The sequence below is a fragment of the Oryza glaberrima genome, chromosome 10 (genome assembly GCF_000147395.1).
Source record: "Oryza glaberrima chromosome 10, OglaRS2, whole genome shotgun sequence".
Taxonomy (NCBI): Eukaryota; Viridiplantae; Streptophyta; class Magnoliopsida; order Poales; family Poaceae; genus Oryza; species Oryza glaberrima.
In genome coordinates, this window is record NC_068335.1 from 11,702,404 (window position 1) to 11,846,582 (window position 144,179).

The 144,179-nt window shown below is 42.5% G+C and overlaps 9 protein-coding genes and 3 pseudogenes across 11 annotated transcripts; 4 read left to right on the top strand and 8 right to left on the bottom strand.

Annotated features, from left to right (window-relative positions):
• The first annotated feature begins 16,782 nt into the window (after positions 1-16,782).
• Positions 16,783-18,280, top strand: LOC127786128 (homeobox-leucine zipper protein HOX8). The gene is made up of 2 exons (XM_052313453.1): positions 16,783-17,060; positions 17,253-18,280. The coding sequence occupies exons 1-2, from the start codon at positions 16,997-16,999 to the stop codon at positions 18,098-18,100; spliced, it is 912 nt and encodes a 303-aa protein (XP_052169413.1). The 5' UTR covers positions 16,783-16,996; the 3' UTR covers positions 18,101-18,280.
• Positions 18,281-23,231: 4,951 nt separating this feature from the next.
• On the bottom strand, positions 23,232-28,080 carry LOC127752509 (ras-related protein Rab11D-like). The gene is made up of 2 exons (XM_052277912.1): positions 27,656-28,080; positions 23,232-24,076 (listed from the first exon to the last, which is right to left on the bottom strand). Exons 1-2 carry the CDS (start codon positions 27,865-27,867, stop codon positions 23,638-23,640), a joined length of 651 nt encoding a protein of 216 aa, XP_052133872.1. The 5' UTR covers positions 27,868-28,080; the 3' UTR covers positions 23,232-23,637.
• A 7,447-nt stretch (positions 28,081-35,527) lies between these two features.
• Positions 35,528-38,418, top strand: LOC127785783 (replication protein A 70 kDa DNA-binding subunit B-like; annotated as a pseudogene).
• A 4,148-nt stretch (positions 38,419-42,566) lies between these two features.
• On the bottom strand, positions 42,567-48,426 carry LOC127752791 (pyridoxine/pyridoxamine 5'-phosphate oxidase 1, chloroplastic). 3 transcript variants are annotated; one of them, XM_052278200.1, is made up of 14 exons: positions 48,041-48,426; positions 47,919-47,957; positions 46,538-46,705; positions 46,346-46,451; positions 45,490-45,653; positions 45,130-45,372; positions 44,941-45,029; positions 44,794-44,844; positions 44,612-44,702; positions 44,123-44,227; positions 43,921-43,991; positions 43,166-43,258; positions 43,027-43,080; positions 42,567-42,939 (listed from the first exon to the last, which is right to left on the bottom strand). In XM_052278200.1, the coding sequence occupies exons 1-14, from the start codon at positions 48,398-48,400 to the stop codon at positions 42,882-42,884; spliced, it is 1,692 nt and encodes a 563-aa protein (XP_052134160.1). In that variant the 5' UTR covers positions 48,401-48,426; the 3' UTR covers positions 42,567-42,881. The 3 variants fall into 3 exon arrangements, with proteins under 3 accessions (XP_052134160.1, XP_052134159.1, XP_052134162.1); XM_052278199.1 differs by having other exon boundaries at positions 43,166-43,261; XM_052278202.1 differs by having other exon boundaries at positions 42,567-43,080; positions 43,166-43,261.
• Positions 48,427-52,883: 4,457 nt separating this feature from the next.
• Positions 52,884-57,776, bottom strand: LOC127753210 (ent-kaurenoic acid oxidase 1-like). Its single transcript, XM_052278675.1, has 8 exons — positions 57,321-57,776; positions 57,048-57,197; positions 56,689-56,943; positions 55,003-55,089; positions 54,838-54,916; positions 54,259-54,365; positions 53,084-53,202; positions 52,884-52,974 (listed from the first exon to the last, which is right to left on the bottom strand). The coding sequence occupies exons 1-8, from the start codon at positions 57,759-57,761 to the stop codon at positions 52,884-52,886; spliced, it is 1,329 nt and encodes a 442-aa protein (XP_052134635.1). The 5' UTR covers positions 57,762-57,776.
• Positions 57,777-60,700: 2,924 nt separating this feature from the next.
• LOC127753209 (ent-kaurenoic acid oxidase 1-like) lies at positions 60,701-68,836 on the bottom strand (annotated as a pseudogene).
• Positions 68,837-71,455: 2,619 nt separating this feature from the next.
• Positions 71,456-73,111, bottom strand: LOC127785843 (uncharacterized). The gene has a single exon (XM_052313215.1). The coding sequence runs from the start codon at positions 73,109-73,111 to the stop codon at positions 71,456-71,458; it is 1,656 nt and encodes a 551-aa protein (XP_052169175.1).
• Positions 73,112-86,787: 13,676 nt separating this feature from the next.
• Positions 86,788-90,484, top strand: LOC127752424 (protein CutA 1, chloroplastic). Its single transcript, XM_052277767.1, has 6 exons — positions 86,788-86,981; positions 87,301-87,401; positions 88,632-88,694; positions 89,775-89,806; positions 89,961-90,055; positions 90,172-90,484. The coding sequence occupies exons 1-6, from the start codon at positions 86,803-86,805 to the stop codon at positions 90,254-90,256; spliced, it is 555 nt and encodes a 184-aa protein (XP_052133727.1). The 5' UTR covers positions 86,788-86,802; the 3' UTR covers positions 90,257-90,484.
• A 678-nt stretch (positions 90,485-91,162) lies between these two features.
• Positions 91,163-94,006, bottom strand: LOC127752423 (protein GRAVITROPIC IN THE LIGHT 1). Its single transcript, XM_052277766.1, has 2 exons — positions 93,704-94,006; positions 91,163-92,903 (listed from the first exon to the last, which is right to left on the bottom strand). The coding sequence occupies exon 2, from the start codon at positions 92,837-92,839 to the stop codon at positions 91,571-91,573; it is 1,269 nt and encodes a 422-aa protein (XP_052133726.1). The 5' UTR covers positions 92,840-92,903; positions 93,704-94,006; the 3' UTR covers positions 91,163-91,570.
• A 2,081-nt stretch (positions 94,007-96,087) lies between these two features.
• Positions 96,088-97,893, bottom strand: LOC127753195 (uncharacterized). The gene has a single exon (XM_052278658.1). The coding sequence runs from the start codon at positions 97,858-97,860 to the stop codon at positions 97,267-97,269; it is 594 nt and encodes a 197-aa protein (XP_052134618.1). The 5' UTR covers positions 97,861-97,893; the 3' UTR covers positions 96,088-97,266.
• An 8,758-nt stretch (positions 97,894-106,651) lies between these two features.
• LOC127785844 (uncharacterized) lies at positions 106,652-109,028 on the top strand (annotated as a pseudogene).
• Positions 109,029-141,406: 32,378 nt separating this feature from the next.
• Positions 141,407-143,431, bottom strand: LOC127786178 (tryptamine hydroxycinnamoyltransferase 1). The gene is made up of 2 exons (XM_052313511.1): positions 142,974-143,431; positions 141,407-142,578 (listed from the first exon to the last, which is right to left on the bottom strand). The coding sequence occupies exons 1-2, from the start codon at positions 143,361-143,363 to the stop codon at positions 141,649-141,651; spliced, it is 1,320 nt and encodes a 439-aa protein (XP_052169471.1). The 5' UTR covers positions 143,364-143,431; the 3' UTR covers positions 141,407-141,648.
• Positions 143,432-144,179: the final 748 nt, after the last annotated feature.

Sequence of the window (144,179 nt, forward strand, 5' to 3'; positions counted from 1 at the left end):
ACCAGGCGGGGACGCAAGGACGTAACGGCTAGTTCAGGGCACGTGGACACGTGGCAGGATCAGGGTGAGCCCGATCCGGGACGGACGGTGGGGATGGATGGGTAACGGGCTGGTCGGAAAGTCTCTCTCTCCTCCGCCTGTTACGGGACTAGCCGTTAAGCTGGTCGCCTTCTTTTTTTTATATATATATATACTTTATCTTTCGGTGAATAAACTGATCGTACTCTATTGAAAAAGCCGTTAGTACAGCTGTAAACACCAAGCTGTGGGTTTGTGTAAACAAGCAAGCAAACGAAGCAGAATGATGGGTGGCACGACATACTGATCTGGTCTTCATTGAATACCAGTAATCCCAGTCCAGCTTAGAGAGTGGTAAACATCATGCCTAGCACATTTAAAAAAAAATGTACGACAACTAATGGCGTAGCTAGTAAGTTTTCGTTGGATAGTCCTACTTCACAGGTTCACATCACATAATAAAATTTTCGAACACCAATAAAACATGTATAAAATTAGTTAAAATGTGATACAAATGCAAAACAAGTACTCCCTCCGTCCCAAAATAAATGCAGTTTTGCACTATTCATGTTCAACGTTTGACCGTTCATCTTATTAGAAATTTTTTTATGATTAGTATTTTTATTGCTATTAGATGATAAAACATGAATAGTATTTTATGTGTGACTAATTTCTTTTAATTTTTTCATAAATTTTTTAAATAAGACGGATGGTCAAAGGTTGGATACGGATATCCACGGCTGCATTTATTTTGGGACGGAGGTAGTAGAAGTCACAACTCAACTCAAAGTCTGTTATGTTATAGCGGCTGTTTTGTCAATCTTTATGACATGCTTTGCAATACAAGAAGCATCTAGCACCGTCCTGTTCTTTTCTCCAACAAAAGTTGGATAAATTTTTAGAAACTCGTGGCACGCTTTTCAAACTGCTAAACGGTGTGTTTGGTGCGAAAATTTTTTATATGAAAGTTGTTCTAAAATATAAGATTAATTCATTTTTTAAGTTTGTAATAATTAAAACTCAATTAATTACACGCTATTACCACATCGTTTTACGTGAAAAACTTAATCTTTATCTTCATCTTCATCTTCAGAACATTCAAACACCACCAAGTCGGGAGCAGAGATTCAACCGACTCTCACCCATTGGATGGACTTCATTGCCAATAAAATCACAAATTGGCAGTGGAATATTTATGAATTCACTAATCACAAATTAGCTAGATCAGCATAGATACATACAGGAAGCCAAGAAAAGGCCGCTGGTTGTGTCCTACGACCATGCCATGATGGGCGACGGGCGGGCAGGAGCTAGAGCTCAGGGGTCCCAGACTCCCAGCTAGCAGCCTGTCACGTCCAAAAATTCGCTGATCCGAATTTCAAGCAGAATGTGTATTGAAATATCTGTTCAGACTAGCCAAGATACACAAACGATAATATTAATACACAGATCTATGTCTTACAAAAATATAAATAAGTCTTACATATGTAGCGGAAATAAATAATCGAATTAGCTAATCATCCATCTCTTGGGAAAACATAGCGTCTCCAAATCCACAGGCATCCTTGACGTCCGCAAGACCGCAACAAGCCTACTCTTCCCAATAATCTTCATCCGAATAATACTCTGCTTCTAAGTGTTGGGGGAAAAATAAAATAAGACTAAGTATTTAACAAGCCATAACAACAACCAATAGAAGGCACGATGCAGAATAATACCAAAGGAGAGCTATGGGTTATTTGCATAAGCAGCATTTTCAGATCACAATTTGAATATAGTAAAACAGTAGATATAAATTAATCAATATTAAACATCACTGCTCAACGCTAAATCACGTTGAAACATGCCCAACACTAAACCAGTTCAATATATCAAATTATTAAGGTGAGACTAATCACGGTGAATCTGGTTGACCGCCCATAGCCGCGGGCACGACTATTCGAATAGCTTTACTCTGATCAGAGGTATACAACTTTACCCACAAGACAGCCCCACGACATGGTACCATGCGCCTCAATACCACCATGCTACCTTGGAAAGAGGTTCTGACAGGACTCTTCATATAACCCTTCCTAACAAATCGCACCCACATCAGGTTTTGCCCCCACCCCTAAACCAGCAGTGGACAACCCCCACTCATGCCTAGGTGGATTCGGAAGTAGCAGAGGTCGTCACAGGACCCATCCTACTTTATCACGCCCACCCTATCGTTGGTACTCGGTTAGAAAGAAGCCACACTCCAAATCCAATCATTGCCCACGTTGACTTGTGGTAAGTACGGGTAATTCTTCCAGAGTTTCCCAAGAACAGGTCCTTAATTGCCATGGGGTGCTACTATCAAAACCATAGACCCACAACCAACCATTTGTCATGTTTTAGTTTAATTAATATCATGGTGGTATTCCATCATTAAATTAAGGACTAAGAATTAGTGTGGAACCCATAGTGCACTAATTGATCTAAGCATGGCTAAGCATCACCTAAACCAATCATCTAATCATTTTATATCCCAAGCTATCAATGATATAGAATAACAAAGGCTGAGTTACATTACGTATCCATCCCTCGTGACATTATAAAACAATGCGATTTTAAGAAAAAAGCGAGGAATTTACAAATAGGTACAATATGATCAATGCGTATGTATGACTTGCCTTGCTGCTGAGCTGGAGGAACTTTAGTGACCACCTCGTAATAAACGGGAGCTTCGGAACTGCGAAATTCTATACGACAAACAAAGCACGCACTCAAAACATGCTATAAATATACTAAACAAGAGACAAAACCATTTTAATGGATTCTAGACATTTTTATGAATTTATTGAGACTTGAATGAATTAAAATGGAGCTTGAATGATTTAGAAAGGAATTTTGGAAGCTTTACTGTGTTTTTACTATAAACAAAAAGTACTTATTAAATTATTACGCATTAACGCTCGAGGGTGAACAACAACAAGGAGGGATGGCGCCGGCAGGCGGACCCCAACAGGTCAGCAGCTCAAGGAGCTGACCTACCATGGTCTGGGACCACGCGGGCGGTCCACCGTCGGTTCACGAAATCGGCAGCCCAGGTCGGTCACGAAACCGACCGAGCGATGCTAGGGTTTGCCCGCTCGGCACGGCCGACAAGCGGCATGGCTAGCGGCGGCACGCACACGGCAAGCCGACAGCGGCGGCACGGCAAGGCAGCGTGGCGGCAACATGGCACGGTGTGGCCGCGGCGACAGCGTGCAGCATGGCGCGACGGTAGAGGCAAGCTCACAGCAAAGGCGGCAGCGGCACGGCAAGGCGTCGGTGGCGGCAGGCGCACACTGAGTAGGGAAGGAGCGGAAGGGGGCCTCATCGGGGAATGACGGCAACCGGTGGAGGAGCGGCTGCGGCGGTGATCCGCGGACGACGACGACGACGAATAGGGCAAAACACATGATAGATTAGATTAGATGGAGGGGATGATCTTGATAGCGAAACATGCTGGCGAGAGATGAGGGTGAGGGGAGGGCTCACCGGCGACGGCAGTGGCATGCATGGCAGCGGTAGAGGTGGCAAGGGCGCGGCAGAGGGAGGGCGGCGGCTAGGGCAGGCACGCACGGGAGAGGGAGGGGGTAACGGCTAGGGCGGCACACGGCGAGAAAAAAGGAAACATAAATAGGGGATATGTGGGGTGGCTTTTATAGGCGGTGGTGGTTTAGTGGGCCCGATGGCGGCTAGGGCAGTGTGCACGGCAGAGGAAGGGTGGCGGCTAGTTAGGGTGGCGGCACTGTCTTTTGGAGAGGATAAAAACAACGGTAGGTAGAATTGGATAGAGATACGACCAGCGTGAACAGTGCGAGGCCGGGTATGATAAGAAAACGGGGGACGCGGCGACTGATGCAGCGGTGGCACGAGTTCGAAGATGGGTATAGGAAAGGTGTGAACCGGAAACGGCTCACGGGCAAAGGAGGGAGAGGAAGGAATTTTGTTTAATTGACTCCTGATGATTTCTTTGGTTTATAAATGTTACCACCTCTGCTCTGAAAATTCCTCTAAAAATCTTGTTAATGCATTTAAACATAAGGAATTTCGAAGAAAATTCTACCATGCTGATTCAGCTAATTCACAATCCAGATTAACATAAATGCTTTCTCTAGGTAATTTATTAATGAATTAGGGACCAGGGAAAAATGGGAAACTTTCGGGTGTGACAAACCTACCCCCTAAACGGAATCTCGACCCTGAGATTCGGAAGAGCTGTCGAAGAGTTGCGGATGGGCGGCTTTTAACTCATCTTCTCTTTCCCAAGTTGCTTCGTCCTCCAAGTGATGACTCCAATAAACTCGGCAGAATCTGATCACCTTGTTTCTAGTTCTTCTCTCACTGGTTTTGGGGCGAGTTGGCTTCTCCACATATGTCAAGTCCTCTTGGATTTCGATATTATCGGGACTCGCCTGTTCCTCAGGTACTTTTAAACACTTCTTCAGTTATGACATGTGAAAAACATCATGGATGCTAGTCATGTTGGGTGGAAGCTCCTGGTAAGCAACTTCTCTTCTTCGTTCTAAGATTCTGTGTGGTCTCACAAAGCGTGGTGCCAATTTGCCTTTGGTCTGAAAATGATGAACTCCCCTGAGTGGAGTGCCACGAAGATAGACATAATCTCCTGCCTCAAAACTAAGCGCTGGGGCCTGGGTGGGTGCTGCAGCCGCAGCCACTGGTGGTGGCATTGAGCCTCGACCTCGGTGGCCCCGTTGGCGTCTCTAGCGTCGCAGTAGGAAAAGAGGGCCGGAGGTGGGGCGTGGTGCCGTCGGTGGCCATGCGGCGGACGATGGAGAAGGCCATGCCGGGGTCGCGGCGGTGGCCATCCATCCTCCTCACCTTCTCGTCTGAAAACTGGCTTCTGAAACACAGGATCAGGCCAAATTTTCTTCTTCTTCTTCTTCTTCTTTTTAAATTTATAACCATGCAGATGATTTTCAGCAATCACAAATTTAATCACCCAATTCTGTAGTGCAATGAGACATTGATCAGCGATGCGGTTTGTTGTTGTAATCACATACAAGAACATTTTGTTCGTTTTTGCTCCATGTGTAGTGGTTCAAACTGCGATGGGTATCGAGGTTGCTCTTCTGAATCTCAAGGTACTGTACTGCAATGTTCAGAGGTGTCGAAATATTGCGTCGCCATGATCGTCTGAATATATGCACGATGTGTTCAGATCAACAGTTAAACTGTGTCTAAATCATATTCCTTGTTCGGCTCTTTGGTTCCTCGAGGGGACCGACGAGAACGGCATCGAGCGCAAGCCACGTCTGAGCGATTGCGGAAGAGAAATGAGTGAGGAAGAAAATGTATGACACTTACAGATAGGTCCCATATATTTTTTAATTTTTTTTTACTGAATAGGATGTCACTTCAGCGAAACCGTTCATCCAAACTGCCATGGAACCTAACTTGAATGGTTTTATGAAGATGGAGGGTGCAGATTTCTATTATTGCGGTTTAGGGATGTCATTTAAACTCTATGTAAAGATGAGGGATAGTAAGTGGACTTATATTCCGTAGAAGTTTATTGGGAAAAGTACACCGAAGGTCCCTCAACTTGTCATCGAGTTACAAAATCGTCCCCCAACCGCAAAACCAGATACCGGAGGTCCCTCAACTAACAAAACCGTTCGCTTGAGGTCCTCTGGCGGTTTTGAGCCCGGTTTTATCTGACGTGGCGGGATGAGTCAGCGTGGGCCCCACGTGGACCCCACCTATCAGTACGCCAGCTCATCTCTCTCCCCTTCTTCTCTCCTTCCTCATCTCTCTCTCGCTTCTCTCCAATTCGATGGAGACGCGGGCGACGCAGCTGTGGTGACAGCGACGACAGGCAACGTGGCGGCGGTGGGGGGAGGAGCTGCGGGCGGGCAGCGGGGGAGGGGCGACGGGGGGAGGAGCGGCGTGCGGGCTCCCCCGCTGGCCGCCACCCACAAGGCCCACGAGGCGGCGGGGGAAGGGGGGAGGAGCTGCGGGCGGGCGGCGGCGCGCGGCCGGCGGCGGGCGGAGCGACGGGCAGAGCGGCGGCAGATGCACCTGCTGCACAGGCCTGCCGGAGGACCGGGTGACAGTGCGGGGAGCGGCCGGCCGGCAGAGCAGACAGGCAGCAGGCAGGCGCGTTGTGGGAGAGGAAGAAGGCGCCGACGGGGAGCGGGACGGGGAGAGCGAGGACGCCGCCGCCGTCATCGTCCATGGCCGCAGATCTCGCGCCAGCGCCCTTAACTGTGTGGCCGGTGGGAGTGTGTGAGCATTTCTCCTCTTATCCCTTTCTCTCTCTCTATCTGTTTTCTCACGACGGCGACGGGTGACGCTGTGGGGAGGAGGGCCGGCAGGCTGGTGCGCGCGGCCGCGGGCGGCGGCGTCACTGAGCTCGACCGGCCATCCCCATTTTCTCGCCAAGGAATGCGCAAGAGGGGCGGTCGCCGTTGTCGGTGAACTCCCAGGAGCTTGGGGAGTCTGGCGGTGGTGGCTTGCCTCGACCTCCCGACGAGCTAAGTGCCATCGCGGAGGCACGACCCGCGGCTCTTTCGTTGGTTGGAATCGAAGCTGAAGCAGGCGCAATCGCCGGAGGGGACCGCTTCCACATTGGTGTCGGTGTCCAGCGGCCGTGGTGATGACGGCGGAGGGCAACGTCAGCGTCCACACAGGAGGAGCTGGCGGCTCTGGTGGCAGAGAGTGCGAGGAACCGCCGCCCGTGCAGCTCCTCCCACCGCTGCCTATGCCCGCCGCTCGCGCCCAGCTAGCCAGCTGCTTCCCCGCCGTCCGCCGCCCGCACCGACCCCGCTTCGCCACCAGCCGCCTCTCCCTTCTCAAGTCGCAGTCGCAGCCGCTGCCGCCTCCTTCTCCTGTGTCGTCCTCACCGGACCTCCTCCCCACCCGCTAGCTGCCTTGCAGAGAGGGGGAAAGCAGAGAGAGATGAGGAAGGAGAGAAGAAGGGGAGAGAGATGAGCTAGCGTACTGACAGGCGGGGCCCGCGTGGGGTCCACGCTGACTCACCCGTCACGTCAGACAAAACTGGGCTCAAAACCGCCAGAGGAGCTTAAGCGAACGGTTTTGTTAGTTGAGAGACCTCCGGTATCTGGTTTTGTGGTTGGGGGACAATTTTGTAACTCGATGACAAGTTGAGGAACCTTCGGTGTACTTTTCCCAAGTTTATTCATGTCGTCCATCAACCAAAAGGCCCATGTTTTCGTAGGCCCAACTTGGCCGCTGTATGGGCCCAACTATAAACTTCCTTTGGCAGCCCATGGTCTTATCTTGGCCATTTTCATCTTTTGATTTTATTTTTGCGACTGTGTTGTGAATCCAGCTAACAAAAAAATCGTTGCCAGTATGTAACTGTACGAATATAATATGATGGATATATAAGATGAAGATCAAATAATATATTTATCATTTGTTTTATTTGTCATTGGCACTGGTACGTTTATTAATTTCAAGTGGCTATCGCCATCCGAGACACGCATGGCTCATTTAGTCATTTTGTATTTGTATTAATTATACATTATATCCATTCTTATATGCTCCATCCATTTCATATTATAATTCATTTGAATTTTTTTCTTAGTCAAAATTCTTTAGGTTTGATCAAATTTATAGAAAAAAAAAGCACACCCACCCAGCTAATTCCTAATCATACTAAAATGCTAAATGTTAAATGCATATCTTTATAGCTTGCAGTTAGATATAAATATACACACCAAAAAGAACACTGTATATACAAGTTTTTGAACAATATTAAGCACCTCAATGCCGAGCTGAGGTCAAAATATCAAAATAAGCACCTGTGCAGTGCTGCGCTGTTGGTGTCTAGCTATCCACATTCAGTTCAATCTTACCTACAGCAAGCTCATCCATCTGCCTCTCCATATCCAAAAAACTTTGTCTGCACAGTTTGCAAGTCTGCAACTTGCAAAAAGTGAGACAGTGCATGCAATTGCAATTGCAAATCTCTCTCTCTCTCTCTCTCTCTCTCAGCCACTTGGTGTGTTTCTTGTGAGAGATAGATATATATGTAGTACAAGCATACCTATCAGCTGTGTCATCATGTTTGCATCTCTGTTTGGTGCCATGCGTCATATATATCGTCATTTAGATTTGAGTGCCCATTACAGCAGGCAGGCATGGACATATATAGAGCTATCTCTCTATCTCTCTCTCTCTCTCGATCTCGATCTCGATCTCTTTCACCGTTCATCATATCATCATCGTCCATCAGATGCTGACATTAATTCTTGAGACGATCGAGAGAGATCGAACAAATTTGCTGACAAACCCAGGAGTATATAGTTTGCAAACGTCGTAGAGCACACGTATGGACAGTTAATTAATTAATTGCTGACATTTGTGACGTACTCGTACGTGCGTTTCCTGATGGATTAATTGGCTATAGCTGTGTGAATGGGGCAGACTCTTGCAAGTGGGTTTTTGTTTTTTTTTTCGATTATATTATATGCATAGAAAGGCTTGCAACTGGTAATTAATTAGTTACGGGAGAGTATTTAATGTATACTGTTAGGGTGTTCCAAAATTAATGTATATATAAGTACATATCCTATGCACATAAATTTCACGTGCACACTCCGTACACACTAACTAGCAAATATCATGAAAAATTCTAGAAACAATTGAACATTTACTCCTAATTATACTATACATATCTGTAAGTCTTATTTTCAAATTCATTATATTTTAACCGTAGCAAAAAGGTGAAAAATCTGACAGATTAAAGGGTAAAAATCTGTCAGAATTTTGCCTTTTTTATGGCTAAAATATAATGAATTTGAAGATAAGATTTCACACGTACATGTAATACTATTGGAAGTATGTATGCAATTTTTTTTAGAATTTTCTGTGACATTTGTTAGTTGATATGCAAGGAGTGTGCACGAGAAACTTGTGTGCACAGGATATGTTCCCATATATATAAGAGCAGTTGATGCTATGGGTTTTGGCTATATATACATGGCTCCTGGCACTCGTTGAGGCTATTGAATTGAACTACATCGTCGTCCACAAGGAGGGTGCACTGTAGATATACTTTTGGTCGAAAAGGGTTCAATTTATCGAACTTAGCAGAATTTGGACTTAAATTTTCACGAAGTATTCCAGCTCCCCCTCCCCGGGAGGAACTTTTTTTTTTCTTTTACAGCAATATTGAACTCTTTTCTAACTCTGGCACCGTCGCTAAAGCATGGCGCATAATAATATTTATATTTTCTCGGTCAAAAATATTTGATGTTTAGAATCGGATTTAGTAAAATTTTGAAACTTTAACAGTCTATTTTGTATGAAAATAAATTTATAAAGTACTATATAAGTTTATGATATTGTTATTTTAAACTAAGCATTTGATAAGTTTAACCAAATCTTATCATAAAAGTTAAATATATTACTTTTATGAGCGAACGGAAAAATATATTAATTTTGATTATCAGTATGGTGATCATTCATCTCTTCTCTTCCATGTATACATGATTCTCTCCCTCTCTCTAGCCAACACGCACTCAACCAAATGATAATGAGTTAAACAATCAAGATCCTCAAATCGTCCTATAAATACACTCTTAGCTACCATAGCTTAAATTAGCTGCACTACTTGATGACATTATCCTCCCCTTTTGGTTATTTCTATCCATGTTCTCTTTGTGGGAACAAAAGTTATTTATGTGTGGATCATGCATGGCCAGCTTTTAGGTGCACACAAAGGATCAAAAGAGATGACCAAAAGGGGCATCCTTTATTTTCTTTTCCTTCTCCTTCTTCTCAAGCCATATATATAAATATAAATATACATACACACAAACATATATGATTAATTGTCTTTTTTTTTATCCCAAGTCGCTTTCTTTCACTTCCAATATATCTCCATCCAAGGATAGCTTTATTAAACAGCTTTACTTGGTAGCCAGCCGCAGCTGGATCGGCCAAATTGCCTTTTAAGTTTTTCTTTTTCTGGGTGGTGTGGATGGGTGGCACTGCTTAGCTAGGGATGGATTCCATCGCGGCCAATGGTCAGGTCGGTCTCATGGGCCATGTTTATGGACGTTGAGAGAAAGAAAAGAAAAGATCAGAAGCACCAATCCATCGCTGTCCTACGCTACACAAGTACTGATCCATTATCAACCCTAGCTAGGAACTACACTACTGCTCCTAGTTGATATACATGTGCTTTTATATATATATATTGGGTCCGGTTTAATTAATTTATTGGGAGATCTAAAATTTTCTAGAGTCCGGACGAAACCCACTATATCGGTTAATTAATAAGAGGTGTGATGCAATTTAGTGTGCGTAGTTGAAGGCTTCTCGTGTCATGTATATGACTTCAGTATAGTGCTTGTGACTTCGATTCATTGGGGGTACCCTCGTCTCTTGCAATTTTTCAAAGGGAATTTAACTTTCTTTTTTTCATACAAAGATATATATCAGATCGATCAGGTGATCGGATTGTATTAAAACGACTTACTTCAATTATATAGGAGTATGATCCTAGGTGTTTGATCAACATTTAGAGTGAAAGTAAGCTATAGTTTTGGACTTACTTCAATTGCTTGTGACTTATGAATGTAAGCTATTGTTTTGGAATAACTCAAAGCATGGATATCGATTTATTTATTTTTATTGCACAATGGAAGTACGTATAACTCTCTCACCAACTAAAAATACACACAACCATAGTCATGGACACCAGGATTTAAACCATGTACCTACGACTCGACACCACTATAGCAATCGTGAGATTGATATATGACAATTATATTTGGAGTTCTTGTGAAAAGTGTTTCCATAATACTGTAGTATCATTTGAGTTCAAACAATATTACAATAGACCGAGATATTACCTAAAGTTTATCCAAAACGACTTGTTTTGATGACCAGCTGAAACTTGTAGTGACATAGGGTTTACAAAATTGGAAGTTGGGTATTAATGACAGAACACTCAATATTGACCTTGATCTCAGTTCTCTATCAAGCCAAAGAAAAAATGGATCAAGTGACATGTTCAGACAAAAATTTAATCAATATATTCCCGGAATGACACTCGCTAATAGTCAATGATGGTCTTAAAGATAATTCACTCCTGAATTTTCTCCTTGGACAAACCTTAACAAGCATATATTATACTAACTGAATAAAGCCCAAATGTAACTGGAAAAAACCTTTGATGTAATAGTGGAATTTGCGGTGAAATGACTGCCTCGACCCAAACATTTTAATCCCTATATATAAACCTACAATTATAAACACCCTGGTTACAACTTATTTAAATAAATTCCACACGATTTATGAATTAATCTTTAGCCTATGTCTGAGTGTGTGTAAATAACATAGAGCTGCTTCTTGTTATAATAGGAGTATAGCGCTATGTCTGAGTGTGTGTTAAGGAGTAACTCCTGGCTAGCTTCTTGTTATAACAAAAAGAAATCCCCAATTAAGCAAATTAAGCTCTATAGTGTAGACACAGCAGCAACTAGCTAATAACTAGCTAGCTGATCTATCAAAACATGGCCTGTCTTTTTCTTTCCAGTAGTACTATCTTTCTTGACAGCACATGGAGAGGGTAGTAGCTGCTACTCCTGCCAGTCGATCGATTGATCGAACGAACTGCTGCTTGTTTATATGTTTGCCTGCATATGCTGCTGTCGATAGACCCAGATCAAATAAATCACAAACAGTGAAATATCTGCTGCATTTTGTCGTCACCCTAATTCGCCTCCATGCATGCAGGTACGACCGATCACATCAGTTGGCCCTGTCTGTCTCTTAATTTCTTGGCTAAGAACCCAATTAATTATATAACTCGCTGAGATCACCGTACAATATACACCTAATTATAGCTAGCTTAGCTATAGCTCTTGATTAATTATAGTCTGAGATCTATGGGCGTCGCAGCTTCAGCCAATAATCTGATTGATGGATATTGATGATCATTCATGTCTTAAATCTGGGAGGGTAGCAGCATATGTATCTCTCTCTCTCTCTCTCTCTCTCTCTCTCTTCAATTCTCTCCTTCTCTCATATGCATATGAACAATCACTTTCAGCGGCTGATGATAATAGGCATGGTACAACTTACTAATTGGATCGATCATCAGCTGAAAAAAAAAAGATGATTTGTCGTTAGCTAGGTGACGAATTAATTTGATAGTATTTTGGCAATTTCAAATCCAGATAGTTACATGGACATGCCGCAAAAATCCATCCATTGTACATATATATACTTCCAAATTTTCATGCGCAATTTTGTATGGAGCTATTTTTTTTAGATCTTTTTTATTTTAGAAATGCAGACCTTTTTTTTTGCGGGGCTATATTTTAAAAGAATTGGATTTGTCGTATTGTACAACTACTCTTAACGTGCTTTGTGTTCACCAATTTTAAGAGTTTTTTTTAAGAATTGGATAGATATATAATTCTTGACTTATGTTTTCATAAATACAATTATATTTGTGTACAACTATATTGATCAATTTACATGAACTGGCCCACCCTGATCAAACAATATAAATTAATCTTTATGTTTTTGTCTAACTTATGTGGTAATTTATAGGTCTCCCGAACTAATATGCTAGTTTCTTTTTTGCTTATCTTAGTAATATACTTCCTCCATTTCAAAATGTTTGACACTGTTGACTTTTTAGCACATGTTTGACCGTTCGCCTTATTCAAAAAAATTTGTGAAATATATAAAACTATATGTGTACATGAAAGTATGTTTAACAATGAATCAAATGATATGAAAAGAATAAATAATTACTTAAATTTTTTGAATAAGACGAATGGTCAAACACGTACTAAAAAGTCAACGGTGTCAAACATTTTGAAACGGAGGGAGTAATTTATAGTACTCTCTAGTTGCAATTATAAGTCATTTTCAAATTATTGAAAAAGGAAAATAGCTCAAATGATTCTGTTACTCTTGATTTATAGTATTATACATTGAGAAGGAATAGTTATTTATGTCTGAGAGTGATAGCATTTATTTGGCAAGTGAAATTATGAAAGAAAAGATAAAAACATTAATATGTAGAAGTTTCTAAGCAAACTACACTATTTAGAGAACAGATAATTTTATTAAAAATAAAAAAACAACCATCTTCCATCAGGATGCACACAACCAAAAGAGCGAGAGAAAAAAAAAACTAAGGCAGATAAGAACATATTCCCTTTGTCCTAAAATAAATTAACCTAGTATGGGATGTGACCTATCCTAGAACAACTAATACTTTCTCCTCCCAAAATAACTACCTAGGATGGCTCACACAACGAATCTGGATAAACCGGTTAAATCCCATTTTAAGTTGAGTTATTTTAGGATGGAGGGAGTATTAGATTGTCTTGCAGCAACTCGATCACTCCCTTATAATCGAAAGAACACACAATTAATCTTATATACCTACTCGAAAATATATAGCGCCTACAAGAAGAAAACGCTGTGCTTGCTCGCCGCTATCATCCAAGTTTAAGCCAAAACTAAATTTAGCAAAGAATTGGAATGAAAAGCTAAAACAACTACTTGCATTTGGAATTGAAGGAAAAAAAAAGGTACGTAGTTCTTTTTTTTTCCCTCTCTTGAGCATACACAAATATATACATAGTTGATACACATGAGTGGAAAATTAAGAAGAGAAGCTAAGCTATAGGTAATCAGAGCATACGCTGCATCAATCTAGCTAGCTACTACCTGCCCAATAATGTGAAACAAAGTTAATTAGCCATTGGTGTTAAGAGAGGATCGAGCTAGGTAGCTCTAGCAACACATGTAGAGCTAGCTAAGCTAAGCTAGGCAGCTTGCTAGGAAGACTTTTTAAGCACCTAATAATTATAAATAGTTTAATTGTGGGGATATAAATAATTCGATCTGTGTGGGGCCGGGCAGGGCATGGTTCCCTGGAGCTAAGCTGTGCACTTTTTCAGTTGCGAATGCCGGCTCAGTGGCCGCACAGTCGACGCCACGTTTCGACACCACGTGAGCCGACCGATCCCTTCGCATCTCGACCGTCCATCGACTACGTACGGACACCGTATTTATAGCTAACACAAAATTGCTACTCAATTTTGAAATTAATGGATCCTCCAACTTAACTGTATATATAGTAAATTTGACTACATATTTAGAATACAAAGCTCAAAGTTGCTATATTTCGAACAAATATAGTAGGCTATAGTAAAATGAGACATCACTGCATGTTGTGCATCGTTTGGATATAATTTCATCAACCAAAAAGTAATTAATTAGAATGTCTATTTATCGTTATGTTCATATTAAATGCCTTAATTTAAACTAGGTATTTCTCTCACGTTGGAAACCACGGCAACATTAATTATAGAGGTAAACTCGACTAAGATTCTTATTAATATTTCAACAGAAATTTCCATAGATCTGACCAAAAAACGATTCAACGTCGACCGAAAATACGGAATCTGATGGAGTACCAAAGAGTGTACCAGCAAAAATGAGGATATAATTTATATATATATATATATATATATATATATATATATATATATATATATATATATATATATATATATATATATATATATATATATCTTGCATTTTGCAATCATAATACTGTTTGCAATTAATTATCTAAGCATATTGGAACTAGTTAATGTTTATGAATAGATTGGTCGAATAATATATAGTTTTCATGTTAATTGCCCTCAAGTAGCCGTTTAAATGGTTCGAATTAATGAGCTTAAGGGGGAATAAATATAATTAGAGAGAAATTCAAGGAGGAGATCAGGATCTGATCCGACTATATGTATACTCCCTCCGTACTCGTAAAGGAAATCGTTTAAGACAATATTTAAGTCAAATCTTGCAAATATAAATCATGAATAACTCTCAAGTTGTTGAGTTTGAAAATGTAAAAATTAAATGAATAGATTTGTCTTGAAAAATACTTTCATAAAAATATAAATATATCACTTTTTAATAAATATTTTTATAGAAACAAGAAGTCAAAGTTGTGTTTTGGAGATCGTGTCGCTGTTCAAAACAACTTCCTTTACGAGTACGGAGGGATTATACTCCTATGTACCAACGAGCATAGATGTGGACAGTGTAGGTAAGAAACTTACGTTTTCTACAAGTACCTGCAAATTACCGTGCAATTGTGTGATAACACAAGGGGACTCTCAATTTAATCGGTTAAGTTGAAGTATATACGTACTAGCTTTTCTTAGAAGATGGTAAAAAAAGGCAAAGAAAAAAAAAAGCATTCCCTGCGCTCAGCTGCGCTTTATTAATTTGATGTTATAAACTCTCAATAGACTTATTGATGAAAGAAATGCATACGCCGGACCAATGTACATAGATCACGCACACTTTAATTTATAAAACTATATGCAGGTGACAAATGACAATCAACCCAAGCAAGCACCGAGCACATCTAAACAAATCATAAAATTAAGTGAAAGAAAACTAAATATGATTTCATCTATGGTGTTAAAAAAATAACCTAGATTTGTGTATAGAAACTCGAAATATCTGTCAAATTAACTGTGGTTAATAAAAGAAAGACTTGTTTAAAGGTGGTGCTACACTAATTCTGTGTGTTCACATTTGATTAATTAAGTCATGACTTCTGTGTAATGAGTCCTAGCTGTTATAATTGACTTGGTAGTATTTGTGACATTACTTGCATGTAAGGGCAATGTAGAAGGACAAAAAATATTGGTAATTGTCTACACTTGATAGTCTTCATTCCTACATTTAAAAAACTCAAAACAAAGTTAGGAGAAATATTATATTCGTTACAGTTCCATTTGCATGTTAGCTAAACTGGAGTCATGCTTAACCGTGGTTAGATTATTAACCCATCAGGATACTTTGTGGATTCCATAGGCATGCATATATATATATGCCTGTGAATTATAAGACTACCAAATATTTATTGTATCGTTTATTGCTATAAAAACGAAAGAGTTACATCTAACTAATTTACCAGCATGATTAAACTCACTATGTTGAAGAAATCCTAATAAGTTTAGAAGACAAGAAAAACTCCAAAACAAAAGAATTTAAAACATTCGTAAATTGCACAACGATATACTCGATCGTTTGTTTTTTTTCATCGGTTGAATGGAGCAAACTTTTTGGTTGGGAGTAATTGAAGTTCTTATTAAATCAGTAACACATGCCATTCCTATACATATTGGATGGGGTTATTAAGCTAGGTTACTGCGAAGCCTTTGCCAAAATATCAACAGCATGATTCGCTAATTCAGGCGAGGGGGTTAAAATGGCAAAAAATAGACATTTTAGGCATGTATAGCATGGTCCATGATGTTAGTATTACATATAGCTACTTCAGAGTTGTGTGCATACATATATATACACAAAAATGTATAAATTGAAGACTAATTAGAGAAAATAAAACATCCATGGATTCTCTCTTTTAAATTTCTTGAAGGCAGAAACATAACCTCTCCATCCAAAAAAGACAAATCCTGTCTAGATTCATAGCTAGGATTGGGTTTTTTTTGTCGGAGTAGTACATGTTGTGTGCATTCCCAAAACTAAAACTACAGCACCGCAAACCACAATTAATTAATTAATTAACCCTGAATCAACTAGCTAGCTAAGAGGAATTAGGATGACAGCACATTAAACAAGTTGGGCATTACCTGTCAAAAAAATGCTAACAAACCAGGCACCAAATATCTCTGCCACATGCCATCTTGGTACCACCCACATGCCCCAACCCAACCAAATGCTTTTATTTATACACCCTCCTTGGCCTCTTGCACCAGTTTGTTTCTCTCTTCCTTCCTTCTCTCTCTCTCTCCATTGCCAGCTAGCTGCTCTTGTAGATCCAAGCTTTCTTCTTCTTCCTCTTGCAGCTAGCTAGTGTTCTTCTTCTTCTTCTTCTCACTGTTCCCTAGTTTCTTCCTCTCAGATCCATTTTGTATATCTTCTCTCTTCATTGTTGATTCTCTCAAGAATTGGGCTCATGAAGAGGCCCAGCTGCAGAGGCTCCTCCATGGCCATCATCCATGACACCTCTGATCAACAAGGTACACCATAATTCTATTTCTTCCAAGCCAACTTTACATGCATGATCATACATGCACCAAAAACATGTACAACTCATTTAGTTTTTGTACGCATTTTGTAGCTAGTTGCTGAATTATGCGTGAATTTAGAGACTTTTTTTTTGTTTTGCAATGGTAATTAACACGTAGAACATCATGTGTGTTGTGTTGCAGAGGACAACATGAGGTCGTACATGGACGGCGGCGGCGCGGCGGCGTACGAGGAGGAGGAGGAGGAGGTTGAGGACGACGACGGCGGCGGCGGCGGCGGCGGCGGCGGTGGGGGGCTCGGGGAGAAGAAGCGGCGGCTGGCGGCGGAGCAGGTGCGGGCGCTGGAGCGGAGCTTCGAGGCGGACAACAAGCTGGACCCGGAGCGGAAGGCCCGGATCGCCCGCGACCTCCGCCTCCACCCTCGCCAGGTCGCCGTCTGGTTCCAGAACCGCCGCGCCAGGTGGAAGACCAAGCAGATCGAGCGCGACTTCGCCGCCCTCCGCTCCCGCCACGACGCCCTCCGCCTCGAGTGCGACGCCCTCCGCCGCGACAAGGACGCCCTCGCCGCCGAGATCGCCGACCTCCGGGACAGGGTGGACGGCCAGATGTCCGTCAAGCTGGAGGCCGTGGCCGCGGACGAACACCAGCCGCCTCCGCCGCCGCCGCCGCCGCCACTGGCGTATAACAGCAAGGTGGTGGACGGCTCGACGGACAGCGACTCGAGCGCGGTGTTCAACGAGGAGGCGTCGCCGTACTCCGGCGCGGCCATCGACCACCACCACCACCAAACTCCGGCGAGCTACGACACGGCGGGGTTCACCTCCTTCTTCGCGCCATCCACCACGCTCACCTCGTCCCTCTCCTTCCCTTCCATGTTCCACGCGTCATCGCATTTCGACGGCCACCAAGAACTCCTCGTCGGCGGCGGCGGCGCCGGCGCAGTGGCCGACGCCGACCTCGGCGGCGCCGGATTCTTCGCCGGCGACGAGCACGCCGGCGGCCTCTCCTGGTACGGCACCGAGGGTTGGTAGAAGCTAGAGCTTAGCTAGCTAGCGAGAGAGTGAGCTCAGCTAAGCTTAATTAGCTGGCTTGATTGCTTGCTTTGTGGCTGGTTGGTGACGCCATTGTTGTAAATTACGGCATTGTTAAGTTGTACATGCATGCATGGGGGTAATTATAACTAAAGTCAATTTCTATAGTTTTTACTACTACTGGCTAGGGCACAAGCTAGCAGAGACATATACTTGGAGGAAGGAGACAGTGATTAATTTTTTTTTATGGTTTTCTTTTACGGTTTTACCCTACAACTTTTTGTTCCTATTGACAAAAATAAATGTGGGCCATACTTGTCAGTGAGATGAGCATATAGGTAGGAACATGCATGGGAACTTGGGAATGGGAGAGGATATATATATAGTGGGGTTGAAATGAGGAAGAGGAGTGATATATTAATTTAAGGGAATGTTTAAGGGGGTAATTGTAAAAAAAGGCCCAGTTGTGACAGTTCTACTTAAGTACTTCTAGCTAGGTCGTCAAAGTAAAAACAGAACAAAAAAAGCTAGATTTGGTGTAAGATCATTTGCTCATTATAGAGATAACCCCAGGTGAAAAAAATTATAAGGCCGAGATGAAAGTGACTATGCTATAGTATAGCAACCTTTAAACTCTTAATTGAAGTAAAATTTATCATACATGCATGCCGTATTAGTACCTAGGGTTTGATCATAGAATGTGCTCCTTTGGGCAACAAAAAAATGGCACCATGCAAAAGCAGGAGCTAGCTAGTGACGCATGCATGACGGTGACGAGTTGATTGAGTTGTTTAACCGCAGCAAAAAATTAAATCAAAATAAAAGAGAGTAAAGGTCTATGGTTGATTGGTGAGAAGCTAGGGAGAGGAGGAGAATGAGCTCATTTTGATGTGGCAGGGCATGCAATATATTATTATTGTAATGCAGCGGTGAAGACCGGCAAATGCTATGTATACTAGTATGTCTACAAGGTTATGGCCGTGTTTAGTTCCATTTCAATTTTTTTAAGTATATAAATATGCATTTGAAGTATTAAATATAAACTAATAACAAAACAAATTACAGATTCGATATGTGAACTGCGAGACGAATCTATTAAGCCTAATTAATCCGTTATTAGTAAATGTTTACTGTAGCACCACATTGTCAAATCATGGCGTAATTAGGCTCAAAAGATTCGTCTCGCAATTTACATGTAAAATGTGCAATTGGTTTTTTTTATCCATATTTAATGCTACATGTATTTGTCCAAACATTTGATGTGATGGAAAAATTAAAAGTTTGAAGGGAACTAAACACACCCTATATAATAAGATACCAATCAGTTGGGGCCCTTCTAGATGCATCCATCTTGGAAAGGGATAGGCACAATCAGCTCACAATTTTCATCATGTACATTTTGACATCAATTGTTTTGTATTTTGCTGTATAAAGTTTGCAATGTCTTTTTAAATATGTGATGCCCTGGTGCATGCATAAGCAGAAGATATTCACTAGTAAGTCTTTAATATAGCAGTCGATCGCAATTGTGTGTACCATTTGAAAAAACAAATTAAGTAAGTTGTCTGGCTTTCACCAATATTGGTATTAATTTATATAATCTGTTATGTTCTTTATGTTCTTGGTGGAGTATTATGTCTTTAGGCGGAAACATAGGATTAATATATAAAAATTGAGAAATTACATGCTAGAAATTGTAAAAGTAAAATGCTGTTGTAAAAAAAAATTGATGTATATAGCTTTGGTTGCATATCTGCATTATTTGTCAAGTCCAAGAGTGTTGGTCGCCTTCACTAATAAGCACAGTGGACTAGAAGAAATGGTTGCACGAGTACAATATATAACTTGACTAGAGAAGGAAGAAGTGATGGAAGTGTAGTCTAATATAATGGCATATCTATAAAAATAGCCTACGTTACGGTTCCTTAATTTTTTTTATTAATTAAGAGCAATGCATTGTGTAGTGTCAACCCTTACAATTGGCCAATCACTAATATTTATATCGATCGCAATCGTTCGATATTGATAGGAGGCGATTACATTGGACCTAATTGTGCCTAGAAACTAAATGTAAGACACATCCGCTAACCATATATCTTGACTGCATAGATCTTAGAATTTTAGAGTATTAAATATCTATGAAATCATTTCTAGATCAAGAAAACAAAGAAAATGTTAGGTTTGATATTACTCTTTACAATATTCATATTATACTAGATGATAGATACTACATGCATCAGCATTTTAATCTATATTTTTACATCATCACTTTGTATCCCGATGTGTTTGGAGGTACCTAGTTAATTATAATACTGAATAAATGGTATACATTGTTTGACACTACAGATGAAAATCACTAATTATTTATTATTTTTTTACAAAAAGACCTCGATAATTATCCCAACTTTAAAAAAGATTATTATACTAAAATTATCCCATATGTGAAGTACACAACCATACTTGTATTATATTTTTTTTGGAAATTATCCCATAAGATAAAGAAGCTCTTTAAAATTGAGACAACATCCCAAGAACACATAGTTAATTAAGCCGTACGTACGTCATTGTTAACCTCGCTGGCTGAACTTCATTCAATTCATCTGCTCCTGTGCAGCCAACGAATTCGCTCGCATGTACTACCTCCGTCCATAGATATACGTGCTAAACGTTTTGACCATTCGTCTTATTTAAAAATTTTATAAGAAATATTAAAAAAATTAGTCACACATAAAGTACTATTCATGTTTTATCATCTAATAAAAATAAAAATACTAGTCATAATCTTTTTTATATAAGACGAATGGTCAAACGTTGGACATAAACAGTGCTAAAACTGCACTTAGGCTGCGTTTGTTTGTGTGATATAGGGTGAGAAAGCGCATCGTTTTCCGTGCGCACGCTTCCCAAACTATTAAACGGTGCGTTTTTTGTAAAAAATTTTTATAGAAAAGTTGCTTTAAAAAATCATATTAATCTATTTTTAAAATTTAAAATAGTTAATACTCAATTAATCATGCGCTAATGGCTCATCTCGTTTTGCGTATCTTCCCAATCTCCCCAATCTTCTTCTCCTCAAACACACCATTATTTTGGGACGGAGAGAGTAAAACACAGTTGGAGTAGACTTTATATGTGTGCTGCTAGCTAATTTTTCTTTTAAAGAAAAAAAAAATCTCCCATCTTCTCAGATAAAGCCAATGACACTGTAGCCGAGTAAAGGCACACAGTTTGCCTACCAACACATGGGCATGCAAACGCTACAGCTGCATGCTAATTAGCTTTACTCGGCTAGCTAAGCTATATATCTAGCTATAGGTCAGTAGCTACCTAGTCGGGCCCACCGCCGCCGTGCACGGCGGCCGGCGGCGAGCTTCCCGCTGACGCGTTCACCGCCGCCGCGGTGGGTCGCCGCCGCCGTCGTCGTCGCCGTCTTCTTGGACGGGAGCGGCGGGCGCACATGGGGGTGGGTGGGTTGCAGCTAAGCTGCAGCAGCGCGCACGGCGGATTGGGGGGACACGTGTCGACCTCCCGTGCTGCTTCCCGGGGTTTGATCGGATCATCGCAGCCGTCCATATATATATGAACGATGCCATTGATTAGTTGGCACTAGTAAGCTACGAAATGCATCCAAGTAAATTAAGGGTTTGTTCAGATTAATGTCATTTTAAACTATACTATTTTTTTAAGTTCTCAAATATATACGTGCATCCATTTAATTTCTTACCAAACTTTAGTAATATATAAAAAAATCCTGTTAAAATTTTAGCAATATTACCAAATTTGTTATGATTTATTTTGGCTACAATTTGAACAGGCTCTAAGAACGAAATTAAGGAGACTAACTACGGTTAGATTTTTTCATTAAGGAGTCTAGGGGGGAAGTCAAGAACTGAAAAATTGGACAAGCTTGTTTGAGCTTAATTTGGGTTCTCTAAGTCACAACCAATTTTTAATTTTGTAACTTAATTTTTGAATATTAAGTTTATATAATTTTTTAGCTTTATAACTTAATTTTATTTTTTTTCACTTTGATCACTCATTTGGCTTTAGGATTGCTAAAGATAGAGTATAAGATATTTCCCTAAATTTATTCTCATATCATAGCTTTAGTAACATATCTTTCATTTATAAATTACAGCCAAAAAGGCTCGAACAAGCAAGCCCGATGTTTCCTCGAACAGTGGCATGTATGGATGCAACTCGATTAGTAAGCTGGGTTAATTACTTGTCGACCATGTGCAAGCAGCTGGCATTATATTGCTGTAAGATATAAAAAAAAGAAGAAAAGAAGATTCCCAGGGAGCTGTAAGTGCGCACATTCCCCTGTTGTTTATCATGGGGTTTAGTGAACTAAATCCCCAAAAGATCAAGAGATGTCTTAACAAATCGGTGCGTGGTTTTGTTAACTTAATCATGGTGAGGCTTTTGGAAGATTCGTAAGCATGTGAGTGGTTAGCTAGTAGGGTGGCATGTTCTCTGTTCCCCTTCAACCACACAAGGAGGGGGAGCCCCCCCTTTGTATGATGGTTGCAATTTAAAATCCAAACAAGTTTTGTTTGTACAAAAGGGTCACTAGCTAAAATGGATGACTAATTAATTAGACAATATAAAGTATCGTATTTTTTTAGCACCATTCATCAAATTCATCCTACAAGTGGGCGTAGTTAATTATATTGAAAAATATGAGGAAGAAAAGCTTTCTTACGTTCCATTTCCTCTTGTAAAAATAATCAGACAGCACATCTCCAGCCTGTGGTGAAAATTCTGCATGCATATGATGAGCAAATTGATGAACACAACAATCTTATCTGCTAGAAATGCAGGCTTGCTGAATGCTGATGGCCCAATGGCTCTACCTGCTACCGTTAATGGTTTCTTTAGCCCTTAATTTGGAAGGATAGGAGTGTTAAGTTAAGAAGATAGTATTAGAAGATATCTTTCTGGTGGCACCAAACAAAAATATTCAATAGCATACAAAGATTTGAGCAACATGCAAAAGGATATTCTCGGCTATACCTCTCAACCGTCCTTACATGAAGATCAACCAGCCGGCACATGCAAACCACAAGAAAAAAAAAACAGAAGCAAACACCAAGTAGAGAGGTCACTGCCAAAAGAAATGAGACCCATGTGCCGAAGCAAATGACCTTCAGTTAATTATATTCGGTAAGGCAATGCCACACTTAGTACGGTGTCATAGCAGCAAGTAGATATTAATAGTAATACGTGTAACAATACATAAAGGATTTAAGAAATGTAAAACAATCGGCATACACGGCTATTGGTAATTAACCCCCACAAATTAACCCACTCCTATGAAAAATAGAGCTCCTCTGCTCGCACCCTATTCCAGCTGAGAGAAGTGACAAAATGTCACAAATTCTAAGCTATCCCGTCCACCTGATCACCGAAACAACCAATAGTCCGACAATACTCGCAGCCTAGAGCTATTTGAGCAGGGATGTACATCCAGAAAGATCGCGTGAAAATTCTCAAAAAGAGGCACACAAATACAGCTGAATCTGAGTAGAGTAAGATCACATGGAACTGCAGCACTTGCTCTTGGGGATCTCCTGCGCTGGGCCCGGGACGACGACCTTCTTCCCTGCTAGCGATGGGGCAGCGCCGTTTGCTTTTGGGTCCGCTGCCATGTTCTTCTTGCTGTGAATTTTGAATATCTCTGACAGGACGGTCTGGAAGGCGTTCTCGACGTTGGTGGCCTGCAGAGCGGAGGTCTCCAGGAAGAAGAGGTTCTCCTTCTCAGCAAACTCCTTGGCATCCTCGGTGCTCACGGCCCGCTCGTCTTCAAGATCGCTCTTGTTGCCAACCAGCATGATGACTATGTTCTTGTCCGCATGGCCACGGAGCTCCTCCAGCCAGCGAGGGATGTGATCAAAGCTCTGGCGCTTGGTGATATCGTAGACTAGGAGAGCTCCCAATGCTCCTCTGTAGTATGCACTCGTGACAGCTCTATACCTGCAGTAGTTGAAGTAAATAGGCATGACAGGTTAGTAAGTTGTGTTCATGAAAGAAACAAGTTTGTAAGCTACATGAGAAAGACAAAACAGATGAATGCCAATACTGCCACAAAATTCATCACACATTTTGAGTGCTACAACATATATACAGAAAATACGTATATATTTTGTCTCACTGTGATCTTGGAGTACTGTTTCTTCACATGATGACAGTAAAAATAGAGAAGTTCTCTAAAGTGCAGGACTAAGATTTCATGGATAATACAGCACGCACACCTATTGTGTGTCATGTGCTCAAATGCAGAACAGAATGCAGTTCAAATGACAGGGAAAACAAAGCAAACGAAGCAGCATAAAAGAATTTTAAGGCTATGGTTACCATGGATACACATTTGAGTAGTCAGAAATAATACAATGACAAGATTATAGAGAATGTCAAAAGTAGGAAGGCTTAGGGGAACATTTCAGAAGAAAAAAAAAACTGTTGCAAATCATAACTCATTCTCTATTAAAATATTGAACCACCATACAGATATTTTGCAGGTAATTGTACATAAATACATATGGGCAACTCAAAAACCCAGTAGCAATGAAGTTGGGATGATGTCATGGACCTTAAAATCACAAAAAGTGGTCAGTACAGAGAGGGAACCAGATAATTCTCTAGTTTGGTTGATATAGAAGATATTTTAGATAAGAATGAGAACAACCATCAAACTTTGGAACTAAATAGTTCTTCCTTAGGAGATTAACTAATAAACCTCCAGACAAATTTCAAGAGAAAAAAAAAGCACTTTAGGCTGGCTCCACTCAAGTTCTCCAAACCTTGGGTCACTTCTAGGGCATATGAATGTGAAATTCAATATTTCAATATGTATGTTACTGAGTAAAAACAACAAGGCTTAGAGCAAATTTAATAGTAGAGCCCACTACTTAATACTCCCTCCATCTCATAAAAAACCAACCTAATACTGGATGTGTGTATGTATGTCCAGATTCGTTGTACTAGAATATGTCACATTCAGTCCTAGATTCACTTTTTTTGGGACGGAGGGAGTATTAGTCAATGTTAAAGCTAACATGTATAATAGGTTAGCTATAAGGTTATCTTTATTTTTTTCATCCTCTCTCTTTCTCACTATGAATTTAATGCATATTTCTTGGAGCTTGTGTGTAGTTAGCTCTTGCATAAGAGCCAACACTCCCCACTTTTGTTTATCTCTCTCTTCCACATAAGCATATAGCTTGCTTATAGCTCACTATTATCCTTGCTCTTATGTCAACCAGAATTAAAAAAAAACAACTATATTATGGTAATATCAGCTAGACATCTAAACTAGAGTGAACTGGTTGCAGTTACACACCAAGGGGAATGTGTATAGCTCAAAGAAAGTACTGTGCACTGAACAAAAGTGGCACCAAAGTTTTAGTTCATTCCTCAAACAAAAGATTATGGAACAAGCATTGCGACCAACCATTCCCTGTGAAGATCATGTTGGCAAATGAGCCATGCATTGCAATTTTAGTTTTTGGTCTGTACTTATGATCTTTTTAATATAATATATTAACTGCGGGGGCCTCCCCTGCAGTGGTTCCGGTAAAAAAAAAAAAAGAGCCAGTGCATTTACATATCCAGTGGTGACATTCAGTGAAAATGCCTTGGAAAAGCTATTCATGAATCTGACCAGCTTGAATGACCATATGTCTGTTTGAGCAACCAAGCTTTCAAAGATTTAGTGGTAATTGATAAGTGGACTTGGTTAGTACCTGTCTAGTTGAGACAAGTAACTAGCTAAAAAACTAGCTCAGAGAAAAATAGTTTTTAACTTATATATTGATCCCTGGATGTTGATAGCCATATGATATTTGTACCAGTGTCCCCAAAATTTAGATATTCCTAAACACAATAACATATGAATTTATCTATGCAGCACATTCAAGTCCTGAAAAGGTTAAGCTATACAGGGCATAAACAATTTTATATGCTATAAGAATGTCAGGATTCAGGGAATGTTTCAAATACCTCAAACAGAAAAGGTATTACTGAAGATTGTAACAATTTATACCTAGTACTAGTGGAAATGTGAAATGTAGAAACACAGGTATGGAACTCAAAAGACAGAATATGCTAGTAGCATGAATGAACACAGATGCTTGCTAGTTGAACAGTGCATCAACATAGTTGATAAGGCTAACTATGTAACTTGCTAACTTTATCATCGTCCACAAGATTGTAACTGACTGCTAAGATGGATATAGTGGTGTCATCAGAACAAAAAAGAATACATTGCTGCACACTTGCTAGGGACTAGAATACTTATGAAATGTGTGGAAACCCTTCAAATTGCTTGAAAAAATAACATGATGAAATGCTAACAAGAGGTGCAATGTTGATTTGCTGTGCAGCTAGGCGCTTTTGCACCTTAGATCGATCATCCAAAGATCCGAAACAGTTGAGATGATGTGGCTTCATGAAAGGAATGAATCAGCCATAACTAAAACACGAGAGTTATTGTTGGTGAAGGAAATACACAGCTTAAGTTGGAGCATGACACTGGCCTCAGTCCATGCATTGGTTAAGCTTATCAAAAGAGTACAACACAGAGCACACGGGCACAACAAATTCTTTTCATCAAAGTACGTACTTCCTCCGTTTCATATTATAAGAATTTCTAGCATTGGCCACATTCATATATATGTTAATGAATCTAGACATATATGTGTGCCTAGATTCATTAACATATATATGAATGTGGGCAATGCTAGAAAGTCTTATAACCTAAAACGGAGGGAGTAAAAGTACTAACTACAATCACATTTAAGGGTCATGTCAAAGCATGTATAAACATCCCATGGACCTTTGGTATATACAGCAGGACAGGACACCAAGTGTGCAGAGTTCAGCAATGGACATCTTCGAATTCAAAATAACCCCCATTCATCGGGCGCTATGTCAGATTCGCGTGCCAACAAATTACAACCAACAACATGAACCATAATTGACATACTTCCGAAATGCACACGCACTCTCCATATTTAGTACTAGTATCCGCCCAATTGCCCACCCAGCCACCCACCACCATACAAGAGCACCTAAATTCGACAGCATACGCAACTAAATGTGGTTGCATGTAGTAAACCACACCCCCCACCAGCATAATTCAGGGCAGATCCAGACTCCAGAGTAGGTGAGTCGCACATCACACTGCCCAATCACCAGGTAGGTAGCAGTGTGCACTGCAAGCTAACCCCGACCGTTGCAGCCAACGGGGAGCAGAGATCTAGGACTAGTGTAGTGTCGTACCACCTCTACCAACCACTCGCTGCGTTGCTGTACGCTACTACTGCTACCTACGATCTAAATGGAAGTGTGACGTAAGCCCACCAGCTAGCATTGAATCAATTGGCGCGCGTATCACGGAGGAGCTCACTAATCCAGCGATCTGAACGCCGGAAAAAATTGGGAGAAAAATGATATGATGAACGAACAGTAACGAAATGACGCGAAACAGCAGGATCGAAATCTGGAGAGCGGAATTGTTGCGAGATTTGGCGGGGGGGGGAGCGAGAGGCTTGCCTCTCCTGGCCGGCGGTGTCCCAGATCTGGGCCTTGACGGACTTGTGGTCGATGAGGAGGGTGCGGGTCTGGAACTCGACGCCGATGGTGGCCTTGGAGTCGATGGAGAACTCGTTGCGGGCGAAGCGGGCGAGGATCTGGGACTTGCCGACGGCGGAGTCCCCGATCAGCACCACCTTGAACACGTAGTCCACCTTCTCCCCGCCCGCCATCTCCCTCTCTCTCTTCTCGCTGTGGCGGCGGCGGCGGCGGCGGTCGGATCGGAGCGAAGCGAAGCGCGAGGGGAGGGCGAGTGAGGAGGACGGGTTGGGATGGGGGGGTTTTGGAGGCGGAGGAAGCGGGGGAGACGGACGAGACGGCGGTCGGGTCGAGTGAAGGAAGAAGGCGGTGGTGGTGCCGTGCAACTCGGGCTCGCGTGGAATGACGGGATTGCCCCTCCCCCCTTCTCAACGCCGGTTTTGTTCTGTTGTCTTCCGCCGACTGCGGTTTTGCAGGCGGAACGGAGCATAGCTCCCCGTTTTGAAATATTTCGAATAGAAAAAAACGCTATCTCCGTCCTATAATACTTATAACGGAATTACTGTATATCTGTCGACAGATTAAAAGTCTGTCGATTTCTTCACCGTATGATTTACTTTGAGATTTGTGCGCGTGCCTTCGAGTGAAAAAAAAATGCCGCTAGAGCAGGGAATCGACCACATGATGTCAGGATGCCAAGACATGCATCGTACCAACTGAGCAAGAAGCGACTGATTACTTTGCTACTATACCTAACGTTTTTAAAACTTTCACCACAGTTTCATAGTTAAGTACACTACATTTACAGTGTAATTTTTAATAGATGCAGGTGTAATTTTTGTTTTACATGGATGGTAATTTTTTTACTCATGGTTGTTTTGTTATACTGTAGTTAACCTATTTGTTTGGGGTGTGATTCGATATTTTCGGACTATATATATGCCATCATATTTTTCATAAAAAAATAATCGGCACGTATTTACATCGTAAATCTTCAAATTTACTTATGTAATTTTAATATATTTACGCTGTAAGTTTTAAAATTACATATGTAATTTTAATATATTTATAGCGTAAGTTTCAAAATTACATATGTAACCCCTAAAATTACATGCGTAAGTTGATGTAAGTTGCTTGTTTTTCCTTTTCTTTTTAGCAGCATCACTGACGTGATTAATGTCCAGTGACTGACGTACATTGATACGTTTTCATTTGAGCAGCACATGGTGGTGGCTTGAAAATTCGACTGATTTTCTAAAGAAAATCTGTCGAATGATTGTTAGACAGTCCCTACTTATAATACCGTCTTATAATACTTATCTCTTTAGTATTTAAGTTTTGTTCTCAAATAGTACTTGTTAATATAGAGTACTGGTTGTCCCATAAATCACTTTCTATTCAAAAGTTTTCATATTTTACCCACAATAACCGTTTCACTTCTCATCAGATATTATTTAATAAGAGGTATTATAAATTTTTTAATTAAACCTTAATCCATCCTAAATAATCTAGAATGGTAACTATTGTGGGACGGAGAGAGGACTATATTGCACTATAATAAACGCTAATACGTCATGCTATGAATGAATACATGTAGGATATGTTTGATAGAGCTCTAAATTATAAGTTTAACTTCAAGAATTAGATCTGGAATGGAGTTATGAAACAGCCTAAACCTGACTTCATGTCTTAGTTTATTTTATGAGAGCACTTCAGCTCACTTCACCCTCTTTTTTTGATGGAACTGAAATTGTTTGGCCTGAGGTGGGAATTGAAGCCAGATCTCTACTAAATAGGTCCCTTGATTCTCTATAATTTTCAACTAACTTAAATTCTAATAAATGGCTAAGAAGCATGTAAAATGGTACGCTAAATACATCTATATCAAAATAATTCTAGTCTTAATTTAAACGGGCTATTTTAAATGTTTTGTCCATTACGGTGAGTTGAAGATATAATTATTTCAATGTCTTTACTTTTTGTCATTAATTAAGTACCTCCTGTTATTAATTTGGTTGTCCAAAGCACCATGTATGATGTATCTACATCAGGTAGCAAGCAATGTTTACGTTAATGTAATAGAGTTAATTATCTATTGAATTTAGATAAATCTTGTGTAGATTTACAACAACAAAAAAGTTACTCCATCCATTTTACAATGTAAGTCATTCTATATGTCTAGATTCATTAACATCAATATAAATGTGAAAAATACTAAAATGACTTATATTGTGAAACGGAAGAAGTATATACTAAAACCTACTCAATTTTAGAACTAGCCTGAATTGTAACAAAAGAAATAATAGTGATCACGTCGATCTTTGATTTGCTAGATAAAGTATAAAGCCCCATTATTTCTTATCGTTTCAATACTAGCACATAGCCACATATTACCCAAAAATAGCAGTACTACTGCTACTAGCACAGTCTGGTCTTTTTATTTTCTTACCTGGGTGGAGTGGCCGAATTGCCCCTGTTGTGGAGCCCACGTGCCGCGTGCGCCGACGCACGCTTGGACTTACCGAGCCTTGGCATTTACGGCTCCTCGTGTTTCTACTCCTCCGTGTGTAATGACCGTGCAGAAGTAGATGCAGGTAGGAGTACATCGTTGACCCCGGTGATTTTCATGCGACAGTGTTCATTTCTCCACGATCTTCCTCGATATCGATAAAACTATTGAGGCGCTGATTCTAACTTTTTTTTTTCTTCAAACTTCCAATTTTTTCGTCACATCGAACTTTCATACACACATAAATTTTCAACTTTTTCATCACATCGTTTCAATTTCTTCAAACTTCAAATTTTAGCGTAAAACTAAACACAGTCTGAGTTGGTGTTTAGATCTAGGGGATCTAGGGGTGTAGAGTTTTGGCATGTCATATCGAATATTTTATAGAGTGTCGCATGGGGTGTTTAGGTACTAATAAAAAACTAATTACAGAATTCGTCGGTAAACCACGAGATAAATTTATTAAGCCTAATTAATCCGTCATTAGCAAATGTTTACTATAGCACCACATCGTTAAATCATGGAGCAATTAGGTTTAAAAGATTCGTCTCGCAAATTAGTCGCAATATGTGCGATTAGTTATTTTTTTAGCCTATATTTAATATTTTATACAGGTGTTCAAACGTTCGATCGTTTGATGTGATAGGGTGTAAAATTTTGAGGATATCAGATGCACTCGGTATATAAGAAAATAACATCTATTATCACTCATCTTTCGATAAAAGCTTTTTAAACAAATTAACCGGTTTTTAAACAAATTAATGACAATGGACGCTATTCATTTAGTACCATCTACGATCACTCATCTTTCTATAGAAGTTTTTTATAGACATATAAGAAAATAACATCATCTCAAAAATATATAAGAAATTAACATATTAAGTGTATTGCAGGCTAAACATAACCAAACTTCTTAGTCATTCTAGACTGAGTTAAGAATAGTGGACTAGTGGTTAAAGATGAGATAAATAGTAATAATCAACTTTGTTGGTTGCTATCATTAAAGGGTTAACTGGATCATGCCATTACAACTTTTCCAATTAAAAAAATATCGTTACTATTCATGATATTATGAATTGGTTGAGTTCCATCGGTATTTTGTAAATTTGAATCATGCCATTATATACATCTCAGACGCAGTTGAACTATGTTTTTAAATACCGTATTTTTTACATACCAAAATGTCCCCAGCCATTAGAGGCCGACAAGTAGGATCCACCTTGTCATACTTCTGTTCTTCCCCAGCCTTTCTACCCCAGCTATTATCTTGGTTATTGCGGCAAGCAAGCGATGACAGCAAACATTGGTGATCGATGGAGCAAGCGAGCGATGACGATGGAACAAGCAGCAGCATCGACCTTGAATCGAGTAGCAGTATTCGCACCAATCGGAGTAATTAAAAGTAAGGGCGATCTGCTCCTCCCACAGCGATTCACCCCTTTTTTTTACTGGCGTGTTCGTTTGCACTGGTATCCACGTCCCCTTCAATTTTTTACGTGTCTCTGCACTGTGGGCCTCCAGTGTTCTTGCGACGCGATTTGTTCGCGCGCCATAGGTCTCCACTCTGTGGGCCTACTCCGCTGTGCACGCGAGCTGTCGACAGGGTGGCTCAGTGATGGGTTTTTGCTCCTTGATCAGTGGGCCTGGTGCTGTGTGGGGCCGCATGGCTCGGTGGTTGGGTGGACTATGCCCGGTGAAGATTGCTCATTACAGTTCACGCGTTTAATGGGGTCTTTCGTATCTGCCCTGCGCCGGGACCATGGATATATCTAGTTTGCTCCCATGTAGGGAGTATGGGCCCCATGTTTGTACCGGTTGGCGAATGGGAGATAGACAACGCTATACAGGCCTGCTCCATGCAGCGTGCGGTGCGAGGAAACCATTAAATCGCGCTGGTACTGTTTTTCCCTTTCTTTTTCGTCCCCTTCCTTCTTCTCTAGCCTAATCCCTTTTTTCCGTTCACCTTTCTTGCGTCCTCATGGCGATTCCGAGGTGAGCGTTCTGGCGTTGTGCGGCCTCCATCGCGGACGCGTGTTCTCACTTCGTGCGTTCTTCTTCCAGTCCTTGCTGGTAGGATATTTTGCTGGTTCATTAATATTTGTTTGTGTTGTATAGGCTCTAACATTGGCCCTCTTTACATGTAGTCCTGTATACAGTTGAGTTCCAGAAGCGTGGCCTCCCTCATATTCATTGCTTAGTTTGGCTTGCTGCTGAGAATGCTGAGTTTAGTGCTCCTATTGTCAATGGTTTTATTTTTGCTGAAATACCTGATGTGTTGACTGATCCTTTAGGTTATGCTTTAGTTGATGAATTTATGATTCATGGCCCTTGTGGCAATCAGAACCGGGCATGCCCATGTATGAAAAAGGGAGAATGCTCCAAGCATTTCCCTAAATCTTTTCAGGAAGAGACTATGATGGATGAATTTGGATTTACTATTTACAAACGCAGAAACAATGGTCGATATGTTGTGAAAAATGGTATTAAACTTTACAACAGATGGGTAGTGCCCTATAACCTAGAACTTCTGAAAAAATACCAAGCTCACATTAACGTAGAATGGTGCAACAAATCTAATATGATCAAATACTTGTTTAAATATGTCACAAAAGGAGCTGATAGAACTAAAGCATTTTTTGAGATTTCTGGAAATGCATCGAATAAAACATCTGAAAGCTCTACTTCTCCACGAAATGAAATACAAGAATGCATCGATGCAAGGTTTCTATCTACATGTGAGTCTCATTGGCGGGCTTTTGAATTGGATATACACTATAGAATGCCTTCTGTAGAACGCCTAACTGTGCACCTTCCAAATATGAACTTTGTTCGATACAAGAAAGGATCTGACCTACAATCTTTGCTATCCAGCCCTGCAGCGAAAAAAACATTGTTAACGGAGTGGTTCGAAGCGAACAGAAAATATAGCAGTGCACATACGCTTACTTACTGTGATTTCCCGAGAGAATGGACATGGGACAGTAGCTCACGTAGTTGGCGTCCTAGAACACCGTGTGAAAAAATAGGCAGGATGTACTATGTGAGTCCAGTGAGCGACGAGCTTTATTATTTACAAAAGCTATTAATGATCGTAAAAGGCACCATGTCTTATGCTGATGTTAGAACTTACGATGGGGTTGTTTATCCGACCTTTAAGCAAGCATGTGAAGCAAGAGGGCTCCTTGAAAGTGATAATGAATGTCACTTACTATTTGATGAGGCCATAGTATCTGCATCGTCAGGCCAGCTAAGACAACTCTTTGTTACTGTTGTGATGTTCTGTTCTGTTGGAAATGTCCGATCACTATTTGAAAAATATTGGACCTATTTTACCAATGATATTCAACGACGTGTTAGGACAGCTTTGTCAAATCCTTCTTACATAATACCTTCTGATAGACTGTTGTCCTTACTAATGAAAGAACTACATACTGTGTTTTCAAACAGCGGTGGTAGCATAGATGATTATGACTTACCACGAGCAGCAATTTATTCAGATGACATTGTAGGAAACATAATGGTCGATGAAGAGCTTGCTCCTGATGCCGCCGCCCTAGCTGCAGAAGCTAACCTGAATATACCTAGGCTGAATACTGATCAAAGAAATTTTTTTGACACAATCATACAATGAGTAAATATGAATAAGCCTGGTTTTTTCTTTGTCTATGGCCATGGTGGTACAGGGAAAACATTTCTATGGAACGCATTGATTTCCAAAATAAGATCTGAAAAAAAATTGTTTTGGTTGTTGCCTCCTCAGGAGTTGCCTCTCTTCTTTTGCCTAGAGGGCGCACTTCTCATTCTAGATTCAAAATTCCAATCAAGATAGATGAGAACAGCATTTGTACCATTAAAAGAGGAACCATGCTTGCTGAGCTTATCTAGAAAACTTCTCTCATAATATGGGATGAAGCCCCCATGACTCATAGAAGATGCTTTGAAGCTTTAGATCGAACCTTACGTGATTTGCTTTCTGAACAGACACCTTCTAACAGTATAGTTCCATTCGGTGGTAAAGTTATTATTCTTGGAGGTGATTTTCGACAGATATTACCAGTTATAAGAAAAGGTTTGCGTGCCTCCATAGTTGATGCATCCATTACGAATTCTCCTCTTTGGCGACATGTTACTCTTCTTAGACTGACAATCAATATGAGACTTCTTCACGGTGACCTTGGTGAGCAAGGTTGCAGAGATCTTAAGGACTTTGGTGATTGGGTTCTAGTGCTTGGTGATGGTAGGTTGACTGCGACAAAAAAAAGGTGAATCAGAACCAACATGGGTGGATATTCCTGATTATCTTTTGATCAAAACATCCGGTGACAAAATAAAGGCCATAATAGATGAGGTATTTCCGCGCTTCACAGATAACTATACAAATCATTGCTACCTTGCATGTCGAGCTATTGTTTGCCCAAATAACTCAACGGATGATCAGATAAATGACTGTATTGTTGACATGATACCTAGCGAGCCAAAAGAATATCTTAGCTGCGATACAATTTCAAAATCAAGTGAACACTTACCTGACTTTGATATCCTTTACCCTCCTGAATTTTTGAATTCTATTAATGTCAACAACTTCCCATCTCACAAACTTGTGCTCAAAAAAGGTGTGACAATTATGCTTCTACGCAACTTAAATCAGTCCATGGGTTTATGCAATGGGACAAGGTTATTGGTTACTTCCCTTGGTCATAGGCTGCTAGAGTGTGTGATTTTAACTGGATCCAATATCGGTGAGACAACATTCATACCACGAATCGCGCTTACCACCACGAGCCCTAAGTGGCCTTTTACACTTCAGAGAAGGCAATTCCCTATCCATATATGCTATGCAATGACAATTAACAAGAGCCAAGGACAGACCCTTTCACGAGTTGGTGTATACTTGAAAAAAAACCTGTTTTCACGCATGGCCAACTATATGTTGCTGTTTCTAGATCAACATCAAGGGAAGGTATTAGAATACTCATAGAGGATGAGGATGAAGTATGTTGTTCACAAACCAGAAATGTGATTTACCATGAAGTACTAGAGGCTGTCAGCTCTATGGTACATTCTGCGATTGGGTTTTGTGCATGATTTGCGATTAGATTGCCAGGATGGCATTGTGAAGGCTAAGGTACTATATCTTCACACTTGCAGGATGTTGATACATAGCTCGCAGCCATGCTGCCAGTTTTTTATGCTGTTGTGTGACTCTTATTTTTTCCCTCTTCGTTGTGCATGTGTTTGGCTTTTGTACGTTCATTAGGCTCTATTTCCTTCTGATCTCAGCTGCTTCAGTGTTTCAGCAATCCGGTTCCTTTTGGAACCTAATGTATTTTTTTATGTTCTTGCAGATGGGCAAATTGCAGATTGCTAGCCTTGAGCTTGGTGATGGGAATCCAACTCTCCGCATACGCATTTCACGGTTATGGGAATACCATGACCAAAATGATGAAACTAACTTGCACCATATTGGATTGGTTTTGGTTGATCAAAAGGTCATTTCTTTGAAACCTTTACATAATAAACATACTACAAAATATATATTTTCATTAAGTAACATAATTGTTTGAACAGGGATCCAGCATTGCTGCTATGATTTATCCTCCATGCGACAAGAAATTTAAGCCCCTCATCACTGAAGGAAAGGTATACTTGCTTACGTACTATCATGTGAAACCTTGCACGAAGCACTACTGGCCAGTTGACAACAAACTGGCGATTACTTTCACTTGGTGGAGTACAGTAGAAGAATGTGTTGATGTGCCAGATAACTTTGCTCAGTATGCTTACTCCCTTACGCCTTTTAATGAGCTACGCTCCCTTGTGGACAGGAAAGACTCCTTCACAGGTGCCACAGTTCTAGACCTATGATTTGTTACATATTACATTGATGATTTTTTTGCTGCTAACATGGATTCCTCTTCTTTATGACAACATCATAGATGTTATTGGAATCATCACTGAAATATAATCTGTTACAACCGTTCAGACACGCATTAAAGACGGTGATAGCTTGAAAAGGAACGTCTACATCCGCAATGCTGAGTTAGATCTCTTCCCTAAATTTGTATTGTGTATATTATTCCTAGCTAATTTTCTGAGGCTCTCTAACAACTCTGACATCTTATATCATCCATGTCAGCCAACAACCACCAAAATATTTACCTTAATACTAACATATCATTTTACTATGCTAGCTCCCTTAATTCCAGTACGCCAGCTTTTTTTCGTGTTATAGACTAACCACTCACTACACCACACTCCCTCTGTGATTTTTTTATATACACACAAACATAGCAATGAGACAACCAATATTGTGTTGTGGAGAGAAAGGGCTACAAGCTTTCCTGCAGATAACATTGTTAGTGCAGGCAAGCATCAACCGTAGATAGTTATCTTTGTTGGCACATTGGTGAGAGGCCATGGAAGTAAGCGATCTACAAGACACTTTGCTTGCATTTTTCTGCTATGCTTTTATCTTCTATTGTCATAATGCATAATACCATTGTTTCAGGAAACGTTTCTCTGTCAGGTAACTCGGCCTGCAAATGGTACATAAATATCTTGCCGTATCCTAAATAGTGACACACCAGATGCCAAATCCTTGGCTGCTAGGTATATTATTCATATCTTGCCGTCGCCCACTGTTGTTTTACCCTGCTTTATTTCTATCTAGATCTCACCTATATAATTTTATATAGTGTTGAAGAGAGCTATGAGCCAATAAAATGGCTTGATCTGCCGGCTGGACCTACTGCCCACAACAATGGTGAAGAAAAGACAATTGCTGAGATCAGAGAACTTCACCCTTTTAAGTTCAAGGTAAAACCCTTATATCCAGTTCGTCCTATTGTATTTCACACTATATAACAGGTTGTATTGACTGTCACCATCTTATGCAAACAGAAACATGAGTTCTTGGTTACTGTGGTCATAAAAAAAACTTAACATGGAGTATTCCTGGTGGTATACTGCTTGTGATATTTGCAATAAGACAACCAAACCATATGGAAGTTCTTATAGATGTGGAAACAACACATGCCCACCAGTTGTTTCAGCTTCACCTAGGTCAGTCATACTAGAACTAATCAAGCCACACAGCATAAGCATTGATGTATGAGAACTAATGTCACAGTGCATTTTTTAGGTTCAAACTGAGTGTGATAGCAGGCGATCATACAGCCGACACTACATTTATTGTTTTTGGCCGTTTGGCTCAAAGGCTCATTGGTTGTTCAGTTGATGCACTGGTGGTGGAAAATCCAACCGGCAAGGACCACATACCGAGAGAGATCACTGATCTTCTTGAGAAAGAATTTGTCTGGAATGTCAGCTTTACAGAGAACACAATTTCTAGTGGCATTGTCGCTTTCCAAGTGAATAGGATTATTAAAGGAGGTCAGAATTATTCCTTGGCTCTTCTACAGTCTCCATCTGGATCCCAGGCGTCTTTTGTGGTACCTTCCATGGCCCTATCTCCAGCTACATCTCAGGATGTTTCTGTTGGTCAGCACACAGAGACAGAAACTCCATCAGTAGGGTTTACTGATGCTCAGCTAGCTCTGGTTAGCCCATCCACTGGTACACAAGAAGATAAGAATATAGACGATGAGTTTGCATCAAAGACCCCTGGAGAGGATGTGGCTGCTGATAATGAAGACTATGACCAGGTCAGTGCATCCTATACCTAGCTCTCTAGCACATACAAATTGTTCACTGCCCACACTAAGGCTGTGTTTAGATCCAAAGTTTGGATCCAAACTTCAGTCCTTTTCCATCACATCAACCTGTCATACACACACAACTTTTCAGTCACATCATCTCCAATTTCAACCAACATCCAAACTTTGTGCTGAACTAAACACAGCCTAACTCTATATATTGGGAAATAGGATGATGAGCATCTCAGCCTTACACAGAAGGCTCCTGATTCTGCAGCTAAAAGCACCACTTCCAAGGCATACAAAAAGAGGTGAGCCACTTGATTTCTTTCTCTTTCAAAGTATGAGCTATTTGTCTGTATAGTAACCTATCTAAAAACTCGCACCAAAAAAAGGCCCAGACCATCTCCTGGAACCGGTGCAGCTAAGAAGTTGTTCAAGGACAATGATGCTGGTGGTACTGATGATGTTGCTGGAAGCAGGTATTGTTACTATTCTTATCTTTCATTGTATACTCGAAACCTTTTGCACAATTCTCATATGTTCTTTCCTAAATTTCCAGTGCCATCAAGAAGACCTAGCGCATCAGCAAAGATCGTTGCTCTTTTTTTTTGGATATATTCAGCTATATGTGGCCACCAAGATTAGCATTGCTGTCATAGAGACCAGCATTCCTCTGAGAAACTTCTTCAGGCTGAACAGAGCACATGCCTAGCTAATGTTTTCAAGATACCTCTACAGTCTTTTGTTCCCATGTTGGATGAATGCATCTCAAACCAACTAGGCTAGAATTATTCCTTTTGCAAGCAAAATTCTTATTTTTTGGCCTGTATTTATATAGCTGGCATTCTACATTATCATGATTCATCCTGATAATACCGAATACCAGCAGATCAGACCAACTATTATAGCTTTCTCAACTCGTAATTGCTTGCCATGGCTGATATTCTGTGCCCATATATCGTTTCCACGCAATTTCGTCCACATAGTTTTCAATCCAATCTTTATAGCTCAAACGTTTCAAACGAACATCGGTAGCTTTTAGACCAAGCGTTCATATATACGATAAACAACACAGTGCATTTTCCAAACCACCATATGTGCCAACCCAGCTGCACATTGAAGAGAACATAAATGCCCTATCTGCTCACTTGCCCACTTCTCTTAAAAAGACTTTGAAAAGACAGCATAGCTAGCACCCTAGCAACCTGTCTATCCTCACTCTTTAACCTTCTTCTACCTCTATCCGTTCTCTCAGCCAGACCTCTCTCTCTCTCTCTCTCTCTCTCTCTCTCCTTCCATCAAGAACACATCCTCTTTTCCAGCTTCACTTCCTCCTTCGGTTCTTGCTTGCGATCTACTACATTGAGCAGAAGAGGAACGGTTCATTGCTATTGCTGCTCTGATATTCATCCATACCAGGTACCACAGCCACCGCATCTCATTCTCCAAACTGATTTCTACACATATATTATGCTTTCCTCGCTTATCTTATCAAATAAACATAGGTACAACAAATCGATTAGTAAATACAATGGCAGGGAAATTAGATCTGTTTATAGGTAGAACAGTTTCCCTACATGCACAAGCCAAGCACATTCTCAGCCATATTTTTCTTTTATTTTTGCAGCAACATGGAACACAACCAAGACAGGGAGGTTACTAGGCCAATAACACAACCATCGACCTATGTGAAGAAACGGCCACTAGCAGCAGCAAAATTTTCCAATAGAAAGGAGACATCCCAATTACTAGCCGACATTATATACCAGAATGCAATAGTTGTCAGGGTCCATGGAGCTGGTAATCCAACCACAACCCAGATATCAGCGATGCTAGGTTTTGTCTGTGACTGCCAGGTTGATGATTTTGCCTTGCTTCCATTCCGTCATCGGATATATATTGCCACTTTTATGGATCATGACCAGCAAGAAGAACAATATGAGAAAGCACTGAACCAAAAAACATACACATTCAGAACAACAAAGCTTGAATTTCAGCCTTTCAAAATGAACTTCGACAGTACCATCAGTCCACTACGTCAAAGGGTGATACTAGCATTAGAAGGAGTGCCACCTGAACAATGGAACAAAGAGGCTATAATAGAGTTGCTCGACAACTGTTGCAGAATCGAAGAACTGTATGAAGAGCACCATATCCAGGATCTTTCAATGTTTAGATTGGCGGCATGGACAACAAACTGTGATCTTATCCCAAAGATCATAGAGTGGAACATTGACACAAACCAGCCAGGGCAACAATCCACTGATCTGAATTGGAAACCAAATGGGGATCTATCTATCATACTAATTCATATCGAAAAGCTGTTTGACTACAATGATCCAACCAGTGGAAATGAAGACAATCCAAAGGCTCTCATAGAGTATGAAAACAAAGTGCATCGTCAGCTTGTCCGGTGGCAACGACGAGGCCATCCACTTCTTGTCCTGCCGCCAGCTTGGTTGAGCTCCCGACAAGCCACCGGCCTCGTCGAGCTAGAGAGGGGCTAAGGCTGTGTTTAGTTCCTGAAAAAAGTTGGAAGTTTGGGGAAAGTTGGAAGTTTGGAAAAAAAAGTTGGAAGTTTATGTGTGTAGGAAAATTTTGGATGTGATGTGATGTGATGGAAAGTTAGCAGTTGGGGGTGAACTAAACACGACCTGAGGAAGAGAAGTATGACAAGGTGGGTCCCACTGTCAGCCTCTAAGGGATGTGGGTATTTTGGTCTACACGAAAATATGTTACATACGAACCTGATCTAACTGTGTCCGAGACGTATGTAATGGCTTGATTCAAATTTTGCAAAATACCAATGGCACCCAACCGATATCGTGAATAGTAGTGGTATTTTTTTCAATTAGACAAAATTGCAATGGCATGGATCTAATTAACCCATTAAAAAATGGAGGGAATAACACGTTACTACTTCCATTTACAAGTATTTACTACCTTAAATTTAACACATCTTATTTGAAATATTTCATAAATAAGGATGATGTATTGACACAATGTGCTATGTCTTAAACGTACTCCCTCTTTTTCGTATTATAAGTCATTTTGATTTTTCTAGTTAAAATTCTTTAGGTTTGATCAATTTTATATAAAATTTAATAACATTTACAATACCAAATTAGTTTAATTAAATATTAAATTGAATAAATTTTGATAATATGATTGTTTTATGTTGAAAATATTGCTATATTTTTCTATAAACTTGTCAAACTATAAAACTTTTTTGGTTATCGTAATCTAACAATTTAAAAATTATTAGTGCTATTTACTTATTGCCTATTAGCTCTAGGATACTTAGACCATGTTTTTTTTGGAGGATTAGTTGCATGTAAAACGAGAAAGGTAATTAACATGTGATTAATTAACTATTAATTATTAAAAACTTAAAAAATAAATTTATTGATTTTTTAAAAGTATCCTCTGTATAGAAAGATTTCGCATGAAACATATTGTTTAGCAGTTTGAAAAGAGTAGCAGCTAAGCTCAGTTAACTCTTTAGAACATGGCCTTAAAAGGCACTCATTTTGTAGAGCATATTTTACCTACTAAAATATCATTTCCACTTGAGTTTTATTGAGAAAAAAACTATAGATAATCTTGAATTTAGTATAGATAAGTTGGTTATATATCTTGGGGTGGAACCTGTTTCCTTGGGTGGTTTAAGTCTTTGATTAATATTTGTGCTTGTATTTATGGCAAATATTCTTATAGTGATAAACGTCGTGCATATGTATGTGATGACTTTGTTAATTTAAGATATATGGCTAAGTCTCGAGGTTTTCATAAAGACAATAATAGTAGGGTTCTTGGCAATGATGACCCAAGTAGGACCTCGCCCTTTGAGATTTTGCTTTAGCGTGGGGTAGCAAACTTGTTGGTCACCAAGGCTTCCCTGACCCTGGCATTTCCTAGAAGATGCGGTCGCCCATGATGGTGTGATGATGATAACATTGCTTATCTACCCACGCGGGTGAGCCTTATTTGATCTTCTAGCTTGCTACTTGGTTTTGCAAATCTTGTAGTGAATAGCGTTTGCTAAATGTTGAACCTGACTGTTCTGTTTTTTTCGTAGCCTTCTAGTTTAGGTTTGCAGTTTTTTATCCATTGTAGTCATGGTTTTTTATAATTAACTATGCGAAATGGAACAACTTCTTTATACAAAACATCGGCAACAACCTAACCATTAAAAAAAACAATAACGTTAGGGTGCACGCACGCATGTGTATATAAACGATTGTATGTTTGTGCTGTGTTTGAACGAAATATAAATAGGCGTTTAACTTTGGTTCAACAGCCTCAACCGGTTCACACTTCTGGCCTTCTCCCTCACTCGCCATGCCAGCAGCCTTGCCATCATTTCCCCCTCCTCCTATACCCATAATGAGTCCACCGACTACACCTCCCGCATTGATAAAGCTCATGTGCAAGTTTGGTCAGGTTTGAGACCGTACATACCAGCATTGAGAGATCTTCATCAAAACTAATAAGTAGCTTGTTCATCTACCTACAATCTGAAATGAACCCCGCTATACATTCGACGTTCTTGTAATCTCAATACCTCCAATACTACCAAACTTGCCAGAGTTACTAGTAATCTCAGTGATTGTGCAACTGCACGACGATGCTTACACCAGAGTGAATGACCCAAAACATACAACCTTATCTATCATAATAGGCACAGACGCAACACGCAAAGCCCTATTAGCTAGCAGCAAACTGGTAAAGCAGACAATGCCATTGCAGCACACAACTTTATTGACTTATATGCTTGATGCTGATAAATACTTATTTCCTCCCAGAACATTATTTCTTCGATATACTACGACGTCGACCTATGTCCAACAGTCTTCTCCAGGCTGAGATAATGAGATTCTCATCATAATTCTTTCTACAGGACGGTTAAAATTTAATGGCATTTACAGAAAAATCTTATGGCCAAGAGAAGGGCCTTCATGGATTCATCCACTCTGTGCTTCAGAGAACATCACATGTGTGAAGGGCATGTCGAAAAGCAGAGCTTCAGGCACTCACAGTCTCAAACACGCGACCTAATCATGGCACTAACATCATCGAGCAATTGGGACTCCTTGCAGCTGGGATAAGATTTGATTCTTGATAATAAGATGAGATCCTTTTTATTACCAAAGAGCTGGGATGGGGTTACTAGTCAAGGGGACAACCTCTCGATGTGCCATACCGTGCTCCTATCTACTTCTCGCAGTGAATACTGAAGCCTGTTTGCATCAAGATATTACGAGTTAATAGCTATGTTGTCTAAATAAATAAGAGAGAAAAATATAATGGCTGTATGAAACATACCGGTCATGCAGTCGAGACTGTTGGCCTTGCCAGAACTCAAAAAGTTTTGGTGTTAATCTGTACCCACCCCAGTAATCAGGTTTTGGGATCACGCTGCTGCAGATCAACGACACAGGGGCAATTATATGAAGACTTCGTAAAATACATAGCAAAGATTCAGGACTTAGTAGCTACCCTACTTAAACTTCCTAAGTAAGTGTTTTGATATGCATCGGTATCTAACTACATAGGTAATCATAGAAACTATACACCAATAAATAACAAAACACTGGTGGTCGAGACTTCAAGAAATTCCACTTTCAATTAATTTCCTTTCCTTCCCTTTCCAGTTTTCCACTCTATACAGAGAGGGACAAAAACAATGTGCTGCAGCTCCAAGTTTCCAACAGGAGGATCATTCCATCACAAACTTTGTATATCCAATGTGACAAAGGACAACAACAGGAAAGTGCAGTTATGATGCTTGATAGGTTCATGGTTACAAATAACTATCAGCACCTTGATTTTAATGGTTACTATCCATAAATCTGGGTTTATCAATGCCAGGAGCTCATTTTTATTGAACTTCAGGCTACTGTATGGTGAAAGTAGTCAAAAGTATCATATGACTTAAATTCTGAAGTAATTTGATAACTCAAAAGTAAACTGCCCGAGAAAAACATAACCAAAGTGAATAGTTCATGCCAATGTCCAATAGAATGAGAAAAATAATGTACTAATACCAAGTATGGAAATAACTGGCATGTCAAACTCACCCATCAGAATACTTTTGTTCCAATTCCTTGTACGCCTGCTGAAGAACTTCCCTTCCAGGAATGATAGTGCTCTAGAAAATAGCATAGGTATTATCGATTTTCATTTCATTTTGAAGCATGTTATACTTTCATTTGATCTTTGAGTAAAACATGTGGGAACCATAAGTTTTTGTACTAAACAGCAATAAGCCAATAACAGTACCTGCTTGCTGACTATTGCACCAAGTTGACTCCCTCGTGGGCGGCTGTGGAAATACTTCTCAGATTCTTCTTCTGGAACCTTCTGAACAGAACCTTCTACTCTTACCTGCATGACAATAAATACCAGGCATCAGCTGAATCGAGTTTGCAATATAAAGCAACATGGTATTTTCTTTGCCCTGGTTTGAAACACGGCTCATTGCATATTACTTAACAAATGAATACACAGTGTTCAATAATTGATGCTACAAATCAGATGGAACAGAAACTTAAAACCTAGTCAAATGATTGTTGATTGCAGAACAACAAATTGACATGGCAAGATACAAAAATAGCAAAAACTGCAGAATACAAAGAGCAACATTCTGTTGACGGTCATTGATTACGCTAGTGAATTTGTTTTGTATTACATGTTGGAAAGGTGTTTAATCCTCTTGCTATTAGATAGTACTACAGATAACACAATTTAGCATAGGATTGGTAAAATCACCTGCCGGTTCATCTCATTCCAGTAGAAAAGCAGAGCGGCATTTGGATTCTCAGATAAATCATGTGCCTTCTGGCTACCATAATTTGTATACCTGTACAAGGCCCAGCAGAATCACAAGTCAGTAGTTCCAGAGAAACTTGGACTAACAGCGAGAAATTGTTTAAGTAATCACTTGTATTTACCAAACAAATCCCTGCTTATCAACACCCTTTAAAAGAACCATTCTTGACGAACTGCACACAGATGTCCACTAAAATTATCATTCTGACATAAAGAGGGGAAACTAGCTTGCTGATCTGAAAGGAACATTTAACGAAAAGGAGGCATACGGTTTTCCCTCCTTATCGGCAGTTGTTAAAGCCATAGCATTTGGTTCACGTAGACCAGCAGTAACAGCTTCATCAAACCATCTAACGAACTACAAGCAAATCAAATAAAACATTCATCCCATTCAGAAGAACAATACTTTACTAATGTATAAGATGAATAAATTCAAAATTCTTTCAGTTTGATAGTACCTGATCAAATGGATCAGGCATCACCTGATTCTCGAGAAGTTCAGGGGAGATGTAATTTTCTCTTAGAGATGAAATGTCAACAGATGGAGCTTTTCCAATTCTCACACACATTGAGGTACCGGGATATGGAGGAAGATGAAGCTTATATTTGCTCACAATAGGTGGGGGAACAAATCTACCCCCAAGAAAATGGTGTGGACCGGTAAATTTTTTTGCACAGAGCTTTGGTGCAGTCAATGATACCTAGGCACACCATAAATCGCATTACAAATGAAATTTGCATGTTCAAACAGCAATATCTTATACTACTATATTGATTCAAATCCAGAAAGCTTCTGAAAAGGATGCTAAGTTGCTAACCAGCATATCAGGTTTAAACCCTCCTCCATTGATATCTCCCTCTTCAACGTGCCACCCCGAAGGGATATCAACAGAAACAATTGCTGGTCTTTTAGCAGAATTATCAATAGCACTCAGTGAAACAAGCCTGTTGATAAGATCATCAAATGGTGGTCTTGGTGTTCCTGCATTCATATTTCCCAAAAGAAAAAAAAAGCTAAAATAAATGAAAGCATCACTGAGCTCAGGAACAGACTCACTGAAAACCCTTTTGGAACTTAAGGCCTTTTCTCAATTCATGTGGTACATGAAATGATTCTTGTGAATTAATCCTATAAATTCCTGCGTTGCAAATGCAATGGGGGCTAACTCTGGGGTCTGGGCTCAATCCAATCCAATTTAATCCAAATGATAGCATTGGCAGCATTATCTTAATGCACAAATCATTCTTGCTTTAGTAAAACAGTGCAGTAAACTATGCCTTAGTTGTTCACTCATACAAATCTGTCAATTGTCCCATTCTCAAAAGAAAAAAAAAAACTTGACATATAACAAGATCGATACAGTATATTTAACAAAGTCTCAAATACAATTTGCGACAAAAGAACTAGTAATATATTACATGACATCAGCTGTTATTCGTACCACAGTTGAGCTACATCAATTCTCACTTGTTTCATTCCTAAGTTCCTGTTGATAAAGAGACTACCACACTACAGTCTAACAGAGAATCTATGGCCTTACTTTACAAATCACATCATATAGAATATTCATAAGGAATAAATATATAAGTAGCAGGCACTGATCAGTTCACTAGTACCAGCTTCACATCAAAATTACTATGATTATGATAAGATATTGGATAGCATGCACATACCATGAAACGAAAAACCAAACATTGCATCAATAATGATGTCAAACTCCTCCGATAAATTTGCAGGTAGGTCTTCAACAGGAACGAAAGGGATTGTTAGTGATTCAAGCTGAAACAAAAGAGTGGCTCGAATTATATTGGAAAAGAGTAAGCATTTGGCACGCCAAGAAAATGGAACAGGATATATCAGTTTACCTGAGTACAAAGGCCAGAATACAGAGGCTTGGGCGTGCGTTTTGGATAACATACAGAAGGCTTGTACCCAAAGTGATGAAGATGACGAGCAGCTACCAGACCATCACCACCATTATTTCCTGGACCACAGATTACTAGCACCCTTGTATGTTCACCCAACTTGTAAACCTGTGATTATTTTTGGGGGGTCAATACAATAAAGTATCACTAATTAAGACTCATAACAGTAACAAACAGGTACAAGAAGGAAATCCAAAGAAAGAAAAATGTGAACCACATGATGACAGTTCCATTTTTTTAGGTCTGACCAGATTTCATTTTCTCTACTCAAAGTAAGTGGAATTACACAAACCTATTAAACAGTTAAATCACTTCATTGCTGTATTGGCTAGTCCATTCTTTGACAGCAGACAGCCAGGCACAAGATGATTAGTTGCATTTCTCATCATGTTCAGCAACAACAGGAAACAGCATGATAATGCGGTAGTGCTGCATTCCAACCTAGATGATTATATGCATGATTTTTTAAAAAAATCTTGAAACAAAACTGCAGAGCACGAGTACACCAGCTACAGTAACGAAGCCAAAAAGTTGTGCAACTCCTCGTTGCTGATTAGAGTCGCTAATTTACATGCTTATTAATCAAACTACCACGTCTTGAAGAAACACAATACTCCAGCATAATATCAACACATTCAGGTAAGGCAGTTACGTATTGGGAGCACAAATTCCTTTCGAGATTCAGCGATAGTGAATCAATTGAACGCGCTTTGAAGATTTGTTCTACTTTTGGAAGACCTTGCGTTATGTCACTAGATATCGCTTTCTCGTATATAAACGTAACTAAGGGGGTGTTTAGATCCACCGGCAAATTTTTTTGCCCCGTCACATCGAACGTTTGGAAACATGTACGGAGTATTAAATATTGACAAAAAAAAACTAATTACACAGATTGCGTGTAAATTGCGAGACGAATCTTTTAAGCCTAATTGCGCCATGATCTGACAATCTGGTGCTACAGTAAACATTTGCTAATGACGGATTAATTAGGCTTAATAAATTCGTCTCGCAGTTTACATATGGATTATGTAATTTGTTTTGTTATTAGTCTACGTTTAATACTTCAAATGTGTGTCCGTATATCTGATGTGGCCCAGCAAATTTTTTTTGCCGGTGGAACTAAACACAGCCTAGCCTATCCCCTTTGTAAAGGTTTTGTCCATAATGACCATGAACAGTTGCTCCTGTAGTGGCCAAATAAGTAGCAAGAAACGATTGAAACCGCCACAGCAACCAAAATTGAAAGGTACTGAAACCCATCACACAGTAAACATCATCACCCAAATCGGGGGAAACAAAGCCTCTGAGCGGGTGCCTTTACCTCCACAACCGCCGCCGCAACGCTAAGCCCCGCAAGCTCCTGCACACACACACCAAACCCAAGGGATGGATGAGTCAGAGAAGCCGAGTGGAGGCCGGGGGAGGGAGGGAGGAGTACCGGACCATGAGCTGGTCGACGCTGAAGCCGAGCGGGCCCATGAGCTGCTCGTCGATCTCCGCCGCCTCCCGCTGCGCGAGGTGCGTCACCTCCTCCCCCGACGCCGACGCGGACGCCGAGACGGCCAGCGACGCCATGGCCCGCCGCCACCGAGGGTCCTGCGCGGCGGTGATGAGGGCGGCGCGGCGGGGTGGCGGGAGCGGGAGGCGAGGGCGAGGGCTAGGGCTCCGGGGGAGAGAGGAGTGAGGTGGGGGAGGAGGAGGGGTGGGGGAGGAGAGGAGGAAGGGCATAGCAAGGGAGAAGCAGGCCGCGGCGGTGGATTTTTTGTTGTTGCGGAGGAGTGCGGAAGCCGCCACGGTCAGCATCGTCGCCCCAGTTGCCCACCCGTCTGTCTGACACTCTGACTCACCTGGTCACTTTGTATGTATGGCCAGGCCAGCTGGGTTTGCTTGCGTGGCTTTAGCAAAAGCAATTGCTTGCTTGGTTGTTGGTTGCTTTCTTGCTATTGGATTTTCTTTTTCTTTTCAATTTTTTTTTAAAATACGTACGATCTAGTTGTACAACTCATATACAACTAAAGACATGTAACCATATATCAATCAAAAAGAGCATATTCATATACATTGTAGTTGTTGCAACTGATGATTTGATTCACTATTATGTGAGTCAAACGGTTGGGTCGTATGCATAATAAATTCATTTTTTTAATATCATTATGGTATGACTAGTGCAATGTTTCCTTTACACGTCATGCTATTTAAAATAATAAAATGCTAAACAATTTTTCAGAAGAAGGCAATGGTACTCCAATACTAACGTGTGGGTCTCTATTATCAGTGAATTCATGTGTTTCCGATATTTGAACGCTCCCAAATGCCTTAACCGGTTTAACTCTAGTGCGGTTGTCTCGCTCGTGTTCTTACCACCACTAGCGCTTCCTCGTCTTCTGCCCCTACCCAATCTCTTGGCTCACTACGAGTCTTCTCTAGTCTAGCACATAGTCAACCCCCTCATCATCCATGAGCTATCACTACCCTCTTTGCACGCCACCATCACCGCTCCAACTGTACATCATTGTCAACTTTCTCAAATGCGATGCAATGTCCTCCAAATCTTGTGATGATCCTCATGCAGCTGAATACATAGGCCTTGGGCTACCCAAGTCATGGCTCGCGGCTTGGGATTCAATCTCTGCTGCAAAAGTCTATTTTCCCATCATGTAAATAATGTTCACAACCCACGTTATAATAGGTCATCCCTGGTCGTGGCCCAATCCTAGGCCCACTCCAATCCTCATATACCTCCTATGCCCCTTCTCCACACCAAGTGTTGAGGTCACTCTCATGTGTTGGTTGAAACTAAGGCGAAGAAGGTAGAGTCAGTGGAGACTACTCCAGCTAAGACAGAGGCAACAGAGGTTGAGCTGACGACTATAAAGACTTAGACTATTACTGCTACCCAAAGATGAAGACCCAAAGATGAAGGTGGCTTCGGTCGATGTGGCTAATGAAAGTGCATGAGAGTATTTATATTAACTTCACCTACCTCCTTTTTGAATGGTTGGTTGTTCTCTACATGTGAAACCTTAGGGCTTGTTCGGTTTAGAGGAATTTCAACTCATAGGAATAGGAAAAGTGGAGGAATAGAAATGTATGCACGCATCAATTCATAGGAATTTTTCCAAAAGGTTTGAGTGGATAAAATTTTTTCTATGTTTTCTCTCTACAACTTGAATGGAAAAGAAAAATTCCTTTGGTTTCCTATTCCTCATTCCTATAAGCCGAATGGCACATGTAGGAATTAATCCTTAGGATCCAAAACCTTTGTTTTTCCTTCAAACCGAATAAGACCTTAATTCATGCCTTTCTAGACTTCTTCCATGCCTAGGGTTTGAAAACAGTTCTAGGTCCAACTCACTATACGTACATTTCTAACTCTATTGCGTTTTGTTCTTTCTTCACGAAAAAAAAAGTCCGAACGGTACTCCCTCCGTTCCAGGTTATAAGACGTTTTGACTTTAGTCAAAGTCAAAGTACTATAAGTTTGACTAACTCTATAGAAAAAAGTAGTAATATTTACAACACCAGTATAGTTTCATTAAATCTATAATTGAATAAATTTTTATAATATATTAGTCTTGAGTGAAAAATATTACTACTTTTTTCTACAAAATAAAACAAACATATAGTAGTTTGACTTTTACCAAAGTCAAAACGTCTTCTAACTTGAAACGGAGGGAATAGTTAATTGCTCTAGGAATAAGTTCATTTGGTGACCCTCAAAAGTGATTGAAATCTAATCCGTGACCCTAAACCACAAAACCGGATATCTTTGACCCCCAAACTATGAAAACCGGTGCAATTTGACTCCCTAGGCAGTTTTGGAGGGTGGTTTCGCTGACGTGGCGGTATTGACCCAGTCTGTGTGCTGACGTAGCGCTTAGGTGGCATTTCAATTAAAAAGTTATACGTGGGACCCGTTTGTCATTCACACCCACAATTGTGGGGCCCACTGACATGTGGGCCCCACATGCCATCTTCTCCCCTCCCTTCTCTCTTTCTTTCTCTTTCTCCCCTACGGCTGTCGGCAGGGAGCGAGCGGCGGTGGTGACAGGAGCTAGCTGGAGCGGCGGTTGTGGCAGCCCGCGGGCGACGGCGGTGGGCGGCAACGGGAGGGCGGCGGCGGCTTGCGGCAGTGGGAGGACGAGGAGAACGGCGGTGGGCGGGAGAAGCACGCCGCGGCGGCGACTTCGAAACCGTGCGGCCCCACGGCGAGGCGGAACAACTTGAGGAGAGGGATGAGGGAGAGCACGCCGCCGAGAAGGTCGCCTCACGCTATCACTCCCCCTACGCGGCCGTCCACCGAGAAGAGAAGCGCCATGATCCGGTCGCCGCCGCCGCCGCTTCCCCTCGTCCTCCCTCTGCCACTAGCCGCCGCCGCCCTCGCCCGCCCACCCTCCCGCTGCCACCGGCTCCCCACGTCCTTCCACTGCCACAAGCTGCCGCCGCCCTCACCCACCCGCCGGCCCTCGTCCCTCAGCCGCCGCTCGCACCGCCGCCGGTTCCCCTCAGCCGCCCACTGCCACGAGTCGCCGCCCTCCCGGCGCCGCCGCCGGTTATGGCGTCGAAGACCTGGTCGGCGGCGGCCGAGCTCGCCATACCGCGCAGCGTGTGCCTCCCGCCGCCGCCGCTGTGGTCTTCTCTGTCTTCGCCGCTGTGGAGCTCAGCCCGGGCGCCACCTCCACTCACAGGCCGCCGCTCGCCGCCGTCTTCACCGCTCGCCGCCGTCTCCGCCCGCCGCGGGAGAGAGAGAGAGGGAGCGGCGGGGAGAGAGAAGGAACTGAGGGAGGGGAGAGAGAAGGGTCACATGGGTCCCACAATCTATTTTTGGTGTCAATGACAAATGGTCCCACATATATTTTTTAATTCTAAATGCCACCTAAACGCCACGCGTAAAGGAAACCCGGTTAATACCATCACATCAGCGCCACGTCAGCGAAACCGCCCTCCAAAACCGCCAAGAAAGTCAAATTGCACCGGTTTTCATAGTTTGGGGGTTAAGATATCCGGTTTTCTGGTTTAGGGTCACAGATTAGATTTCAATCACTTTTGAGGGTCACAGATTATTCCATTGCTCTAAGCAGAGCAAACTCTCTTAGGTTGGGCGAGGTGGGCCAACTTTTACTACAGTAACAAATGTGGCCACTATACAGTGCCCGGCTGCTACAGTACAGTGCAGTACTAGGCTGCGTTTTGCTTCTGCTGTTGGGCTGTGCTGCTAGCTTAGCTTTGCTCTTCTTGCTGTTGGGCTGGGCTGAGCTTTGCTCTCTTCTTTTTCTTTTTCTCAATTATTTGCGGGGCGTCGTATTCTACCTATCTAGCTAGTTCTACCTCTAGTGCTTCCTCTTTAGGGATTGGTGTAGAGAGATTTGGAAGTGAGTGCATGAGAGACTAGGCTAGCTTTTATCTTGGGCACTCAAGATTGGCATCGAGCTCGTTTGTCACTGTATTTGTTACTCTTTGAGGTTCTCCTGTTCGCTAGCTAGTGAGGTGTCGCTCACGAGCGCCGGTGAAGTTTGTGAAGGATTACTTTATCTCTCTAAAAGGAAAAGAGGTGGCTTGAGTAGATACCGAGCTTGATCTTTGTTGTTGCTTTGTGAGATTAATTTGGAGTTAAAGAAACCTGACTTTTTGGAGTCCCTCAACGGAAACGAAGGATAATTTGGAATCCGAAGTTCGGTGAAAAATCAGTTGTCTTCTCCTTTATCCCTCTTTTCTTTTGTGCATAATCATTTGTATCGTGTGCTAATTGTTTTGTGCTAGCTAGCTCGCTAGTTTCCTGCTTCTTTAGTTTTCATGTTGCTAGTTGTAGCTAGTGAATTAAAGTTGTGCTTGTGAGTTGTTTTCCCTTCGTGGGCCTTTCCTACCTAATTGGAACCTCCAGTGTTTTTAAGCAGAACTTCCAGAGCCTACCGGAAGTTCCGACTATAGGAACAAAAAATACAGATCCCTGTCAAGTTTAGGACTACCACGAGGGCATTTGGGTCTCTTTGCGTGCAAATGTGGCTTCTCTCTTGTTACGATGTCTTGTAGCAAAATTTCTCCTTTTTATTGCATGAAAGAATCTAGCTAGGAGCACTACAGGTGAGAAGCTTGCTGCTCATGTAGGATTTGCCTCAATATTTTATTAGAGAAAAATTCATGGCAGAGTTTATTTACATACAGAATATGTGGTAATGTGGAGCAGGAAGAATTGAACAATGCATTTAAAGAAACTTAGCCTGCCAATCTGCCATGTCATTCATTGGTGAACGGTGACTTTATTTTATCTGAATGATATAAGCTGCCATCAGAGTTTACTAAAGGACATGGCAGCCCCATCTGTTGGCCTTGGGTGTGGAAGGTAAACAACCCCTGCATCAGGATTCAACAACTCCCATCTGGAAGAAATAAATTGAGCCAGTGAAAAAAAAATACAGAGGGTGAATTATTACTGAGAATAATTGTACACATGTACTGTTAATGAAGGTTTGGAAGTTTAGTGAATACTTGTAACCACAAGAGAGATGATGGAGCATGATGGTTAGCTGCAGCCTTGCCAGCATGTTGCCGGCGCAGATCCTCTCGCCGCCACCGAACACCTGGTACGTGCCTAGCTTCGCTGCTTTCTGATCAATCAATGCACTTATGATTAAGTTGGCAATTTATCATCAAAGGAAGAACATTTACTTCGATCGAGTAATAAATTATGTACATGAACGACCACATATGTTTAGTTACGTTTTCTTTCAAATTTAAAAATAGTTATCGTTTTGATAAAGATACGGTCTCCACAAAATAAGTTTTCACTATTTCTATTGTAATATATAAAAAGTATCAGTAAATATATAACATTATTGAAGTACATTTTAAGATTAATCTATGCATGTGTTATATACGTATATCAGTAATTATTTATAGTCAAAGTTTTTAAGTCTAGCATTGTAGCATCAATGTTTTTTTTTAAAAGATAATTATTTGCAACCTGAAGGGAGTAAATATATAGCAGATCGGCACTCAAGTCCTCATTTATAAGCAAGTTTTGTGGGCTTGGCCCATAAAATTGGTTTATAAGTGGGGCTACTAGTTTAAATAGGATTACTTTAACCGATCATCTACTTGATTATAGTAGTAAATTAAAGAAGAATTTTTAAGAAAACATATTTTTTGAAGCATGGGGAATATAATCTGGTGAATAAGCTACTAAAAAGAACATGATTAAATTGCAAGTCTTTATATTGCTATGCTAGAAAGAATTCTATGGGAAATTAATGGCCTCAAGTACACCATAAGTCCATAACTCTGCAGACCATGGTTATGTTTAGTTCAGCGCAAAGTTTGGATTTTGATTGAAATTGGAGATGATGTGACTGAAAAGTAAAGTTGTGTGTGTATGATATGTTGATGTGATGGAATAGGACTGAAGTTTGGATCCAAACTTTGGATCTAAACACAGCCCATGCATCTTTCTGAAAGTTTATCTATCAAAATTCAAAGCACCACAATTCTTCCCCTATCTGTTTTATGAAGTTCTCAACCCCCCAATCAGATAAGTGCCTGTATATGGTAGATGCACACACATAGACCATTTTATTTCTTTGTTATATGGTAGATGCAGCACAATCCAACTATATTTTTTTGGGTATTTTTTTTTCATTTTCATGTATAGTTATGAACCAACTTACATCCCATCTGTCGGGGTTGAAGCTCAACGGATCATCGTAATATTTAGGGTCAACATGTAGTGATCGGATCCACACAATTACTTTCCACCCCTCTGGTATTGTATAACCTGCTTGCATGCATACAATTAAACAATTTTGAGTGAGAATTTACTTAGTATCTCGATCATGGGTTATTCTCGATAATTATTCATTAGTACCATTTTCCCTCTGCTCCAGAAATAATTTTGATAGTTTTAATTTTCTACAGTCTACAATACAAAATTGTGATTATTCTTGTAGTTTATATAATTGCTGGGTAAGAGTGCAAACATACTACTAGTATAGATTAGAAATGACAGTGTGAACTGTGAAGACCACGGGTATTGGCGCCACATGTCAGTAACACATTGATGTTATTTTCCACTCATGTATAATTACTATTTCGATTAATTTGCCCTTACATGCATGTTGTATACCAACAAAAAAAATATCATAAAAATGCATAGTATGGAGGCGTTTGATAATTATGACCTTAGTTTTATGTTAATGATGATCAAAGTCTCTAAAAATAATCATTAAAGTATAATTTATTGATACCACCTCGGTACTCGACATCTCTGAGTGCCACCCGGTAAAGCATCGGAGATATGTTGGCCAACCGAATTGTTTCTTCCACTACCTGCAAGTGCTCAATGATATGTTCATGTTCATAAGTTCATTGATTACTCATTGAAATCATGTTCATTAATTTCTTAGTACATGTACCTTGGCTGTGTACTTCATCTTGGAGATGTCATCTAGAGTAATGAAGCTGGCTCCATTCTTTTCTTTTGCTATGGCCAAATTCTCTTCCTGTAAAAGTCAAGGCACACATCCATGTAGATAATTAATGTAATTATGAGAAGACATGCATACACAAGTGTTATTAAGGACTTCTTTGGAACACATGAATAAAAAACACGTGACAGAAAAAACGAAGGAATGGAAGTGGTATATGTCCTTGGGAATTCTAAAACATATGAATTGTTGAAGCTTATTGTATGGATTTTTCATAGGAAAAGCTTAGGATTTGAGGAGAGAGATAGACAAAAGAAAAATTTCTTATGAGGTTCAACCTCAGGTTGGAAAGGCTCCAAAATTCCAATGAATTAAGCCATTCCAAATAAATTTTGTAGGAATCTCAAATATTCTAAAGCAGCACATGATTTCAATCCTATAAAAATCTTCTATTTTTTCTTGGTTCCAAAGGAGACGTAATAAGCTAAGAAGATGGATATGTATACCTCCAAAGGATGTGCCCCATATCTCTTTACTTACTTCTTCAAATATACTAACAGTTATGGAAATTCTAAAAAAATGATAATATATTATTTATTGACATCTACCACTCCAAAAAGACTTTAAGTTGAACATGGTCTCCAAAACGAGAAAAGAGACAAATAAAGTGATAATTAGCTCAGGTACTATTCATAGTTTGGAGTCCCCCCCTCCTCCCCAATGTATGGGCCGAATTTACAGTTGGAATTTTCTAGGATAGTGGATATATACATATATTTGCCATTGTCACCAAAATAGTCTTTAATAATGTCTCCAAATTTTTTAAAAATATTTTCATCATTATTTTGCTTGTTTTTTTTCAGAAAATAATGAGGGGGTTATCTCATCAAGGTATAAAATCTTTTTTCCTTTAGAAAATAGTCTATTGACACACATATACTCCATTTGGTTCCAAGTTGTTTTGGATTTATGCCCAAGAATTAAGAAAACGCCTCAACTTCCTTTATACTGGATTGGAAATGAAATTTTATTTATTTGTGATAGGGGATAGTACTTGTTTAATACGGGAAAATTAAACATGGGAGAAAATTCTAAGATGTCTTACCTTTAGAGAAGAGTTGAGAATATTAAAAATGGTCTATGTTTGAGAAAACTTGATAAGGTTAAAAAACGCAATTAAGCAATGGAAACTTGAGAAGAGTTTAGATAGGCCGCTCTGCTTGCGGCTACTATTGTGTCATCTTGGTTTGACCCCTCTAGAAACCAACACCATTGTTAGATCATATACAATAAGATAACATAAATAGGCTATAAAAGTTGACACCTCTGATTTATGCTGAGTAGGAGAGGCGAGAGAAGAGAAAATTAGCAAACTATAGATCCATAAGCCACCTATAGAATTTGATGGTTTTACGGGATATATTTCTTCAGGTATCTGGCGACTAACATATAGGACTGAGGAGTTTAAGCTGGGAAACCTAGCTTCTAATATCTATTTCATTTTCTAGATTCTATAACTATAGATTTTTAGAATTTGTGTAAAAATCTGGATTGTTTGGAGGAGCTTTTGGTGGCTGGAGATTCTAGAAGAATTCGAAGTTGTACCTATCAAAAGCTCTCTCAAACGAACCCTTATAGAAGAAAAAAAATACTTCATTTTATTGGTTTACGTACTCTTAACTTGGCAAGGACAGCGGGCAATTTTGCGAGGTGGTAGGTTGCCCACATGATGGCGCTGGAGGTGGACTCGTAGCCTCCCAAGACAAGGGAGACTATGTTATCCACCACCTCGTCGTCGCCCAGCCGCCGACCCTGCTCATCCTTCATCCGCATCAGCCCGCTCATCACATCGTCGTGCTCCTCTAACTTCGCCTTCAGCTTCCTCCTCTCGACCTCCTCCCTGAACACCGAGTTCAGCTTCCTACGGCACTGCATGCACAAATTCATGTGTACAGTAGTACTTTCTACCATCTCTAGCTTCACTGTTGTTAAATCCGATCCAAGCAGAGAAAAATTAATTTACAGGGTGTCACCTTTCGAGCGTGGTGGAACGCGGTTCCTGGGATGTCCAACTGTAGCGCCCTGAACCCGGCAACCAATCCGGCGAACCACTCGTCGATCTTGGCAGTCGCCGGCGACGGCTCCATGCTCACGAACATCCTGCATATGTTCTCGAACGTCACCTGATCTCGATGGATCCATCGATCGATCGGTGAAAAGCAACATATAATTCGTTGCATCCATGTGAGCAAGTAGCTAGGAGTATGCAAGAATGAGAAGCTAGTATATGTATATGGTTAGTTTACTTTCTTGATCTCGGTGGCGGCGGTGATGGTGCCCTTGGCCGCCCACGACCGCAGCGCCGCCGCCACGCGCGGCTGGACGACCTCCGCGAAGGACCGGAGGGAGTTTGGGCTGTTGATGGCGCCGAGGACGAACCTGCGCAGCCTGGCGTGCCGGCTGCCGTGCACGTTCACGATCGACGAGACGCCGACGAGCTCCGGGTCCGGCCAACCGACGCCGAAGCTGCCGGGCGGCGCCGACCGGAACACGAACCCGTTGGACGCCGGCGAGCAGACGAGCACCGCGGGCGATCCGAACAGGTGCGTCCGGTAGATGCCGGCGTCGTCGTCGCCGTCGCCGTAGCAGTAGCGCCGCCTCTTGGCCTCGATGAAGGCGTCGGGGCGGCGGGCGAGGTTGAAGTACCAGAGCAGGGCGAGGGTCTCGCCGACGAACGGCAGGCCCATGTGGCCCGGCGGGAGCCGTCTCGCGCGTCGTGTCCCGCGGCGGCGGAACGCGAAGGCGGCGCGGTGGAAGGCGTCGGTGCAGTGCCAGACGGCGAGCGCGAGCAGCGGGACGGCGCCGGCGACGAGGGCGCCGAGCCGCCACGCCCAGTCCGTGGCGCCCACGGCCACTACTGGCGTCTGCATGCCACTCATCATCTTGGAGTGAATTGAGGTTGCACGTACGGCGGAATAGTACAGTGGGTGGGTGATATACTCCGTATTATACAAGTTTTGAGTTTTTGGTTACACTGTTGACCATTCGTCTTATTTAAAATATTTGTGCAAATATAAAAACGAAAAATTGTGCTTAAAGTACTTTGGATAATAAAGTAAGTAAAAAAAATAAATAATAATTCCAAAATTCTTTAAATAAGCCGAGTGGTTAAACAGTGCAAATAAAAACTCAAAATCCTTATATTATAAGACGGAGGGAGTATAAATTAAGCCTAATCTCACGGGAGCTTTGGCAGCTAGCAGCTGCTAATCACTGATCCCTGCTGCTGCTACTGTACAAAGCTTGTCTTGTTGCACTTGAGAATATTTGGGTTCCATGTGATAAGTATCATTCATTTGGTGTGAGTGAGTTTAATTGTGTGACTAATGAATTATTACTCTCTATATAGTAGTAACCTTTTAGCTATGTATTTGGAGTTTTGGACAAATACTTACTCCATCTATGTCCAGCAATTGTTTATGCTACTGTAAGTAGATTGAAATTAGCCGTCGGCTTCTTAGACGTTATGAAAGCCACGGACGGAAGAACTCACCGACGGCAGCGTCTTCTCCTATGGCACTCCAATGATAGCGACTCAAACTTATTAACTCCGGCGAGCTCCTCTAGATTAAGTTTTAGGGCTTTATGATGGGATGGAGGTAGGGGCAGCGAGGAGACAAGACAAGGGTACTTAAGGGTTGAGCCCAATTGTAGTCTCTTTAAAGTTTAATCCATTTTAGATCCTACAAATAAAAACATGAAAATTTTGTCAGGGTTACGGATAAAACATACCTTTTATCCTAGGAGTCATGAGATATGTGGATACGATATATCCTCAAGTATACGGGAAGTATCCTTTTGAGTTAAAGGAAATTGTTAAGTTCTTGATGAAACAATCTCTACGAATAGAAGGTGTCAGAGTTGTATTTGGAGAAGATGACGATATTATCTTATTGTACGGGGTCCATTGTCTCCGAGTCCTACTCGGAGACTAAGGTGATCTGCAGTATAAATAGAGACCCCTTGAGGGGTACCGAACATCGAATCTTAGCACAAGATACCCGCCATAACTTAAGCGATCTGGACGAACTTGAAGCCTACTCACCGATAAATCTCGTCAAGACGCTCTCGACAAGGATCTCATTAATAATCTCGAAGTTCTGTTGTTCTTTATTGTATTCTGTGGTTTTTTCTCATAATCCCATATGAACTGGATTAAGGCTATTACCTTATAAGGGGTCTGAACCAGTATAATCTTTATTTTCTATGTGCTTGATGTCGTATCGTGTAGATCCTCGTACCAACGTACCCCAACCCTCAATATACAGTCTACGGTTATCCCCCGTCGACAAATTTAAATAAACAAAGTTATTAGTATAGCCCTAGGCCGGATTATTTCCCTTGGTAGGGGGCACTATAAGATCAGGTTTAGAGGGAAAGCTTGGGTGGCAAAGACGGGTAGGTGATCAGGTGCAAGTGATATTATTGCTGGAGCCGCGAGGACGAAGGAGAGGGTGGTGAGTGGGGTTAATGGCAAGTGTGAGAGATTCTATGTGGTTCGCAAGCGGGAGTCGGGATATAGCAGTAAAAGATCTCCACTGATGCAACCTTACAAAGAGGGGAGTGTGAGGATACTAGTGCCGAGTTGATGAAGATGGGAGATGATAACATCATGTATGTAAGATGAAGAGGAGAGGGAGGTAGTTGGGAGGGGATGACTGGTGGGTCTTGCTAGTGCCAACATGGTGATGGTGAGGGAAGCACTATGTATCGAAGGCAATTGGCAGAAACATGATCGAACTGCACTTACAAGACTTGTGGTGGGAGATTGGAGGGGAAAATGGATAAGGTGACTTGTGCAAGACTTGCAATGGGTGTTTCCAGTGACTGGAGAGAGGAAAAGATGAAAGATATCTTTTTGTTAGGAAAAGAAGTGGAGGAGTGCCTGATTAATCTTGTCGATACATGTGTTAATTAGCATACTACGTAAACACACACACACATATGTGAGAATGCTATTTATACAGACATATGTTCAGTAAAAATTTATAGAATGGGACATAGTGATTGTAGAGAAAGATATGAAAGTCGAGCAACGATACAAGGGTTAGAAATATATGATATTGATCATTTCAATTATAAAGGATAAAGTAGAGATCAAATTTATGAATACATAGCATGTTTTATGCATACTCTGCACATCACATGCTAATCAACATCAGCTTGGTAAAATTAATCTTGCCAAGCTATTGTGATCCTGGTTCGCACGACTTAACAAGTTTGTGCACTAAAATAGACATTTTACAAGTTAATATACTAAATTACACTCACCTAACAAGTTTGCGTACCATACAATTTATTATTATTATTAACAATGCCCCCAAGAGGGAAGATGATGCCCATAGGCGTTGTCAACATCGCCACCGCCAGAAGACCGGGGGTAATGCTTTCGCCTTGGGCTCTCAAGACTGTTGATTATCGTTGCCTAGCTCATCACCTGGCACAACAGCTCAACTTCGCCACAACACAAGATGACACCACATTAGAGGAGCAAACACTGCTCATCCACCCATGGTGAACTGCGCTACTTGAGGGGTTATCGTTGATGAGCTTGTTATACCCGGCTAAGCAACTTCGACTCCTCCTCAACTCAAAAACTCATAATTTATTAATAGACAGAAATTCCTCAATTCACAAAAGCTCACAATTTATTAATAGACAGAAATTCTTGGCAGAGTTTATTTACGTATATACAAAACATGTGGAACAACAACTGAATAACACATTTAAAGAAACTCAGCTTGGTGTGATACATATCATGCATTGTTGCTTCTTAGCTTTTTCTTAATCAGTCTTGCACCTAGCAATAGTATATATGAACTCTGAAGTTCTTAAGCCACAGAATGTACTGGTGACTTTATTCTATGTCTGAATGATATAGCTGCCATCAGAGTTCACTGAAGGACATCACTGCCCCATCTGTTGGCCTTGGGTGCGGAAGGTAAACAATCCCTGCGTCAGGATTCAGCAACTCCCATCTAGAAGAGATAAATTGAGCCAGTGAAGGAAAAAAAAGAACAGAAGATGAGTTAACACTAAGAATAATAAATTGTACACATGTAATGTTAATTAAGGTATGGAAGTTTAGTAAATACTTGTAACCACAAGAGAGATGATGGAGCATGATGGTGAGCTGCAGCCTTGCCAGCATGTTGCCGGCGCAGATCCTCTCGCCGCCACCGAACACCTGGTACGTGCCTAGCTCCGCTGATTTCTGATCAATTAATGCACTTATGTGTAATAAACTGCATATCGAGTGATCGACACACATGTTCAAAAGAAAATAATAAACTGCTTTGCTAAAAGAACCCTTGGGAATGAAAATAAACTATAAAAAATGTGAGATGTATGTGCTGGGAGTGAGTGAAGAGGAGAATTAAGAGTGGCTAACATGATGAATTGTAAGGTGGGGGAGATGCCTTTTACTTACTTAGGGTTGGCAATGAGTGTGGAAAAGATCACCATGAAAGACTTTTATCAGATCATTCAAAGAGTGGAGAAGAGAATGAAATCATGGAAAAGTGGGTATTTATCTTATGGGGGCAGAGAGATTAAAATTAATTCATGTATGTCCAGTGCTCCAATGTATGCTATAGGGTTCTACCTTCTTCCTGAGGGTTTTCATTCTAAATTGGATTCTGCTAGAAGCATATTCTACTGCCAAGGGGTGGGGGAGAAGAAAAAATACCACATGATTAAGTGGGAAGCTTTGTGTAGACCAAAAGATTTTAGGGGGATGGGTTTTTTAGATACTAGAATTATGAACATCAGTCTCCTTAGCAAGTGGGTTATGAAACTGGAAAATGGAGCTTTTTCCAGAGTTCAGAGGCGGGGGGCTCTCAATTTTGGAAAAGTTTGCATCAATGCAAAAAAAACACCTGCAAAGATTGGTGCAAAACAAAGTACATGAAGGCAGTGGTGTGGACTTCTGGGGTGATGTTTGGTATGGTGATGCTCCTTTGAAGGTGACTTTTCACAAGTTATATGAGGTTAGTTTGCAGCAAAAAGCTACTGTCATGGAGATGTGGGCTAATGGCGACTGGAATCTGGTTTTTAGAAGGAACCTGAAATCAGAAAGAGAGGTGGAACTGAATGATATGAAGAATATTCTCCAATATGTCCAGCTTGATGGGGATAGGGATGAAGTAATCCGACCTTACACAAAACATAAGTCTTTTATTGCTAAATCTATGTATAAGCTGTTAACTTTTTTTTTTGGGGAGGGGGGGAGGGTTAAAGATACTGAAATGTGTGGTCTATTTGGAAGGGCAAGATTCCTCTAAAAATAAAACATTTCCTTTACCTTGTTGGGAGAGGAAAACTTCCTTGTGCTTCTCAGTTAGTCAAAAGAAATTGGAGGGGTGGGGATGAGTTTTGCAAACTTTGCAAGAGCAAAGAAACAACTAATAATATCTTGTATGTATGGCTGTCCTTTTGCTGTGTTTACCTGGTGTGTAATTAAGGAAGCTTTGTTTCTGAGCAATAAACCTATCTCCTTCTAGGAGTGCACTGGGATAATTTGGGACAGGAGGAAGAAGAATGCTTGGATGGTGCTTTTAGCTAGTGTTTGTTGGGCTCTTTGGTTGACTCAAAATGATTGGGTTTTTAAGGATGCTTTTGTTTCATCTCCTCTACAGGTTGTTTACAGGTCAATCTCGTTTGCCCAGAAGTGGAAGGTGTTCCTAAAGGAAGAAGAGCGAAAGGCGCTCGAGGATTGGCTTGAAGCTATACTGGACAAACTAAAGCAAGTGAGGCCAACTATGCTGCCTGTAGATCTTTAGTGTCTGTTGGGCATTGTCTTTTGTGCCTATCAAGTCTGAGGGGGTGGAACCTGTGCTTGTGCGAATCTGTCTGGGTTGTGGGCATTATATGTAGCTGGAGTCCCCAGAAATTACTTTTTGTTTTGTGTGTCGTGTCCTTTTTTCTTGTATTTCAAGACTCTGTATCCCTCTTTCGGCTTTCTCCAAAAAACCGGGTCAAATTAATGTTTGATCTGCTCTAAAAAAACAATGATCTATATATGGGTTAATAACCTCAAGTATATGCCCTATATATGTCTAGAGGCTTTATTTTTAAATTTGTATCTATCAAAATTTAAAGCACCAACGTATATATGTGTGTGTGTGTGTGTGATTGTATTGTTTGTCTTCCCAATGTTCTCATTCCCCATTCAGATGAGCTCTACTCGTATACATACGAAATAATTACTATAACAAAATGTGTACTGGTTAATATTTTGTTGAGATAAATTGCTTAGTGAGTTAGTCTTAGAAGTTTTGTGTTGGTTGGGCACTTGGCCCTCTCAGTTATGTGTGATGCTAGCCTCGTTGGAAGAGGTTCCTTGACCTCTTTCTTTGCAAATATTTCTCTTTTTGCAATTAAGTGAAGCATAATTATCATGCGTTTTCAAGAATTTTTCTCTTTGCAAATATATATCTTTTTTAATGAAATGAAGCACAATTATTATGCGTTTTCAAGAATTATTTTTTAGATTCATGACGATCTTTGTAGCAGCTGGCACTCCAGCAGTTGATCTTTTTACTCAGATTAAAAGCTCATGTCGCATTTAAAGCTATGTTCAGTTTTTTCAGCATTCCAAAGAGAGGGCCAATGTATAGAGAAGTTTTTTCAGCATTGCATGTTTGGTGTAGAGACATATATATAATAAGTAGTTTCGAACCAATAACTTACATCCCATCTATCCGGGTTGAAACTTAACGGATTGTCGTAGTATGCTGGGTCGACATGTAGTGATCGGATCCACACAATAACTTTCCACCCTTTTGGTATTGTATACCCTGCATGTATATATACCAACATCAATGTTATTTTCCTATTGATATGATTATTTGGTTTAATCCGTTGATCAGTTTGCTATTGCCTGCATGTTATACCAAGATACCAACATATTGGCAAATACCATGCAAATTGCATATTATGCAGACATTGTATATGCATACAAATTCTTCCATTACATTAAAAAAACAAAAGTATTTGGGAAAACAAACCATCTGTAACTAATATTTTTTGTTCATTTATTTTTATGTGCTCACTTTTATATTAGTGATTATCAAAGTTCCTCTAAAAAATTATGACCAAAGTATATGATATAACGATACCCACCTCGGTACTCAACATCTCTGAGTGCCACGCGGTGAGCCATCGGAGCTATGTTGGCCAATCGGATTGTTTCTTCTACTACCTGCATATATGCTCGACTGAATATGTTTATATGGAATAATCACGTGTTCATGAATTAAGCATCTTTTACTAATTTACTGCATAAACCTTGGCAGTGTACTTCATCTTGGAGACATCCTCGAGAGTGATAAAACCATCACCATTTTTCTCTTTGGCTATGGCCAAATTTTCCTCCTGTAGTAAGTCATGTAGCAAGTCACATACAGTACTTTTGTATCGATCGTGTAGGCTATATACATGTAGGCATACACGCGTGAGAGTTTTTAGCTCACTACAAGAGAATTGACCTTTACTAAAAATCACTTTTGTCCCGATTCGAATAGTTCATAAGCTGCTCAACTGGGACTAAAGATGGGTTTCTCAGCAGTGGTTTATCCATAATTAGACCATAGAAATCTTATGAATTGGGAATGCACACCGACAAGTGTGTCCTTGTAGTACGTTTACATGGATATTTGTTAAGGCCCATTTGAGTCTATGAAGATAAAAGATCAAGTATGGGTACATAAAATGAAAATGCTATTAACACATAATTAATTGAGTTTTTTAAAACATAAAATTTTGATTTATTTATATGATATTTCAAAGCAACTTCTATATAGAGAATTTTCATACAAAATGTATCGTTTAACAGTTTAAAAAGTGTGCTAACAGAAATAAAAGTAAAATCTATAACTTAAATCAAAAAATAAGGGTAGGGCACAAAACACTATGTAGCAACAGTACTTAAGTCCATCGTAGCGCTTTATCGTAGGTACATTCCATCTAGGACATCAAAAGCAATTCAAGCTGTGGATTTGTAGCCTAACCTGCGGGTATGCTTTTCCCTGATGGCTGGCCGGAAGCTGAGAGGAGCTGGTCACTCAAACAGATTTTCTAGACTAGTTTTCAATGTGGATTTTAGTTTTAACAATCATTTTGGATGGTGAAAGAAATTGAATAAACCGTTCCCATATATATCCCATTTTTCTCTCCAATTGTTCTAATATTTCTTCTTCCTATTATACGTCCTCCTCATACATTTTGTCGATGAGGCTGATCGATCCCTATCCATCTCTCCTTTTAAGTGCATGCATCTATTGATAACTTTTTTTTTGTCATGCCGTCAAACACGATCGAAAACACCTAATTCTTTTTGGTAATAAGGAGTCGCCTACCACCTCAATCTAAACAAATCCAAACCAAGATGGGTTTTGAAGATCAAAGCTGGCTAATGGAGCTGATTTAGACAGAAGAGAGATAAACACCCATCTCGTGAGCAGAATGGAAGGTTTACAAGACAAACCTACAAAAGGGATTCGCACTTGAAACGAAGGCAGATGATTTACGGAGCAAATCAATAAAGATAGACGAAACTAGGCTAGAATCAGGTAAAAAGTAAATACGATATTGAAAAAGATATTCAATTGGCTAATTGTGTTAAGTAGATTGTCATAGATAATGTGCTCAACTGAACCAGCCATAGTCTTTATAAAGGGTTGGTCTTACCTCCTATAATGCATTCTCCATGTCTTACTCGAGATAGCAAAGACCAATTAGAACTTAAAAACCCTCAGCAGAAGTAAGACAACCCGAGACTTGGTGAAATTGGACTCGTATCGGACTTAGCCGGTCAGACCGGCCATATGCCGCCAGTCATACCAGTCATATACCACCGGTCAGATCGGCCCCACACCATTAGTTAGACTGACCCAAAGGCGGATGTCAGTCCGAACCCATGAAGGAAACACAGTACTTTTCAAATTCGACTATGTTTTCCTACTTTTAATCTAGGAGCTAAATTTGGATGTTAACAGCGTCCACAACACTCCTGACCACCTCCTAAGTCCTAACATATCTCACCTTTTCTTTCACCTTCTTTGATGCTTCCTTCCCCTCCCTCCTAGCCCCAACCTCCTAAAAACTCATATTATTTTTGTAATTTTGCTAGCGTCCACTTTCTCCATCTCTTCATTCCAACTCCATGTCAACTCACATAATTTGTTTGTTTGCATGATGAGAGGCAGGGATGAAGCCATGGTCGATCATCATGGGCAGGTGCTCAGGCTCCGCCTGCTACACTAGTACAAATCCTGCTAGGCTAAACACATGGCAATTATTAAGGACAAAATTTTTGTATAGTTAAATATACTTGTCTAGCCCAGGATACATTAATCCATCTAACCTCTCAGGTTGGTTTTAGTCTACAAAATTTATATATAGTTAAATAGATTTTGTATATGCTTTTATCTCGTTAGACTTGTCCAGGTTCAAGAAATTTTTTGAATCTGCCACTGATGAGAGGGCTCATTGGAGAGCAAGCATACCAGTTATGGGATCGATCTAAGGGCAGACCAGGATTGGCCCATAGAGAGTTGGGATTTACATGGTGATTATATGGTTAAAAATTCTCCATACTAATGGGCTGCCAATCCTAGGCCTCTGGCCATGGCCCAGGTGATCAAGTGATCCATTCATATGTAGGAATGCTCATCGGACAGCAACATGCCAGATATGGGATCGATCTGTTCATGTGTGAGAGCCATTTGAGACTTGAAAGCACTTTTAGAGAAATATACTATAGTAAATTATTGGCTTACTCTTAGCTTGGCAAGGGCACTGGGCGATTTTGCGAGATGGTAGGTCGCCCACATGATGGCACTAGCAGTTGACTCATAGCCCGCGATGACAAGGGAGACTATGTTATCCACGACCTCATCGTCGCTGAGTCGTCTACCTTGCTCATCCTCCACGTGCATCAGCCCGCTCATCAGGTCACCGTCGTCGTCGTCGCCTCCTTCTCCGGTCGCCATCTTCACCTTCCTCCTCTCGAGCTCCTCCCTGAACACCGAGTTCAGCTTTCTCCGGCACTGCATGGTGTGCAGATGTGTGCCGGCATAGGAAATCTGGCCTTGTTAAATCCAAGCAAAGAGAGAGAAGGGAACATCAAAAGAGATCACCTTTCGAGCGTGGTGGAGCGCTGTTCCTGGCATGTCCAGTGGTAACGACCTGAGCCCAGCAACCAAACCGGTGAACCATCCGTGGATCTTTTCGGTTAGAGGCGACGGCTCCATGCTCACGAATATCTTGCATATATTCTCAAACGTCACCTGATCCAAGAAGCATATACATTCGTGTTCATAGGAGATGAACGAGATATATTTATGATTTTGAGCAATGTTCCGGTGATCTCTAATGGTAGTATAATACTACTAGTAGTATTTAAGGGTAAATCAGTAATTTACTAATACAGTGATTAGGGGTAACTTTGTTATTTATTTTTTTCAGGTAAATCGTTATGTGGTCCTCCATTGGGTTGATATCGCTCATATTCCATCAAAAAAGCCAAAAAAAGAAAGAAAAAAGAGTTTAGTCAAAGCTAAATGATATTATACCCCTCCGGCACCTATTTTTTTCAATAATGTCTCTCCACATTTCTACTACTGCTGATGGCGGTATAAATAGATTTAAACCATTCGATCAAATAAGATCAATGATTTAGATTGTTTCCTACTACTAGTAGAGAGCACTGTAGTGGGGCTCTAAGATTTTTTTTTCATGGAAATTGTTATTGTAGTTTTTATAACTATTTGACCGGAGAACTTAATCCCTAAATAATTGTCTTCATATTTAATTACCCCTAAACTACTAACAGGGCTCATTTTACTACTTGATGGGATTTTTATTTTTCGTTTCTCTTTACAGAAGCTATATTTTAAATTGAAATTTTGTAGTGCGATAGATATCCATATTTTTTTTAAAAAAATCATGATAATTTGCATGTAGTTGTAAAATCTTATCTTTAAATACTAGTAGGTGCTACACCTACACAAACCCAGTCAATTCTCAGCTGACAAAGACGGCGCCTTACATTCTTCATCTCGGCGGCGGCGGTGATGGTGCCCTTGGCCGCCCACGACCGCAGCGCCGCCGCCACGCGCGGCTGCGCCACCCGCGCGATGGTCCGGAGTGAGCCCGGCCAGTTGATGGCGCCGATGACGAACCTGCGCAGCCTGGCGTGCCGGCCGCCGTGCACGTTCACCAGGGACGAGGCGCCGACGAGCTCCGGCACCGGCCACCCGACGCCGAAGCTGCCGGGCGGCGCCGACCGGAACACGAACCCGTTGGACGCCGGCGAGCAGACGAGCACCGCGGGCGAGCCGAACAGGTGCGTCCGGTAGATGCCGCCGCCGTCGTCGCCGTCGCCGTAGCAGTAGCGCCGCCTCTTGGCCTCGATGAAGGCGTCGGGGCGGCGGGCGAGGTTGAAGTACCAGATCAGGGAGAGGGTCTCGCCGACGAACGGCAGGCCCATGTGGCCCGGGGGAAGCCTCGCGCGTGTCCCGCGGCGGCGGAACGCGAAGGCGGCGCTGTGGAAGGCGTCGGTGCAGTGCCAGACGGAGAGAGGGCGAGCAGCGGGACGGCGCCGGCGACGAGGCCGAGCCACCATGCCCAGTCCGCCGTTGCGCCACTCATCTTGATCAGTGATTTAAAGCCTAATCACTGATCTCTGCTGCTGCTGCTATTGTACAAAGCTTGTCTTGGTGCACTTGAGAATGTTTGGTACGATGTGTGAATTGTGATAAGTATCATGTGGTGCAAGTAGAGTGAGTTTGTGGATCTCTCTGTCGCTGCAACAGGATCTTGGGAGCTAGCAGCTGCCAATCACATATCTCTACTGCTGCTATCGTACAAAGCTTGTCTTGTTGCACTTGAGAATATTGGGTACGATGTGTGATAAGTATCATTTTGTGCAAGTAGAGTGAGTTTGTGGGACTAATAAATTACGGTTTTACTATATTTTTGTCGCCAGTTTTTTGGCTCCATAGCAGTCAGTTTTATGGCAATTGGATATGCTGCCCGCTGCTTTTCTGCGTTCACACTTGCATGTATGTGTATGCAGCGGGTAGTTATTTATATATTTACAAATTTACACAGTAGTTACATCCCACTTACACACCACTTAATATGTAATTAGTATGTAACACTGGTGGAGGAACCATCTTTGGTCGGTCTGGCAAAATCCACAATAGTCCCAGTTCTAAAAAGAACCGGGACTAAAGATTATTTTTAGTCCCGGTTATAAAAATTTTGATCTTTAGTACGGGACTAAAGATGATCTTTCGTCCTAGTTCATCCCCTGTCAGATGCATGTTAGGGGGCCGAGGATCTTTAGTCCCGGTTGGTGTCAATAACCGGGACTAAAGATCACCAGGGACTAAAGATCTCTAGATCTTTAGTCCCGATTGGTAATACTAACCGTGACTAAAATTGAACACGTAGTATATAATAGCTATCCCTTATCCTCTCCTCCACAATTACAACTTAGCGGATCGAATCTCTCCCCCTCTCCACAGATCTCTCCTCTCTAACTCTCTTCCTCATCCCCTCTCCTCCACCTCCTCCCCCTCCTCCCCTTCTCATCCAGCGGGCCGGCGGGCGTCGGGGCCGCGGCCGGCGGCGGCCGGCGGGCAGCGGCAGCCGCGTCCGGCGGTCGTGGCGAGCGGCGACAACGACATCGTTTTTTCGTTTTTTTTAATTTGTGATTCACTGAGATGTATAAATTTGTGATTCATTGTTTGGATCTGTGATGCATTTGAGTAATTTTTTTAGGATTTTGTGATGTATTTGATTTGCGTGTATAAGTAACTTTATGATTTATGATGTGGATTTGGTGATGTGAATTTGGGATGTTACTTTGATTTGGGATTTGGGGATTGATTTGGGGATTTGCCTACTTGATTCGGAGAAAATAAAAAGGAAAAAAAGAAAAGAAAAAGGGGACCATCTAGTACTGTCGTTATTGTCTCTTTAGTCCCAGTTGGTAACATCAACCGGGACTAAAGAGAGGGGATCTTTAGTCCCGGTTGGTACCGGTGGTACCAACTGGGACTAAAGATGCATCTTTAGTCCCGGTTATTTCAACCGGGTCTAAAGATGGACATCTTTAGTCTCAGATCCTTACTCCTGGTTGGAAAACCGGGACTAAAGGGGGGTTTCCAACCGGGAGTAAAGATGGTTTCTCCACCAGTGTAAGTTTGGGGGATTTACATATGTAATTTTAGGACTTACATAAGTAATTTTGGGACTTCTATTGTAAATACACTAAAATTACATACGGAACTTAGTTACTTACAATGTAAATACATGCCGTCTATTTTTTGGTGAAAAATATAACGCTATAAATATAGCTACTCCCATAAATTATTACTCTCTCTAGAACCTTTAGGTATGCGGAGTATATATATATATATAACACCCGTGGTACCCATGAAGAGACCTTTGGGCTATGTGACATATAGATGGCCATATTATCCGAGGCTCGTGGCCTGGCCCAAGGTACGCCATTTTGGCCCGGCCCAACCATGGCACGGTCCAACAGCCGGGCCATGCCTGGGCTGCACCCTCAGCACGGTGGGCCGGCTTGGCACGGCGCGATCGATGAAAAATAGTATAGGGATGCAAAATAGACTTACATAACCATATAAAGCAAGGCCCAAAGAGAAGAGGAATACAAAATAGACTTATTTTCGAGCCATATCAACACTGCCCATAGAGTTGAGGGATGAAAAATATACTTATTTTGTGGAGAAGCATGATAGGTTGTCGTGCCTTCGGACCGGCCCGGCACGACCCAAGTCGTATTGGGCCGTTCTTGAGCCGTGTATGCAGCCTGTGGGCTAGCCCGGCATGGCCCGGCGTGTCGGTCAGGCCGTGCTGGCCCGACTAACCTCCGCCTAGGCATGGCCAGGCATGGGCGTGCCGTGCCGGGCAGCCCATTTGGCCAACTATAATGTGACGTAGGGTGGGCCAAGAGCCCTACACCCATGCGATTATTTTGTAAATTAAGTAAGAGAGGATAAAATATAAATCGTGAGGATCATGCATATCTTTGATAGATAGACTAGGGAGATCCCCTCATCCTATATAAGAGGGGATAGGGGTTCTGAGATCGGGGCATCCCCATAACCTGGCATGCATGCCGAGGCACTCTCTCATTCATACGCGTCGTCGGCTACTCCATTGCTGACCCGCGCACATTGGCATAGATCCAATCTACGCTAATCCATTGTTGACTCGCGCACACCGATATAGATCCAATTTACACTAACTGGACTAGGGTATTACACGACGAAACATAAACACATCGATAAGTTCGAAACGAATTACAAGCAAAGCCACATGCCAACATAGAACATAAGAACTACACCACGTAGCCAAACGTGGCATGACGACGCCTAGGACGTGGTCGAGTGGAGGTAGTGCCTTCACCCGTAGGGCGAGCTCCATCTGCTGCTGATCCTGATAGTCCTGCCTCCACCGCACTTGGTTTCTCCTTGTCTTTAGGACAATGCTTGTAGGTGTGCCCATGTTCATCGCATTTGCTGCAACGCTTCACCCTGCCAGCCTCCGACTCGTCCATATCGTTGTGGATGCGACGAGTCCTCCTCCTTCCAGCCTTGCCTCGGAGCTTCGATGGGTCAGGAATATTGAGTACTTCATCGTTAGTCTCTGTGAACTCCCCAGCTATGCCGAACCCATAAATCTCGCCGCTCCATGTATGATATATTGCTTGCTTACTGAAGTACTGTGACACATATACTGCATCTGGTATGCCACACTCCGCTGCGGCAGCAATGACATGGGTGCATGGCCTGTGGAGCAGCTTCGGCTTTGCACAAGAGCAATGACATATGCCGTCGGCTTCGAGAACACACTCCTGCTTCACTCTCTTGCGGTAGATACCCCTGCCTGCCTTATCTTGACATAGTATCTCAAACCTGTGCTGTTGGGTACCTTGCACTAGAGCTCGATGTTTCATGGCCTTTTTACGCAACTCCTCTAGCTTTTTCTGCATGAAAGTTCCAAACAAAATGTTGTTGTTCGGCATAGAGGGAAGAACTGCCTGGAACCGATCCCTAAAATACCTGCATGTCCCATGTAAAATGAACTCCACTATGCCAACTAGTGGCAGTCCACGGACACCGCGCATCACCCAGTTGTAAACTTCTGCCAAATTTGTTGTCATTATTCCATATCTAGCACCACTTGTGTCATACGCCTTGGCCCATTTCTCTTTTGGTTCATGCAGAATCCACTGAGAAAATTTCCGAATCTCCAATCCAGTTCTTTTAACCAATGTTGGACTATCCGTTGGGAGAGATCCAAGAGCTTGAGGAGGGTCAGCAACGGCGGTCGATGGAGCCGCTGCACGCTGATCACTGCATTTGGCTGTCAACTCATCTAATCTCTTCCAAAGCTCTTTGAATTTTTTCTCCTGGTTCTGATTGCACAGCCTCTTGAACATGTTCATGAGCTCCTTGTTCTTGAATTGCTTGAAGAAATTAGCTCCCATATGACGCATGCACCACCTACTTTGTACATCTTCCCAAACACCAGGGTATCTTCGTTCCATACTCCCAAACTGCAACTCTTCTATCGCTCGCAGAATGCCAGCGTGCCTATCATGTATCAGGCACACATTTGGCCTTATACCAACAACTTTTGTTTTAACCAATTTCAGGAACCAGTACCAGCTGTTGATATTCTCACTCTCAACAAAAGCAAATGCCAAGGGCAATACCTGATTGTTCCCATCTACCCCTATTGCTGTTAGTATCTGGCCCCGATACTTTCCTGTCAAGAATGTCCCATCAATGCAGAGAACAGGACGACAGTTCACGAATGCCATCTTGCATGCATGTAGAGCTAAGAACGCCCTTTGCAGCACACTCTTGCCAGGATGTTCAATTGAGGGGAATTTCTTCACTTCGTAAGAGCTCCCAGGGTTTCTTTCCTCGATAACACCAAGCAGGCGTGGCAAATTGTCATACGAGGCTTCGTAAGTTCCAAATCTCATCTCTATTATTTTCTGTTTGGCCCTCCAGGCCTTAGCATAGCTAATAGTATACTTGTATGTCTCTTCGATGTGTCGGATTATTGACCTTGGTTCATATGTGAGATTATCGATGACATGCGCATACATCTCAGATGCAACAAATGCACATGTAATGTTCCTGTGGTATTTCTGAACACCAGGTAGAAAACATGTATGCTTGGTAACGACTGACACTGTCCAATAATCCTTCCATTTCCCCTTATACGCGTGCACTCTCCAGGGACAACCATCTTTTTCCATAACACACCAAACTTCATATTGCGACCGGTTCGACTTGGCAACCCAAAACTCTCTATGAAGTGACACTGCAAAATGTTTTACCGCCTCCTTCATATCTTCTGCTCTACTATAAATCGCTCCCTGAATAACCTCATTTTTTTTGTACTCCCATCTCACACTATCCTCTTCAGAGACGATCAGCCCAGAAAAATCCTCACTAGCCCATTCTGCTGGATTAATATCCGTCTCATCATCTGACGAATCACCTTCCTCTACACGCTCGTTGTCAGAATCCTCCCTCTCCATTTCATCCACAATGGCACCGACAGTCTCCCCCTCGTCGGCCACTCCACCTGGTTGAATGCCCACTGGAGTGTCACGTCCCAAAACGACCCTAAAATATATCCTTCAAAATTATGCCTAGAATAATTAAAATCCTTGTGAAAGCCTCCAAAAATTAAAATGTGCAAAGTTAAAAGTCAAATAAGGCTTGGAGGATTTTTGTATAATTTCTAACAGCCTAAAATGTGTAAATAAATTTTAGTGGAATTTCATAGCACAAATAATAATTAAGAAGAAATAAACAAAGTTGAAAAGGTTTTATAAAAAGAAAAAACCCTAATAATCTCTCTCCCCTTGGATGGGCCGAATCCGGCCCATCTCCCTTCCTCTCTCTCTCCTCTCCCCCGCGGCCCATTCGGCCTCTCCCCGCGCGCGCGCCGCTGACGGGCGGGCCCGCCCGCCACCCTCGGACGAGTGGGGCCCACCCGTCATCCCCGTCCTCCCGCCGCTTCTGCCACCCCGACCGCGCCAAGCGCCGCCGCCGCCGCCGAATCCGCCGCATCCCGCCGCCCCCACGTGCAATTAAGTGGGGGGAATTATTCCCCGTGATCCCCTCCCCCTTTCCCCCTATTTTCCCTCTCCCTCTCGCATTCAAACGGCCGGATTTGCTCCCGCAAATCTCGTTGGCACCATTGATGGCGGCCGGACCTCCCGCGCCGGTTTCCTTCCCCGCCGGCCGCCCTCTCTCCCTCCCAACCCTATTTAAACCCTCCCCGCGCCTCCCTCGCCCGTTTCCGCCACTTGCCGCACCGTCTCCCCGCCGGAATCGAGCTCGCGCCGTCGCCCTCTCTCTCCTCCATCGCCGACGACCTCCGGCCGGCCCTCTCCGCTCGCCGGGACCGTCTCCCGCCTCGACGTCGCCTTCTCCGGCTTCGCCGCATCGTCGCCGACCCCGTCCACCACCTCGCCGAGCTCGCCGACCGCCGGAGCGCCGTCGTCCCCGACCACTCGAGCCGCGCCGCCGCCTTCCTCCGCTCTAGCCGCCTCCTTTGTCGTCGCCGTCGACCCGGGGTGAGCCGTGGACCGCCGCTTCTTTTCCCCCTTCCCTTCCCCTCTCTCGGCGGCCGCTCCGCCGTGCCTATGGCCTCCGCCGGCGACCATAGGGGCGCGGGCGCCGCCTCCCGCCGGCTGCACCGTCGTGGCTGCCTCCGGGCGAGCCGTGTAGCCGCCGCGTGGGGCCCAGCCATCAGACGCCCGCGTCCTCGGGTGCGGCTGACGCGTGAGGCCCACGGCGCCGGCCGGTGTGAGCCCGGGTGTGCCCGGTCCACCGTGGACCGTGAGGCTGCCGCGTGGACCCTACTCCCGTGGACCCGGTCAGCGCGCCCCCTCCCCTCGGCTGACGCAATAAATCCTTTTTAAATTAAAATTTAAATGAAGAAATTCGCAAATATTCACTTAAAGAACATATAAACTTGGAGGTTGAAGCCGACGTTTGGGAAAGCGAGCAAGGCAAGTCACATCATCCTTGAGCATATTAAATCCCAATTTATAAAATTATTTTGATTTAAATTATTGCATTATCGCTTTATTTAAATTCCCGCGTTATCACTGTTTTATTTAGCCATGCCTATTTACCTTTGTTATGACCTTATTATTATTGTTATTGTTATTATTACCTTGTTCACCCTAGAATAAACAAAACCCCAACTAGTGGGTACTCTATTCATGGTACCACTAGTAGGAATTTAGGTAGATGCTTCACTGTTTAATTAGGCAACATTAGGTGGTTTTATAACTCTAGACTTTGGGAATATTCATATCACTTGGACATTGTGGAATGGTTGGATTATTGTGGAATTGGATTCACACCTCCCCCTCTATTCAAAACCCTCAAAATGGTTTTAGGTTGGGCTCGGGGTGCATGGTTTTGATAGTAGCACCTCGGCCACATAAGAATCGGTCTTCGGGCCTCTTTTGCAAAGCACTACCGTACTTCCACATGTCTAGTGGGTAAGGCTTAGTTTGTGGCTCAGTCTGGTTATAAACAAAAGTACACGGATGGAGATGGACGAAGTCAGGGGTCGATGGACATCTCTAGGACAAATGAAGGCTACACGAGCTGCGGCCCGGTAGTCGAGATGTCATGGCACAGGGCTGGTGTCCTGTTGCTAGGGGCTCGGTCTTGCCTACCTGTCCCAGAGGTTCCGGCCGTAGGTAGGGCTAGGTCGGTACTCTTGTCTATGGCTAGGATGGGTTGGGAACTATGTCACATCTTTCGTCCGTATACCGTGGTGGTATGTGGCACGTGGTTACACGTGAGGAAGATGTGTCTTGTGGGTAAAGATGTACACCTCTGATCAGAGTATAACCTATTCGAATAGCCGCGCCCTCGGTTATGGGCAAGCCTAGCAATGTTTCCAAGTTAGTGTTTTAAATTCTTAAAACCTGCTTAACAACTAAAATATGGAATGGTTGGCCTGGGTTGGCTTGGGACGAGCTGGGACCTGGGTCTGGTTGCCAGTTCGGTCTGAATCATCGTAGGCCTTAGGTTAAGGCAGGTTCGTGTGGGTTCACGGCCTTGATTAATAATCTTGTATAGCTCTAGGATCGTGTTTACCAAATAGCTTGAGCAACTAAGTGTCTTTTAATGCTGTTTACTGCAAACCCTAACCCCCTATATTATAACTCCCTTGTACTCCCTTGCATTTATTCTGCACTTGTGGGTGTGTCTTGTTGAGTACGGTGGTTGTACTCAGTCTTGCTCAATTTTTCCCAAACCCAGAAGAGGAGTTCCTGGAAGATGAAGGCTTTGGTGTCTAGCTCGTGCCTGCCGTCAAGCGCCTGTGGTCGTCGCCCTAGTCTTCCGCTGTTTTTCGTTTGTCTTCATGTGTGCTGGGCCTTCGCCGCCCATGTAATAAATTAACTATTTACGCTTCCGCTTGTTAAACTCTGTATTGTATCAACTTTTGGTGTACCTTACCTCCTGGGATAAGGAATAATACACGCACGTAAGGAACGCCCGTTGGGTTATTTCCGGTAGTGACAAGTTGGTATCAGAGCCTCCTTAACCCTAGGACGAGCCTTAGATCCCAAGCCATAGCAATATTTTCGAAATAAAAATCCTTTCTTACTTGTGAAAATCCTCTAGTCTCTCTCTGTCCTGCTGCTTCATTTATCGTCAAAAGCTGATCTTTAAAATGTTGCTTTTCTCTTTTGCTTTTGTTTGTAGATGGCCGGCAACCTCAACCGTCATGGCCTGGATCTGACTGGCTTTGTTTTGGAGCTGAGGGGCATGTGCGTTGTCCTGGGATATCTGCATGGAGTGGACTACCAGGGCAAGAAGCTTCCGGAGCAGGATGGTGACGATGCAGAGCCCCGCGCCGCTTGGGAGGTCACTGCGGTGATCCTCATCGGCTCTCCCGAGAGGACTTCGTTGGCAGTCACCGCGGGTGAAGATTCTTTCCCCGCCGCTTGCCAGAACACCGTGCTCCTCGCCATTGGCACTCTTCACCAGCGCTATTTGGACGAGTTGCAGCACTCGCCCTACCGCTACCACTCTCGTCGAGGAGGAGCCCACGACTACGCCACCTTCAGGGATGCTAGCTCGGAGGATGATGCTACCATCATGCACCTGGTGCGCATGGTGGAGGCGTACGACGCGGCCCGTATCGACTTCCATCATATGGTGCGCCGTGGGTTGGTCGAGAACAACATGAAGATCCTGGAGCTGCGTCAGGAGAATTTACAGCTGAAGAAGGACTTGGACGTAGTGGAAGCGCAGCTGTGTCAGCTCAAGATTGCTCAGGGGGAGGTCTGCCGCCCCAAGCGCCGCCGCGTCTGCCGCAGCCTGAAGATCACCGCCCGCAAGAGTACCTCCAGGCCTGAGCTTGTTCGTCAGTCCTTGGCGTGGACCTGCTTCGTGGAGACCCCTTGCGCCGAGCCCGCGCCCTCGGTTCCTCAGGAGGAGGGAGCCTCTGGCGTTGGTAGCACGGAGGATGTGCTGTTGCTCACCTTCCGCCCTGGTCCGTCGCAGAAGTAGACGAGCAGCTAGTAGCCTCGCGCGTGCGTTCTTCTCGTTTGTTTTCCTGCTTGAGTCGTGTGGGGCATGGTTATACCGGTGTGTGGTATAATTGTGTCGGAGCCTGTCTTTATTTTATTTGCATAAGCAACTTGAACCTTAATGAACCAATTTAATAGCAGAAATAAATTCAAGAATTATGGTAGTCGTGGGTGGTTAATTTTAATAGTCAGCTCTCTCTGTTTGCTGGTTCTGTGTGGGATTTTCAGATGGTGACAACCAGAAAAAGCGCTAGTACCGGTGAGGGCAGTCACCGCGAAGGCAGCAACCACAACAACCATGGCAGCCCACCTCCACCTCCTCCCCCGCCACCACCACCGCCACCTGACACCAACCCCATCCTCACCCAAATCCTCGCCCAGCAGGCCAACATGATGGCTGCTTTCCTCCACCACATCCAGAATCCGCCGCAACATAATGCTCCACCCCCACCACCACCCCCGCAGCACTCTAAGCTTGCCGAGTTCCTCCGCATCCGCCCGCCTACCTTCTCTAGCTCCCATAACCCCGTTGATGCTTTGGATTGGTTGCATGCCATGGGGAAAAAGTTGGACACCGTACAGTGCAATGATGAGGAGAAAGTCATCTTCGCCGCCCACCAACTGCAGGGGCCCGCATCTCTATGGTGGGACCACTTCCAGGCTACGCAGCCAGAGGGACAGCCTATCACCTGGGCCCGTTTCACCGCCGCCTTCCGGAGGACCCATGTGCCCGCCGGAGTCATGGCCCTTAAGAAGAGGGAATTTCGGGAGTTGAAGCAAGGCAACCGCTCCGTGATGGAGTATTTGCACGAGTTCAATAATTTGGCCCGGTACGCCTCAGAGGATGTTCGTGAAGATGAGGAGAAGCAGGAGAAATTCCTGGCAGGTATGGACCCTGAGCTGTCTGTGCGCCTGGTCTCCGGGGACTATCCTGATTTCCAGCGCCTGGTGGACAAGAGCATCCGCCTGGAAGCCAAGCACAAGGAATTGGAGTCGCACAAGCGTCGCTTGGCGAATTTCCGCAACCAACAAGGGGTTAACCAAAGGGTCCGCTACACCAATCCCTATCCAGGGGGATCCTCCTCGCAGTAGCAGCAGCAGCAGCAACCTCGCTCCGCGCCCCGACCTCAATTCGTGGTACGCGTCCCACAGCCGCAGCAGCAGCATAATCAGCAAGGGACCCGTGCACCCCGCCCTCCTGCACCAGCCGTGCAGCCTGGACAAGGCCGCAGGGATGCTCAAGGTCAACAGCGTCTGTGCTTCAACTGCTTCGAGCCTGGGCACTTTGCGGATAAATGCCCAAAGCTGAGGTGCCAGCAAGGCCAAGCGCCTCCCCGCCCCAACAACGGTGGTAAGGATGTAATTCGGGGTCGTGTGAACCACGTGACTGCCGAGGATGTGCTGACAACTCCAGACGTCATCGTTGGTACGTTCCTCATTCATTCCATCCCTGCTACCATTTTGTTCGACTCTGGAGCTTCCCACTCGTTTATATCTGTGCCATTCGTGGGGAGAAATCAGCTGGGGGTAGAAAGGCTTAGGAACCCTCTGCTCATCACCACCCCTGGAGGTGTTATGACCACAAAGTATTATAGCCCTGCCGTTCCTATAGAAATCCAGGGAATTCCTTTCCCCTCAGATCTGATTCTTCTAGACACCAAGAACTTGGATGTGATCCTCGGGATGGATTGGTTGGCTCAATTCCAAGGACTAGTGGATTGCGCAAGGCGCACTGTCACTCTGTATCGGGGGCCTGATCAACTGGTTGTTTTCTTTGCACCCCCAACTTCCACTGGTAGTTCAGTACTTCATCAGCTAGGATTGCCAGAAATACCCATCGTCAGTGGGTTCGGAGATGTGTTTCCGGAAGAGCTACCTGGTATGCCGCCCAAGTGAGAGATTGAGTTCCGGATAGATCTTGCTCCAGGAACCACTCCTCTGTACAAGCGACCCTACTGTATGGCAGCAAATGAATTGGCTGAAGTCAAGAAGCAGTTGGAAGAGTTGAAAGAAAAGGGGTATATACGGCCGAGCACTTCCCCCTGGGGTGCTCCCGTGATTTTTGTGGAGAAGAAGGACAAGACAAAGAGGATGTGTGTTGACTACAGAGCTCTCAATGAAGTCACTATAAAAAACAATTACCCTCTTCCCCAGATCGATGATATGTTCGATCAGCTTAAAGGTGCCACTGTATTCTCCAAGATTGATCTTCGTTCCGGATATCACCAGTTGCGCATCCGTGAAGAAGATATCCCGAAGACCGCATTCACCACGCGATACGGACTGTATGAATTCACGGTGATGTCGTTCGGTCTGACCAATGCTCCTGCCTTCTTCATGAACTTAATGAACAAAGTGTTCATGGAATACCTAGATAAGTTTGTTGTGGTCTTTATTGACGACATATTGGTGTACTCACGATCAGAGGAAGACCATCAGCAGCATCTCCGTTTAGTGTTGGGAAAGCTCCGGGAGCACCAATTGTATGCCAAGCTCAGCAAGTGTGAGTTCTGGTTGTCTGAAGTCAAGTTCTTAGGGCATGTGATATCTGCTAAAGGAGTTGTTGTGGATCCCGAAACGGTGACCGCCGTCACTAATTGGAAGCAACCCAAGACAGTCACCCAGGTCCGCAGCTTCTTGGGTTTGGCAAGATACTACCGGAGATTCATCGAGAATTTCTCCAAAATTGCCAGGCCCATGACGCAGTTGTTGAAGAAAGAAGAAAAATTTGTGTGGAGCCCGCAATGCGAGAAAGCATTCCAAACTCTCAAAGAAAAACTGGTTTCCTCGCCAGTGTTAATCTTACCGGATACTCGCAAGGACTTCCTGGTGTACTGTGATGCTTCGCGCCAAGGATTGGGGTGCGTATTAATGCAGGAAGGCCATGTGGTAGCCTATGCCTCACGCCAGCTACGGCCTCATGAAGGCAACTACCCTACCCATGATTTGGAGTTGGCCGCTGTGGTTCATGCTCTAAAAATTTGGCGGCATTATCTCATTGGAAATCGCTGCGAAATATATACCGATCATAAGAGTTTGAAATACATCTTCACTCAGTCGGATCTGAATCTTCGGCAGAGAAGATGGTTAGAGCTCATCAAGGATTATGATGTGGGAATCCACTATCACCCTGGTAAGGCCAACGTGGTCGCCGACGCGCTAAGTCGAAAAAGCCATTGCAACACTCTTGGCGTCCGTGGCATTCCACCGGAGCTTAATCAACAATTGGAAGCCCTGAACCTAAGCATCGTTAGCCATGGATTCTTGGCTACGCTGGAAGCCAAGCCTACCTTGCTCGATCAAATCCGCAAGGCTCAGAAAAATGATCCAGATATGCATGGGATCCTCAAGAATATGAAACAGGGTAAAGCCACTGGTTTCACAGAAGATGAACATGGAACCCTATGGAACGGAAATCGTGTATGCGTTCCGGACGACAAGGAACTTAAACAGTTGATACTTCAGGAAGCTCACGAAAGTCCTTATTCCATCCACCCTGGCAGCACGAAGATGTACTTAGACTTGAAAGAGAAATACTGGTGGGTTAGTATGAAGCGGGAAATTGCAGAGTTCGTGGCCCTTTGTGATGTGTGCCAGCGTGTCAAGGCAGAGCACCAATGACCGGCCGGACTCCTCCAACCACTACAAGTACCAGAATGGAAATGGGATGAAATTGGGATGGATTTCATCACTGGACTTCCAAAAACCCAAGGCGGATACGATTCTATATGGGTAGTTGTGGATCGACTAACCAAGGTAGCTCGGTTTATTCCTGTGAAGACCACCTATGGAGGGAACAAATTAGCTGAACTCTACCTCGCTAGGATCGTGAGTCTCCATGGCGTCCCTAAGAAAATTGTATCTGATAGGAGAAGCCAATTCACCTCTCACTTCTGGAAGAAGCTCCAAGAAGAGTTAGGTACCTGATTAAATTTTAGCACCGCGTATCACCCGCAAACCGATGGACAGACCGAGCGTCTGAATCAGGTCCTAGAAGACATGCTCCGTGCCTGTGTTCTAGATTTTGGGAAGACCTGGGATAAGAGTCTCCCCTATGCCGAGTTCTCCTACAATAACAGCTACCAAGCCAGCATACAAATGGCACCCTATGAAGCGTTGTATGGCCGCAAATGCCGAACACCACTATTGTGGGACCAAGTTGGGGAAAGTCAAGTGTTCGGGACTGATATCCTGAGAGAAGCTGAAGCTAAAGTCAGAACCATTCGGGATAACCTAAAGGTGGCACAGTCTCGGCAGAAGAGTTATGCAGATAACCGACGCTGTAACCTGGAATTCGCAGTGGACGATTTTGTGTACCTTCGGGTCACGCCATTGCGAGGAGTGCGCAGGTTTCGGACAAAAGGGAAGCTCGCCCCTAGGTTTGTGGGGCCTTTCCGCATCATTGCTCGACGCGGAGAAGTAGCTTACCAGTTGGAGCTGCCCGCATCCTTGGGCAATGTGCATGATGTGTTCCATGTGTCGCAACTCAAGAAATGTCTTCGAGTGCCGTCCGAGCAGGCCGATTCAGAGCAAATTGAAGTTCGTGAAGACTTGACCTATGTAGAGAAGCCGGTGAAGATTCTGGACACCATGGAGCGCAGGACCAGGAACCGGGTAATCCGTTTTTGCAAGGTCCAATGGAGCAACCACGCCGAGGAAGAAGCTACTTGGGAACGTGAAGACGAGCGGAAGGCAGCCCATTCCGATCTCTTCGCCAGTTCTTCCGAATCTCGGGGTCGAGATTCCGTTTAAGGGGGGTAGGTTTGTCACGTCCCAAAACGACCCTAAAATATATCCTTCAAAATTATGCCTAGAATAATTAAAATCCTTGTGAAAGCCTCCAAAAATTAAAATGTGCAAAGTTAAAAGTCAAATAAGTCTTGGAGGATTTTTGTATAATTCCTAAAAGCCTAAAATGTGTAAATAAATTTTAGTGGAATTTTCAGAGCACAAATAATAATTAAGAAGAAATAAACAAAGTTGAAAAGGTTTTATAAAAAGAAAAACCCTAAAAATCTCTCTCCCCCCGGATGGGCCGAATCCGGCCCATCTCCCTTCCACTCTCTCTCCTCTCCCCCGCGGCCCATTCGGCCTCTCCCCGTGCGCGCGCCGCTGACGGGCGGGCCCGCCCGCCACCCTCGGACGGGTGGGGCCCACCCATCATCCCCGTCCTCCCGCCGCTTCCGCCGCCCCGCCCGCGCCAAGCGTCGCCGTCGCCGTTGAATCCGCCGCATCCCGCCGCCCCCGCGTGCAATTAAGTGGGGGGAATTATTCCCCGTGATCCCCTCCCCCTTTCCCCCCATTTTTCCCCCTCCCTCTCGCATTCAAACGGCTGGATTTGCTCCCGCAAATCTCGCCGGCGCCATTAATGGCGGCCGGACCTCCCGCGCCGGTTTCCTTCCCCGGCGGCCGCCCTCTCTCCCTCCCAACCCAATTTAAACCCTCCCCGCGCATCCCTCGCCCGTTTCCGCCACTTGCCGCACTGTCTCCCCGCCGGAATCGAGCTCGCGCTGTCGCCCTCTCTCTCCTCCGTCGCCGACGACCTCCGGCCGGCCCTCTCCGCTCGCCGGGACCGTCTCCCGCCTCGGCGTCGCCTTCTCCAGCTTCGCCGCATCGTCACCGACCCCGTCCACCACCTCGCCGAGCTCGCCGACCGCCGGAGCGCCGTCCTCCCCGTCCACCCGAGCCGCGCCGCCGCCTTCCTCCACTCCAGCCGCCTCCTTTGTCGTCGCCGTCGACCCGGGGTGAGCCGTGGACCGCCGCCTCTTTTCCCCCTTCCCTTCCCCTCTCTCGGCCGCCGCTCCGCCGTGCCTATGGCCGCCGCCGGCGACCATAGGGGCGCGGGCGCCGCCTCCCGTCGGCTGCACCGTCGTGGCCGCCTCCGGGCGAGCCGTGTGGCCGCCGCGTGGGGCCCAGCCATCAGCCGCCCACGCCCTCGGGTGCGGCTGACGCGTGAGGCCCACGGCGCCGGCCGGTGTGAGCCCGGGTGCACCCGGTCCACCGTGAACCGTGAGGCTGCCGCGTGGACCCCACTCCCGTGGACCCGGTCCGCGCGCCCCCTCCCCTCGGCTGATGCAATAAATCCTTTTTAAATTAAAATTTAAATGAAGAAATTCGCAAATATTCACTTAAAGAACATAATGGCCATAACTTGGCCATTTGAACTCGGAATTGGACCGTTCAAGTCTCTAATTTTTTCTCAAGAAGTCAAGAACCCATTTTTATGCATTGTTCCTACTTGTTATATGGAGTTTATTAGAGTAAAAGCCTTTTTCCTTTCTGTTGGTCGTGTAGACGCTGCAGCTTCGGAAGATCCGCTCTACGTGGAGGTTGAAGCCGACGTTTGGGAAAGCGAGCAAGGCAAGTCACATCATCCTTGAGCATATCAAATCCCAATTTATAAAATTATTTTGATTTAAATTATTGCATTATCGCTTTATTTAAATTCCCGCGTTATCACTGTTTTATTTAGCCATGCCTATTTACCTTTGTTATGACCTTATTATTATTGTTATTGTTATTATTACCTTGTTCACCCTAGAATAAACAAAACCCCAACTAGTGGGTACTCTATTCATGGTACCACTAGTAGGAATTTAGGTAGATGCTTCACTGTTTAATTAGGCAACATTAGGTGGTTTTATAACTCTAGACTTTGGGAATATTCATATCACTTGGACATTGTGGAATGGTTGGATTATTGTGGAATTGGATTCACACCTCCCCCTCTATTCAAAACCCTCAAAATGGTTTTAGGTTGGGCTCGGGGTGCATGGTTTTGATAGTAGCACCTCGGCCACATAAGGACCGGTCTTCGGGCCTCTTTTGCAAAGCACGACCGTACTTCCACATGTCTAGTGGGTAAGGCTTAGTTTGTGGCTCAGTCTGGTTATAAACAAAAGTACACGGATGGAGATGGACGAAGTCGGGGGTCGATGGACATCTCTAGGACAAATGAAGGCTACACGAGCTGCGGCCCGGTAGTCGAGATGTCATGGCACAGGGCTGGTGTCCTGTTGCTAGGGGCTCGGTCCTGCCTACCTGTCCCAGAGGTTCCGGCCGTAGGTAGGGCTGGGTCGGTACTCTTGTCTATGGCTAGGATGGGTTGGAAACTATGTCACATCTTTCGTCCGTATACCGTGGTGGTATGTGGCACGTGGTTACACGTGAGGAAGATGTGTCTTGTGGGTAAAGATGTACACCTCTGATCAGAGTATAACCTATTCGAATAGCCGCGCCCTCGATTATGGGCAAGCCTAGCAATGTACCCAAGTTAGTGTTTTAAATTCTTAAAACATGCTTAACAACTAAAATATGGAATGGTTGGCCTGGGTTGGCTTGGGACGAGCTGGGACCTGGGTCTGGTTGCCAGTTCGGTCTGAATCATCGTAGGCCTTGGGTTAAGGCAGGTACGTGTGGGTTCACGGCCTTGATTAATAATCTTGTATAGCTCTAGGATCGTGTTTACCAAATAGCTTGAGCAACTAAGTGTCTTTTAATGCTGTTTACTGCAAACCCTAACCCCCTATATTATAACTCCCTTGTACTCCCTTGCATTTATTCTGCATTTGTGGGTGTGTCTAGTTGAGTACGGTGGTTGTACTCAGTCTTGCTCAATTTTTCCCAAACCCAGAAGAGGAGTTCCTGGAAGATGAAGGCTTTGGTGTCTAGCTCGTGCCTGCCGTCAAGCGCCTGTGGTCGTCGCCCTAGTCTTCCGCAGTTTTTCGTTTGTCTTAATGTGTGCTGGGCCTTCGCCGCCCATGTAATAAATTAACTATTTACGCTTACGCTTGTTAAACTCTGTATTGTATCAACTTTTAGTGTACCTTGCCTCCTGGGACAAGGAATAATACATGCACGTAAGGAACGCCCGTGCGGTTATTTCCGGTCGTGACATGGAGCTACTACGCCCCCGTCCTCTCGTGCGTTGACCTTCTCCACAGAAGTCTCATTTACTTCAGCACTTGGTCCCTCGCCATCATCCATGTTCATCTGTACACCTGGATCCTTCGGGTGAACAAACGGAACCAAAGCTAGAGGCCACCCGCGTTGCAATGCATTTTCCAAATACCGTCTCCACACTCGAGAGTTTTGAACTGGCATTAGTTCCCAATAAAAACCCTTAGTTGCCCGACTTACTATAACATTGATTGTTATGTCACTTGTCTGTGGATCAACTCTCAAGCCCCTCATTAATCATCCTTTTATAGAAGGTACACTCCTCTCAGCCGGTCTATCAATTCCCCTTTCTGATACAATAAAATCTGACAGATCTACCCCAGTTGGCCCGTAACGGACGTTTTCTGGTCCATGGTAAACTTGGAATATTTGTTTGTTCGACATATCTGTCAACGAAATAACTAGATCATATTACTCTTTCATGCAATAAACATCTACAACGTAATATGTTATTGTGTATGTCAATGCAAAGGTAATGTATTGATTCCAAACTAGCAGATCTACGTAGTTACCAATATCTACAACAATACGCACTTTTAGATTAGTACAACTAAAACCCTAAAAATATAATGCATTTTTTCAAACAAATTTTTAAAAAATACACACTATTTAACTCAATAGTCACATATAGGATCTATGAATATTACCTGAAATCGGTGTCTGAATCCGGCAGGGCTTCGCCCCTTCTTCTCTTCTCCTCCCCTCTCTTCTTTTTTTTTCACTGGATTTGTGGGGGGAGGAATGAGGGCTGGGGGCTGGGCGGCAGGCCTTTTATAGGCAGCGAGGCCTGCCGCCCGGCCAAAGGGCGGCAAGGGGCCGCCTGCAAAATGGCCGGCCCCGACTGGCTTTTTTGCATTCGGGCCCCTTACCGCCCCACCAAAGGGTGGCAAGGGTTTTCCTGCAAAAAAACCCTCCCTCCGTCACCGCCTGTTCCTCCCCCGTTTGCCACGTCAGCTTGCCGCTCCAGTGGTGGGCGGTAGGGTCTATTTTTGTAATTTTTTTGGCCGATAGATTATTTCTTTAAATATTTAAAAAAAATCTAAAACCGAAAAAAATTCGGTAGGTTCCCATCTTCCCAACCGAACTCAGCCCAAAAGCCCAAACATCCAAAGGCCGAAGCGGGCCCAACTCCCATGCATGTAAGCTCCCAGAAGATGCCACTGCTCCCCTCCCCGCTCGGATCTCTCTCCGCCGCCGCCACCGCCGCCCCACGCCGCGCCGCCGCGGCTGCCGGGCTCTCGCCGCTCCTACTCCGGCGCCGCGCCCCTATCGCCGGCGCTCTCCTCTTCCTCAGCCTCGGCGCCTTCGCAGGGTAACGCGCCTCTCCAATCAATCTAGGAGGATTCCGCAGTTTGACCGGTGCTAACTATTGTTCATAGGATTCGATGGGATTCAAAGATTTGGTCATATGATTCGAAATGAATGGGGACGGTTTGAGTTCTTGGTTGCTCACAGATGTGATGTATAGGAACTATTGTGCCGATTGTGCTTAAATGCGAAGTGCTTCACTCTTTTTACCTTGATGGAGGATGGGAGTGGTGTTATATTTACAGCCTAGTTACATCAAAGTAATGTAGTCACTTTGGATTTGTTTTCTGGACTGGTAAATAACCAGTATGGGAACTTTACAGGGTGAGAAGTCTCAGCTCTTCAGCTTCTGCTCGAATGGAGTCTACTTCCACCACTGTGCCTTCCATTGTTGTGTATGTGACAGTTCCTAATAAAGAAGCAGGTACATTGTTTATATGTGACACTAGACTTGTACTTTTGTGATAACTTTGTTACTAAATTTGTAGTTTTGTGATAGTCCACCTTAAATCTGCAGTTCTGTGAGAAAATTAAATCTGTAATTTTGTGATACATCATCTCAAATCTATAGTTTTATGATAATTTGGCTAAAATATACTTCCTCCGTTTCACAATGTAAGTCATTCTAGCATTTCCCACATTCATAGTGATGTTAATGAATCTAGACATATATATCTATCTAGATTCATTAACATCAATATGAATGTGGGAGATGCTAGAATGACTTACATTGTGAAATGGAGGAAGTATGTAGTTTTGTGAAATTTACTCTGTGTTTTATTGTCATTTAATTGTACCTGTTGTTAACACCCAAATTCGGCACCTAGATTCGAAATAGGAAAACATCGCCAAAATTTGGAAATGATTGGTTTCCTTCACAGAGCCGATCTGACCGCTGCCTATGGGTCGGTCTTACCGGTGGTGTGTGGCCGGTCAGACCGATTCCAAGTTGAATTTCACCAGGTCTCGGGTTTCCTTGCTTGGGTTTCCTTGCTTGGTGAGGTATTTTTAAAGTTCTAATTGGTCTCTACCCTGAGTTTGATGTGGAGGAGATTGTAGGAGGCAAGACCAACCCCTTTATAAGGACCAAGACCAAGGCCGGTTCAATTGAACACACAATCTACTTTGAACACAATTAGCCAATTGAATCACTTTTTCAATATCACGTCTACTTTTTGCTTAGTTCTAGCCTAGTTTTGTTCATCTTTGTCGATTTGCGCAGTAAATCGCCCACCTTCGCTGTGAGAGTGCGAAATCCCTCTGTAGGTTCGGCCCGTAAACCCTGTTCGCCCACAAGACGGGTGTTTATCCTTGTTTCATCTAAATTGGCTCCGCTAGCCTGTTTAATCTTGCAAAACCCATCTTGGTTTAGCTTTGTCTAGATCAAGGTGGTTGACGACTCCATATCACCGCAAGGCATTTAGGTGTCTCAATCGTGCTTGTCGACTTGAGCAAACAAGTTGTCAACACCTGTGCTGAACAAAGTAGAGATTATTTCCTCACCCCATTGACTATTTTAGTAGCTTCCATTCAAGAATAGCTTCTATTATGCTACTCAGCGGTCCTAGCTGTACTCTTAACTATATTATTTTGATAAGTTTGATCTTTTTCTTTAGCAGCATTAGATGATTGCCTTTCTCATTTTTTTATACAGGAAAGAGGCTAGCTGGGAGCATTATAAGTGAGAAGCTTGCTGCTTGTGTGAACATAGTGCCTGGTGAGAACTACATCCTCTCTTCTTTTTTTGTGTTTTTTTTTCTGTCCGCAGCTATCGATGCACTGAACTATGCCTGGTGGGAACTACGTCCTCTCTCTTTTTTCTCTATTTGCATCTATAGATGCACTGAACTAAGCGAACAAGCAAATTGGCTGGACTTTATATAGTGGAGTTCAATGCGAATCCATCATATTCAGTTCTGTTTCCATGGAAATTCTGCATATTGAACTTTGGTCAACTGAATGTTCAAAAACAACTTTAACCAACTGGCTTCTCTATTTCTTGAGAAACGTAATCAATGAAGTGCTCATATTTGTCTAGTAATCAGAATTTCTAACAGTTGCCTTGCCATGACTATGGTAATGCGGGAAAAGGTGTTCACCTGTATGACCATGTGGCATTTGACAATTCTGAAACATTGATGCAGACATGTGCCTCTTCCTGTAAGCATCATTTGGCCATGTCGAGCTCCACAACAACAGCACTGTTGGAATTACACTTGATGAAAGGGGCTCAATTTAGAACATCGCGGGATGAAACTCACACTAATTAAGGGCTGAAAAGAAATTGCTTTATGAATATAAACGTGGTGGTAGGTCTATTAGAAATGGAACTAAGTGGTTTTTCTTGATAACTACAACTTGGCTTTTGACAAGAAACGGAAAGTACATTCTCTAGCTTGTGGTAGCTGTCTAGCTGAAGCTCGACATATTTGGTCTTTGATAGTCTTATTGGTTGGACCCTCAATGCAACATCAGACGTTTATTAAAAAATACTGTAGCTGTTGGCAATAGCTCTTCTTTGTGCATAGGCACTGGAATGTGGTATGGAGTGGACACGATGATGTGTTGTTACATGCATGCGGCAGCATGCTATTGTGTATCGCGCGCTTTGCAATGTAATGGGACTTCATCTAAAGAGAGACAAAATAATGGAATTGCTAAGCTGAGATATCTATATTTATCCTCTCTATTAGTTTTATTCTGATTCATGATTTTTTGGCCTACTTTCTATCTTACATTACATTAACATCGACTCGTTTTATTTAGTTTTTAATTTTCTCTGTGTCCCTCTTTCCAGGTATTGAATCTGTTTACTGGTGGGAAGGAAAGGTACATTTCTATTCCTTCTTTGGGATAGGTTGATTTCAAGCTTTAGCTGTTCATTTAGCTTTGCACTCTCACTATACTCCTTTAGGTCAATGAGCGTTTTGCCTATTCCCTTATATAAAAAGATATTTAGTGATCAGCGGATATCTTTTTGCAGGTGCAAACTGATGCTGAAGAACTGCTCATCATAAAGACAAGGGAGTCTCTTCTTGATGCGTTGACCGAACACGTGAAAGCCAACCATGAATATGAGTAAGTTCTTTTCTGTCCATCAATTTTCATCTGTTTGTCAGTATATACTGACAGGTCGTAAACCTAAAATCTCTCTTGTCGTGATCTGAGATTCACTACTTGATTTCCCAATGCAGCGTTCCTGAAGTCATCGCGCTGCCCATAAAAGGAGGCAACCTCAAGTACCTGGAGTGGCTAAAGAACAGCACTAGGGAAAGCTAACTCTGTGCCGTGGCATGCTTTTTCACTACATTTCGAAGCGTCTGGTGATACGTATACTCTGCATCTCCATGGCTTCGGTGTGAAGTGTGATGGATTTTCCTATCTTTTACAGCTTATGTCAAATAAACTGTAGTAGCGTGCGTGCATGGCAGATGTTGTACATGAAACCCTCTCGTGTTTGTGGAGTTAGACGACATTTCGTTTCTATTTGATTTTTTTTTGGGTGAAGTCATGAATCTTTCATCTGTGTTATCACCTTTCCCATGTCAAACCCATCCTGAATGGTGGCTTGGCGTGAGGTTGGTTTCGCTGTGAGTGCCCCAGTTAAAAGTGAATGCTTCTGGTCTGGTTGCACCGTAGCATATGCAATCAGGTCTTGTCTTCCTACAATCACAATATCTCCTCTACCGAAATCATCAATCAGTAACTCCCCTAACCATCCCCTTTTTCTCCGTTTTTTCTTTTTTTTTTTGGGGTTCCTTGTTTAATTTACACGTTCTCTTGCTGCTTTAGGCTCCTCATGCAGATTAACTTGACTGCTATTAAGCAGTTTTCCGGTTAGTGTACCGTTCAAAGATTACCAAGCTTTGCTTGTGTCCGGTGCCATCAACCGGGTGTGGGATGTTATGGCGTGCATGCAGGCCACGTATGCTCTATGGGTTTTATCATAATCACAATACCTCCTCTGCTGAGCACTGATACATTCATCTCCAAATAAGCATGTGGATCATTATAGCTAGTGTACAGATGCATGTGGTCTCTGTGTACTCATCTATGAAAATTGTATGGCTCTATTTACACCTGGCAATTTAGATACCCTTCATATTATTGGTATCAAATTTTGACTGCACCATCTCTACATCAAAAGCGCATCCATCCTCTTCCCAGTGTGTTCTATCCTCAATATACCCCAACCAATCCCCAATTATATGAGCCTGATTGTGCAAAGCATGGACACACTAGTTTCCAGAGCATACTACATTCTGGTGAATAGCCGTGAATTACAAATTAGGCAAAGGAGCATCATAGGAAGTTTACACGCCTAGGATGCCAGTCAAAACACACATAAACATATATATAGACAAACATTTGACAGTTACATTACAGAAGAAATCTATCTGAAGAAGCATACAAACAGCATGGCACTCGAAATTTTAAAAAGACAATATTTTTCACCGACACTCTGACTATAGCATCTTTCAGAGATGACAGCAGCATCACACACAAGACCCTTAATCGTCCTTGTACTAATGTGATTGGTTGATCAGGCAAGATGCAAAGTAGCCTTGATCTTCTCGAGTAACTGCATCAGCTTCAATCAGCAGACTTGACACCTGAAAGATACACCCGAGATTGTATGACACTAGTCCCAATCAAGAACCCAGGCATCACCATTAGGCCAACTTTAGGCCTCTCTGCACCTTCATCTAGGATGATGTTCTTGACAACACTTTCCATGTGAATTTCGGAGAAGTCACTCCCCTTCTTCACTTGAAAGACCTTGACTTTTGGATCAAAGGAGTATGCCAGCCTGTGCAGTAACCATATCGACTTCGCTAACTTCAGAAATGCTTGATAGAAAGGTGTCCTCGGATGGCCACCGCTCATTACATAATTTCTCTGATCCATGTTACCAAAGAAAGAGCCTTCCATTTTTGGGTGCACAAGTAATAGGTACTTGCTTCTGCAAAACTTCCCAAAAACCGAATCAGGATTTTGGCTCAAGACATCCAAAGGATCCATGGCTCGTACTGCAAGGAACTGATGGAAGAAAGCCTCATTGGAAACAGTAATGTTAGCAGCCTTAACAGAAAAGCTCTCTTCTTGGAAACCACCAAACATTCTTTGGCAAATATATGACTCGAAAGCATACTTTTTGTGAGCCCTCCTTGTGTAAATCACAGCAGGTTCAATTGCATTAGCAGCAGCATCAAGATCCCACCCTGCAGCTTTCATCATGTTGATCAAAGGCTTTGAAAAATCATGTATAGATTGGTATGCATTATCAACAGCAGATGTAAATAAACTTGGTGTCAACTCGATGGAAAAGTAGTTGTCTTCATCATCAGATTCCTCAGATTCCTTGTTGAGTAAGCCCCTTTGTTTCAGTTTCTTCTCAAGCTTTGATTTCCGAAGTTTAGCCTCATCGATTTGCTGCTGTAAATGTGTTATCTCAGTATCTCTAGTCTGGATCTGGGACTGGAACTTCTTTACCATGACCTCATATGTCTTCAGCAAGTTCTGTTGCTCTTGTATTTCAGAAAGCAGCCGTGCATCTTGAGGTGTTGCCGCTACAGGCTTAGGATTCTTTTCTCTGTAAGCATGCTTGAGCTCTGAGAGCTTCGTGAGCTCCTCTATGACAAGCTGATCTGCAGCCTGGATCTTGTCTGGGTCATATGGGGTGTGAGCTTCCTGCAGCTGAATGTATGCAGACTTTAAAGAGGATATATTGTTGAATATCCTTCCAATCATGGTGTCCATTGAGCCCATGTTCTGATTCATGTTTTCGTCAATTGGTTGAGGATGAACCTTCTGGTTGTTGCTATCATAATTTTGAGACTCCTTAGAGCCTGGCAGTACCATTACTTCTTCCCCACAGGATCAGCTAAATTAGTTGTTTTTAACCGACCAACCGATTGGCATCCACCTGAAAAGATACTATTCAAGTCAGGTCATACATTTACCACTAGACCTACAAATTGCATTCAACAAAAGTTATAACCAGATTTCTTCACCAACATAGCAATGGTTCATATTTCATAAGCAGTTCACATGCTAGCATGAGGCAAAAAAAAGATCCCCGCACAAAGTAAACCACGACAAGCATTCGATTGCTCTAACACATTTAACGTTTCAGCAAAAATTCTCCAGAGATACGACTGCATTCACGCCAAACAAAGGGAATCAAAATTAAACTACAAAATGAAGTTCAACTTTTGCAAAACCTAACATCAATCCAATCGATGGCCGGGTTACCCAAGGGGCACGATACGAACCACATTTTACTCATTCAGATCTTATTCTCCAGAGTCATCTCCAGAAACCCAACAATTGCAATGGAACAAGGATCCATTTGAAGCCATCTCCTGCGATAGCGCAAGTAGCCTACAGAGGGAAAGCTCATCAATCCCTTTCCTCCCCCTCTCTCACCCATCTCTCTGCAGTCACACGGTGACAGTGGTCGGCGAGCTTCATTGCTTCACCATCACATAATCCCCCAACCAAATCAATTTTGTTTTCACGGAAACACACGCTACAAGATGCTACTAGTACTCTCTACCACGCATAAAATAAAACGAAATGCACAAAGAACCGGATGCGTTAATTCGACGGGAAGAAACCCAATCCCAAATCGGACGGATTCCGAATCTAAGCCGCCCATCCATCCAGCGGCGTCGAGAAGGTTGGAGTGGAACAAGGGCCAAGGACAGAAGAACGAGGATATACCTTTCGATTCGAACCAGATGGGGGAGCAGGTCGGCCGCGTCGCGCCCCCCTCCGAAACCAGCTCGCCTTCGTCGCCGTCGCAGTCGTCGTCGGCCGTGCGCGCGGGGTAACCGCAGACCCAGGCCACGCGGGAAGGAAGGGAGGAGGAGGAGGAGGCCACTCTCTCGGCGGTGGCGGCGGCGCGCGCGGGGGAGGACGCTCCGAGCTCGCGCGCCCGCAGATCGGGGGGGAAGACGGAGGCGAGTACGGCGGGTGGAGTGGAGAGGGAGGAGAGGGGAAAGAGGAGGAGGTGTGGCTGCGAGAAGGTGGAAGGGGCGGAGGGGTAATCATGTCATTTTCGCTCTTCTTTTTTTTTTTTGATTTTCCAGGCTTTTTCTTGTCCTATCCGTCTCAAAATGTAAGCGATTTTAAAGGCCGTGACACATTACTAACAGTGACCTATTTAGGGGAGTTTTTAGCAATTGCATATTCTCTTAGAATCTCTAGCTACCAGAAGCTCCCCCTAACAACCCAGCTTTTTACATAGATTCTAAGAATCTAGAAAATAAACTAGAAGCCAGAAGCTGGGTTTTCCATCTTCTCCAGATTCTCGCCAGCTATCTTCTCAGCAGTTGCTTCTCAGAATTTTAAGCTCCACTAAACATGCCCATAATCTTGTTCTAGATAGATTATTCATATTTAGGTGTCATATCTCTCCAAAATCCCTTATATTTTGGGACAGAGGGAGTAAAACTCATGTAATACGCGTGCACTCACCCATGGAGGCACAAACGCATATGTTGCCCCTATGAGTACTTTTGGATGTCTGAGCTGATTTTTTTTTCATATTTTGAGATCACGGACATATGTATGAGCACCTTTATAATACTGGACCGGCATACTTTAAGATTGACTAAGTTCACCATGGACATCTCGTTATTGACGGGTATATCACCTACCAATAAAAGAATAATTAACTATAAATATGAGCTCCGTATCAAATCTAGGACTTAAACTCGGATAAACTAGTTCCACCATAAGAAATCTAACCAGTTAAGTTACGCTCGTTTCACTGTAAGATAGTAAAATTAATATTCGTGTATGTTGAGAATAATCACAGCAAATCTGATGATAGGGATTTTCTTTCGTTGAGGGTGTATAAAAATAAATGTTGTTGGTATGAAAAAAAAAATTAGGTTTTGGTTCTCATCTCCTGCATGGCCGACATAATTATCACAGCCTCCTAAGGTTAATAGAGTGCCCTATGGTCATTATCAGTACCCTATGGTCCAGAAAAATACAGAGTTTGTTATAGTAGAGTAGTACCCGATTATCTCACAACTTAGACGAAGGCATAATTTTCTTGTTGAGCGGAGTTACTAGTAAATAAAGGGACTACTGCCTCCGTCCTAAAATATAATAACTTTTGGTTGGATATGATATATTCTAATATTATGAATCTGGACATACCCCTGTCTAGATTCGTAGTATTAGAATATGTCCTATCCACCCAAAAATTACTATATTTTGGGACGGAGGGAGTATCTTATATATCCGAATTTTTCCCCCAAAAAGTCCTCATCCATGAGCAATTGAACACATTAATATTTTCTTTCCATATTTGCATGAATCTGAGCAAATCTAACTGTCCAAAACTATGTTAAAGTTATATATAAAAATTATACTATAGTAAAATGTAAGTTACAATGTAATTATATTGTATTTGTGTTTAACCAATTTACTGAAGAAAATTTAAGACATGTGTAGAAAAATCCAAAAAACAAAGTTACAAATTTTGCGGCAACTTATCCATCGCCGACGTCCGAAGTCTAATTATGCTTTCGCCAGTAACAATTTGCAATGGGCCAAATCTGGCCCACTGTAGGTATCATTATTCATTAGGCATGGGCCAAAGCCCAGTCCATGCGATCTGAAGCGGTGTTTGCTTCCTGTAAATTGTACAGGTTTTTACGAGAATTACACAAACAACTGAAGAAATCGTCAAATATTACTAGCCCGGAAGAGCAAACTTGATCTAGCAGCACTGAAAAATCATAAACAGTGACCCGGTAATTGCCAACATTATTTATACGTCACACTGAACAAAATAAATACCTGCAGGCTGCAGTTCATGTACACCCCATTACAAGAATGGAGAATGACTCTAATCACAGCAGAGAAAATAAAACAAAATCTTGAACATTTACGACAGATCATACTCTTGTCAGTTTGCATGGCTTTTAATTTGGCCGGATTCTTGTCCTGACAGAATGGATACAGCGAAAACACAGAAGATATGTCCATAATGAAAGCGATGCGAGTTGTATGGTACTACATAATGTACATTGGTACTACATGTTAGTGAATTCCATGTGGTTTTTGCGTACCAGAAGTTCTAGCTCCACTCTGTAACTCAGGAGTCAGACAGTGAAATGATGGCTCAGCTTAAACCATCAGATTTTGAGGAAACAAATATTTTTTCACAGGCAGGAATTGAAGTAACATAGCTCCATTTTTTTCCCCACTAGCACCTATACACAATGTTTGAAGCACATTGTTTAAAGCCACAACTTCGAGCCAAATAGTCACAAGTGTGGAAAAAAAAAAAGCACCAACTATACTAATCTGAAGCAGAACTGTGTATTGTATCCCCCCACTTTTTGTGAATTATGCTGGAAAGATTATATCTGATTTGGCCATACTATACTTTTATACCATTCATTTCTCACTAGCTGAAATACAAATATTTTTTTTTGAAACAACGAAATACAAATAGTGAAAACAAGGATAAATGGTGAGTGAATGGTGGTCATACCAAACTCACAACATTGGCCTGCAAAATTTGACAGTTCTACTGATGAAGATGTCAAAGATCACAGACTGAAAATTGTGGCGCTGTGTTATCCTATCCCCAGTTGGATAACATAGCACCTTGGATATCCAATTTAAGACACAAGTCACTGAAAGAATTTGGTCGCATTCAGCTGCAGGGCTCCGACACAAGAACTGAACGAACTGATCATCAGAAATCCTCAGGGCATCAGAAACTCACACACCAAAGGCAAATGAGTGCAAGCAAGCATGAAACTTTGTGTTCCATTCTAGTGATTAAATCAACAACAATAAACCAGAGGATAACCTCAAGTTGATATCACCATCCGACAAAACCGTGCACAAACAGAACAAGCTGAAACTAAAAACTAAAATTTATATATATTGGGGCCATAAAGTGGACATTTTCCAGCACCAAAAGACATAAAACCCACTTTACACTTCCAAGTCCAACCAAAAGGATCCACATTTGCCATTTCCACCACTATGCGCGATCACCTTCATACTATAGCCTTGTGCCATTAAGATAACCAAAAACTATGCATTGCTAAGCCCTAAAGGCCTACATTCCATCATAAGAAACTAAAACCTTGATAACTACACGGATACGAAGATTATATTACTGGTTACTATCCCAATTTTTTCAAACCATCCACCATGTTGAGCAGTTAGTAGTACTAAGCATTGAGTATATGATATTATGATCAGAAGGCGCACAACCTTTTTCACCACCTTCCCCAGCGATCACGAATTCAGGACATGGCGGTGAAGAGCTCGATCTCGTCGTCGCGGAACCCCAGCTCGCTCAGCTCCACCGACTCGTTGAGGTTGATGCCGGTGAAGCCCTTCTCGCCAATCCCGCCCTCCTGCACCTCCGGCTCGAGATCGATGATGGTGGCGGCGGCCGCGGCCTCCTCCTCCTCCTCCAACTCCTCCTGCTCCGCCTCCACGCGGGCCCTCCCCTTGAGGGACACGCACATCTTCCTCCTCGACGTGGGGCCACCGGCGCGAGCGGGGGCGGGGGCGGGGGCGGCGGCGGTGGCGGGGGGAGGGGAGGGGGTCGGGGCGGAGTTGAAGGGGGTGAAGGGGGCCCACCCGTCGGCGGCGGCGGCGGGGGGGCCGACCGGGAAGAAGGCCCAGGTGCAGAAGTACATGTCGGTGCCCGGGACGATGGGCGGCGCGGCGGGGAGCTCGGCGGCGGAGAAGGCGCGGCGGCAGGCGGCGGTCGGGCAGCGGAGGCGGCGCCCGGCGTAGTGGCGCGGGTAGGAGTGGACGTAGCAGCAGTGCGGGCACGCCGTCCAGAACGCCGCGGCGGAGGCGTCGCCGGCGGCGGTGGCGGAGGCCATGGGCGGCGCGGCGTTCGAGGGTTTTTCTCCGGTGGAAACGATGAAGCGGGAGAGTTGGGGGTTTTTGGGGGCAAATCGTAATATAGACGATGTCGCCGAGGAAGGGGGGTCGGTCAACTGGTCAACAATAGTCTTGTGTCTTTTTGTGGATTGGCCCCTATCTAGTTTTTTTTATTTTGGATTGGGGCTTCTTGGAATTGTGTACACTGCAAGCCGGAGTTAATTGTGTTCTGCAAGCCAAAGTTACTCTCTCCGATATTTTTTTCTTCTATGTTGGTTAGTTCAATCTTCAACTACACATACAGTATTAAATATGGACTAATAACAAAACAAATTACAGATTCCGCTTATAAACTGCGAGACGAATTTATTAAGTCTAATTAATCCGTCATTAGCAAATGTTTATTGTAGCATCATATTGTCAAACCATAGCGTAATTAGGCTCAAAAGATTCGTCTCGCAATTTACATACAAACTGTGCAATTAGTTTTTTCATCCACATTTAATACTCACGTATATGTCCAAATATTTGATCTGACGGAATTTTTGAAGGTTTGAAGGAACTAAACACTGCCTATACTACTGCCTGAGTTTGTTATTTGGGTTGGGAATCCATCTATCGTGCACGTAAAACAGAGCAACTCATTAGTGCATAATTAATTAAGTGCTAGCTATTTTTTTAAAAAAATATATTATTATGAATTTTAAACAACTTTTGTGTATATTTTTTTTTCCCGTAAACAACGTATCATTTAATAGTTTGAAAAGTGTGCACGTGAAAAACGAGGAACTGCACCCTGTTTAGATGGGACTAAAATTTTAAGTCCCTATCACATCGAATGTTTGGATACTGATTATAAATATTAAACGTGGACTATTAATAAAACCTATCCATAATCTTGGACTAATTCGCAAGATGAATCTATTGAGACTTCTCTAATCACGGATTAATTAGGCTTAAAAAATTTGTCTCGCAAATTAGCTTTCATTTATGTAATTAGTTTTATAAGTAGTCTATATTTAATACTTTAAATTAGTATATTTTAAAGTTAAGTCCCTAATCCAAACACCACCTCAACCAAAGAAAGCCTGTAAAGGTACTAGCACCGTAAAAGATATAGTACTACGGCCTTGATCTACTTGATTAATTAAATATAGATTTTACCTTGTTTTTCATTAGCACATTTTTCAAATAGCTAAACAATTTCATTATATAGAAGTTGCTTTCCAATATTAAATAAATCCATTTTCTCAAGTTTGTAATAATTAAAATTTAATTAACGATGCATTAATGGCTTTCACGTTTTACGTGTGTATCACTTAATCTTTTTCGTCGGATCCAAACAACACCTCAAGCAATAGCTTCAGCCTTATTTAGTTCTAAACTTTTTCTTCAAACTTCTAACTTTTTTATTATATCAAAACTTTCCTACACACAAACTTCCAACTTTTCCGTCACATCGTTCCAATTTTAAGCAAATTTTCAATTTTAGCGTGAACTGAAAACACTGAGGAGGATTTCTGTTAGGCAAAGTTCATTTTGTCAAATTTCGGATTAGACAGGATGCTCGTTTATGAATAGACAGTCAGAAAAACTCCTGCTCGATCGGATGAGTGAGATAACCTTAAAGGTAATTTTTAAGAGGTTAAAGTTCATGCTTTACTTTTCTTTACAATCTCTATAAAATTACCTATTTCATAAGAATTTCAAAGGAAAGTATATTACTCAATCGTTTATTTAAAGGTCTCCTATGAATATTTCCTATAGAACTTTATTATTTAAAGGTCTCCTATGAATATTTCCTATAGAACTTTAAGTTTTTTATGTTTTCCCTACCAATAAAGGGGCCTTTAGCCTTACTACAATGATTCCGTTGTCAAATCTTTGACAACAAACCAAATAAAACTTGAGTATTTTTGCATTGCGCATTTTATGTTGGTGTGGTTGGTTTAGGCATGGAACAACACACGTCCTTGGATCATCATCAACGCATGCCCAATATGTTCCTAATCCCATAATTTTTTTTAATAATGGAATGAAACAAGCTGGCCTTTATTCCGAAGAGCTACAACCAATTATTACAAAAAGTAGCAAACTTAAAAAGACGTAGTCCAAAATAAAGCAAGCCAACCAACCAAAATTTAAAGAAGACCTAACATGACAAGGAAAACATTATTCCAGTCTATTGGTGAATCTCTATCCATGGTTGGCGAAAAGTAGCATAACCATTGTTTCAATATTACAACATGCAACATTCAGGAAAACTCCATCTTCCTCACACTTTTGTAGTTGAACCCACTGTCGAAGCCAATATGTTGCCCGAAAATTACCTGCATATAAGAAACAGATGACGTTTTGTCAAAAACCCTATCATTTCTACACAACTATAGGGCCCAACATAAGACAGAGGCACCAACAAGTATCAATTTTCTCTTTTCTTTATCCACACCCTGAAGCCAACCGTCAAACATATGAGGTATTGTCACGCCCAGAAATTCCCGAATAGAATTCCAAGCAGAATGTGCATTAAAACCCCTGTCCAGAACCGCCCAGGGTACAGATCCACGTCTTACAAACATTATAAAAGTCTTACATAAATGCAGCGGAAAATAAAAGATAACTGGAGCTAAGCCTTGACTTGGATTACAGTGGAAACACCACTCCACAGGCATCCTCGATGGCACGGACGAAGCATACTCCTCGGAAAAGCCACCATCTGACGCATACTCAAACTCTGGGGTTGGGGAAAAGTAGAGCAAGACTGAGTACAACCACCGTACTCAGCAAGTCATACCGGAATAGGGGGTATGATGCAGGATATAACCAAAGGATAGTTGGAGCGGTTCGTTTGCATAAAGCGAGCATTTATAAACAGTAGTTGAAAACAGTAAAAACAGTTGTGATAATTAATCAATATTAACCATCCACTGTCCAACGCTACACCACGTTGCAACAGGCCCCACCATCCCCCTGAACTAATCAATTCCATTAGATTAAACTAGGATGAGACTAATTACGGTGAATCTGGTTGACCGCCCATAACCACGGGCACGACTATTCGAATAGTTTTACTCTGATCAGAGGTGTACAACTGTACCCACAAGACACAGCCCCACGACATGTTACCGTGCACCGACATGCCACCGCGACATACTGGAAAGAGGCCGTGACAGGACCCTTCGCATAACCCCTTCTAGCCAAGCACACCACACCTCAGGTTTCACCCCCGTCCCTAGCAGGCAATGGGCAGTGCCCTCTCATGCCTAGGTGAATCCGGAAGCGACAGAGGCCGTCGCAGGGCTTGCCCCGCTCCATCACGCCCACCCTTTCCTGGGAGCGTCGGCTAGAGAAAAGCTACACTACAAGCCCAGCCGTTGCCCACGCTGGCTTGTGGCAAGTACGAGGAATTCTCCCAGGATTTCCCGCGAACCGGTCCTTAATTGCTATGAGTGCGACCATCAAAACCATGCACCCACAGCCCACCATTCAGTATATTTTAATTAACCAACGCCGGAGTGGTGGCACTAAACCAACATCAATACTAGAATCTGATATCTATGCATTAATGTAGTTCCCCCATTGTGTACTAGTTGAACTAAGCATGGCTAAGCAATTCCTAATCCAACGTCTAGTCATGTTATATCCCCAAGATAACAAAGGAGCAAGGTATAAATAGCATGGCTGAAACAGTAGGTAAACATCCCATAATACCATTATAAAATAATGCAGTATGTAAAGGAAAACAATAGAACATTTGCAATATGGGACCAATATGTTCAAGTGACAAGTATGACTTGCCTTGCTCTGCTGCTGGAGGGACCTCGGCGACTACCTCAAAGTACACCGAAGCGTCGGGAGAGCCGGAATCTAAGCGACATACAAAGCAAACAATACAAACAGGCTATAAGACTACTGAAACAGAGAACAAGACCATTTTTACTGGATTCTTTGCATTTTTCTTGATTTACTAAGACTTGAATGGGCTTAAACGGAGGTCGGATGAATTTTCTATGAATTTTAGAAGATTCACTGTGTTTTTTCTATAAACAGAAAAGCCCTTAATGCATTTATTGCGCAATAATTAACCCTGGAGAGAGAGAGGGCGGCGCCGATAGGCAGGCCCCACATGTCATAGGCTTAGGGCACCGGTTCATGGTGGACCGGGAAGGAGTCGGCGCACCACGTGGCGGCCACGTGGCAGCCACGCGGGCAGCATGGCGGACGGCCCCGATCTACCCAAGGGTAGATCGGATGGTAGGGTGCACACGGCCGGCGCGCACGGGCGGCTCAAACCGGCCCGGCGGCCACGCGGTGGCGGCGCGGCACTGGCGGCGATCAGCGGACGGCGGCGGCGATACGGCGGACGGCGGTAGCGCGGCGGCGGCGCACGGCGGCACGGCCCCGAAGCGAGGCAGCGCGGAAAAGGCGGCAGCGGCGGCGGTACGGGAGAGAGAGAGGGATGGGAGGGGAGTTCCTCACCGACGGCGAACGGTGCGGCGAGTGGCGGACGGCGGACGGCGAGAGGCGGACGAGCTTCGAGAGGACCTAAGGAACAAAATGGGGGAAGTTAGAGAGGGAGAGAGAGATCATCGAGGGTGGGAACGCCGGCCGAAGGCGGCGGCCATGGCCGAACTCACCGGCGCACGGGGCGGACGGGGTTCCGGCGACGGACGACGACGATCGGGCGGTGGCCGGGGTGCTTCACGCGATGGCAAATGCGGTGGTGTCGGCGGCGAGGGTCGGCGCGGCGGCTAACGACGGTTAGCGGCGGCTGGAGAGCGGAAAAGTGGCGGCGGCGGCGGGTGCACGGTGCTAGAGCGAAGGAGGGCACGGGGCAGCTCGGCGAAATGGGGAAAAAGAGAGAGGGAGGGGCGGTGGTGCTTAAATAGGGGAAGAGGGAGCTCGGGGAGGCCGGGAGTGGGCTGATTTCACCGGCCGACGTGGGGAGGTGGAGGTGGAGAGAGAGGCGGGATTCAACGAACGCGGGCGCGGGCGGGAGAGAGAGGGAGTTGGCGCGGGGAGGCGCGGGAAAGGCGGCAACGTGGGCGACGTGGCCCGGGAGAGAGCGGGAGCGGCGGTTGCGGGGTGCGGCGGCACCGGCTGGAGGTTGGGGGAGGACCCGACATGTGGGCCCCACCTATCGGCGACCCCGGGTGAGGAAGGAGGCACGGGCGGCTGTTGGGCCGTGGCCTTCGGCCGGCCCAGCAAGGGCGCAGGAGGGAAGAGGAAAGGGAATGGGCCGGCGGCCCATTAGGAAAAGGGGGAAAAGAAAAATAAAAAAAGGGGAAAATAATTCCCAGGGATTAAATAATTGCTCGTGCTCATTTTTAATTGGTTAAAATTATTTCTAGAGCTCTGAAAATTCCACTAAAAATCCTGTTAGCATATTTTGACATGTAGAACTCAAGAAAAATCCCACATGCCAATTCCAATTATTACTTGCAATAATTCAATTAGGGTTTCTCTCTTGCATTAACACAGGTAATTTCTCGAGACCATTTATTAATTGATTTGGGCTTGGGAGAAGAACTTCAGGGTGTGACAAGTATGCTTCTAGGAGGGTGTAATCCAAAAGAAAACCGAGCAGCTCTCCAAATAAACTTTGCATAATGGCAATCCATAAACAAGTGTTGAATCGTCTAATTTTTCATGCAAAAACAACATCTTAAACACCCATTCCAATTCCGTCGCTTTAGATTATCCTTAGTTAAGACGACTCCTTTGAGCAAGTACCACATAAAGTTCTTAATCTTAAGCGGCATCTTAAGCTTCCAAATGAACTTATTTCTATCAATGTAACCATTACTAATTAAAGCTAAGTACATTGATCTTACCAAAAATTGGCCATTCTGATGATAATTCCATCTAAAACAATCAGTAGTATCATCTAACTGGATATGAACAATAGAAGCACACAAATCATGCCAAAGTGTTAGATTCTGCCCAACTAAAGCTCTCCTAAAAGAAACATTTTGTGGGACAGAGGCCATAACACTAGCAATAGAGGCACTCTTCCTCCTAACAATAGCATATAAAGATGGATACTTATCCGTAAAGGCCATATTTCCTAGCCATTTATCCTCCCAGAATCTTATTTGTTGACCATCATTCACAATCCAAGAGCTCATACTTAAGAAGGTGTTTTTTTACCTTCATAAGCCCTAACCAAAAATGAGAATCACATTGTTTCCTATCCACTTGGGTTATAGATTTATTATGAAGATACTTTCTCTTCAATAAATCTTGCCAAACACCATCCTCATTAATTAACTTATATAACCACTTACTCAACAGACATTTATTTTGAATCTCTAAATTATGAACACCCAATCCACCCTGGTCTTTGGGTTGACAAATTATATCCCATCTAGTTAATCTATATTTTTTCTTATGGTCATCCCCTTGCCAAAAGAAACGTGATCTATAATAATCAATCTTTTGAAGAACCCCTTTCGGAATCTCAAAGAAAGAAATCATGAACATAGCTAAACTTGAAAGGACAGAATTGATCAAAACCAATCTACCTCCAACAGACATATGTTTACCTTTCCAACTACTCAGTTTCCTCTCTATTATTTGTTCAATAACCTTCCAATCATTATTACTCAACTTCCTGAAATGCATTGGAATACCAAGATATCTAACAGGAAAGGAGCCTAGCTTATAACCAAATATAGACGAATATTGATCAAAGCACTCTTTTGCCTGCCCAAAATAAAATAACTCACTTTTGTGAAAATTTATTTTCAGGCCGGATAATTTTTCAAACACAGATAAAATCAATTTCAAGTTCTTTGCTTGTTGTAAGTCATGCTCCAAGAAAATGATAGTATCATCTGCATATTGCAAGATAGACAAACCATCATCCACAAGATGAGGAATTACCCCCATTAAGAGAACCATTCTCTTTAGCCCTTTTAATTAGCAAAGCTAACATGTCAGCTACTATATTAAAAGAATTGGAGATAACGGGTCTCTTTGTCCAAGGCCTTTATAAGTTTGAAAATTATCGTCAATTTGATCATTGACTTTAATACCAACATGACCTCCTTGGATATAAGAGGCTATCCACTCACATCATTTAGGAGAGAAGCCCTTCATCCGCAAAGTTTGTTAAACAAAGGGCCATTTAACCTTATCATAAGCTTTCTCAAAGTCAATCTTTAAGATAACACCACTATTATTTTTACAATGCAACTCATGTAAAGTCTCATGCAAAATAACCACACCTTCCATGATATTTCTCCCAGGAATAAAAGCAGTTTGAGTAGGACTAATGACCTTTTGGGCAACACACATTATTCTATTCGTGGCAACTTTGGTAAAAAATTTTGAAACTAACATTAAGTAAGCATATAGGCCTATATTGTTGAATTTTCATGGCCTCTACACACTTAGGTAAAAGAATGATGGTACCAAAGTTAAGCGAGAATAAAGGTAAAGAACCATTATGAAACTCTTTAAACAAGTCAAGTAAATCATTTTTAATAACACTCTAGAAAACTTGATAAAATTCAGCAGGAAAACCATCGGGACCCGGGGCTTTATTGTGCTCCATCTGAAAGATAGCCTCCTTAATCTCCGTTTCAGTAAATTCCTGTATTAAAGCCTTATTCTCCATATGAGAAACTTGAGGAATATCAGCAACTTTACTCTCATCAAATTGAAGTTGAGATTCCTCAGGTAGACCAAAAAGACCCTTATAATAAGTAGTAATATGCGACTTTAAATTTGCATCACCATGTATCAAATGGTCATCCTGTAACTGAAAAATTATAGTTTTCCTATGTTTACCATTCGCAACTAAATGAAAATACTTTGTGTTAGAATCACCCTCTAAGATGTCTTTTGATTTAGCCCTCTGATACCATTTAATTTCCTCCTCTCTCAAAATAGATGATAATCTGTTCCTGTAAAACCATCTAATATCCAATTCTTCCGTACTCAAAAGAGAAGTTTCAGCCTTTTTATCTAGCAAATCTAACTTATCTAAAATTTCTTTCTTTTCTTTTTTATAAACTCCACTAGTATGTTTTGACCAACCCCTAAGATATTGTCACAACCGACGAATTTTCGCCTGCCACCGCTCCATAGCAGTATTGCCTTCGTCAACACAAGACCAAATTTCCTTCACCATATCAACAAAACCATATCGTAATAGCCAACCAAGTTCAAACTTAAAACTCTGTTGAGCATTACTGAGAGATGAGGAATTTGTATTCAATAGTAAAGGAGTATGATCAGAAATATCCCTATTAAGAGCCACCACAGAAGACACAGGAAATTTATGTTCCCACTCTGTGGACATTAAAACCCTATCAAGTTTCTCATAAGTTTCTCATAAATCCCATAATTTTATTTTCTTTTTATGGAAAAGTTGGCAAAATTGAGATTGCCGTCTCCGTTCTTCTTGCGCTTCACTATGCATGGTCCTATGCTTCATGGACGGTGCAAATGGTCACCAAAAAATTTTCGTGGTAGAGGATTCGGATCCGCCTTATTATTGCAGAAGTAATGGACCACATGATTCGGATATGCATGTTAAATGCATATATCTTCATCCAAGATGAACTCTGTTTTTCACCCATATTTATTTCAGTTTTGTCGCACCAGCAGTAGCATTGGATATTTAGAGGACATTAAAAAAAAAGAGAAGTCGGTAAAGAAATGAAACTAGATTATAACCAATAAACCAAATACTATCCCATCTCAAAATAAAACAATTTCTAATTCTGTATCCGAACATATCTTTATTTTTTTTACATAGTTAAAAGTCGTTACACTTTAGTCATGCATAGCTATGAGGTTTTCTTTGAATCGGAAATGCCCGAGGAGGAATCAGAAAGGAAAAGATAGACGAAGATGATCAGTGTTTTTTTTTCCCCGAATACACAAGAGATCTGTGTATCATTTCATTAAGAGACAAATTAAGAAAAGTGGCAGGTTTAACCCCCACAAGATCTTACAATAGACAACACCAAAACTAAAAAAACACAAACACATGCTCACGTCAACCTCTCTATGGAGCTAGCATTATTGCCATAGCGGAAAGCTCACATAGTCTTGATGCCCCTGCCAAACACTAAAGGGCGCCCTCGCTAGCGACAGCTTGGAGGACAACTTCCACATTAGGGACAACTCCATTGAAAACACAATCATTTCTATGTTTCCAAATCTCCCGAGCGACCAAAATAATCATCGAGTTGAGCCCATTTTTCTCATTTTTTTCTCAACCGGCCTTTCGCTGCTCTTGACCACCAACTAGAGAAAACTCTAGAGTTATGATCGGGAAGTGTGGAATATAAACCAAGCCTTTCCAAAATCGAAGTCCAAACTTGACTACTGAACACAAATTGACCGAAATATGTTGTATGGATTCATCCTCTTGGTCACAAAGGGGGCAAGCCGCTGGATGAGGCAAGCCTCACTTGGCAAGGCGGTCGGCTATCCAACATCTATTGTAAACCGCAAGCCACATAAAAAGCTTGTATAGCCCCTAATTATTCCAATTCCTTCTCCATGGGGCAAATCGGATGGTCCCAACAAAAAGAGCCGCATAAGCTGATTTAGAAGTGTAAACACCAGATCCAATATGCTTCCATTGGCGATGATCTGGCTCCTCATACATGATTACCCCTTGCAATGCTATCCGAACATGGAGATATTCCGTAATAACCATAACTGTCAAAGGCCCTTTGATGTCCGAGACCCATTTTTGGTTGACCAAGGCTTGCGCCACTGTACACTTCTTTACCACCTTTTAGCAATCAACTGAAAAAGGTTTGGAGCTATTTCCATGATAGACTTTCCCTCAAGACATCTGTTTGTCCCAAAGAGAGTGGAGAGTACATACCCCCATGGGAAAACATTGCCATTTTAAAAAGTTTAGGTGCCATGCGAGGAACCTGCACAGGCATTCCCTGCCAAGCACGAGTGCTATCTGTCTTTTGGAGCCAAAGCCACTTGATTCGAAGTGTCCAATTCATATACTCCTAATTCAAGATCCCAAGGTACGTGAGAGGACGGCACACTCTTTTCCAAGCCACTAAACAATTGCCTCCATTGGCCTTCTCTCGAAGATAATCAGTGTGATTACAGTGAACAAAAGAGGAATGATGATGATGTCATTATGAGAGATCGGGACCCAAACCGACTGAAAAATGGAGTGGGGTCGTCATCTATGTCATTAAGAGGAGGTTCAACTACATACTCATAGCTTAATTAACGTTGTGTTTCAGGGAACATTGGGTTGCTCACTGTTGTTGATGATACCGCAATAGAGCAGCAAACTAAGGAGGTCTTGACATCAATGTGTGTGGCTTTCAACTCGAAAACGGCGATGAACAGGGCTCCAGAAGAAATCTTAATGGAGATCCTAGCTATCAGACAGAACATGGTGACCTTGGCTGCAAATGAAGAGGTTGTGGCTGCTTTGACTTTGGCTGTGGTGGTGGATAGCATGGCTGCTATCTTGGAGGAGGAATTTACAACGCTATTGACAGATGTGAGCGAGATGGCACCGGCAAGTCGTGCATCTATCTCGGAGGCCTCGACGGGAGCATCATCAACACAAGCAGAGGCTGCAACTTTGTCCTTGACCGCTAAATCCTACTCCCTCCGTCCCAAAATATGAGGGATTTTGGGTGGATGGCACGTATTCTAGTACTATGAATCTAGACACACTCCTTGTCCAGATTTGTAGTACTAGAATACGTCACATCCAACTAAAATCCCTTATATTTAGGGACAGAGGGAGTATTGTCATGGACAATGCAGCTCAGGAGATCGAGTCGGGCAAGGTGGGCTAGTGGCTGCGTATGCTCCAACTTTTCTAGTCGATGCAACTCAGGACTTGGTGTCCTCGTCAATTAGCACAAGGGATGCTGCTCCAATGGTGAATCAGGAGGAGACAGAGGTAACCACATCACAGGACTCGACGATCTTTGATGTCAGGATTGCAGGTGTCAACACGGTAATTGAGTTGGCTGCTGATGGGGCACAACTTGATGCCGCACATACCATCATTGCTGAAGCAAAGGTGCAAGTAGAAGCAGGTGGGAAGCATCCCTCTCAAGAAGTTAGACAACGCTCTCGTCAACTGATTGATCCTACACCAACATGTCAAAATGAACTACAGAAGACAATGCCAAACGAGAAAACTCATTAGCACATATTTGATTTTCTTAAACAACTTCTACATAGAAACATTTTGTCAAAACACACCATTTAATAGTTCGAAAAACATGCTAACGGAAAACGAGGAAGTTGAAGTTTGAAGTTAAGAAAAAAAATGGGCCTTAGGCTGTATTCTTTTCTTTAACTCTAGACTTTTTTGGTTTGTATTTTTTGCAAAAACTTTCATATAATATTTTTAAAAATCAAATAAACCCATTTCTAAAGTTTGTAATAATTACTGGCCTCATAGTAACGCGCTAGGAGGCATCCTTTCACCCGGTCTCGTGTCGTCCACAAATACCCGATCTCGCGCCATCCACAAATAAGAGAGATATAACACTACTAGAGAACTCATCTTTTATCCAATACCCCAAACACACAAATATCTTGCATAGATTAAGAACCGGTACTAAAGTTCTTTAGTACCGGTTCTAAAATTCCAAGTCCCTAGGAACATCTTTAGTCTTGATTGGTGTTATCAACCGGTATTAAAAATGCATCTTTAGTACCGGTTGATAGCACCAATCGAGACTAATGCTGGTGGATCTTTAGTCCTGGATAATGTTACTAACCGATACTAAAGATGCAATTTTAGTACCGGTTGGTAACACCAACCCATACTAAAGATATTTTTAGTACCAGTTGGTATTACCAACCGATATTAAGATGGCTCCGGAGTTACTTCAAATGGTTAATTTTATCCATGCCATTGCAAATGTGTCTATTTAAATAAATACCATTACGATTCATCTATTCATAGCCGTGCTACTCGAATTTTACAAAATTAAAACCATGCCATCGCTGTCACGTTTTCTATCCTCTTCCCCATCTGCATGTGGGACCCACCCGTTAGATTCATCTTCTTCCCCCATCCTCCCCTCTTCTCTTTTTTCCCATCTCTCTCCACCACTTCTCAGCCTCCATAACTCCACCCAACCAACCCACTCCGTCCACCAAAGTAGCCACCAGCATTGCGCACTCTTGGCTCGGCGCTGCATGTGAAGAAGATAATCTGACGGGTGGGTCGCATGTGATTGAGGAAGAGGATGGAAAACGTGATGGCGATAGCATGGTTCTAGTTTTGTAAAATTTGAGTGGCATGGCTATAAATAGATGAATTGCAATGACATTTATCTGAATAGACACATTTACAGTGGCACGGATCCAATTAACCCTATAAGATTTGTGCCTTAATTTTAACACACATTGCCATGGAAAATATTGGTGAGATGAAGTGCTTCACAATAACTTTTTGCAGCTTTTTGATACTTAGTAGTTGGTAGAAATTTGTTGAGATGTTGTTCGTTGCCTGTGGATCCAAACTTGTGCTACAAGAGTTTAAGAATTTCGTGAATTGTGCATATATTAAGTAGGGGTGCTTTAGAGGGATATTTAACTTTTTGCCACTTTTAAGATGTGGAAATTAATTTTTTTCCACTCGCTATCTATGACATGTGAGCCCTTATATGTTTGTGGCATGTAGGTCTAGTGGTAAATCCTTATCACCACTCTAGTAAAAGTAGCAAATAATTAATTATTCTGCTTTGGATGTTGGTCATGAAAGGGCCATTCCTGGGCCAAGGGAGGCCCACCAGGACCTCGAATGCCAGGGCCATATAGTCATGCACAACTTGTAAAATTTAGTTTGGGCTGCAAGCTTCCAACTCATAAATGTTGAACGATGTTATGCACAATTTTCTTACGATATCGTCCTGTCAACTCTGGCTCGCTAGCTACTTTTGAGTCCTCATTCAACTACCCCTTTCACCGTGGTGAACGCAAGAGCCATTAGGAGAGCTTAATTTTGTGGATTTCCAACGAATTTACCATGCATCCCTTTGATATTTAATAGATATATTGATCTTCTAAAAATCGTATAATATTATAGTTGCACACTTTCTTCTTTCGTGACAGTTAGATTTTTATGGATTTGTGAGGAACGAGACCTTTAGGCACTGCCGCGGTTTCTGATTGGTCCACGTGGCGTAATATTTGCCCAGCAATCTAGGGTGATTGTATTTCAATCTGTCACACCGTGGAGCAGTGCTCGAGTCGCTGGAGTCTTCCAAAATCTCCACCAAAATCGCGCTTATCTGGTGATGGAGTACCTACTATAGCCGTGTGTTTTCTTTGCTTGCATCTTTGGTTTTTCTTCGCATGTATAGCCCCTCAAGCAACCATTTTATGAGGTGTTTTCACTTGTGATCTGAAACTTTCGCTTCTAGTGGATATTTCTCCTTGTTTGATATATTCGGCAGAGCTTCTGCTGTTTTACATTTTTTTTAAAAAAATGTTTATGGACTTCAAGATTTTCCAGGCTTTATCACTGATTATATTACATGTATACACACACGTACATACGGGAATATGTACTGCCCTAGGATAGGGTAGCTACCTAATCCTGGTGCACCGGACACATTAGATAGCTTATCCAATTTTTACATGTATTAGGCTATAATAATTAGGGTTCCTACTTAATAATACTTCCTCCGTTTCATATTACAAGTCATTTAACTTTTTTTCTAGTCAAACTTTTTTAAATTCGATCAAATTAATAGAAAAAATTAGCAACATCTAAAATATCAAATTAATTTTATTAAATCTAACCGTGAATATATTTTAATAATATATTTTTTTGTGTTGAAGATATTATTATATTTTTATGTAAATTTGCTCAAAATTAAATAATGTACTATGAAAATAAATTCAAAAACGGAGGGAGCAGTATGTAATAATCCTGGTACTCCCTCCGTTTCATGTTATAAGAATTAAAATTCTTTAAATTTGATTAAGTTTATAGACAAATATAGTAATATTTATATTACCAAATTAGTTTTTATTAAATTAATAATTAAATATATTTTTATAATAAATTTATCTTGCATAAAATATATTACTATTTTTTTATAAACTTGGTCAAACTTAAACTAGTTTAACTTTGTTCAAAGTCAAAACATCTTCTAACCTAGAACGGAGGGAAGTACTGTTTATCACATGTCCGTCACTGCATACATATACATACTTTCGTACAAATTATATATGGGTGGCACTTCCAGCATAATACGGACCCAGTAGAATCGGATGCAAAGAGCAAGCAGACGTCGACATGACAAGGACGGATGAAGGACGGCGGAACAAAAGTACGCATGCCGTCGACTCGACTCGCCTGACTTTTGTGACGTTTTCGCTCCAAGAGTTTAGACCTTGACTGTGGAAAAAAACATACACGTCACCACCATTCACCAACCCCTTACGAGGAAAATCTAACAAGTAAAACAGGTTCGATGCATCGCGTCGCACGTCCAAAATATGTGGTTCCAGTTAAGTTCATACCTTCCATTCAAATTGTGATATACGTGATATACTTTGTCTGTACTTTAACGTATGACGCCGTAAACTTTTATCGACGTTTAATCATTCGTCTTACTAAAAAAAATATGTAATTATTATTTATTTTATTATGACTTGATTTATCATCAAATGCTTTTAAGCATGACATAAATATTTTTATATTTGTATAAAAACTTTGAATAAGACGAATGATCAAACGTTGGTAAAAGTCAATAGCGTCATACATTAAAATACGGATGGAGTAGTACATACTGAAACGTGGTTTTAATTAATTACGTCGTTGATTTTCTTTTCTAGCTAGAAAATCTATAGTTATTTTAACGTAGTAATGTTAAAAACAAGGAAAAAATTGTAAGAAACTTTTGTAGTTTAATTATCTCCCTCCAAATTAAATCTCTTCGTAATACTACTTACTGAGAGCATATTTTGGAATATTAACGGTGTGAGATACTTTCTCTGTATTTAAATACATGAAAATATCGATTTTATTTGACCAAACTTTTTAAAATTTTGATTATTAATAGTTGTCCAGATATTGACTCTGAAAAAATAAAATACATATGAGAAGATTTTTCTGTATCAGGAATTTTACAATACTAATTATAATCTGGTTATACATATTATCAATATGTTTTAATATAAAACAATAGTCGAAGTTACGGTCAAAGACCGATTGAATTCAACAATATCATCACAAGTAGACGAATGGCATTTCCTGCTGGATTCTGAACTGGCAGGCCACATGTAGGATTCCGAACCCGACATCGTTACTAAACTACCCTTCTATCGGTTAGATACTAATACGGGGATTATATATCTATACAATTATATTGTAATTTTTTTTCGAGGGATTACACTGTAACTTATATATAACTTACGAATGACTGTTTTCCATGCCAGTGCACATATTTATTTAAATACTTTTTCCGTCAAAAAAACCTACTTTTAGGTTTGCATATAAACCCGAAAGTAGTTTTTCTTTAGAGGGAGGAGGGAGTATGAAGAAAGTACATCACTATTTATATGTCACCATCATATCATCCCTGTGCCATATGAGAAATAGGTCAAAGCGTTCGCGAAAGCTTTTTAGACACATGGAAATCCCAAAGGCGTCACTTTCTTCCAGAAAATCAAAGAAGAGACGTGCACGTGGACTATTTTGCACGAGCAACTAGCAAAGCGAGCTGACCGGAGCAAATCACGAAGACCTAATCAGTGCGTAAATAACGCGTTGTATCAATTTGGCACCCCTTCCCCGCCGATTTATTCAAAAATATGTGCGCATGCATTTGTTTTATGATTTTTTTTAAGAAACACAGTACAATCGTAAGCGATCACAACACGTGCGCACCTTACTAACATGAGCACATCGTAAGACTATGCCGGTATATTTTATATTTTGTGATTGACGAAGTTACCATGGACGCCTCGCTATCGTGGAGTACATCGCCTACCAATGAAATAATAATTAGCCGTAAATACGATCATCCATATTAAATCTAGAACTTGAACCCGGATGGGTTGGTTTCACCCAAGGAATCTAATTGACAGGTGAGGTACGCTCACTTCGTGTTTTACGATCATTTGTGGTTACTCGAGGAATTCCTTCATTTTTTTCCCAACGAATTTGAACTAGGTGTGAAAACGGGTCGGGTTCGGTCAGATCTCACCCTTCCCATACCCTAACCCATATTTTATAATCGGAATCGGGTCGGATACGGATAGTGCCAAATACGGATACAAACTCGGATAATAACAGGCAAAAATATGGAACGAATACGTACCAAAATAGATACGTGCACTATCGGTTACGAATATTTATTCGGATATCATGTCGAAGTAACAATCTTATATATCACATAGACAATAACCATTTAACAATTCTATATATCCATAATACGATTATATTAGGCCATTAGGACCTTAGGAAATAAATAGGCTACAATACATCATAGTAGAACTAATACATGGTACCAAAAAGTACCTCGCAAAAACATAATATGGGTAATATCCGTACAATTATCCGGGTAATACCCTGATTTTTTACCGGATAACCCGTATCTGTCAGATACTACGTTCCCGAACCCGATCTCATATCCGCCAAAAAAGACCCATATTCGGACCCGATATCCGTGAAAAGTCGCGGGTACCCGAATTTGTCCCGAAATAATATGGCCGGGTCGGCGGGCTGGAAATACCCGCCCCGTTTTCAACCTTAATTTGAGCAAATAGTGTTTTATGATCATTTATGGTTACTTGAGGAATTCCTTCATTTTTTTCCCAACGAATTTGAACAAATAAAAGTTCTAGTATGACAAGTTTTTTTTTGTTTATGAGATATAAATATAATTTAAGTCGACAAGTCATCACTCGAATAAGCGCTAGTTAATTATCATTATTATTAATTGCATATATTTTGTCTAGCTAGAGATTCCTAGTAGATCTACTCCGTCATCACGTTGACCCACTACAATCAGCTAATAAACTAAAACGTGTATGGTTTATTATGTACTAGTATGTTTAGTGAAGCAGGTAGTTACTAGAAAAGAGATGTAACGGTCCACATCGAGACTTCATTCGGACTTCGATTACCTAGTCTACTTTGTACTACTCAACGAGCTCTACGCATCCATGACGGGAGAGTGATGCATAGGTGACAGCCTATTCATCTTTTGACAGATTTGGAGCTTCAAATATTGCAGTTTTTTGAACTAATGGATAGAACCCCGTTTTTAATGAAATAACAAAAAGAAAGGGACAAACATATCGAAAATCGTAAATAATCTAGAGAAAATACTGTTGTAAAATCTAAATTTGGTGTACTGTAACCGAGTGTAAGCACACTATAACTGAGTGTAATTGCAAGTTGGATATAGAAGAATATGAATCTTGATGCGAAGATCCGACGGACGAAAAATTGAAAAATAAGAGCCCAAAATCTATCGCAAGTGAAATAACATAACTGGATGCGGAAATGCAGAGGGGACGGTCCTGGTGGAAGGAGGCAATGCGCCGTCGCGCCAAGGGTGAGATTTACAGCCGTGGAGTAGTGACGCGGGCGATGTGGAGGGGTTGCATGACACCAGGGGAAAAGCCAGGGGCGGGACTCGAGCAGAGGTCTGGCTTGCCCCATCAGCAGCCGATCCAACCCACCCCCATCTAAAACAAAAAATTGATGCATCATTAGTACGCAAATATTCCCTCCGTCCCAAAATACAAGGGATTTTAGAGGGATGAGCCTGTCCAGGTTCATAGTACTGGAATGTGTCACATCTCTCTAAAATCCCTTATATTTTAGGACGGAGTGATACATTTATGATGATGAAATATATGATCGTGCAGCATACAACATCACATTTGTGCTGATCGCCTGATCCCCTGAATTAGTTATGCATCATCTGCGTCACTCTCGACAGCTAGTTATGAGAGGTGTTAGATGTACTCCCTCCGTTAAATTTTAAGTGTAACCATGAGTTTCCGTGCCCAATTTTGATCGTCCGTCTTATTTAAATTTTTTTTATAATTAGTATTTCTGTTGTTATGAGATGGTAAAACGTGAATAATATTTTATACGTGACTTATGTTTTTAATTTTTTTAAAGAAAATTTTAAATAAGACGGGCGATCAAAGTTGAGCACGGAAAAGCATGACTGCACTTAAAATAGGACGGAGAGAGTATATGTGTATGTGTATCCTAAGAAACCATTATCAGTTTGCTAATGATGCATGGCTGCCGTGATAGATGTATATGTGTATGCGTTTGAGTTTGAGTTTACACATATCAGTTTCCACTTTCCTACTAAAATTGTAAAATTGTAGACTGATGGTGGTGTAGTTTTAGTTGTGGCCATAGGTGCGTGTCTTTCTTGCGCTTGAGCCGTGATAATTAGGAAACTAATCCTATAATACTATACAAGTGATCCCCACTTAGTGTAGTTATTAGGTTTTGTTTGACAAATGAGATAGAGAAATAATATCCCACCCTTCAAAGGGTAATATTGTATCCTAGCCATCTATTTTTCACACCTCATTTAAACCTAGCCATTCATCCATTTTCCTTTCCCAATCCCAAACACACCCTAAGGATTTTCCTGGGCTGAGGTTAAGCCACGTCACCCGTTTATTTCTAGCGCTTGAAGCTAAGCCCAACACAGCCCATATCCTAGAGGTTTTTCCCTGTGTGCCATTAAGAAAGATGGTGTCTACATCTGTGCTACTAAAATGTTCGAGCCTCCCTCTCTGCCATCGTCGAACTTTATCATGAACTCCACACTATTCCGTCGCTATTCTGTTTGGGATTATCCGTTTGGCAGCTCTGACATGTCGGCCTAGGCAGGAAAAATGTCACTCTTGCCCTTTCAGTCGCTGGCATATTGGAACCCCTGTTGACCGGTGCTTATCGTCATCCCCCTCAGTGTCACTCTCTCTTCTCCCTCGATTCCCCTCTCTCCGTGGCGGCGAAACTCTAGCAGCGGCGAAACCTAGCGGCGGCAAAACCTTAGTGGCAGCGGGAAGGAGCATGGGAGCGTGGATCTGATCGTGCATCGAAAGGAACGAGGAGGAGCAGGCATGGCGTGGAACGGCGCTGGCGAGCGCCCGGATTGGTTTCTGGATGGGTGAGTTCTCTGCTGTCCCCTTTGATTTCTCAGTCTTAGGCCACCTTTGTTGCCTCCCTTGATATATTGATGTTCAGTGCCCAGCGCTACCGATCCGTGTTAGGGTTTAATGATTACGTGCTCCTTGTTCATCTATAGGATGTACCTGGACAATAGCTTCAACTTAGAAACCCGGATTGTTGCTCGCAATTCTCGTGCGCAGTGGTATTCGTTGAACCAAGTGGTGGATGCAGATCACACTCAATTTAGTGGACTGCTTGATGATTTGGTCGAGAAGTGTCCTCATGAATATGGTGACACAATGAGCTTGTTCTTTTTCTACACTAAGAGTAAGTCTCACATCCCAGTTCGCAATGACTAAGATTTGCTTGAAATGTTTGCAAAACATAGGGCTTTCAGAACCTGTTTGTTGACTGTTGCTTATCATAGCCCAAGTAGTGAGCCCCCTGTGCTTCCTAATTAGGACTATTGTAGCCCAAGCACTGTGAACCCTATTCAAGCCCCATTCACCCATTCTATTGCATGTCCAAGCTTAGTTGAACCAACTAGTGTCGCACTCAATCATTCTGCTGAACCAACCAATGCCGCAAAGAGTCAATCTGTTGAACTTGAATACCTTGGTAACCCAAATCCAATGAATGAGCATGTGGGTGTTGATGATGAAGGTCTGTACATTGATATGGAGCCCAACTATACCCCTACTCCTTCTAATCCTCAGAACCATGGTGGGAGTGAAGAAAGGGAATGTGACAGTTCTAGTGATGATGAATGCCATGAGACTGACTTTTATTATGAATCATCTGATAACGAAGTAGAAGACATTGATGATGAAATTAAAGACAGGGAGCCAGAAAATATGCTTGATGCTTTTTATGATAAGAAGGACCCTCCTATGTCAGTAGGAACTGTTTATTCATATATGGATTCTTTTAAGATTGCTTTAGCTAGCCATGCTGTTAAACGTGAGTACAACTATGACATTGAGAAGAATGATACAGGGAGATACAGGGTGAATTGCGCACAAAAGAATGATGGCTGCCTGTGGAGACTTCATGCCTCAACAGGAAAGGATGGACACGCTATTTAGGTGATGTGTTACTAAATTATTTTATTTGATTGCTACCAGTTTTCATTCAATTTTGTGGATTCTAACTTGTGAATTGCTTGACTGGTTTCCAGGTGAAAAGAGTTCCAAAACCTCATACATGTCTGAGCACTAGGAGGCAAGGAATATGTGTGGGGGTAACTCAATTCTAGGTGTGCAGTCAGGTCCTTGATGGGCCGAAGGAAGATGAAAATATTGACGCAACAGAACTACGGAGGAGGTTGAAGGAACACTATAAAGTTGTGGTGCCCTATAAGAGTGTACAAAGGTAAATATCTTGTCATGGATAAGATTTATGGGCCCTGGGACAAGAGTTTCAATAACCTGTATAGGCTTAAGGCCCAGTTAGAAGAATCAAGTCCTGGATTATTTCTTGTTATTGATCATCACACCATAAACAAGAAGATTAGATTTAATAGGCTATTCTTCGCACTGAAAGCATGTGTTGATGGATTTCTTAGAGGATGTTGACCATATCTTGCACTAGATAGTACTTTTTTGATAGGGAGGTTTAGGGGACAGTTGTCCATAGCTTGTGCAGTAGATGGGCACAACTGGATGTATCCAGTAGCTATTGTTGTGACTGACTCAGAGACCAATGAGAACTGAGTCTAGTTTATGGAGAGATTGAAGGAAGCAATAGGTACCCTAGATGGCCTGACATTCAGCACAGATTGTGGGCAGGCAGTCGAATGGAGTTAGTCAAATTTTTCTAGCTGCTGAACATAGACAGGTGTTGCCTCGTTAAAAAACTTACGCCCTAGAGTATGGTTCCCTCGTAAGGAAAAAAGAGTACAACAACTATTTTACATTATAGCATCAATTACTCCGGATCAACACCACCATCATCTTTGGTAAGGCAAATTTCCGCCAATGCGTCTTCCATTGCATCGGCAAACTCTTGATCATGTAGACAGTGTTGCATTTGTTCATCTGCTTCCATCTAGTCTTTAAGTCAAAAGATTAACTCAACCGTCTCAGGTGTCAGGCATGACCTTCGTTCTTCAATAATTCTTCCAGTAATGTTGAATGCTTGCTCGGAAGAGACGGAGGAGGCCGGAACCAGAAGAATATCTTGAGCAAAGTGGGCTAACACTAGAAGAGTTCGCTCTTTCTCTTTCCACCACCCAAGGAGATCGACACCGTCGCCATCAAGCGTCGGATCATGCTCAGTATGATTGTGATGAGGTAGTGGTTAAGCTCTAAATCCGGGTTCCATGTTGATTCTTTCTCTGAGGATGGAGAGGCTTGGTCGTTGCCTATATACTGCTTCCACAAATTTACTGCACTTGACTTGCTTGCTTTCTTTTGTGAGGTCTGCTCAGGAACTCGGGGAGTACCACCAAGCTTGGTTCGGTACAGACGGAAAACCCTATAGAGCTCATCATTGACATGTTGAAAAGCTTCAGAATAATCAAGCCCCACTGTATCACCTATTGAGTTCATGGCAACCTTGGTGATTTCCAACTTTTTGCGAGGATCAAGTATCAAAGCAAAGCAATAAAGGTGAGGTATACCGGTGAAGTATTTGAGAAATTTTTATTCCATGGGTTTAACAATGGAAGACAGAATACGATCAGACTGGTTTTCATCAAAAACAAGTGCCAGCTTCCAAATCCACTTAAGCACCAAACAAGCTGTAGGATAGTAAATTCCTGATAATTGAACTGTAGCATTATAAAAGGGCTTCAGAAATTTACGCACATGTGTAGCGATCTCCCAGTCCTGATCGGTGAGAATAAAAATCTCACCATCATTGTCGTCATCGATATCCTTCATTCTGACATGCATCGAATTGATGAAAACATAAATTAACTCCTCATACCCTTTTAATTGTCGCAACAATAGGTACGTTGTGTTCCACCTATGTTTGACATCAATGCCAAACATCCGTGCAGGTTTCTTCTTCGCTTTACAGTAGTCCTGGAACCTCGCTTTGACCACTGTGTTACCTCCTACGAACATAACGGCAAATTTTGTTTAACAATTTCTCCAGAACAATCATGCCTGCAAAACAAATAGGTTGCATACATTAAAATAAATAAGCAATATGCCGCATACACTAAAATCAATAAATTATTAATAAACATTAGTACATGGTTGAACGATGAGATTGATGATGTGACAAATGCATCTTTGATGAATAACGAAGCCTCCAACATAACTTCGTAGATCCAGCTCCAAAATCGACATGGCCATTGTGTTTGCTGATGTATCGTCAAGAGTAATGGAAACAACCCTATATTGTAAATTGAATTCTCTCAATACCTCTAGGATTGTCGTGGCTATGGCATCTCCTGTGTGTGACGACATGAGTTTGAACCCTATGGCTGTCTTATTTAACGACCGATTGTTGTCAAGATAATGAAGAACAACACTAAGGTAAGATGTTCTTCGGTGTTGGGATGTCCAGATGTCCGATGTCACAGCAAATGAAAAACTAATAGCACTGAAAGTTTGCTGCAACACACTCAACTTAGAACGATATATAGTTGTAATATTGTTCTTGGTGGTTTTCCTAGAAACCTTTTTGTACTGTGGGCAAAAAGCTTTTTGGATCATTCTCTCAAAATGTTTGCTATCCCCCATTCTAATTGGTAGATCCTCAGCAACAATAAACTTAACAATATCTTCTCTAGCTATTTTTGGATCATAGGTCCATGTACTTACTGAACCGTCAGGGCCGAAGGACAATTGTGTCCGTCAGCGCCAAGTAATGCCGGTTGAGATGGCTTGTCCCTAAAGAAGTAGCTGCAGACAAAATTTGGTCACAATATTTGCATTGAGCACGAGGTATACTTTTACCGTCAACCATCTCGGTGAATACTTCGAAGTGCCGCCAACACTCCGCTCTTTTGGCAGATGGCTGATTATCAGAATTTTGTGTGGGCAACGTCGTGGCATCAACATCGACGGAGATGTTGGCCTCGCCAGGCGATAGCTGATCATCGTTGTCACCCTCTAGACCATCCATGTGGCGATCATCCATCCCGTAGTTGTCCATGCCCGGGGATAGCTACCAGGTGTCGACCGATCTCTGGGATGGACCGGCTGTCGACTCGTGTTGACGCTTTTTGGACCTCCACATATTTTCTACGAAAAATAGATATGGTGGGGAGATGTGTTGAAAGACGAAGAAGTGTGTTGAAATCAAAAAATGGGTATGGTTTATATAGGGTATGCCAGGGTCGGGCGCCAGGCTCTTCTCCTCTCCCTTGCCTCCTCGGTTACTGGCCAGCGACACATCTGAACTCTGAACGACTTCTCGATGCCTCGACTGATGACTGATTGACCAATGGCCGTGCCGTGCCGTGACACGTCGCTGAACTACTCCTCCGCGCTGAATACTGATCGACCAATCATCAGTCATCAGTCGACGCCTCGACCGCTCGATGGGTCGGAACTCTGAACTTCCATGCAATGAACATGCTTTCCATAATTCCATACATGCACCGTTGCAGTGAACAAGGACGCGGGTCATTAGCCATTTAAAAAGTTTAAAAACATGAACAAAAAGTTAATTGACTAGACAGTGGATATACACAATACTAATCGCCAATGGTAAGTGATCCCATAATTAATTAGCCAAAAAAATCATGCTTTCCATGCATGCACGGCTCTCTGAATTCTGAAAGACTGAAAGCACGTCTCATCTGTTTCTGATTAGTATTTAGCACGGCCGCCGGCTGAACGTGACTGCTCGTGGTCACGGCCCATATTTGAACGTGTCGCTGAAGTCTGACCACGCACGCACGCGCTCGGCGGCTCGGCGCTCCTGCCTCCTGATCTCCTCGCGGCCGGCCCGAATTGCACGCACTCCTGACTCCTCGCGCGCTCGGCTAGGCTAGAGCTCAAGCCGGCCTTCGAGCCTTTTTCGTGCTGGGCTAGCCTTCGGGCCTTCAGGCGTTTTTCGTGCTGGGTTAGCCTAGGCACGACCCAATGGCCGTGCCTTGCCGCCCAGCGTGCCTCAACTTACGGCCCAGGCACAGCTCAACTACGGGCCGTACCAGCCCGGCCCATAGCCGTGTCGTGTTGGGCCATGCTTTCTCTCGTGCTGGGCCATCGTGCCTTGGGCTGGCCCGAGAAAGCATGGCCCAAGTCCCAGCTCTATATGAGACCACTCAACAGGAGACCTAAGAGACCCAAGAGACCTAGCCACTGCAGATTGTGCTATCCCAGGCTTCACCAAGAAGGAAGATATGCATCAACAGGAAGCTTACCCCAAGAAAGCCCAAGTCGTAGCCACTACATCAAGCCCAGACAGCCCTGCTAGAAATACCAGGAGAAAGAAGCTCAAGCTGCAGTAAAATGTGCTTGTTCTTTTGGTCTGTGGTTCTTTTGGTCTATGGCATAACTGTTCTTTTATTCTGTGATGGTGAAAAACTTCTGCCATGTGATGAAACACTCTTCTTTTGGTCTCTTACTTTGGCATGTTGGTATGTGGAGCAATGTATTTTGCTAAGTCATGTTTGTTGTTGACATTTGGTGCTATCATGTGATGAAACAGCTAGTTATGTGATGAAACAACTAGTTATGTTATGTTGTTTCATTTGGTGTTGTTATGTGCTGACATTTGGTGTTGATTCATTCTGGATATTTACACTTTCACCATTCATCATTGAAAATTCATTTCATTCATTCATTCATCCTTCCATACATCCATTTATCTATGACTACTCACACAAACACCCAACTACTTCTTGAAAATAGCATAAAAAGTAAGAAAGTGCAAACATAGACCATCTTTTCAAACCACTTAAGCTGCTGCATCACCCTAATGTCCACTTGTGTATTGCCTACAACTCTAGCAGCCCGATCCTGCATGATAGCCTGTGGAGCTGCAGTAGGGAAACCACCAAGTGGTGCCACTGCCTATAGGTGACCTGCATGAATTGGAGCAGGGGCAAGATGTGTCCGCACTCCAGTGTCCAACATTTCATCCTCCCACTGATAATACTGACAGCCTCCAATCTGAAAGCCAAACCATCAACACATTGTGAGCAAACAAAAACAAAAAACCCAAAGACAGTATGTGAGCAGAGAATGAAACACAAACTGCTAAATATAGGCACTTGTGAAAGGCACAATTGTTATTCTTTTCTGTTGTCGAGATGAATCGGTTTACAAGAACATGGCAGTTGCGGCAAAGCACCCGCTTCACCCTACCACCATAGCTGCTAGATTCTTGGGACATGGCTGGAGAAGAAGAGAGGTGAATGAGATGAATATGGAGGAGTTGGAAGTACAAGGGCTGATGTGTTTTATATAGGAGGAGAAGGGCTCAGTAGGTGCCAAACAACACTTCCTTTGCCGCCAACAGCATAGCCTTTGGCGCCAAAAATACAGGCATGTGGCTGCCTCCGAATGGCACAGAAGGAAACAAACTTCATCAAATGGCCTCTCAAGCCTAAGGGCAACTAAGTCATTTCGCAGCGCCGTTACCCACCGTTACGACCAAAAACGGACGGAATGGTATGGAGGGCGCGATATAGTTCGACGATGGCAGAGAAGAAGGCTCGAACTTTTTAGTGGCACAGAGGCAGACACCATCTTTCTTAATGGCGCATAGGGAAAAACCTCCTCTTCCAAGGTTTCTCCACCTTCCGCATCACATACAGTCGCCGCCGTCGCCGGATGCGCTCACTTCCCCTCCTCCGCCACGCTGCTTCCCCATATCCCTCGCTCACGCGCTCTAGCCGTCTTCTCCTCCCCATCCCGCGTGTGCTCACTGCAGGCCCACCATCTCAGCCACGCTCGCTTCTCCTCCCCGCGCCGTTCCGCCTTCTCCTCCATCTCTCCGCTTCCTCTTGTGTGAATAGTCGGCCACCACCTCCTCCTCCTCCTCCTCCGCTTCCTCTTCTGGGAATCGTTGCCACTAGATGGGAATAGAATTTGACTCAACAAAAAAACACCCATCTATAAAGGAAACCAGGTGAGCCGTCACATCAACACGCTGATGCAAGGAACCGATGGAATATATCTGCACACTTTGCTTCGCTCGGTAGCCCATATTTATTCATCAGTTCTAGATCCCCAAATTCATCAAGCGCTGATTGTATATGATCTCTGGCTCTGATATTTCGGTCAATCAGTTCTATCTTTTATGAAGCATTCTTTAATATCGTCTGACTACTTGAAGTTTCTTTCACATTGTTAGAATGTTATCTTATCACTGCTTGCAGAAAACTTTCCATCAGGTAACTGAGTTAGTTCGATCTGCTTTGTAGCGATTAATTGGTCCGGCCATCACCCCCTGTTTCGTTCTCTTATCCTGCACTGTTCATTGGATGGCATTTCTATGACTCCAAATGAGTAATCAGGGTTTGTGTTTGGTTGATCAGCAATTGATGCAAATCTGAAAATGATATGCTTTGTGTCCACTTATCTCTTGCTTCAGTTCTTTCTTTTACAAGTCAGGTAGGTGGATAAAATCTATTTCTTTTTGTTGTTTATGGTTTTACCAATATTCTGAAATTGCATAGTCCATATTTTTCAGTTTGTTCTTACCACCATGGCTTATGTTACCAATCATCTGTTTCAGCCTTTCAGATCTGCCTTAAACAGAGAGTTGGAGCAGTCAAGACGCTAGCAGCTAGATTCTCGCAACGTATCAAGGTGTTTCGTAAATCATGACACTGAAATTTATAATTCTGATTAAACACTGTAGCAAAGCATCCCATTAGTTGTTTTGCACATTATCTTATGTTTTACTGTAGGTTGTACATATTCCGATCCCGTATTATATACCTAAATAATTTGGGTTCGTGGTGGTTATATATAGATCGGAACAAACACCAAAAATATCTAACATGGGGATAGATGGATGAGAAGACGCTAAAATGAGTTTTAGTTGGCTACCGCGTTCCCAGAAAAATATTAGGTATTAGTGAACAATATAAATTACTTCCTCTGTTTCACACTGTAAGACTTTCTAGTATTGCCCACATTCATATAGATGTTAATGAATCTAAGCATATTTATGTGTCTAGATACATTAACTTCTAAATGAATATGAGCAATGCTAGAAAGTCTTACAATCTGAAACGGAGGGAATATCCCTCACTAGATACATCACAGCCTTCTATCTGTATCACTACTACAGCACCGATTGTCCCGTGCGGGCGAGCCGATTTTCGCATGCGGGTGGATGGCCCACATGCACCCAGTCGTCTGGGAAAATCATGATTTTCGCGTGCGGGAGACGCACCCGCATGCGAAAACCGATTTTCGCGTGCAGGTGCTTAAGCCGCCCGCACGGAGAGAGAAAAAAAAATCGAAACAAAAAAAGAAAAAAAACCCTAACCCTAATCCAACGCTGTTGTTAGCGTTAAAATTTGAAGATAAATCTTTCAGTTATAACTTTCAAATTAAAACTTTCAAACTAAAAAGATAAATCTTTCAGTTCTAACTTTTTTAAAAAAAAAATCCAAAATTTGAACCTTTCAACTTGATTTTTTTAATGGAAAACCAAAACTTAAAACTTCTAATACATATAATCGAATTTCGATACTTTCAACTCAAAATATAAAACTACTTCCAAATCAGATTTTAAAACTTTTAACCCCAAATTTGAAATCTTGCAACTTATAGTTTGAAACTTTCAACGTAGCGATTACTTTTACCAATTAAAAGTTACTAAGCGTGATTAGCACTAAACACATGATAATTAGCACTAAGTTGGTGTGCGGTGCGGGGACGCCACATCTGGCCGTCGTGTGCTCGACTTGTCAGCCTCCCCCCGAGTAATTGGGCGGGAGGAAGAGGCCGGCCGGCCCACCAACCAGCGGGCGGCAGGGAGCCCAGATTTGGCCTACGTACCTTCGCGCGCGCCAATTTAATTGAGTAGTATAGGATTTTGGGAGGCGCTCTACGTATATACGTATACGTACGTGGCTGGTTGGATCAGCATGAACGGTATATACGCACGTGCACACGTACTCGTACGTGCCGGCCGTATAGATGAGCATACGCGTGTGGAAATTAATCGATTTGGTCGTCGATATGGCAGTGTTTAGTTCCAATTTTTTTTTCCAAACTTCTAACTTTTCTATCACATCAAAACTTTTCTACACACATAAACTTTTAACTTTTCTATCGCATTGTTTCAATTTCAACCAAATTTTTAATTTTGACGTGAACTAAACACGGTGCATGTTGTTGGGAATTAATTTCTATGCTGCCAGGTGCAGTGTATTGACTGCATTTGCTTGCATGTCAAGTTCATATGGTCACGAACCTAGACGACGACTCGTATGAACGGAGCTTGCGTACGTGCACATTACATCATTTTCCGGCCGGGCACGTATGCACACGTCATCTCTCTGATATGCAATTCATTGGGAAATTCTTTTCCTCCTCAGTCCTCCCGGGTCACCGGCCGTGACTATTCAAAGAAACTAGTGCACGACCATGGTTATCCTGTAATGAGGCTGTGTTTAGTTGCAAAGCTTGAACCTAAGAACGTCACATCGAACTTTTCTACACACACAAACTTCTAACTTTTTCGTCACATCATTTCAATTTCAATCAAACTTTTATTTTTGGCGTGAAACTAAACACACCCTAAGTCATGTGGCAGAAAACTTTTTAATGATACTATGTACTCCCTTCGACCTCCGTTTCAGGTTTATAAAACGTTTTGATTTTGGTTAAAGTCAAACTATTTTAAGTTTAACTAAGTTTATACACAAATATACTAATATTTATAATACCAAATTAGTTTCATTAAATTAATATTGAATATATTTTCAGAATAAATTTATATTGAGTTGAAAATATTATTATTATTTTTTACAAACTTGATCAAACTTGAAGCAGTTTGACTTTAACCAAAATCAAAACGTCTTCTAATTAACCTGAAATGGAGGGAGTAGTTGAATATAGGTCATCTTTAAATAGCAGAAGTAGGAAAAAAAGAGAAATAGAAAAAGGGAGGATTATGATAGGAATTCAAATGCAAAACCGAGCATTGCAAAATGTAGGAAAACATAAGAATGATTGTTTGATTGTACTTCATGAAAATAGAGGAATTGAATGAGAGAGATAGACATCAAGGAATATTTTTAAGAGTTGAAGGTCTTGCTAATTTTTCTCCAAAATCTCTATAGGATTATCCATTCATAGAAATTTCAAAAGGATAGAATAGGATTCAATCCTTTATTTCAAAGGCTTTCATATGAAATTTCCTACATAATTGAAATCCTCCAAAATACCTATATTTTTCCTACAAATCAAAGTGGCCTATATATAGTGTTTATTCTATTTACGAAACTAGGGGCTGGTTTAGTAGAGCACCAACTCCTAAATTTAGCTCCATGAGTTGGATCTGGAGTGGAGTTGTGGAGCTGTCTAAACCCAGCTCCACCTCTCTACTTTATTTTGTGAGAGGGCTCCACCCAACCCCGCTCTCATTTTAGGTGGAGCTGAAATTGTTTGGCTGAGCTCTAGCTTCAGGAGACGTGGTGGTGGAGCTGTGCCAAACAGACCCTAGGTACGGTCAATCAAATAATCACACGCAAACTCACCATATCAACGCTCACACCCACATCCTATCGTATGAACACCTCTAAAGCCCGAGCCAACATATTTTTATATCAATGAAGTCACCATGATCAACTTATTTGTTGCCGCCGAGTATATCGTTTAGCACTAAAACAGTAAATAGCCTAAATGTAAGCACTTGAATCCGGGTGGGCATGTTACGCCACCAAAAATACTTTTGTCATAGTATGTGAGTATTAGTTTGAGAAATAAAATATAAACCTCAAATAAAAGAAACTTTTAACAATCTTGTGATGGTAAGTTATGAATATGAATGGAATGACGATCTCATAAATATTTTAATGGAAGAGTGGAGCATCAAAAACTTTCAACTTTTTATTCTACGGAGGATAGATCGTGAGATGATGACGGATGGAGATTTATTGGAGAGGCATGGCTGTTTGTCCTTTTTTTTTTCCTCATTCTTATTTGACCCTCTCACGATGCACTCGAACAGTCCACCCTCCACATTCCATAACACACTGTTTTAACGGTATTGATTGCTTTTATACTTCGTTTTCCATTCCAATCAAGCAATATTTTTCCATCCCAATTAATTGTGTATTCGACGGGTCACATTTGTGTGATGACATGGCTTGTTCTGGTGGTATTCTAAGATTCATTTTTCACTTGGAACGATTTTAGGTAGAGCTGAAATTGTTTGGCTGAGATCCTGCTCCAGGAGAGGTGGAGATGGAGCTGTGCCAAACAGAACCTAGGTACAATCGATCAAATAGTCACACGCAAACTCACCCTATCAATGCTCACACTTGTAACACCCTGAAATTTCGAATTTAAAATACGTGAATGAAATTCGGGAATCAAAAATCTTTTTCAAACTTCCTTCATGCTGGAGTTTGTTGGATCTTACTCCCCTTTTTTTTTGTTGTGCTTGGGCCACAGGGACGGAAACCAAGGAACAAAATCTATTTTTGGACTCAAATATTATTTACTAAAAGAACCATGATTATGAAATAAGAAAGAATTTTTAAAAATAAATCATTTTTCCTAAAAACCATGTTTATATAATTTAAAATCCCTTTTTGGGTATTTGTTTTACGAATGTCTATGATCGCTAAATCTTTAAAGAAAAACCCCTTCAAGGATAATTCCTGGAGGGAGCTATTTTATAAAGAAAATAAAATTAATATATGAAAATCCTTTTTAAGAAATAATCTTTTGGATTTGTTCTTCAAACAAAGGCTGGGGGGAATTTGCCATCAAAACCCTGTTTACGAGCTAAAATCTTAAAGGAGTTTATTTCGAAAAAAATCACGGAAAAGTTGCTTTCCTCCTGAAGGGCCTAGCCCAGCCCGCACAATTGAACATGTGTTTCTTTATATGCATTTAGGATTTTGTGCTAAAGATGATGAATCCGAACTCTTCCCATGATTCCTTAGGATTCAAATTCCGTAGTTGGATCCTCCTTCTAAACTGAACCCTCTCTCGAAATACTCAAACCCAGTAGTTTTTACAGAACTGCCTCTCAGGGTAATATCCCTTCTATGTCCTCTCAAACCTCCTAGATTATTGCCATACCGCATCCTTCCCTTGAATCTTCGGAGTACCACAATTAAATCGATCCACCTAAAGGATGTCCTCCTATCGACGTCCTTCCTTTTCAAACCCTTTCCTTTTGTCGCAATATCATTTCTTTCCCAAACCCTTGGAACACTAGATTTGAATCGAAACACGCTCCGTTTATTCGACTCGGCCTTCCTCATACCCTTTTCCCCCTAATTCTTTCTACTCAAAATCCTCAAGTTCAACCTTTTGCCTGTAACCCTAAAATCGTCCAACGAAGTCGAATATCTTGCAATCGATCCAAATATCCTCGATATCATCCCTATCCTCGAAACCATACCACGTCCAATGGATTTGTATTCCAAGCGTCATTTCTAAAACCCCTCTGCAATACTATCATTCTTTCATTCAAGTGGTCTCAAAGAAATCCTAAGTCAAATCCTTGGGCGACTAAGTGGACGAATCAAATTCGATCATCCCATCCAAACAGTCCAAGAACAGAGCCAATAAAATATGAAATTATATAGTCGATTTACAGGTTCCAATTACAAATGTCGTTCTAATTCAAAATCCTTTCAAAATTCCAATCCAAACCCCCTTTGCAATTTACATGTAGGGCATCTCTCCCATTCCCGGCCACCTCAACTCGGCCCAGTTGTCCCCTTCCTTCCCCACACAGGCAGCCGCACGCATGCCCGCCATCTGCTCGATGAAATGTCGAGCTGGGCGAGCACTGTACCGAACCGCATTGCACCTGACGCACAGCGCCGTATGCTGCCCGTGCCATGCTGCGCCGCGTCGTGCCGCTCCGCTACAGCTCCCGGGTCACCGACTAGGGGCTCTACGTCACCGGTCCACACACTATCCTATATGCACCTCTAAAGTCGGAGTTGACATATCTTTATATCGATGAAGTCACCATAATCAACTTGTTGCCGCCGAGTATATCGTATTGCATTAAAATAATAAATAGCCGTAAATGCAAGCACTTGAATCCGGGTGGGCATGTTACGCCAACAAAAATACTTTTGTCATAATATGTGAGTATTAGTTTGAAAAAAAATATAAACCTCAAATAAAATAAACTTTTAAGAATCTTGGGATGGTAAGTTATGAATATGAATGGAATGAATATCTCATAAATATTTTAATGGAAGAGTGGAGCATGAAAAAACTTTTTAAGTTTTTATTCTACGGAGGAGAGATCGTGAGATGATGACGGATGGAGATTTACTAGAGAGGCATGGCTGTTTGTCCTTTTTTTTCCCCTCGTTCTTATTGCCCCTCCCACGATTCACTCGTACATTCCACACTCCACATTCTAGAACACCCTGTTTTTACGGTACTGTCTGGTGGCGTTCTGAGATTTATTTATCACATGGAAAGATATGCTAATTAATTTGGCTGGTAATAGCTAGTATATTTATTTCTTTCAACTTTATAGATTGTGTGATCGATAAAAGAGCAGAGCAATAGTAGTTCTATATAAAAATTGAAATGTATTACATGGTTTCCATAAAAAGACAACTCGGTAAAAATAGATATGGATTTTAATCTTACATTTTTTATAATTATTTATAGGAAATGTAAGAAGTGAAACAAGTGGACATTCCCTCAAGGGAAAATTTTTTTTCCATAAAATATATAGGACCCATGTGCACTGTATAATGACTAGTTCACAATGTTATCTCGAATGTTTTCGAGGTGCATAGAAAATCAAAATAAGTCGCATCAGTCTATTGATAGCTAGGTCATAATTAAGTATATCCCCTAAAAGCGAGAGTTATCCCCTCAAAGCTAGGTCAAAATAAGTCGCATCAAAGTGAGAGTTATCCCCTCACCAGAAGATCAGGCCACGAGAGAGAGCGTCATCACTTCCTCACTTCAGTTGCATCCCTACTTATATGTGCGTTAAGAGTACTAGACGGGAGTACATGTTTGCATGCGTGGCAGCAGCAAGAGTAAAGGCCCACAAAGAGAACATTTGTCTCTGTTTCTTAAGTGTGTTCTAAATAATCTACTCACTCTAATTTAAATAACCTGTAGCATTGTCTTTGTCGAGGAGTAATCCTCTCTAGCAGGAGACTGTGAGGCCCTCCTTTGTGAGTTCGGCCAGGGGACCGAGCACGATGCTTAGCAGCGTATGCTCGCCCAAGTGAGTTGGACCCGCGGTGGTTAGGGTTGCGAGGTGGATGGTGAAGAAAATGAGAGCAAGGGATTATCTAGGTTCGGGCTACTATGGAGCATAATACCCTACTCCTGTGAGCGTTGATCTTCGAATGGTTACAGAGAACTCGGATCCCAGGTGAACAAACTAGGGCTTGGCTAGCCTCTTCCTAGAACCTGATCTATCAAGAGTCGTCCCTTTGTTCGTAGGGCAAGGTCCTCCTTTTATAGTTGAAGGGAATACCACATGCACCGCCCCTACGCTCTCCTCCCGGGAGAGGGGCCCACACCCACATGTATGGAAAAGCAGTCCATGCCTTGGGCCGGAAACGATCCACGTGGCCGCCCTCAGGTGGCCCCCACCGAAGTCCTCCGTCTGACACGGCGGACATCCCTCGTCATTCCCTAATAACTTCTTGATGATTTCGTGAGCTCACGCGCGTGGGGTGTATCGACCCGCACGCCTATTCTCTGCAGATGATGGGACGGGGCATACAAGCCCCCACGCCGCCTGACACAAAGTGAGGCGTGGGTGCGCTGCCGCCTGTCCCATCCATCCATCGCCGGGTCGCAGACCGGTCAAGGAGCGGTCGCCTGGCACACGTCTATCGGCGGGCGGTGCGCAACCTGCCACATCGCATTAAATGTGATGGGGGTGGTTGGGGCGCCGCCCATAAATGCGTCTGGCGGACAGCGTCCCCGCCCGCTCAGGCCTCCACGTGGCTGCCACACGGCGGCCGAGCGAGGGCCTCGGGGTGACTCAGCCCCTCGGGCCCGAGGGGTACGACGAGGTACCCCGAACCCCCCGGGGACGCGCGCCCGCTTATCGGTTGAGTACCCGATCCCCCGAGGGGGGGTCCGGGCCACCCGGACGCGTAGCGCTAGGAAAGGCTTCCTTCCCCTCAGCCCAGGTACCCCCGGGCCCATATCACCGACAGTCTTAAATTACATTCATATTTCTATAGTAAACTGTGTTCACGATATATAAACTTACCTAGTGGATGCAAATTGGTAAATAAGTTGCAAATTGCTCATCCTGATACAGCAACTTGACTAGTCCGAATGAACCAGACCGAAATGATCCGTGAAAACAAAATTGTGACGTCGCAGACTGGTGAGATGACAACAAAATTCAACGAAATGGGAAGTATCCCATAATTTAAAGTGGCCTGTATTTCGGAATCTTTTATTCTAATTTGAATGCAATGAAAAAACTTAGCTAGCTATATCATAAGCACGAATTCAAACTTCATCATATATTGAGCCGACACGAGACCATGGCAATTTCATTGTATATAGAGTAGAAAAAGTTTACATCGCTCTAATTATACAGTTGTTTCATAGGGACTATGCATATAAGTTGATCACCTCATAGAGATGCTATATATGCCTCCGCGCGCAAGGGTCCAAAGCCTAACCCTCCTCTTTGATCCTGGCTAGGAGGCCTAATGTGGAGAGTCATAAAAGGTACTCTTGTTCCGTTTCTTCCAGACTCCGTAAAAAACTAGGAGGGTTAGAGTGCAGACTCTTTTCCTAGGCGTACTTGGGATGTTTGTCACCAGTTCCCACTACTCCCTTATCATGTCGCTTTGCTTCCAGGCCTTTGGCGACGGGCTACTCTGTTGCATCCAAGTTGCAACCCTGACCGTAGACTAGATTCTTCTTGTGTATCTGCACATGATTACAAGGTGGTACGAGGTTTTGTGTGTGTGTCAGTTCAACGGGCAAAGTGTGCTATGCGGTCAGCCCCTCGTCGCTGGTCAAATAGAAGTCCATGCTCTGGTTTGTGCTATAAACAATGCGAAGAACTTGCATTTCGTTGGCGCTCAAAGCTTGCAGATCATAAATACGTAGGTAGTATTGGATGACCCTAGGAATTGAGCTTTGTAAGCAGAGGAGGTCATGTATTTGCCATGGCTTGTGAAATTCCAAGTCATCTTATCAGGCTGGCCAATATTTTTGCATTTTAGACCTTTTCAAAAACTTATTTTATAAATAGACCCTCAAAAATTCTTATTCTAGGAATGGACCCTTTACTCAGCGCCAACGCCATTAGTATTGTAGTCCAACATGACGGTACTAATGACACTGGCGCTATCCCCTTGCCCTCCGCGGAAGCTAAGTCATCGATGTGAATGGGAACAACGCCATTGTCATTGAGGCTGTTGACCTATTTGCAAAAAAAAATTTCTGAATAGGACTTATTTAAAATAAAAATATATACAAATAGGTTCTTGGTGTCAGGGTCATTGGTGCCAAGGACCTATTTGTAAATAACTTTTTAACTAATTGGTCCTCAACGCTAATGACATTGATGTCATTCCTCCTTCGTATCAGTCACTTCCGTGGGGGACAAGGAGGACAGCGCCAATGTCAATGTCATTGGCGCTGTCATATTGGACCATGGAGCAAGAGAAAAGGGTATATTTCCTAAATAAGTTTTTTCTAAGGATCTACTTCCTACGTTTCATATTATAAGTCGTTTGAATTTTTTCTAGTCAAACTCTTTTAAGTTTAACCAAGCTTATGAAAAATATACTCCCTCCGTTTCATAATGTAAGACTTTCTAGCATTGTCCATATTCATATAGATGTTAATGAATCTAGACACACATATATGTTTATATTTATTAACATCTATATGAATGTGGAAAATGCTAGAAAGACTTACATTATGAAACGAAAGAAGTAGTATTATTTTCAACACAAAACAAACATATTGTCAAAATATATTCAATGTTAGATTTAATGAAACTAATTTGATATTTTAAATGTTGCTAAATTTTTCTATAAAGTTGGTCAAACTTAACGAAGTTTGACTTGGAAAAAGTCTAACGACTTATAATATGAAACGGAGGAAGTATTTGTAAAATAAGTTTTTAGAAATTTCTAAAATGTAAAATAAGCCAACCCTGTTTGTTTACTGTACCTGACCTTCGTCGTATTGTCGTTTGTGCTAAGTTGTAAAATATTTGTAAAATAAGTTTTTATAAACAAAGTCCCTGACCTTCGTCGTATTGTCGTTTGACTAGGAAGTATTTCTAAAATAAGTTTTTAAAAACAAAGTTTTTAGGAAGTATTTGTTTACTGTACTAAGTTGTACGAATTTTGGGACGAGCTTCTCGTGCACCATAACTAGCAATATCATAAAAAATTCTAGAAAAATTAGACACATACTTCTAATAATATTGCACCTATGTGTGAAATATTCAAATTCATTATATTTTAGCCGTAAATAAACAAAATTCTGACATATTTTTACCCTTAAAACTCTTAGATTTTTCACTTTTTTGCTCAGGCTAAAATATATATAATGAATTTGAATATGAGACTTTACAGATATGTGTAGGGCTATTAGAAGAAAATGTCTATTTTTTTATATTTTTTAATGAAATTTGCTAGTTGGAGTATATGAAGTGTGTACGGAAAGCTTATATGTATAGGATATGCTACCGGGATATATATGGTCATATATGGATGCCCTTTCATGCTTGCACGGCGTCTGCGAAAATAAAGTGGCCCGGACGGCAAAGAAAGCGATGCCAAGTTGTCCACCGACCTATCTGCATTCGCCAAGTTGTATGAACATTGACCGTTCATACCTCTGCAGTATAGTACGTGTAGCAGGCCAGGCCGGCATCTTTGCCTGCATTTGAATTTCTAGCTCGTTTGTGATCGTACGAGCTAGTCTTATGTCTCGATTAGGGGGTGTTTGGGACAAAGAGGGACTAAACTTTAGTGTCTTCTAAACACCCTCTTAATTTGTGATAGTACTAGCCTGAATTTTGTAGAAACAGATCGATCAGACACATTCTCTCTCGCTCTCTCTATCTTTTTTAAGAACTCTCTATCGATTGCCACACGTGTGTATGGTCACCGGTCGCTAATATAAGTAATAATCTGTTGGCCTTTTGTTTTTCTTCTGTCTTCGGCCGACAGCCAGCTATTCCAGAAGAAATTGTACTCGATCTTTGGAAATACCAACTATATGCGGCTGACATTAATTGTCTTAGAAGGAGCAAGTACAAGTTGCCAAGTGGCTGTATGAAAAATGAAGATTGAGTTCTATACATCCATATGTAGTGTCAAGCCTGCTTACCGCCACTCCAATGATCTTCTCAAAGCGATATTAATTCTCGCTAAACCCCTTAGCTAGGCAACAAACTTCCATGTGCTAAAAGTTTCGTCTCGTCCAATAGATGATTGCACACATGTTTTATGTTCGATTAGTCACCATGAAAGACTCTTTCGTTTCTTTCATTCCAAATATTCCAAGCCATTAAAGTCATGCCCAATGCTCCAAGTTGGAGCAGTACGAGCAGGGTGCACCCCCATCTCACCGTCGCCGGATCCGCCGCCCTCGCGCGTCACCGTCGCCGGATCCACCGTCCCTGTACGTCGCCGCCGGAGCGCCGCTGTAACTCCCTTCCCACCACCGCCACTAGCACCGCCCTTCAAATCTGAGGGAGAGGAGAGAGAGGGAGAGGAGAGGAGAGGGAGAGCTGGAACTTAGAAATATCTTATGTTTGAGTTTACTCTTAAGTCCATTTAAATGCCATAACCAATTTTTGTAGGTCGATAGCTTGAGGCCCGCCTACAAAAATAAAGGTATTTTTGCAGGCGCATCTCTTAAGCCGTCTGCCTGTGAAAATGAATTTTCCCAGGCGACACCTTTATATGGTCCACCTCTGAAGATAGATCTTCGCCGGAGGATGGCCATTTAGCCCCCTTTCCCATCTTGCATGCGGATCGGTGGTGGCAAAATTTTTGTACGCCTGGAAAAAACCTATAGGTATCTTGTCTAGGGAAATGGTTTTTCTAGTAGTGACCGATCCATGTTGGCGCCGAGCTGCTGTATAGGAGAGAGAGAGAGGAGAAAAGGAGGTGGGGCTTTGCAGATTGGCTGCTTAACCTGCGCAGGGTAATTTGGGGATCCCGCGCATGTTAAACAGATCGAGTCATTTACATGACTTATTAAATATTAGTTAAAAAATGAAAAATAGGTTACTATGATTTTTCCAAGCATCTTTCCTATAGAAAATTATTGTAAAAAAACATACCGTTTAACCATTTGGAAAGCGTGCGCACGGAAAACGAGGGAACATAAGTTAGAAAAAAGGGGAGAAACAAGAAAACCCTGAGAGAAGAAAGAGGCAGTGTGGGCAAACTTGTGTGCACCTATTGTACTGAATCCGCTGCATCAGTGCCGCTGTATCACCTCCTTAGCTTGTTGGTCCATCCACACTTCCTCGATTTGCGCTCGCTGGCAAGGAAGAAGAGGGAACACCTCGATCTACCTCAATCCCCATCCCCAATCTACGGCCACCACTGAGCTCCTCCCCCATCTCTCATTAGCCACTTCTTCGATCCGCCACCGCCATGAGCTCCTCCTCTATCCCCCATATGAATCTGCCGAGCTTCTCCCCTATCCTCGCATGCCGCCGCCGAACTCCCCATCTGCGGCACTGCCCCGCGACGAGGACAACAGCATAACGCTAGCGTGTCGGGGGAGGGGGGAGGAGCGGGCCCCTTATAGGCAAGACATGGGTGGGGATTTTATATTATCTTATGGATTTTGGGGCATTGTTTGTAAAGTTTTGGACTTCCTCGATGAATGAGGGCACTCCAGGAGGTGGCGAAGACAGTGGCGGCGGCATCGACAGCTCCATCGCGCGAGCACTGGAGCAGCGGCGGCGCTGCTCCTGTGCTCGGGAGGGGGGAGGAGGGAGGGGGGAGTAGCGGTGCGAGCTCGGGACCTGGCGGCGGTGAGCTTGGGAGTGGCCGGCCGGGATCTGGTGGTGGAGAGCTCGTTGGCGGCGTATCAAGCGGTCGGGTGCTCCACGGTGAATGATCTAGTGGCAGGGAGCTTGTTGGCGTCGAATCCGGCATGGGGGACCTCGGCGATTGTGGATCCAGCGTAGCGACCTACGCAGGTGCGGATCCAGCGCCCGGTCCCCCTTCCTCACGGATCTCGACCGGCGAGGATGACATGAACGACAATGGCTTCTGGGTTCTATGGTTAGGGTTTTTGGTTTTTGAAATTTTTATTTTTTTTGTTAAAATTATTTTTGCAGTCGGACGACTTAAGCGCATGCGGTCGCTATACCCGCATGTGAAAATACCGATTTTCACAGACATATGGGTACAAGCGGGCTATCCACCCCAATGTGAAAATCTATTTTGACCGCATGAAAGAAATAGTTTTTGCCACGTCCAAAATTCACCCTAAAATGCACCTTTTTATTCCTAGAAAAGGTAAAACTTGGTTTTAAATCCGTCACTATTAAAAATGTGCAATTTAAAATTCAAAGGAGGCTTGGAGGATTTTTCGTATATTTCCTAGTAGCTTAATATGGTTAACCAAGATTTAGTAGAATTTTCAGGACACAAATAAAAATTATTAAGCAATAAAAACTTTTAACAGCATTTTGTTAAATCAAAAACCTAAAAGAAAATCCTTTCTCCCTCTTGTCCTTTTATCGCCCATGTAATAAATACTATATACACTTCCACTTGTTAAACTCTAATTCGTATCAAAGTTTATATACCTCGCCTTCTAAGACGAGGATTAATGCATACACAAACGGAATGTTGGGTCATTTCCGGTCGTGACCAATTTTTTTTAGTAGTGACTGGATTCAAGGTGAACATCCAAATTCCGCATGTATAGCTGATAAAAGTAGGTATTTATGACGAATGCATTTGTTGAATTTCAAAAGGCGTGGCACATGCATCCCATTATATTAAACCAAACACTAGCTTCGATTATTTGCCAAATTAACATGCTAGCTCGCCACAAAATGTGGCAAAAAATTAGCTTGATACTCGAACTAAATATGCCGGCCATAACATACCTTTCATGTATGCGCTTGTTCGTATACTTTTTTTTTCCCGACGACATGTTCATATCTTTTTATATCTCCTGTGTAGCTCACTAATTAATTAATTCAATAACAATATCAAAACAGCTGACAATAATAATTAAACCGGCTGCTATGCTTACGCCCATCGATTGTGCGCTCGTATGTTGCATACCAACTTTAGTCCGGACGGTCTAACATTGCGTGCACACTGAAGAATCAATGCAAGGCTGACTGAATTAGTCTGGAGGAGGTAAAAAGATACTTTTGCTAATCTCCAGCTGTGTCAAAAATCCCCTCAGTATATGGATCACGCCACTTAATTAGTCTTAAATTCTAACTGTTGGATTGTTGAATATTCAATTTCAGCATAGCTTTAAGCACATCACCTTTTTCGTTTTTACTGTTGAGTTTGTGAGAGGGAAGGGATCGATCATGACGATTTAGGATGCAGTACGCATGAAAGACAAAATTCAAAGGAAGCAAACGCCGTGGATCGACCAAATTGTGCGTTCAGTGCGTGCATGCTTACAGAATTAACATTGAAAGATGTAAAACATTAATTGTGCTTTTTGAATTGATCTAGTAGTAACTAACTAAGCTTAATTACGAACTAATCAACCTGCAGGTACGTCTTATCGCGCTAACAACCCACTTCATGCTAGCTTGATTAAGTCATAACGTAGTACTATAGGCAGTTTAGTCATCGTACGAAGGTGAAAAACGACTTGCCTGGTTTATAACGAATTAATTAATCATATCTAAACATTTTTCTAGCTGTGTACTAAAAATAATTAATTAGTTACGTTGGTATATATGTACCTTGCTTTTGTTCGGTAGAAAGGAGGAAAAACGACTGACCAATGGCATCAGAAGATGTTGCACGCATCTGCCAAAAAAAAGGTATTCGCACCATGAATTGAACATTAATGTACAGCAGATATATATAGTTAGTTAGTCCTAAAAATTATCTAGATAATTAATTAATTACCAACGTTATACTAAGAAAGAATAAAATTTCTTAATGACTACTCCCTCCGTTTTAATATTTTCTCAAACTTTTTAAGGTTTCACAAGTTTGTAGAAAAATTTAGCCATATCTACAACATCAGATTATATTAGTTTCATTAAATGCAGTATTGAATATATTTTGATAATATGTTTGTTTTGTGTTGAAATTTCTTTTTTCGAGATAAGGGTGATTTTATTCATTAAATTTACAATCTCGACGAACGAGTATAGTCTCCACACTGAACTATGCCTCGTCCTTCTAGCTAATTGAGCTAATTCATGAACCACTCTATTATATCCTCTTTTAATATGATCAAATATTTTTTGTGTTGGAAATATTGCTATACTTTTTATAAGATTGGTTAAACTTTTAAAAAGGTTGATTAGAAAAAAAAAATTAGAGCGACTTAGAGTACGAAACGGATGCGCTATAACTTTTCTTCTTCTCAAGGCAAAGGGATCTCGACAACTTATATATCCAGCTACAGTATATCCCTGCGTGGATTACCTCTTCATTGACAAATGCATGGGATGCATTACAAGAAATTCCAGCTGCCAACTGACTCAAAAGTGATAATCAGAACGTGACAAATTAGCGATACATTTGTCAATGTGCGTATCTAACTTTCACTATTTGTCCGTACGTGTTATTCATCTGAATGGAAAAGGGATATATAGATCGATTGATTATATTTTTCATGCATCTTCCCGGTGTGCACGCTAGCTAGCTAGGCGTCATGCAGACTACCGGTTGAGGTAATCACAACGGCATTAGATATAATGTATTTTCAAATAAGAATTCACCGAGAATATAGATTATATAGCTAGGATAGTTGGGAGAATGCTTCTCCTGAGTTGTGCATCTGTTTAATTATCACTTTGTGCATGTAAGTAATCATAAGACTTTGTCGCAAGCTTTAAATACCATTTCTCTTACATGATTAAAGATATATATGAAAGTGATTTTTATGACAAAACCGATTGATATGTCTTTTGCATATTGTAGTAGATCCTTATATTAGTTTTTGCATCTATTAAATGATCTATGATTTTAAGGTTTGAACGGACGAGTTATAGAACATCGGCCGTGTTTAGTTCCTTGGCTAAATTTTTTTTTAAGTATACGGACACACATTTAAAGTATTAAACATAGACTAATAATAAAACAAATTACAGATTCCACCTGTAAACTGCGAGACGAATTTATTAAGCCTAATTAATCCGTCATTAGCAAATGTCTACTGTAGCATCACATTGTCAAATTAGCGTAATTAGGCTCAAAACATTCGTCTCGCAATTTACATGCAAACTTTGCAATTGGTTTTTTTCGTTCATATTTAGTGTTTAATGTATGTATTCAAACATTCGATGTGACATTTTTGGTGAAAAAAAAGAAAAATTGAATCTAAACACGGCCAACGGATATACGTACGTACAACCTATGATAGTTATGATAGGAGAGAGTATATATATATTTATGACTGGAGGTACTAGAGTTTCACGCCTACATAGGGCTCATGCTTATCAAAGTACTCTATCTTTCTTGAGTTCAACTCAATATATAGACTGAGTTCTTTCTCCCAGGTTCCCAACTCCCCTCTCTCGTTTTCCGCGCATACGCTTTTCAAATTGTTAAATGCTGCGTTTTTTTGCAAAAAAATTCTATATAAGAGTTGCTTTAAAAAAATCAAATTAATCCATTTTTTTAGAAAAATAATGGACTGCTCCGTTTTCCGTGCGTGGGACATGGGTTCCCAACCGGAACTAGCGAACACAGCCATAGCCTGTAAGGGAAGTGGATTTTTTTGTCCCTCGAGGAGGCATCCCCCGTTTTGTGCATGACGTTCAAAAAGTTATCAAAATATTTGAAAAAAAAAAGTCAAGATAGATCTATATCTTTTCGCAAACATGAAAGTTAAAATTTGACTTATACAAACCGTGAATTACGTGTTCAATTCGTAGTTAAATTTGTTATTTTTGTTTCTACTTGTATAAGTTAAATTTGAATATGCATGTTTGTGAAGTAACATATCATATATTGATCTATCATACTAAATTTTTTAAAATTTTTCGATGACTTTTTACTTGAAATGCAAAAACGAGGGAAGAGATGAATAGAGTTTTCTGTCTGTAAGATATATTCGTTATTATCTTTGACAGTTGTCATGATCAGAATCTATTATTTTATTCATTTTTTACACACGAACACATATACTTTTATTCCTTACTGAAATATTTACACTAGCAAGGCTTACACATGTATATCACACATCCACAATGTAATTCCTATTGAAATCATACATTCGTTGCATTAGCTTAATTAACTCCTTTGACAAGGAATAAAGAAAAAACAAGTTCGTTGATGTGCATGCAATTAATTATGCAACCCTTGCATGCACGTACTGTATGTCTGTATCTACTTTCGTATATTAGCTAACAATCAGTCCATGGAGTAGCAAATCTGCCTCAAAGCCTCGACGTGCTGGTCCTCGAGCGCCATGAACATCTCGACGCCGCCCTTCGCCGCGCACGACGGCACGAAGATGAGCAACCCGTCGATGGGCACGTCCGGCGGCAGGAACGCGCACGGCGGCCCGCCGCCGAAGTCGAGGTCGTGGAACCTGAACCCTATCCAGCTGTCCACCTCCAGGTCCGGGCAGAACGCCGTGCCCGGCTCCGCCGCCGTCGGCGCGAGCTCGTCGCCGGCGGCCACCTCCCCGAAGTCCACGAACGACTGGATGTACCGCTCGTCGACGCGCGCCACGGCGTCGCGGATGACGCCGACCACGGCGGCGTAGGTGGCGGAGAGGAGGTCGCGGACCTGCATCCTCGGGAACGCCCAGAGCACCATGTTGCCGAAGTAGTCCATGGGCGCCGCCGGGCTGGCGCGGCCGCGGCAGTTGACGGCGACCCTCACCTGCGTGTACTCCTCCGGCGAGAGGTCCCGCGCCGCCGTGATCTTCTTCCACGCGTGCGCCAGGAGGCACTGGAACGTGCTGCACCGCGCGCCGCCGACGCGGGCCTTGAGGCCGGCGACGAACTCCGGCGGGAAGTGGACGGCGAGGTTCCTCATCCTCTCCGGCGGGAGGGCGCCGTAGGAGTGGCTCCTGCTCCCCTCGCCCCTGAACTCGACGTTCCGGTGGTCGAACGCCGGCTCCGGCGGGCTGCGCGGCGCCGCGACGGCCGACCGGTCGACGAACGGCGTCGGGAAGGCGGCGCCGGCGGTGCGCACGGCGGCGGCCCACTCGGTGAAGAAGACGCTCATGGACTGGCCGTCGGCGACCTGGTGGTGGCTCACCGCGCCGATCACCAACCCGCCGCACGTGTACCGCGTCAGCTGCACCTGCAACAGCGGCTCGTCCACACGATCCTGCAAACGGACGGAAACGATACGTGTCAAACTTGAAATACATCACGTCACGTACGCTTGCACACGCGTGCATGATCGCATGCACGTTTCGTACGTAAAAGCTAGCTAGTGTTTGGTACGTGTCGAACTGAAGCTAGCTACTACCTCCGTTTTAAGGTTATAAGAAGTTTTAGTTTTGGTTAAAGTTAATCTGTGTTAAGGTTGACTAAATTTGTAGAAAAATATAGTAACAATTTCAACACAAGACGATTTATTATAAAATTAAATATATTTAATTATTAATTTGATAAATCTAATTAAGTAAATAATACTATATTTTTCTACTATCTTAGTTAAACTTAAAACAGTTTAAATTTAACTAATGTCAAAACGACGGAGTAGCTGATCGATCTTACCTTGTCGGCTTGGGGGTAGAGCTGGTTGACGTTGGCGGCGACGTCGTGCGCGAGGGCGTCGGCGAGGTCGCCGGCGGCGGAGGCCTCGAGGACCCTCGCGCCGGCGTCGTTGAGCCGGAAGCACTTCCGGCCGCGCTCGTCGACGGCGAACCTGCCGGCGAGGTGCGGGAACCGGGACAGCACGGCGGCCAGGCCGTCCTTGATGGCGTCGTTGGACAGCGCCGCCGCCGCCGCGGCGTCCCAGGCGAACATGGTCGGGATGTAGCCGTCCGTGGCGGCGCGGTCGAAGACGGTGAGCGGGACCATCTCGCCGCCGCCGCCGCCGCCGCCGGCCGACGCCGGCGACGGCCTGAGCACCTCGCTCCGCGTGATCTCCACCGTCACAGCCATCGCCGCCGTCGTCGATCGATCAGATCTTGGTGTACGTACGTACGATGTTTTTGCTACGTGTGTGGTGTAATGGGTGTGTTCTGCTCGTAGCTTCGGGTCGGTTATATGTAGGGTTTTGTACATGAGCTAAGCTAGCTTGGGCGGGAAGATAAATTAGCGTTGGTCAACCACGGGTAGGTAGCTAGCGTTGACTGCTTAATCGCCTGCTTTTTTTTAAAATAAAAAACTTTACGGATGGATCCATCGGCTACGTGTTTCTATAATTCTACGCAGTACTACCCTACACGTAAGGGTGGGGACAATATATACGTACGCATGTACAATTATATTTAGAAATTTAAATTTTAGCGATTCGTCGAAAAAGTTTGAATATATGTCGACCATATGAAATTGAATGGAATTGTAACGTTGTTCGAATATAAAAGTCTTGCATTTGACTAGCATTATGCGGTGCCATTTTGCCAAACTTTACGTACATGTGCACATGCAAATTCCTTGTTCTTGTGGCTATCTAACATGTGGTTCCTCTTCGAAGAGACAAGTCTTTGATAGTCACCATCTTAATTTCTACAAACTTGGAATGACTTAACTTACAGGAAAACAAGGCAACAAAACCGTGTACTAGCTCTTGTTGCTTTTCTACGAGCTGGACCATCTCTGGTCTTTGCTCTGAAAAAAAAAACGCAGAGAAGTCCAAATGTAACTACGCACGTGTGCCTACGTATTTGGGTCCTTATCAAGTTTTAAATCTCGCGCTATAACTGCCGCTATCTCCCTCTATAGCTGTTTGAGAAGGTTCTAGCTATTTGCTCTCAT

Bases quoted from the DNA above. Each gene is read 5' to 3' on its own strand.
- LOC127786128 (XM_052313453.1), top strand. From the start codon at position 16,997: ATGAAGAGGCCCAGCTGCAGAGGCTCCTCCATGGCCATCATCCATGAC. The intron at 17,061-17,252 runs GTACACCATAAT...GTTGTGTTGCAG, and splicing joins TGACACCTCTGATCAACAAG to AGGACAACATGAGGTCGTAC.
- LOC127752509 (XM_052277912.1), bottom strand. From the start codon at position 27,867: ATGGCGGGCGGGGAGAAGGTGGACTACGTGTTCAAGGTGGTGCTGATC. The intron at 24,077-27,655 runs GCAAGCCTCTCG...CAACTACTGCAG, and splicing joins GACACCGCCGGCCAGGAGAG to GTATAGAGCTGTCACGAGTG.
- LOC127752791 (XM_052278199.1), bottom strand. From the start codon at position 48,400: ATGCTGACCGTGGCGGCTTCCGCACTCCTCCGCAACAACAAAAAATCC. The intron at 43,262-43,920 runs GTGAGTTTGACA...GTTGATCTGCAG, and splicing joins GAACAAAAGTATTCTGATGG to CAGCGTGATCCCAAAACCTG. The intron at 43,081-43,165 runs GTATGTTTCATA...TGATGCAAACAG, and splicing joins CAGTCTCGACTGCATGACCG to GCTTCAGTATTCACTGCGAG.
- LOC127753210 (XM_052278675.1), bottom strand. From the start codon at position 57,761: ATGGGCCTGCCGTTCGTCGGCGAGACCCTCGCCCTGCTCTGGTACTTC. The intron at 57,198-57,320 runs GTAAACTAACCA...CATCGAGATCAG, and splicing joins CCGCCACCGAGATCAAGAAA to GTGACGTTCGAGAACATATG. The intron at 56,944-57,047 runs GTGACACCCTGT...TTGTGCATGCAG, and splicing joins CGTTCCACCACGCTCGAAAG to TGCCGTAGGAAGCTGAACTC.
- LOC127785843 (XM_052313215.1), bottom strand. From the start codon at position 73,111: ATGAGATTTGGAACTTACGAAGCCTCGTATGACAATTTGCCACGCCTG.
- LOC127752424 (XM_052277767.1), top strand. From the start codon at position 86,803: ATGCATGTAAGCTCCCAGAAGATGCCACTGCTCCCCTCCCCGCTCGGA. The intron at 86,982-87,300 runs GTAACGCGCCTC...GGAACTTTACAG, and splicing joins AGCCTCGGCGCCTTCGCAGG to GGTGAGAAGTCTCAGCTCTT. The intron at 88,695-89,774 runs GTGAGAACTACA...CCCTCTTTCCAG, and splicing joins TTGTGTGAACATAGTGCCTG to GTATTGAATCTGTTTACTGG.
- LOC127752423 (XM_052277766.1), bottom strand. From the start codon at position 92,839: ATGGTACTGCCAGGCTCTAAGGAGTCTCAAAATTATGATAGCAACAAC.
- LOC127753195 (XM_052278658.1), bottom strand. From the start codon at position 97,860: ATGGCCTCCGCCACCGCCGCCGGCGACGCCTCCGCCGCGGCGTTCTGG.
- LOC127786178 (XM_052313511.1), bottom strand. From the start codon at position 143,363: ATGGCTGTGACGGTGGAGATCACGCGGAGCGAGGTGCTCAGGCCGTCG. The intron at 142,579-142,973 runs GTAAGATCGATC...GTCCGTTTGCAG, and splicing joins TCTACCCCCAAGCCGACAAG to GATCGTGTGGACGAGCCGCT.